Source organism: Podarcis bocagei (assembly GCF_964188305.1).
Source record: "Podarcis bocagei genome assembly, chromosome: 1".
NCBI lineage: Eukaryota > Metazoa > Chordata > Lepidosauria > Squamata > Lacertidae > Podarcis > Podarcis bocagei.
This window is the reverse complement of record NC_138125.1, coordinates 33,928,479-34,072,657: the sequence shown is the minus strand read 5'-3', so window position 1 is coordinate 34,072,657 and position 144,179 is coordinate 33,928,479. Positions and strand designations below refer to the sequence as shown.

General features: G+C 43.6%; 2 protein-coding genes across 4 annotated transcripts; one reads left to right on the top strand and one right to left on the bottom strand.

The window, feature by feature from the left end:
- Positions 1 to 11,835: 11,835 nt before the first annotated feature.
- Positions 11,836 to 18,822, bottom strand: FOXA1 (forkhead box A1). 2 transcript variants are annotated; one of them, XR_014011044.1, is made up of 3 exons: positions 18,446 to 18,822; positions 12,847 to 14,875; positions 11,836 to 12,711 (listed from the first exon to the last, which is right to left on the bottom strand). XR_014011044.1 is itself a non-coding variant. In XM_081206326.1 (2 exons), exons 1-2 carry the CDS (start codon positions 18,515 to 18,517, stop codon positions 13,565 to 13,567), a joined length of 1,383 nt encoding a protein of 460 aa, XP_081062452.1. In that variant the 5' UTR covers positions 18,518 to 18,822; the 3' UTR covers positions 11,836 to 13,564. The 2 variants fall into 2 exon arrangements, 1 of the variants encoding a protein (XP_081062452.1); XM_081206326.1 differs by having other exon boundaries at positions 11,836 to 14,875.
- Positions 18,823 to 40,406: 21,584 nt separating this feature from the next.
- On the top strand, positions 40,407 to 119,227 carry TTC6 (tetratricopeptide repeat domain 6). Of its 2 annotated transcripts, XM_081207610.1 has the most exons (35): positions 40,414 to 40,618; positions 42,645 to 43,704; positions 44,963 to 45,043; positions 45,882 to 45,965; positions 55,767 to 55,874; positions 59,536 to 59,718; positions 61,743 to 61,885; positions 67,457 to 67,666; positions 71,240 to 71,399; positions 72,347 to 72,451; positions 73,179 to 73,277; positions 75,970 to 76,038; positions 77,170 to 77,187; positions 79,427 to 79,947; positions 81,003 to 81,471; positions 89,245 to 89,374; positions 89,679 to 89,854; positions 91,299 to 91,435; positions 92,143 to 92,312; positions 94,036 to 94,156; positions 95,293 to 95,443; positions 96,266 to 96,348; positions 98,516 to 98,592; positions 99,257 to 99,417; positions 100,924 to 101,064; positions 103,722 to 103,871; positions 105,189 to 105,329; positions 106,487 to 106,600; positions 108,411 to 108,530; positions 109,802 to 109,875; positions 111,283 to 111,493; positions 113,915 to 114,067; positions 115,362 to 115,532; positions 117,819 to 118,044; positions 118,687 to 119,227. In XM_081207610.1, the coding sequence occupies exons 2-35, from the start codon at positions 42,655 to 42,657 to the stop codon at positions 118,818 to 118,820; spliced, it is 6,141 nt and encodes a 2,046-aa protein (XP_081063736.1). In that variant the 5' UTR covers positions 40,414 to 40,618; positions 42,645 to 42,654; the 3' UTR covers positions 118,821 to 119,227. The 2 variants fall into 2 exon arrangements, 1 of the variants encoding a protein (XP_081063736.1); XR_014011492.1 differs by lacking the exons at positions 117,819 to 118,044; positions 118,687 to 119,227 and having other exon boundaries at positions 40,407 to 40,618; positions 111,283 to 111,401; positions 115,362 to 115,500.
- The last annotated feature ends 24,952 nt before the right edge of the window (positions 119,228 to 144,179 follow it).

Below are 144,179 nucleotides of genomic sequence, written 5' to 3'. Positions count from 1 at the left end.
TGGCAGGCTGCTTTTCAAAGCAATGGAGCAGAGCCAGAAAAAGTGGGACATAGTCTAACAAAGCTGGACAAAAACCATATGCATGGTGAACACAGCCTGTTTGAAAATCCTCTCCGAGATAAATTCCCACACACACACCATGGGGATGGGAGTGGGGAAATTAAAACGGCTAAATATTCTCTCATCCCAATCATTTGCCCAGATTCTCAGGGCAGAAGAAGTAGAAGGAAGACATTTTACAAGCTTTGATCTGAAGGTGGTTCCCAGTTCAGTCCCTGGCATCTCCAGGTAAGGTTGGGAAGGACTCCTGTCTGAAACCCTGGAAACTGGGTACCCATCATTGTAAACAACATTGAGCTAGATGGACTGACCCCGTATGGCAGGTCCCTGTGTTCCTAAGGCACCTGAGGCTTCCACTTTGCTGCAGTTAAGTGGGTCTTAGTTGAGTTAATGCCACGTGAAAAGCAGCATGGGTTCCATAACATCAGAAAGGTGTGATATAAGTATAAGAGAATGAACAAAACTTAAGCTATTTTTTCTATTGTCAGTTGAAAGTTTGCATTCATTGAGTTACAGCTACATATGAGGAGCTGTGTGTAGCATCAAAGTGATCAAATCCCTGCACTAGGGCAGATTGCATTATGAATTGCGTGGCTCAGAATTCAGCAGTCAGCCATTAAAGTAGTTCCCATAACTCAGGTGACACTGAAGGAGCAGGTAAGGCAATTTATAATGGCTCTGAAAGCAAAATAAAAAAGTGCACAGATATATTTTATTTCCATAATTGATATTGGTTGCAGACTCCTTTTATTGATGCAGAATTTTGCTTAGGAAAACAAGGAATAGTAGCATACAAGGTTCAGGGGGTTAAAATATCCCTAGATCTATTCATGCTGTCTCCCCACTCCCCTTTGCTTCAGCTGGAGCCACAGCCCATGATGTGTTTAGGCTGGAATGTGTGGATTTGTTGACATTCAAATACTTCTTCTTAACCAGGTTTTTGAGAAGGGTGGTGACAGGCAGTTCATTTCACTTAGCCCCCAAGCCTGCAGTTCCTTGCACACTTTCTTGGAAGGGAAGCCCCATTGAATTCCGTGGGGCTTTCTTCCAAGTAAACATGCATAGGCTCAGGCTGAAAATCTGACTTCGACATCAAATATCCTGGACATGTGAAGTCTGTTTGCTGGATCTATTTGTGGGGCAAATCACTTGGAGAACATTCACGAAGTCATATTGCTAATCTCGATTAATGAGGCTAGAATAAATAGCAACTCGGCTATTAACCAACCTATTAGTACAGAAGCAAGCCGAGCGGCAAACCCCGCCTTGCCAGGACTCTTTAAACTACCCTCGTTGCGTGAACAGAGAAGGCAGTTCGCATATCCAGGCGCGATGAATTCGGGTGAAGCCCGAATGTGAGCCTTGGAAGTTCACACCTCCGTCCTAATCGCTTTTCCTTGGAAGTAAAGCCCCCTTGGTTTCACTGGGACGTTCTTCCAGCTAATAGGCATTATTTGGTCAAATTTATTCAGTTATTTCAGTGGCAAACTAAATGCGTCTGCTTAACTCTCTCCAGTCTTTATCTTTGCTTAGGATCGTGTCCAAAGGTTTTGAACTGGTTGCCAGAGTAAGATTCGAGCGGATTTGGAAGCCCGTCGGGATTGGGCAAATCATCATCAAAGGGCAACTTTTCTCTCAAAAATCGTAGCCTGGTTGTAGGATTAAGAGGGGAGGGAGGTTCGAATGCGCTGCCCTGATTTGTCAGCATACAGTATATATTTCCGACCTAATGATAAAAGTGAAGACTTGGTAGAGTCTGTTTTTCAGATGGTGCCGCTGCAGCTGGACGAAACGAGGACAACAATCGAGCTTGTGTACTCTGTTTGTGTATCTACGGTCGTTTACAGTGCTCACAGCTGAAATCCGGCGCGACTCCTCCAGTCATTTCATATTTCGTTTCTGTTTAGATAAAACGCGTAACTGATTCCTCCCCACAGTCGCCTGTTGTGACCCTGCCTCCTCTTAGACCTTCTAATATTCTCAGCAGAATCAACTGTTGTCTTTGGCTGCTGGGGGAAGCCCCTTCGGAGGTTTCCTCAGGGACAGACAACACCCCCCCGCGGCCCCCCCAAGAGCAACAACTCCCTGAGTATAGAGGCGTGCAAAGGAAAAGATTTCCCCCTCGAGTCTGCTGGGTGCACCCCTATATTCACTTTCTAGGAAGTCAATCCTATTGAAGACAATGGGTCTTGCTGCCATGTAAATTGCATTGTTGGAATCGTAAGGCTTTGCTCCTCTCCTCTCCAGAGCTAGAATATGGGTAAATAATAGAAATATTTGCCTGATTTCTGTAAGGTATACAGATAGCATCATTAAGCTTTGATTGATGCAAAATAATAATAATAATCAATTATTATTTGGACCTCTAGCACCCACTGGGAATTTTGCTGATTCCGTGGGCAGCGGATTGCGCCTTTTTAGTTCTGCTATCCAGTATTCTGTTGTGTTTCTCGGTTTAGAATAAAATTCGGTTAGGTTAGCCAAAGCTTCCGAATGACTCTGTTGCCATCCTTTGAACTTGCTTCAGGCTCCTTGCAGAAAATGAGCAACGGTCAACCACTGAGAAAAAGACCTATTTGGGAGAATGCATTTTATCTGATGCTTCCATTAAACACTCCGCACTCCTGCCTTCCTCTTCGCGGGTCTTTAAGCTCACCAGAGTTGCAATGCATTCCCGATAACCTAGTACAGCAGCAGGTGGAATACATATGACCAGGCTGGTCCCCGACCCCGTTCCCCACCCCAGTCCTAAACCCATTCATTGGAAGTCCGTCAGTCATTGGGATTTTCCTGCCAAGTAACGTTTAGCATCGATTTAAGAGAGCCATTAAAAATAATCGGGTTTCCAGGAGAGATAGCCTGTAGTTCTCAATATAGTTATGCTTGCAAGACATCCCGATCCTACTGAATATTTACTCGCAAGTAACTGCCACCGCTCAGTGGCGTTTTACTCCAAAGCAAAAGTGCATCGCACTGGCGGCTAAATTTGCCGAGCGATGTGAGTTTTCACCCTCCTTGAAACGCGCCGTGTTTGCTCTCCAGCTGTTGCAGCGCTTGGTTTCCAGTGGAAACGCGAAAAAAGTTGCAAAGCATTCGAGGTGGCTGTCGCTGGAATATATTCTCCAGCCATTCTTGTCTCTCTTTTTGTGGTCCTCCTTGTAGTGGGGAAAGAAGATTGATGCCATACTCTGAAGGCTGGATTACCCTCTGTTTGGTTTTCCGTGAAAGACACACACACACACCATTTTTAAAACACCATAACCTCTCATATACTTCTTTAGATTTAAATCAGTGGGGCTAGCTTCCAAGTAGATATATTCGTATTGTGCTCATATATGCTGTCGGGCAACCAACCAGTTGCTGCAATGTATTGCAGCTGAATCCTAGTGTCTCATAACACAATGGTAACAAACACAGATGGGAGGTTTTCAGTACCTAGCAACAGCTCTCCAAATTTCTAATATATTTCAAAGGAGGAGTTTCCCGGGCTCTTTAAATTAACATTGCAAAATGGGGAGCTGAGAAATCCAAAATGGGGAGCTGAGAAATATAACAAGAGTTGGCTAGTTACCTATCTTCTGCCATAACATATATCATAATTTTTTAAAATCTGGAAAAGAGATAAATATTTACTGGACTATTAAAAATCAAACACTTGTACAGGGTTTATCTGCTCAAGGTTAATGGAGGCGACTGAAGGAATCTGTTAAGGTTGGGGTCCTAAGAGGACTGAGATGGTGTAGGTACCGGTAAGTTCTGTTGATATCCGTGGGAATTGGAAGCGAACCTGAATTACTTGCCACGCTCGTCCTGAAAGGAGCTCCACTGAAACCTCCTATACAGTACATAGAAGCAGAAGCAAGCCTGTTGATTTAGAATGAAACACAAGAAATGTGTTCAGGGTTGCGATCCAGCAGCTCCATCCCCACCACAGCTAAGCTGGAGTGCCAGGATCTAAGCCCTTGGATTGCAGTCCTGTACAAAAATAATACCAGTGCCCTTGTATGAAATGCGGGGAATCGACGGCTGTGCAAGAGGCCTCTTTGACGTCTGCAAGGGGGGAGGGGGGATGGACAGTGCAATGGATGGATGGCAAAGGCCAAGTCTTGCTCAACTGACCTACATTCAATCTGCACCAATTACAAAACCTGCTGGGGACTCCCAGATCCACTATCCTGTTTACCTGGAAGTGGAACTTGCTTCCTGAAAAATCTAGGCCAAAAACGCACAGCCACGGGGAGAGGGGAGGTGCGCGTTCCTATAAACACTGACCTGGGATGTAACTTCCATTGAAGTCACTGGGGCCTATTTCTGAGTAGAGGTTATGGGCTTGCACTGCGATTGCAATGAATGGAACCAGCCAGTGGGTCTCGGATCCTTTCAATCCTGGCTGTAGAAGCAAGAAGACTGGAGGAGAGAGCTAGGGAGGGGAATTCTGTATCTGGCGTTTATCGCAAACCTGAAACTTACAACAAAGGGGAAGCTTGGTCTGTCCAAAGTTCAAAGCTGTGAAATCTCGGTTAAGTGTGCGTGTGTGCATGTGTGCGTGTGTGCAATAGAGAGAGAGAAGAAAAACACAAGCCTGGGCCAGAAAATGGCACTCTATTGGGAGAAGGGGGAGGTGATTTCGACTAATCTATCCTTAACTGTTGCATTGTCACAGGGTGCAAAATAATTAGTGGAAAAGAACACATAGAGAACAAAGGCAGTTTTCCATGGCGTCACCCTTCTTTCCTTGCTTGGTTTTCCACTGCTGAACCCCTGGAAAGGACGGCTGCGGATCGTGACCCATGACAGGTGACAGGAGCCCTGCTGCCTCGAAAAGCAAGAGGCATCTATTCTGCATTTGCTTGAGAAATGGAGACACCTGGACTTCATTCAAAGCGGCGGGGAGAGCGCGACACCTCTCCCTGCGCGCGCAGTCAGACCCTAAACACGTTTGCTCAGAAGGTGAATGCATTGGAACGTTCAATGTGTGTAAGGAACTGCAGCCTGTTATCTCTCGCAGGACATAAACAAGGAAGATACTGTATTAATAAATAGGTTATATTTCTAGTACAACCTTCATCACGAAGGATCCTGGGCAGTATACACAGTAGGTTCCCCTCCCCCTTTTAAACCAAGCATCAGCAATAAATTAAAATAGTTTTACTTTATACCGCAGTCCTAATCACAGACTTTTAGATGTAAGTCTCCTTGGGATCCTACTTTCAAGTAATGTCTAAAGTTACAACTCTGCTCATTCTTACTTGGAAGAATAGTCCACTGAACTCAGTGGGACTTACTTCTGAGTAAATGTATCAGACTCTAAGATTAAGCTGCTTCCCCAGGGATGGGGAAGCTGCAGCCCTCGAGACATTGGTGGACTACAAGTCCCATCATGCTGTAACCACTGGTGCTGCTGGCTGGAGCTGATGGAGTTTGGAGTCCCAACAAGGCCACATGTCGTTCCCCACCATATACATGAATGTGACAATGCGATCCTCTGTATGTCTGCTCAAGAGTACAGTAATTCCCACTTAAGGTCAGTGCACCCTACTCCCAGGTAAGTAGAGTGCCACCTTTTGAGTTCTGTGACAGAGATAGCTTGAAAGTCAATTCATAAGCATATTAGTATCAACTGGTGCTGGTTTTGGCACCCGGCTCTGTTTTCATTGCAAATATCCTTACAGATCCATTCAACGTAAAGGCAAGCCCACTCAGATTCAGAACCCGCTCATTAGAAGCATATGCAAATCCATTCAAATCAATGAGAGGCTTCCCACTGACCTCCATAGGATGTGGATTGCATCCAATATAAATCAGCTTGAACAATCCATCCCAACGTGATGTTTGAGAACCGGTTGTGTTTCTTTGAAAGGACTGGGGGGGAGAGATTTCCAGGCAACTGAGATTCATAGAAACAGATTCATGGCAACGGAACCTCTGGTTCAAAACCGCTTACACACACACACACACACACACAGAGAGAGAGAGAGAGAGAGAGAGAGAGAGAGAGAGAGAGAGAGAGAGAGAGAGAACTATGATATATAGATACACAAAAAACACACACAGCTATATCTTCTGATTTGTTTTCTGCGCCTGCTTGTTTTCATGGCACCCGAGTCCTAAGCACTTTTTAAAGGCAGTCGATCTTGTTGATTTCCATGAAGCTTTCTTCCAAGTGGGTCACTTCTAGGATCGCCCCCTTAGAGCACAACCAGGATTCATTTAAATGAAACTGCAAGTTTCGTCTCAGCCACAAACGCCCACCCCTTCAATATTTTCTGCAAAGTCTTCCTGAAAAAATTGATGCCGGGAAAGGAGGTCAAATGTCATTGGCGATGTTATCTGGAACAATTGCAAAATATCCTTCCCTCTAAAGCTTCATTTTTTTTTTAAAGGCAAAATGTTCACGAGCCATCGAAGCTTAATCCACCAGCAGGTCCATCTTACATTAATCAATAAAGTGAAGGTTTTGTGAGGATGCCGTGGTGCAAACAGAAATACTTCTATTATGATGGAGAAGCAATCTCTTTTTCCCCTGAGGAAGAAGAATATTTTCTTCTTGTTCTATTAATAATAATAACAATAATACCATCAACAACTGTAACTGGATTTCTTAACAAACAACCAGCTGCATCTCTGTAAATCTGCAAGCATGGCCCCGGAATAGATTCGTGGAGAGAAATAAACTGCAAAATATATAGAGCAGTTCCCAGTCCACATAATATTGTCCTGGGAATTTTGGTGTAATTGGGGGGGGGGGGCTTGTATTGCACCGCAAACGGCCCTATTCTGCCTCTATGGGGAATCTATCCCGGCCTCCCCTCCCCCATCTCCCGCCTCCCCATATGGGTCTTTTAAACTAGCCAAAATCCAGTTAGCTCTCTTAAAAGGCTTCAGTAATATGCTGAATTACTCCCTGCTTGAGTTTAATGGAGTTAAATGAGCCTGAATGATGGCAACAGTTTTAGCTGTCTAGCACGTGGCTTGTTAAAGGAAGGTAATTGCATTTGAAAAGGAAAGGCATTTCCTGCATCCACAGGAAGAAGGGAAGAAAGCCAGAGCGTCCCCCATTGACGCCGGAATCTACCTATGTCCTTGCTATGCTGCGGGACAGCGAAACAAGAGCGCAAGCATCCCCTGGGGAACAAATCGACGGCGAGGAGGAGGACTGAATTCGTTTGGGGGGGTCGGGAGCAAACACCCCCTTCCCCACTGAGCGGATGGGGCAGAAGATGCCAGGCTAGGGATGCTAAAGATTAAAACCCACACGCATTCCCGCCGCCGAAACCAGATATGGCAACAGCTGAGAGTCGGCCAGAAAATAAACAGCTTTGCTTTTCCCCTCTGTTGCCTTGAAATTGACATCGAAACAAACGCAGTAGTGGCTGGAGTAGGGAAAGTATTTTTACAAGGCTGTTGTAATGAATGAACCCTTGCTCCTCCTAACCTCCCCCCCCCCGCTGCCCCACTCACACCATTCTCCCTCCCCACTACTATCCGGACCCAGCGCTTTCTCTCCGCCGTTACTGCCCAATATAATACTACTTAAAAGTTGCGAGCTGTTTATAACACTCCCCGCAGCACCCAGGGAGATCGATCCCCTGAAAGTCAATGGACCTCATTATCAGGTATTGTGTGTCTGGAAAAAAGGGGGGGGGAGAGGAAAAAGTCCATAGCATTTCCAGAGACGCAACCGCGCTCTGGTGTTGCAGCGAAATGCCTTTGGCTAGAGGTTTCGATGTGACCACGTATTCTCTAGCCCCTTTGATTAAGAATAAAGGTCGTAGAGAGATGGGTTTTCCAGAAGTGCTATGCATTAACCAGCCCGGCAGAAGGACGCGCGTGCTTATTATTATTATGCCTCGCCAGACGGAGCAGGTGAATATCTTTTATTACACAAGCGCGGAGTACATCTTCCAAGTCAATTACGCCGCGTGTTGCCTACAGTGGAGAAGGCTGAACCCCGATATCCATCTCTTATGATCGTTGCTTATTTTGTGGGGGAAGGAGGGGAAGACACACACACACGCCTTGTGGAAAATAAGAGACGAAGGTCTCTTAGGGAACAGTTGCGATGGGCATAATCCAACCATCCTTGTGGGCTGCAGATGACCCGCTTCCTTCCTGGTGGGTCCCTTTGAAACTCGTCTCCTGGCTAAACACTCTCGCTTCTGCACCTTTGCAAAAGAACGGAGCCTTAGCAAGAGCCCGGACATTGCCTTGAATCTCTAGAAGTCTTTTAAACGAAGCTCTGAATAGACTATGCCTGGAGTAGTAGTAGGAATAATAATAATAATAATAATAATAATAATAATAATAATAATAATAATAATAATAATAATAATAATAATAATAATAATAATAAATAATTATTTATATGCCGCCCATTTGACTGCGTTGCCCCAACAAATTAAAACATGACAAGACATCAAACATTAAGAACTTCCCTATACAGGGCTGTCTTCAGATGTCTTCTAAAAAGCAGGGAAATAGGCTAAGCAGGGAAATAGGCTATGGGCAAGGCACCCCGCTGCACCCCTTAAAGTTTTGAAATGCAGATGAGGAGATGGGAAACAAGAGCGGAGGCGGGCTCCTTTTAACACGTCTGAACTAAACAAAAACACACGTCACCCATATGGAGAGCTCATTCAAACGCTGCGGCCTCTACTTTTAGCCGGACCCCAAATCCGTGAGACTGAATCTCGCTCGGGGCTGAATGTCCCGGGGCTTCGCTCACGCCTCAGCATTTGGACTTATTGGAGGATCCATTCTAAGGGCGCCACCTTAAGCTGGCTTACTCGGAAGTAAGTCCCACCGAGTCTTACTGCCGGGTAAACGTGTGCAGGACCTGTAACCCTAGAGAAAGTGCTTAGGGTTACAATCAAAGTGCCCAAGTGCTGGTCGCAACAGCCGGATCCTATGGGTGCTTACTCACGAGGCAATTCATCCCGAGCTGTCTATCACTTCCAACTGCCCGCGCTCTCTCTCCACCCCCCCCCTCAAGCAGTTTACAAAAGCTTCGCAGGCTGTCCTGGTACGCATTTCCCTGAATAAGCCACGTCGATCCAAGTAAATATGAGGGTCGCCCGATCATCTCCTAGTTTACTCGGAAGGCAGACCCAAGTAAGCGCCGCAAAAGGAAATGGTAGTCATGTTGACCCCCAAGAAGAAGAAATCCAAAATCCACATTAGAGCGATGCCTTTATTAACCCAACCTAAGTGAGGTTTGGAGTTCGGATCAAGAGCGTGGAAGCGTCAACTGATTTCCCTTCTCTCCCTGTGACACCCCCTCAAAAAAACTCCACAACTCTTGTTTATTTGCCCTCTCTCTGCTGGAAGGTTTTGTGGTGTCGAGTCTTGATAGGCGAGAGTGAGCCGAACTAACCCCTCTGAAATGAAGCCCAGCTCCTAAATGCAGCGTTACTTGAGAATCCATCTCGTACAATTACAGTATATTTGCACCGGAGAGTAGAGTTTGACAGTCTCCTTTTATGCAACTGAATTCTGGAGAAGGGGACCAATTGTGCGGATATTAGACGGGAGACGCAGGCCTTTCCTCTGTTGAGTATGTCTGGAATGGGCAGACGAAAGGGAAGTGGGACCTAGGTTCACGCATACACACGACCCTCGCAGTCCAGAATGATGTGCTGTTAAGGAGGGCGTTGTTTTGGTGGGTCTTCTTGGTACCGAGCCCAGGAAAGCTGGCACAGAAAAGGGGAGGGCGAGGAGTGGACCAGCTGGTCACGGCCTCCTCCTCACTTGTGGTTAGCGGTCCTTGGCCCTAGACCTGGAAGCAAGCGCTGTTCGTTTCAGGGCCGACTTTCCTCAGATTAATGGACTGAATTAAGACACTGAGTGTAATGAGAAGCTTTTGGTGATCTTGGAAGCCCCGCTCCCCCCCCCCCCCGTTTAACGTGCTTATAAACAAGGAAGCCCCAAACGAGGCCAGCGAGGCTTCTGGATCCTAGTCGTTGTAAACATGAAAAGGAGTTGGGGGCTTCGGAAGCCAGCAGGTTTAAAATGGGAGATCCCACCGCTTGGAGCCAGATGGGCGCGGTATAAATAAATCCTCACCCTCATCGTCACCGGGGACCCCCTCTCTCAACGCGACAACAGAACAGAATAAGCAAACCTTGAAACTCAAGTGCGATGGGTGAAATTAAAAAGGGTGATTTGGAACTGGTGTGTGAATTTAGATCTGCCTAGAAGGAAATGGATCTCCGGCCCAGAAAACCCTCTGCCACAACACTTGGCTTTAGGCTGCAACTCTTTGCGCACACCTTGCCTAAGTAAGTACCCCTTGGGGGAACTATGGATAGGATTTCCAGCATTAAAACGACTACACCAGATTCTCTGGAGCTGTGTTTAGGATTGCTACCTTGATTCTCTCTATCCCTGTAGCAGTAGCAACAATCTACCTGCAAAGTTTGATCCTGGATACTTGCCTCACTGGTTGCTATCATCCGGAATTCAGTGGGGATTCATGGCTAGGATTGGAATCAATCCGAGGAAACATGCATAGGATTGGACTCCAGCTGTATGTGTAGGTCCTTGTTTCCTCTATGGATGTCCCTCTGAATTCAGTGGGATGCCTCCGCCCCAAGTGTGTCTTAAGTTTGCAGCCATATAACCTGAAAGCATTTCAGACTCTTAGAAATAGAGACCTGGCCTCTTCTACAGACATACTAATGGAATAAAAATAACACCGAAAGCCTTACTTAAAATGGTCTCATTCCAAAGGCTTCTGTCACAACAGCGAAATCTGAATATGAGCAGCTAGAATGGGAGTCCAATAATATACAGAGGACACACTCAAACACTAACTAGCAACTCGATACACAAACTTGTGTATCGGTAAACTTTTGGGGGAGGCGGGGAAGGATTTGATTTCCAAAAAAATATTGCAAGCAGTAACTTCAGCTAATTTAAAGGGAGGTGCGGACAGGACCAGGAAAGTGAGAGCAGCGCCGATTCCTCCTCTCTTGCTAACTTGGCGCTAAATTCCACTACAAAGTGAAGCGATCTTTTGCACCGTCTGCTACAAGTCGTTCCCTTCGCAAAGACTTAGGAAAAATAAAACAGAAAGTGTACACTAGAATTCACCACCAAACTGCAAAGCCGCCTTCCAGTGAACAAGAAAGAGAGGGCAACAGAGCCAGTTTCAGCAACCGACACACCTCATATTTTTAAAACTCGCTAAGTGAATGCAACCCGTTTCTCGCTAAAGCCAATGGCAACATCCCTGTTTTGGTTGCTGCAGACATTTCGCATTCTTATGGTGGTCGATTAAAACTTGAGTTTTTGGTTAATGTAAAATAAGAGGGATGAGGGGGCTTCATCACTCGATAATTCACACTACAATAGTAGAACCACAACCCTATCTCCCAAATTAAATACAACATTTCTCTGCTAGGAGAAAACAATAACTGTATTCCTCCAATGCAATCTAGGGCAGATCGGATGCTATTTTTTTTCTTCCCATACATAAGAAGAGAAGGTTTAAGTTTGTGGTAAGACTCCCCCTAGCCCTGTAGGAATGTGCTGCTTGTTAAATATTCAGTACATTAAAAAAAATATTTTATGTGTTGCAAGAATGAGTTGTGGGCATTCCTATTCTGTATCACAGAAGCCCCTGTGAGCTCCTAATTTATCAACTAGGAAAGTGGGGGGGGGGAATCAACATCTTTTGTTTACCACCTCCATCTCTTTTTCTATTCCAGACCATTTAATTAATATAGACGTAGTCGTCCTACCCAATAATGGAACAAAATAAAATAACCCAAAAAATTCTCTCGTTGATAATATTCGATTTATTTAAAGTCCTTAACTGCAAATGATCGAGAGAGAGAGAAAGGGGGTGCAAAAAACCCAAAAACATACGTCGCTGCTTATATTGTCATTTTTTTTCCTTTAAAAAAATCAAAACATTTTTTTCAATTACAATCACATTTATTATAAAATTAAGATTTTTTTTAATTTTCTTTAAAATGGTGTGTGTCATTTTTTTTTAAAACCGTCATTTAAAAGCACTTTCAAGCTGTAAAGAAAGAAAGTAATAAAACCGTGCAAATAAATTAAGGACGTCGTGAAAGCGAACAGGGAGGGGAAGTTGGGGGGGGAGGAGGAGGAAGGGAAGCAACCCGTCTGGCTAGGCTAAAACATCGTGTGTAAAAAAAACCTGTGGAAAGTGCATTAACACTGGATGAACGTGCTAACAACGGCGATAATTAAGCGGCCACGAGAAATTCGAGAGGGGCAGAATCATGACTGGTCATAGACTGATCTGATGAAGAGGAGAGGGAGGGAGATAACCCCTTCTATCTTAAAATATTCGGGGGAGGGAGAGGAGAATGACAATAATTCTTGTTGTTACGGATAGATATAGTTCGAGAATGCACGCGGAGGGGAAGGGGTCCTGGGATTAAATACCCGGCCGTCCACGTGGCCAGGGCGCTTCCCGGTGAAGGAGACGCTTTAGTAACAGCTTGGAGGGAGGGGGGAAATTAAAACGACTGCGACCCCTGCGACTTTGCATCCATATCCAGCCGCGACCCCTGTCACTTTGCAGAGTTAGGGCAGGGGGGTTCAGGATCAGGCTCTATGGTCCATGGGCGTGTGACCTATCTCTCCCAAAGGAGCCATTCCGAACCGGTCAGATCAACTCTGGGTTGGTTGGGAGATTTCCTTTCCCCAAGGCTCTGGTGGGACCGGGGGCTGTTCTGTTCAAGGACTCCCTTGGCATATATATATATATGCGCATTTATATATTCAGCACTGTATCGCCTGTCCCTGGAGGACTTCCTAATTTAAATTTAACTTAAACCTCTCCATTTGGGACTACTTTAACTGGAGAGGCCTTTATACGCAGAGAAGGCCCCCGGTTCCACCTCATTCTGCCTTTTTTATTATTTATTTATTTATCTAAAGGCTGGGCTGGATTGGGGGGGGGGGGAGACTTGGAACAGCTCAGTCTTGAGACCTTGCAGGAGCAAGCCAGCCAGAGAGAGATCTGACTCACTAGAATAAGGCATCTTCGTAGGTCTGCTTTTATTGGTTAAGGTCCTAAATCTGATGAGATTACACTGAAGAAGGTTAAAGTGGGGGGGGGGAATCCACCAATAATAATAATAATAATAATTTACAGGTTGGAAATCAATCTTCCTTTCGTGGTCATGGCGAGGGAAGGTGGGCGGTATATACAGTGTCTGTTTGCGGAGTTGGATGCGATTTGCTGGACTTTCCAGGCCAAAATAGAATAAACACTATGCATTGGGGGGGGATACAATAATAATAACAATAACAATAATAATAATAATAATAAAGTAACAGTCCTTTCTTCTGCTCTCCGCCCCCTTCTCCTTTTGCTTCCCCCGCCTCGCAGGGATGGTGTTGGGGAAAACGCACCGTCAGTTTCGGCTGAGAGATCTAGGAGAAGGGGGAGGATGGGAGAGGCCAAACCAACCAGCCCTGCTGGGGAGGAAGATTGCTGCTTGGTGCGCCCTCGAGTCCCTGCCAGCTAAGACGTATTTAGGACGGGTCTGGAATACACACCTTGGTAGTAGGACGGCTCCAGGGCCGAGGGCTCAATGCCTCCCCGGCCGCCCATGGATGCGCTGCCCAGAGGCAGCCCTCCCGGCAGCCCGGCCCCGTAGGAGGAATATTGCAGCGCTTGCTCGTAAGCCTTGAAGTCCAGCTTGTGCTGCTGTTCCGAGGAGGACATGAGGTTGTTGATGGAGAACGGGTGGTTGAAGGAATAGTGCGGGTCGCCCTTGAGGTGCAGCTGAGACTCGTGGTGACCCAGAGAGTGGCCCGGGTGACCCAGAGAGGCCAAGCTCGGCCCGGGGGGCACGGAGGCCGCTGCCACCGCTGCCGCCGCGGCAGCAGCAGCAGCCGCCGCAGCTGCGGCGGAAGAGGCCACCGACGGCTTCAGCTCCGCTCCGCTCCCGCTGTGGTCCAGGCCTTGCGGGCTGCCCGAGCTGGGATTCGAAGGGGCGGACTCTAGCTGGCCTCCTTTGGCGCCTCGGTGCAAAGGCGAACCTCCTCCTCCTCCTCCGGGGTCTTTCCTGCCTTCGCTGCCGTTGCCACCACCACCTCCTCCTCCCCCGACGGCACCTTGTCCCGCTTTGCCTCCTCCGGGCTGCTTGTCGCACTTGAAGCGCTTCTGGCGGCGCAGGTAGCAGCCGTTCTCAAACATGTTGCCCGAGTCCGGGTGCAGCGTCCAGTAGGAGCCCTTGCCGGGCTTGTCGGGCGAGCGCGCCACCTTGACGAAGCAGTCGTTGAAGGAGAGCGAGTGGCGGATGGAGTTCTGCCAGCGCTGCTGGTTCTGGCGGTAGTAGGGGAACAGGTCCATGATCCACTGGTAGATCTCGCTCAGCGTGAGCATCTTGCTGGGCGCCTGCTGGATGGCCATGGTGATGAGCGAAATGTACGAGTAGGGCGGCTTGGCGTGCGGGTAGCTGCGCTTGAAGCTCTTGGCGTCGCGCCCGCCGCGGCTCAGCGACGGCGCGGCGTACCCCATGGGGCTCATGCACGGAGGGCCCATGGCCCCGTAGGCGCCCAGCCCGTTCAGAGAGGCCTGCGGGCTGCCCATCGCGTTCATGCCGCCGGGGCTGAGCGCCGAGCCCATGGCCGACATGCTGTTCATGGCGCCCCCCGACGCCCCGGGGCTCAGGCCAGCGCCCAGGCTGGGGTTGGCGTAGGACACGTTGAAGGAGCCCGACGTCATGTTGCCACTGGTGGTCATGGCGTTCATGCTCATGTAGGTGTTCATGGAGTTCATGGAGCCCAGGCCAGAGTTCATGTTGCCCACGGGCACCGTCGAGTAGGCCTGCGGAGGGAGACACTGGTTAGACGTGGGGGGAACTGGCTGAATCTTAATTTAGACGGCCTAAAGGAGGCGAGAAGCCGGAACGCACCTGCCTGCCTTCCTAACCTCCCTTCCCTCCGTGGCTGCCCCAGTCCCTTCCGACCTTTGCCTTTATTGGTCACCTCGGTGAATTCCTAGCTGCTCTCGCAAGTTTCCTTTCTCACGCAACTAGCCGGCGAGGATTAGGATCTCGACTATCGCTCGCAAACTACACTCAAAGCGGCGCCTTCTTAACCGTATCCTAGTCTCTAGTCTGCGATTTATCACAGGGTTCGCTAAAGGGGCAATGAGAGCGAGTCCAGGTTGATCCTCCAAACTCTAGAAATATATTGGCCCTGGATGGATCAGGGAGGTTTTTTTGGGAGGGGGAGGTGGGACTGTGTGAGAAGGAAATGGGGGAGAGATCTCTCTCTCGCTCATGGTTTGCATTTGAAGGACAGCGACATTATGAATCTACTCGATCTAACTTTATAGGAGAACCAAGGCGTATCCGTAAAAGGTCCCGATTTGCACCGAGGGCGTCGCAGCTTGGCGCGCATCCTGTTAAAACGTTTGTATTCCTTCAAAGTAAAGAGTGCGGAGGATCAACCACAAATCGCTGTAGCGCCTTTATCTCCACAGAAAGTAAAAACAAGAGTTGTGGAGATGTTGGGATGCGGCCTGTATTGTTAAAACGAGGCCCTGTTCTTAGACAGGAAAGATCCTGGCCGCGCGAGTGGGTGGCTGCGGGTGCCAAATTACGCGCAGCAAACCAGAACTCGGGGACACGCGGGGGAAGAACCAGTCGGCCCAAAGGATCAGACACCCACAGACCCTCCCAGGTCCTGCCAGGGCAAAGCGCCGGCTGAGACAAGCCACTCCACATCCTTGCCGCGGGCGTGTAAAGCGGGATCTGAGGAAGCCCGGCGCTTCCTTCAGAGACTCCCCTTTTCCAAGGCCAGGTCGTGTACTATTATTTAATTTTTTTAAAAAATGGAAACACCAGTGAGAATTAAATACACTTAAGAATTACAGCGGGGGAGGAGAAAGGTCGGTGAGAGAGAAGCCGCCATTCCATCCAAAGATCGCCAGCCTCGCCGCCACAAGAAAGCGCATCCCTAGGAAGGGAAGGAGGGAAACCCGACGGCTTGCGGCGCTACCCCAAGCGGGTGGCGGATCTGCCACTGGGCTAGGCCTCCGAGACAGGTGCCTTTCCCGAAGGAGGCCGCGCCGAAATCCGCGCGCCTTGTTGCAAGGCGCCGAAATGGAGCTCTCCGAGGTCGTGGCTCCTCCTCGGCCTCCTTCTCCAAAGCTTCCCAAAGTCTCAGAGAGAGGCTGGTGGGAAAAACAAACTTTGCGGCCTCTTTGACACAAACCCCGAGTCCCTCTTCTCTTCTGTGCTGGCTGCCCCCACATTCCTGGCCCGCCGGGAAGTTTTCTACAAAATGAACAACTGCACCTTTTGGGCCCAAAACAACACAGCCTTTTCTTGGAGGTGGGGGGCGAAAGGTGGCTTCCCTCCGCCCATCTATTTTCCCGAGGTTTATAGTCAACCGAAGCTTCATCAAACCTTTCGAATGTCTAAATTTAGATTCAGCCAGTTTCCCCACGTTGAGTCCCAATTAACAGAACGGTCTGGAATAAAAGAACAGACCAAAGAATTTAAAAAAAAATCAGTTTGGGGGTTAAAATAGACTGAGAAAGCGAACCCCCACTTAATTTTTTAAAAATATAATTACTAAAACAACTGCAGCTAATGTACGCTATTAGCTGGGCTTGAATCCGGGAAAGGGTGTCCCATAGGTTCGCTTCCTAGTTTGCTTGTGTTTTAAACGTTAAGTAGGTGTAGTCCTGGTTCTCTAGTATAATTAGAATCCCAAAAATTCCTAAAAGCTAAGAGATTTATAATATGCCTGAGATTTCTTGCAGAATATCTCTCCGACAGTGTTTGCATATCGTAGAGGTGGTTGTGATATTGTGGGTGATACACAGACGGTTCCCCTACTTCTGACTTTTTTTTTCTTTTTTAATAAACAATCCTAAGATTATGCAGTGTGACTAAGCCTAACTGATGGAGAATATAATTTCTATATAAACATTATATTTCTATATAAATGAATCATTCCCCCCTTTGCCTGGCGTGCTATAATTTATAAAACAAATACGTTTTTTAAAAACAAAAAAAAATCAAGTATCCTTCCCAGAGCAAGACTGGATGGGAAAATAATGTGTGCGGGCGGGTGAGCGATAAATAAAACTGGATGTAAAATTGTCAATAGAACACTGGAAAATCAAATTGAGAGAGGGGGAAATCTGGCGCGGAGAAGGATGAATTATGCTTACCAATGAAGGGCCCCACATTAGCATACTAGCGGCATTTTAGGGTCCCCCCCCCTCCGGAGTGCCCATGGCGCTGGGAAGAGGCATACATTTAATCTAAACCCCTTCCTTGGCCTCTGTTGACCCTTCAGTATTAAATAAGAATCCGGAATACGACAGCCTACACAAACACATATGTTCAGCCGGAGTCTACAGCAGGCAGCGCATATGAACCCGGGACATTGGGGAGGAAAGCAATGTTGAGCAATATCTGCTTTTTTGCACACACGCCGTCAGGTCAGGTCTGCTTGATTTTGGGTGCCTCTCCCTCCCCGCCCCCACTTTGATTTTAGTTCGTATCATCTTGTCACTTTCCCTTTCACGTTCTGTAAGGCTCAGTTCGCAGATGAAGCCATTTTTGGGGGGTATTTTTCCGCCTTTCACTCCCTATTCAGTTAAGAGGGCCCCATTCATCTCTCCCTCCCTCCCACCCTCCGCCCCATCGGGGTTTTACATGCTCCTCCACCCGTTATTGTTCGTTTACGCGTCTTTGATCTTTTCTTGGAAGTTCTTTGGAGCATATTGTTAAATCAGGAACGTGGATATGAATGGACAATGCAAAAAAACAGAGCCCGGTTCCTGGTCGCAGGCTCCAGAGATCCTATTCTCCGCAGCGCCACCCGCCGGTCGCGGGGAGAATTGCTCCCGTTTCAGTTTTTATTCCGCCGCCGCCGCCTTGAAAGAAGCGTGTTGCAAAGTACACACGAACGATTGTTATGCTCAGCAGAGTGCAATAGCAGCCCAAGTGAGGGGTGGGAGGGAGAGAGAAGGCGGCCGACGAGGCAGAAAGCTTTCCCCGACGGGAGGGTTAGAAGGGGTCTTTGCCTCAAACAACCCCACCCCCTGCCCCACACATCAAGGCCCTAACTCAGAATCAAGAGACGTTGGAGGGGCGCCCGTAGGTCTCCAAGGCGAGACCCTAGAATGAAACCAAGGATTCCCGTTTTCCGTCCACTCGACGGCCAGGGAGATCTCCCCGCTGCCCTCTATAGTTTCTTTTTGGCGCCTTCCTTCCCGGGTTCCCGGGCAGCTGGAAGGTCGAGGGAGGCAGACCTGGGCTTCGTCGGGCTCTGGGAGCGGACCCTGGCTCCCCCTCTCTCTCACACCCGCCACACCTCGAGGGGGCGGACGGAGCCCCTTTTTCAAGCCCTCCCTGCACCCCGCTCGGCTCACCTCCTGCGTGTCGGCGTAGTAGCTGTTCCAATCGCTCGTCTCGTGCCCTTCCATTTTCACGGTCCCTAACATCCTGGAACCAGCCTGCCCGGGGTAACCATCCAGCCCCTCCCGGCGAGTGGCGGGTCCGGGGAGCCCCCCGCCCGCAGTCCCAGAGCGGGGGAAGCCGAGCTGCGGCTCGATCAAGCCCCCAGGCGGCGGCGGAGGAGGCGGCGGCGGCAGAGGCTGCAGCAAGCGGTGTGCGGCGGACAGCCACTTGAGGAAGTGAGGAAGTGCTGGCTGGGATGCGAGGGGAGTTGAGCTGAGGTGGATCTTACGTCGTCGCACTAGCGGCGGCGGCAGCAGGAGCAGGAGCAGGAGCAGCAGCGCCCACCTCCTCCTCCTCCTCCTTCTCCACCTCCTTCCCCTCCTCCTCCTCCTCTCCCCATTTGTCCGCCCGCACAAAGACGTTCGCACCTACAAAGCCGGAGATGCACCTGCAAACAAGGCCGCGCGCAACTCCCCCGGGGCGGCACTTTAGGCGCAAAGCGGTGTAATTGGCTTAAGCGCACCGACGTGCTGTTTGGGGGGGGGGGAGAGAGAGAGAGAGACAGAAGTGGGGACCCGTGAAGGGAGGAGGGAAACGGGAAAATACTGCCCCCCTCCTTTCCTCCAACCCCCTCCCTCCCTCCAGTGGGGAAGGGGAGGGGCGAGGGGATGCCAAGAGAGAGGCGAGCGCAGCCCCCTCTCTGCTTGGATTGGGAAGAGCAGCCTGCGCCTAGGGCTGGCTGGCTTTGCTCGAGGGGGTGGGTAGCAGAGGCGCCCCCTTTCACTTGGTGACCGCTTCTGGGGTTGGGGGGGTGGGCAACAGGATGGACCCCATGTGTGGCTCTTTGCCCCCCTCGCACAGATCCCCGTCTGCCTGACCATCTCCCCAGGCAGCTCCTGGGGGCAGTTTCGCCTTCATTGCGCACGGGCTTTCCCCGCTCCTTTTTGGCCCCGTCCCCGCGCCGTCCAGCAGCCCCGAGCCTCCGTGTGAATGAGTCACTCCGCGTGACGCGCGCGGCCCCAATGAATAGCGAGGTCGGCCAGGCGGCTCGGCTTGGCAAGCGGCCCAGGTGAGTCACGCCGAGCAGCTTCGCGGCCAGCCAGCCTGCGCGCCCGCCATCCCTCCCTGGCTGGCGCCCCGCGCCCCTGGCCTGGCTGGGGGGGGGCTGGCCAGCGTCCCCGCAGAAGGGTCCCCGGCGGAAAAAGAGCAGGGGCTCCCCCTTCCCGGGACGGAGGCCCCTATCCACGCCCCTAGGGCTGCGTGGGACCAAGGCAGAGGGGTTTTGCTTCGCAGTAAATCTGCCGGTATCCCCTGCTTTTTGTGTTAGGCGATCCTCTGCAGATCCCACTCGGCCATTAACTCGAATAGGGCTGCTTCCGAGTAAATGGGCTGAGGTTCCGTTTACACTTACAGGGTGCTGTCTTCATTGCTCCCAAACGTTGGTGGGCGGCCGCGGAGGATGGGGAACCACTTCGTAGAAACAAGCAAATCGGTCCAGAAATTTGTTTCAGGGGCTCTGGACAAGGAGGGTGGGACGGTGGGAGAGATTTTCCATGGCTTGGATCTAGACTTAGTTAATTGAACTTCGTTCCCGTTGAAGTCAGTGGGGGCGTGGGTCCAGTTATGGGCAACTTTGCCCATCGGTAGCAGTGAGAGTGCCTGGCGTGCTCTGGTCCATGGGGTCACGAAGAGTCGGACACGACTAAACGACTAAACAACAAGCAGTGGGACACCGGTCGAACGCACGTCGTCTAGGTTCACCCTCCTTTCTATTTATAGAGCGATCCTAGACATAAGTTCCACTATGTTCTGTGGGGTTTGTTGCCGGTATATTGCACGGGATCGCTGCTTAAACCGAGACCGAGGCTTCTCAGCCTGTCCTCTATTCCAAATAATGTTAAGTAATCCTACCGGGGCGCAAGCCCCTCTCTGAGAACATGGTAAGTGTCCCTTCCGAGGAACGTTACATAGCACCGGACTGCGTGCATACCTCCTCGAGATCCCAGTAAAGTCAATTGGCCTTACTGAGTAGGGTGAGGTTGAAAAGGCGATTTAGTTCCAATGCAACCGATGGAATAAAATATGCTTTCAAATTCTAGCATTTTGCCCTGGCTGACTCTAAATGGAATGTGGCTCCTTTTCCTTTTTGGGGTTGGGAAAACATGATCGCATCAGGGTTGTGTGCGCGCGCTTGCTTGCTTGCTTTTAAATGGTGGCAGTGCCGAAATGGGGTTCCTAAGAGTTTGAACATCAATGGCAAGGAAGCAATCTCAACTGCTATAAATGATGGCGCAGCCTTGCCCTGAATGAATGTATGGACCACAGTCCCCACACACGCGCAAGGAGGAATTCAAGTTCCTATTGACTACGCCAGAGCTGGTTACGCCACAACTTGATTCCCTTACAAAATCGCAGCCGCCTCGACTTAATTTCAGATCGTTTCTTTCTATTGATTTCGCTGGAGGAATCTTACATCCGGAACAAGCGTTTCGGTTTACACAGGTTGTGCACCCAGTTTTTCGTTTTTACGTGGTTCTTGGGACACTGCAAGGCGATACACAGATAATAGTTTTCAATGACATCTGTTTGTTGTTCCATTTACGTTGAACCATTTAAAGTAAGCAAATAACACGATTTTGTAAATAATAATAATTTTTTTTAAGGTAACGTTCTTGGTGTAAGACGTATGGTTTAACCCGTCGACAAAAGGCGGCCTCTCTCATCCCTCTTTCTCTCTCTCTCTCTTTGTCCTTTCTCTGGCCGCAGCCGCCTAAAATCTGGCAACAGAATTAAGTCAAATCCTTGAAACAAACAAATGTCTCAAATCAGCATGCGAGAACAAGGGATGAAAATGTGCCATTAAGGAAATAAAAGATAAAAGCACGAAAGGACAAACTGCTTTTGAATATGATCACACTGTAAATTAAAGACGCATTGAAATACAATACATAAGGGATGAATTGCCACAGAAGACACAACCTTTTCTTGGGACTTGGAAAAAAAAAGGGCCAGGGGTGTGGGAGGAGATGCTCCTGTCTGCCAGGCTGATGATGGACCTCTCCGATCCTAAGTAGCTCCCATTGCGATGAATGGGTACCATGATGCAGTTGTTTAAAGCCCCATTCATTTCAGTGAAGCATTTATGAGTCTCGTTCATTTATGTGGACCGGGGCTGATTTTGGCAGGGTGGAGCCCACTCCATTTAGGATCAAAGTGCCGCTACATAGCTGAAACTCTGGACACCTTTTCAGTTTCACAGATTTCAATGAGTGTGACTTCCAGTCTTTAGGATTGCAGCATGGCTTGCTTCCACGCTCCCGCCCTTAAAAAAACAACGACAACCACCCTCAGGTGGGTATAGGATGAGGTGGCAGCTCTCTTTGAACTTCCTTCTAGCAACCGGATCCTGAAACACGCATATGTGGAAGTAAACGCTATGGATTTCAAGGTAGAGCTTAACTGAAAGCAAAATAAATAAATCATTAAATAAATGCCGTGTGTGTGGGCGCGCGTGTGTGCATAGCTTAAATGACCAGAGAAACCCCCTTTCCATTAATTGACCAAAAGTGCGCAGTTCCTCATCCCTTTAAAGCTCCAGAAATATATTACACCAGAACAGAGATAGGGAAATAAAATAGCTGTTGTTTTGTTACTACTACTATTAATACTAATTTTTATTATTTATTCTTATTTTGATTGGAAAACTTTCGAACAGCGTACAAAAAGTTCCCAACTCAAACCTGAACTCAAAGCTTGGTTTTGTGCAATAAAGGTTAAATATATATATATTTTAAGTTGTCCGCTTGCAAACCTTAAGCAGAAAGCACCAGCAAAGGAAGGGTGCCCGGACCCCACTTTGTGGTGGTTGTGAATTCTCTGCTCAGAGGTTGATGAGAGATTTGTGTGTGACTATGAGACCGAAGGTACAACTCTGGGCGAAGTCACAGCGCCTCCTGTTGACCGGCCACAACCTCAAGCGCGCACACCTGTTTTTTTGAGACGCAGCTGCTGGACGGAAGGAGGACCCGATGCCCGGCCGTCCCAAGCGATCGGCAGGTTTGCTGCTCAGGCTTCAACGGGACGCGAGTTCCGCATGGCTCCCGGATGCGAGCAAAACTAAGCGCGTCGCCCACTGCGGGAACATCCCTCTCCCGGCTGCATAGCAGACGGCACTTGAGCCGAGAGGTGGGAGGGGGGGGGGACGCAGGTGTGTTGGACTGAAAATCCGTCATTGTTTCTAGGAGGTGTTATTTTTAAAAAACCACCAAGAGCCGACCTCTGCTGAGCTTAAGCACCTCGGAGGAAAAAACAGATTAGTGGGGCTCGTTCGCACATCCCCTCCTGGCGCGCACTTTCAAAGAAATGCGCGCAGGAAGGGGAGAGCTCCGACGGCATCCTCGCTAAGCGCTTTCGTTCACATCTAGCGGCTTATTAGGGGTGTAGGGCGGTGGCGATGGGGCGCGAGACAGCCGCGACACCCCTGATCTTTAACTCCCCTGGGGAGAGACTGCTTGGAAAGCAACTGAAAAACTCCTTCCTTTAGGCACGGTGTTCCTGCTGTCTGGAGGATCCCTAGCAAAGGGCGTGTGGACGAGCGTTTCAGCGCTGCTGAATTTCTCCTGCACTAGGAGAAAGCGAGGAAATGGATAATCCCGAGGGAAAGAATCCATGCGGGGAGTGCGGTGGGGAATATCTGTCAGCCCATTGCAGCAAAAGGAACATACCGTAATAAAAAATAGGCACAAGATGAACGGATTTTAAATTTAATTTTTTGGGGGGAGGGAGAAGAAATCTTCGTGGACTAGGGAGCACACCTTCATGAGGTACACAGGACTCCAGATCAGGATAGCTCGCCCCACCATAAACCTGTTCATCTTTAAGATGCCGCGAGACTCCTTTTTTATGTTAAGAACCAGAACAGTGATACGCGTATCATATTTAGGAGAGACTCGACCATGGCAATTATTTGTTTACGTCTGTGTTTTGCAGAGTCTGTCTCTCTTCGCTCACACACATTTACCTAGGGGCTCTCCATCCCCCCCCCCCCGGGAAATGCAACCGAGGCAGGGCCTCTGCTATAAAAGCGATGCGCCAACAGGGTTTCTTCTCTCCCCCTAAGGCTGCAAACCTAACCCCGCTTACCTAGGAATGAGCCCCATCGAACTCGATATTTACGAGTGGACCTGGTTAGGACTTTACTGTAAATATTGCACAAAATCCTGACTCCTCCTCGCAAGTAATGGGAAAGAATGGCTGTTTGTCTCTCCGGGAACAATAGACTCTTAACCGGATGCACAAGACGGTTATTTGTAGCACTTTAAACAAATTAAACCCTGGAGCCCAAATTGGCTCCAATCCTAAGCATTAGGAAGAAACCGCTTTAAACGCTTTATAAAATTATAAAGAGGTTTCCAAACCCAATTGAACGTGCTTTTCAAGGAGCTGTTCCATTAGCAAAATCAGCAAAGAGCGCTGTTTCATCTTAAAGACCAACATATTTATTACGACCACAGTCATATGATGACCACAGCCCGCTTCACCAGATGCACGACTACCCTGAAAATGGAAAACAATTGATTGCAAGTTCAGATTTACACGTTACGCTTCTGATGAAGTGGAGTCTTGTTCACGGAAACTAAGGCTACAATAAATCAGTTGGCCTTTAAGGTGACACGACACACACACACCCTTTTATTTTGGCTGCAGCAGATTAACTTGGCAACTGATCCTTAGACAGTATTTCCCACTGATTTCACTTGGGCACTTTCCCAGTGGCTATTTTAGCACCGGCCGTGCAGTTCTCATCATTGATACACTCCCCACCCCCCTTTCACTTGCGTGAAGGTCGGCAGAAAGCTCGCTAGCTTGGAAGTTGCCTTCCGCTTCACCTTGATACCCAGGTGTGTTCTCATTGACATTTGTCAGGTAATGCAGCCCCAGATCCGACTGCTAGCCTGGACGAGGAAGACTCTCACTGTTTTTCCTCTCGTGGAGGCGGGTGGCCTCAACTTCCGCTTCTATTTTAAGGGGGAAACTGATGCTTCTCGCTTTTCTCAGTGTTTAGATTTCTCCATTAAGATAGCCGACAGTGTAAAAAAGGATCTTCTCCTTGCAAAAAGGGATGAGCAGAGGTTGTGTTTTTTTAAAAAAGGCTGTTTGTTTTAAACCTGATAATGGAGTTGCGGATGACCGGAATTTCGCATCTAATCCTTCTGAAGCAAAAGGATGAGCTTGCTGGGTAACAACAATGGTCTATTTAGCTCGCTGTTGTCTCTCGCGATGGTGGCCAACCAGATGTCACAGCTAGTTTCGGAGCAGGGCAGCTTTCTAGCTACAGATCCTAAAATCTCCCCTCGCCGGCTTTGCCTGTCTCTCTATGTTTAGTGAAAAACTATCCACGCTCATAATAATAATAATAATAATAATAATAATAATAATAATAATAATAATAATAATAAATAGATGTTGGTCGTTTCCTTCGCCCTCGCCATCCTTCCAAAATTAAACACCTTCTCTCCGGCTTGGACAAAAGAAAGATGAAACGCAGCCTTGGCTTTTTGTTAAGCCAATGAATACCGCAAACATTCTGCTCTAAACAATAGGAGGGCACTGGCGCATTCAGCTCCGGAGAAGTGAAGACCTGCCCGCCTTTGCTCTCGGCTGCCCGCAGGATCCCTGTCAAAGCGGAGATGAAATCCAATGTTTATGTCAGGATCGGACTTGAGGGCAAAATTGTTAACAGCGCCTTTACTCGGTTACGAGGAGGAGGGAGAGAGACCCTTTTGGGGGGGGGGGAAGGCATTGTTGATTTAAACAGCTTCTGCCCGCCTTAGCCAAATTTAGCTGTACAGAGGGCGCGGGATCTTCCGTTTTTCCGGCTATTCCTAAACCCCATCGCTCAAAACACACACACACGTGCAAGTACAAGCGCCAATTCAAGGAAATAGGATGGTGGAAGCTCCAAAACGCCTCGCTTCAGTTCAATATGTACATTTCAGAGCCGATTGCCCTCTTCGACTCGCCCCCTCAAGCCGCCACCTTATTTATCAGTTTCTTACAATGCAATCCTCTGCATGCTTACTTGGAAATGAGTCCCCCTGTGTGCAATGGGGCTGACTCGAGAGTAATTGTGGTTAGGACTGCAGCCTGACTGCCTGGTATGACCTGCTCCTTCAGCTCCTGCGTTCCCTGTCTTTAGTTTCCTTACCTCCTGAGATCTCTTGCCAGTCCTTACCCTATCCCACAAAACTCCTGTCCTGTGATATTTCAGATCCAGCTAAGCCGAGAATTTCCCCTCCACTCATAGTTTCTGGTTTGCCAATGTCGTTAGTTTTGTTCCCCGCACTTGGAATGTTGGTGAACATTCCGAGCCACCTCAGCGGCTCAGCCAGTGGGAAGCTTCACAGGCGCAATTCCATATATAATAGGAAGGACTGATCTTCCCAGTATGTATATGAAGAATTAAGATCTAGAAGTGTTGGAGGCTGGAAGGTTCTGGGTCAGAGAAGCCAGAATCTTGCCGTTACTTTGCCTCTCGCTCTCCATACTTCTGTCTAGACGCGTGAAGTGGCTTGCATTTCTCCAAGCTTGTTTTCTGTGCGAAATTTTCGTGCCTTTTCAGATTTTGGAACCCATTCAAATCAATTTCAATTAATCACGGCGAGCCTTCCAAATTCGGAGCGCCGTCCTTTTTGCGCATATTACGCAAGAAACAATCTCCGCTGAGTTCCCAACCGGATGCTTTGGGCATATAGGGGTGAGACCCTGTAAATCAGGAGTGGCTGGATCTCGGAGTCTGTAGCTTGCTGTGCCCCCCCCCCCCCAAAAAAAAATGACATTTTCTCTTTCTCTCCAAGACCCTACCCATTTTGGAAGCTGCAGAAAACATTAAGGTAGGTACACTTCTAAGGATTTAAAATCTCTCCGCCTAGCTTGGGATCCCGGTGCAAAGCGTTAGATGGGCCATTTTGTGAGACGGGAAGGGAGCGATCACTCCTGCCTCCCCTGAGCTGAGCAGCGTAGCGGCGGAGGTGGGCTGTGCAGGCGCAGGTGAGAGTGTTCCTGCCTCCGACCCCAGGATTGGCCACGGGTGGATACTAGCGAGCTAATGAAAGTTTAGCCCCATCAAAAACATACGGCATATGAATTAGCAATAATTAAAATAAAGCAATCTAGCTAGGGAAAAGGCGGAGTCGAAAGAAAATGAATTTTATTTTATTTTAATTTGTTTTATTAAATTTGCATAGTTTCATCCGAAGATCACAGAGCGGTTCACAACATAAAAATACAAATTGAGAACACAAAATACCTAATAAAAACAAGAACAAACCAAGAACCCCACTTATAATGGAAGTTTGTTTACAAGATTTATATTGCCCTTCACTTTTGTGTTTTCAGAGCGCTTCGCAGAGAGATGATCTTATGTCCGAGAGACTGCAGAAAACTATGCTAAAAAGTGTGCACATAACTAAATAAACCCGTAGGTCAAATGGTGTCTCTGGACTGCAATTTGTTCACTGCGGTTACCGCAGAAATTCTCAGCTAGCCCGATGCAGCCTAAAATATTCCACTGAATTTAGTGGGGTGTTCCCAAATGCGTATAGTACTTAGAATATCATCACCCATCCACCTGATTTTTCTTCTACTCCACTTCCTCCAAAGAGTTCAGGATGGTATATATGCCCCCTTTTAGTTCTAATCCTATACCCACTTTCCTTGGAGTAAGCTCCTTTGACTTCACTGACTGGGACTCAGATTAGACAGGCGTGGGATCGTGCTCTTATAATCATACAAACGCTTCAACGTAGGTACGGTGGAGAGGCAGCAACTGGGCTGGCCCAAGGTCAGCCAGGAAGATGGCGGAGATGTGAACCTCGGTCTCCCAACCGAAGAGCAACACTGGATTAACTTCTGCCGCACCCGCGGCTCTTCCTGTAAAGCCCCGGGGGCGCGCAAAGTCCATACAGACAGACGTTTGACCTATATAAATTAGACTACTATTTATTATGCTCATTTCGCATATGGAGTGGCTTGCCTAAGGAATCCGTCGTGGCTGAAATGTGGTCTGTGAATCCAGGAACATCACATAGCCAGGTCATCTGATGAGGACATCGGGGCAGAAGTGAGATTTGAACCCAGGTCTTCGGGATACTGTTAAGCAACCAGCTCTCCAACGAGAGTCTGGACGCGGATCGGAGGCGAGAGGCGGTCGTGGCAGAGGCAGAACCTCCTGAACCCACATGCCAGCCCCACTCTTTCTCTTGAACCCAACCCCATCACATCACCAACACGAACACCTCCGCTTTTCCCCCTCCAGATTTCGGCCAGATTTGTTGATCCTGCTTATCTTGACTTTCCAGGGAGCGCCTTTCCCATTAAGCAGCTTGCAAGCAACCCGAGTAGCATTTATTTACCAACCGGTTGGAAACAAAGCATTGGCGCAGGCACTCTCTCCTCACCCCCCCCCCTGCATGCACGAAATGGTCTCGGTCCTCTCGCTTCTGGGGGATAACAGGTTGCGCTCTCAACCAGGGCCTGAAGCCTCTCTGGTTTCCTTGCAAACAACGGAGCAGCATCTCGGACGCATTTCCCCACCGATAACTGTGTTTGGACATATTCAAAGGAACCCGTGCGCCGTATCCCGCTCCTGGCCAGCCTCGTGCAAATAAAGGCTGCCCCCATGATGTTGATCAGAGAGACTCGGTCAGACGTGCTCGCCACCCAGGTAGCCGTGAGTGCAGTTTCCCTCTTGCCACAAATCAAGGGCCGTGAAAGGAATCTCCAAAGCAGGGCACCCACCGCCATAGGAGCCAAAAGGTCGGCCTGCCTTTCTTCAAGCTCGACGCGATCGCCTGTTATGTTGTTGTTGTTTAGTCGTTTAGTCGTGTCCGACTCTTCGTGACCCCATGGACCAGAGCACGCCAGGCACTCCTGTCTTCCACTGCCTCCCGCAGTTTGGTCAAACTCATGCTGGAAGCTTCGAGAACACTGTCCAACCATCTCGTCCTCGGTCGTCCCCTGCTCCTTGTGCCCTCAACACAACATCCCAACATCTTTTCCAGGGAGTCTTATCTTCTCATGAGGTGGTCAGAGTATTGGAGCCTCAGCTTCAGGATCTGTCCTTCCAGTGAGCACTCAGGGCTGATTTCCTTAAGAATGGATAGGTTTGATCTTCTTGCAGTCCATGGGACTCTCAAGAGTCTCCTCCAGCACCATAATTCAAAAGCATCAATTCTTCGGGGATCGGCCTTCTTTATGGTCCAGCTCTCACTTCCATACATCACTACTGGGAAAACCATAGCTTTAACTATATGGACCTTTGTTGGCAAGGTGATGTCTCTGCTTTTTAAGATGCTGTCTAGGTTTGTCATTGCTTCTCTCCCAGGAAGCAGGCGTTATATCTGCTGCCTAATGGCAGCGGGCTCTAATTATTCTTGGAATCAGAACCGATGCGGTTGTACTGGTTAGAGCAGGGTTTCCCAAACGTGGGTCTCCAGCTGATTTTGGACTACAACTCCCATCATCCCTAGCTAGCAGGACCAGTGAGTCAGGGATGATGGGAACTGTAGTCCAAAAACAGCTGGAAACCCAAGTCTGAGAAACACTGGGTTAGAGTTAGACTGTTGGACTCGGACCTGGGAGACCCGGGTTCAAATCCCCACTCAAGTATTAAGAAGCTCATTGGGTTGATCTTGGACCATTCAGCGTCTCTTAGCCGAACCTACCTCACAGGGCTGTTGTGAGGGAAAACCATGTATACTGCCACATTGAGGGATGGAAATCTAATAAATAAATAGACGGTTCTGCTGGCATCTTAAAAACTAGGATTAATTCTGACGTAGTCAACGAGATGGCTTTCGGATGTGGTTGGACTCCAGCGAGCGCACATCAGCCCGAGTCAACATGACCAAAGATCAGTGAAGATGGGGGTCCCTGGAGGGCACTTGCCTTGACGACCCCACGCTTTTCGTGACGAGAGAGGCGTGACTATTCAGCTGGGCTTTCAAGCTCAGGAAAGGCACCTGCCACAATGGCCGCGCCACCGTAGACACGTCTCCTCAAAAGTAAGGACCCCTGAGCTAAATGGGGCTTGTTGTTGTGTTGTTGTTGTTGATTCGTTTAGTCGTGTACAGTTATATTCTAATGGATTGTTGAATGTTATTTTCTTTGTTTTAAGTGGGTTGTTGTGAATATAAAAGCAGGGAGGGGAGAAGAGAATCAGGTGGGTCACCTTGAGCTCTTTGGAAATTTGTTGTTGTTGATGTTTAGTCGTTTAGTCGTGTCCGACTCTTCGTGACCCCATGGACCAGAGCATGCCAGGCACTTCTGTCCTCCACTGCCTCCCGCAGTTTGATCAAACTCATGCTGGTAGCTTCAAGAACACTGTCCAACCATCTCGTCCTCCGTCGTCCCCTTCTCCTTGTGCCCTCCATCTTTCCCAACATCAGGGTCTTTTCCAGGGAGTCTTATCTTCTCATGAGGTGGCCAAAGTACTGGAGCCTCAGCTGCAGGATCTGTCCTTCCAGGGAGCACTCAGGGCTGATTTCCTTCAGAATGGATAGGTTTGATCTTCTTGCAGTTCATGGGACTCTCAAGAGTCTCCTCCAGCACCATAATTCAAAAGCATAAATTCTAATTGCAGCCCAAACATGCCAATTTTCAAGGATCCACAAGACTTCTCCTTGTCTTTTGATGCAGCAGATGAGCAGCTGTCCCTCGGAAGTTAATATGACTTCGGAGAACTTGGTGGAGAAGGCATCTGACGCGTGGTCATAAGGCTCTGTAAGGAGAGGAAAGTAAGCACGCACAGCTCTCTCCACGAACCATTTTCGATCTGGAATTTCGTTCTTTAGGATGCCTTCACACGTATACACACATCATGCGATTCCTACCCGAGAAATTAGAGCGAAGTTGAACGTATAGAGTGATCTGACAAACATAGTTTCCTGATTTGATCTGAACTTTCTGTTGGAGGTTTTTTTTTTTAATCTGCATCTGCTCGTTCACACGCGAGAGTCATCGCAGCCCCCAGGAAAGGAGAGTGAATGGGTGCGAACCATTCCTTTCCAGACTGAACCCTACAGCCGCGCGACTTGTAGCCGGATAAAGGGGGGGAAACACACACACACCTCGCCGTGCCAAGACGCAGGCACCAAACGCCTAACGTCTGAGGTCCTCAATTTAGGGAAGGATGGTAAGTTCAGAGGTAGACCTCATGCTTCGCAGACAGAAGCCCAAATGCCAACCCCCAACCCACCTTTTCAAGTGGCCAGGGCTGGCAAAGTCCTCGACTCTGAAATTCTGCAGAGCCAGTGCCAGTTACTAAACCAAGCTCCATGGACCACAGGTCGGGCTCTGTATAAAGTTCTATGTTCCCAATACATTTGACTAAGATGCTGGAGAAAGAAGTCTGGAGCGGATGTTAATAATCGCGTTTGCACGCAGAACTGCCAAAGACTGGAGCAACGTGGATGTTACGAAGTAGCAGGCTGTGGCAACATTATCCGCAGCAGATCATCTTGTAAAGTCTAGGAAACCTCCAGCGGATCTGAATGGCTACAATTCTGATCAGGGAGATTCTGAGAAGAGGCTTCCCTGTCCCAGAATGAACGCGGGGGAACTTGTGAGTCGAACCGTTCAGAAAATGAGCAACTAGGCTGCCCAGATCCAAAGGAAGTTTGCGGGGGCGAGGATGCAAACCAACCAACATACCTACTACCTACCTACCTACCTACCTACCTACCTACCTACCTACCTACCACATATCTGGTCCTCCCCACTCCCGCCTTTATCCTTACAACCATCTTGCGAGGTAGGATAATTAAGAGATAGTGACTGGCTGGCCTGAGAAGATCCAATGAATGTTGGGGCTGAGCGGGGATTGGGACCCACGCCTTCTGAGCTGGGTACGACATCCTGAGGGTTAAACCACGCTAAGATTCTTTAAGCAACTCTTTGGGACATATGTCCACGTAAACCTGCGCAGGATCGCGTTGCGCGTCGCATTGCAAGCAACGGGGTTTATCGCCCATCTGATAAACTCGTAGCACGAGCTATTGGCCAGTGCTGAATTTGTGCCTACACATTCATCCCGGAATTTGTTTTTAGTGCCGTTGATGAGTCCAAAGAGCCAGAGAACTTGCCCTCATCTGCTGAATGTGACTGATTAGTGAAATCTAGCTGCACTAATATCTAGAAGTTTCAACAGATAGTCCTTACTTGAAAAAAACAATACAAAATAGATTAAATAGTTCATTGTTTAGGATAGAGATATTAGAAGCTGCAATTCTACTCACACTACACAGAAACGGATTTCAAGGACATAAACATAGCTGTCAACTTTTCCCTTTTCTTGCGAGGAATCCTATTCGGAATAAGGGAATTCCCCTTAAAAAAAGGGAAACGTTGACAGCTATGGGCATAAATAACAAATACATGTATTTTCCAGGAAAATTTAGGATCTAAACTGATGGGATTAAAAGGTCTCAGATACCTCCTACATACCTAGGAGTGAGTCCCATTGAATTCAATAGGTTTTTTTTTTAGGAGGCAGGAATAGGATTCAGCAGTCAGTAAGTATATTTAGCCCTTTGAGGAATACTGGTTTAGCTAAAAAGCCTAGTTTAATTGTGTTTGGACATATTCCAGCAGCCTCCCCCAACAAGGTCACTTCAGATATTTTAGACAACTCACATCATTCCCAACCATAGGCTGTGCTGACCGGGGCTGATAGGAGTTGTAGTTGAAAACATCTGGAGGGCTTCAACTTGGGGAGGGCTACATGACAGCCTCCAACCATTTGTAAGTCAGCTGTGGATTTTTATAATGACCCAATGGCATTTTCACACAAGATAAACTCTATGAAAGTCACATCTGTGTACAACAGGTAGTTCTGCCCCCACCCTCACCCCATGGACCACTTGAAAATCTCTAGGGGTCTTGGTGGATCAGTTAATAAACTCAGGTTGCTGAGAAGGTCTCCATTAAATATTCACTTTTTATTGGTGAATAATTTCTGAATTTCACAGAAACCTTTTCTGGTAGAAAGAGGAAATTAATAAGTGTGCACAATAGGATATCAGCCCAAAAAATAGTTTATTCTGTTTTACCTACGGTTACATCATTTCCTGGTAGGGTTGAGATTAAAAAAAAACTAGAAACAAAAAAAGTTCCTCTTCTGCCTTTAAGAGCAGCTTGATCTACAGATGCGAACAAGTGATAATGTTTCTCTTGCAAATTCTGCAGAATGAATTTATGCTAAAGCACCAATAGATTTCCTCTGCCTAGCATGTTGGCAGCTCTTACTATCCAACACCAATCTAGCAAAAGTACTATACAGATAAACATCAAAGCCAAAAGAAGGTGCTGCATTTCTTGGCACAATCAAATTTATGACAATTCATACAGTCAAGTGAATGATATGTTTGAGACCTTGTTTAACAATAAGGGTACCTACCTATTTGGCTTAGAGTGCTAAGGCTTTGACAAATCAAGTTTCTGTTAAGTGGAGGAAAACATTCATTGTAAAATGGTGAAAATAACTTTGATCAAAACATCAAAACTGTTGAGAGAGAGAGAGAGAGAATCAACAGCAGCATTTTAGGGTTGTTGAGGAAATGTCTGTGTTTAAACTGGCAAAGAAATAAAGCAAAAGCTAGATTGGCAAATACAAAGAAAAGCCTCTGTGTGAGAGTATTTACTGCAAGATGGCCCTATATAAAATAATTAAAGGCCTGACTGATTTCAAGTGACCATAAATCTCAAGAGGTAATTATGCTATGAAGGGACAATCTTGCAACATGTGAATTGATGCAGAAGGCTTGTTAGAAAATGCCTTACTTCTTTCTGTTGTGTTGAAGACACAGAACTGCTGCTCATTAAAAAGTGAGCAACTCTTAACATGAATGCTACTTAGAATTGCTACTTTTTTTTACTCAGTGGTGCAGTTAAGTAATACAGTATTTGACTCTGGCCTTAATGGTCTTAAGGGATTGGACACACATCACTTTGGGTTGTAATGCATATTAGGTAAAGGTAAAAGGACCCCTGACCATTAGGTCCAGTCATGGCTGACTCTGGGGTTGAGGCGCTCATCTCGCTTTATTGGCCGAGGGAGCCGGCGTACAGCTTCCGGGTCATGTGGCCAGCATGACTAAGCCGCTTCTGGCAAACCAGAACAGCACACGGAAACGCCGTTTACCTTCACGCTGGAGCGGTACCTATTTATCTACTTGCACTTTGAGGTGCTTTCAAATTGCTAGGTTGGCAGGAGCAGGGACTGAGCAACGGGAGCTCACCCCGTCACGGGGATTCGAACCGCCGACCTTCTGATCGGCAAGTCCTAGGCTCTGTGGTTTAACCCATAGCGCTTTACTTCAAAAATGTGTTAAGCCAGACGCCGAGTGGGATAACTTTGCTAAAGTGGAGTTTCCTATCTTGATGACACCATTGTTCTGATTTGACCTCGACTTTAACTATGGAACTTGCTCCCATGGGAAGCAGCAGTGATGACCAACTTGGATGACTTTAAAAGAGGATTAGACAGATTCATGGAGGATAAGGCTATGCTCTCCCTTCAACCAGCTGGAGGCAGTACACTTCTCAATACCAGTTGCTGGAAACTGCAGGAGGGAAGATTGCTCTTGTGGATTTCCTGCAGGCATCTTGTTGGTCACTGTGAGAACAGGATGCTGGGCTAGATGGGCTGTTACGATTTTAAGTTCTGAGCCTTTAACATCAGCTGTAATGGGATATGTGGAACTTAGTGTTGCATGTCACCCCAATCTCTGAGTGCTGCAATATTCCAGGGGCTGTAGGTGCTTAGCCAGGGTTCAGTTTCCTTGGACTGAGGGACAGTGGAGACAGTGGTATCTTTAGGAATATATTTATACATGTTGTTATGTACTGAGTTGAATAGGATCCAAAATGCAGCAGTCTGTTTGGTACTAGAACAATAGGATTCAGAATGCAGCAGTCTGATTGGTCCACAGGAGCCACCCAATCCAGCTCCAGGTGGAAGTGAATCTGCAACCTGATTGGCCTACAGGAGAATCCTGGAATTAGCCAATCACGTGGGGCCCAGACATTCTGGGGGAACTTTCATTCCTCTTCACCACTATGAGCTGAATAAAGAGCATGAAATCCACTCTTGACTCCGAGTATATTTCACATATATACATCCTGAGCCTATGATGGAAGGTCTCACCACATTAACAACCCAATAATGACATTCTTTTCCCCATAGCCAGGTCTCTCACTCACAAGCCTCAGCCTGTTTCTAGCTTCTAGCTCAGCTTTCTCACACACTTCAACTCTAGCCTTTGCACTTCCACCTACCAAACAGCTGAGGGAGAGAGGGCCCACCCATTTGCACAGGGCCACTTCCTTTGTTACCTTAATGACCCATACTTTGGGAGCCATTACCAAGCTGGCTTGGCTATCCCAGCTATTGAATCCTTGCTGGATCCAGGAATGAGCAGGGAGTCAGGCATACAGTCTAAACCCTCCCACTGAACTGACAACACTGTGTTTATAAGGCGAACCGTGACATTCAACAGGTGAACTCTCTAATGCTTTATGTTGGTATAGATGTCTGAATCTGATTAGCTAATATTCATCCTTCTAGGCTGCATTCTTTAAGGAGTTAATTGCATTTAGGAATGTGTTATGACATGAGAAAGGTCTGTAGTCCTCATGCATGACTACAGCAGGTGGGCTTCCTTTATGGGCCTTTTTAAAACCATGGCATCATGGCCAATAAGCTGATACAATGTATATACAGTTAAAACTTACCAATAGTGTGAAACATCTTTTTTAATGATGATGATGATGATGATGATGATGATAATAATAATAATAATAATAATAATAATAATAATAATAATAATATGCACCTATGGAGGCAATACTAGAAATCTTTCTAGATAACAGTCCCACCTGCTGGCTAGAGTTAAATACATTGGTTAAGCCAAGGTTCTTACTTAAAAAGGTTGTCCCTCTACTCAATCTTTGGAATGCCATGTATCAGTGGTGGTTAGCATAGTCTGCACTCAAACAATTCAAGCATGAATGGAGAAAGACTCTGCCTTCACTAGCATCCTGCTTTATCAGAGCTCTCTTGATGGCTAATAGATGGTTGCAAAAAGGTTGCTTGCACTCATTCCCATTAACTGAGGCTTTCTGGTGCCATGACCACTTAAGTGGTGGTGACACATTAACTTTTGCATGGCTCTTAGAATGGCAAATGCCCTGTTCTTTGGATCGAAGATGAGGAGAGAGGACTCCAAGCACTTTTTTATGCTTTCTAAGAGTCAGATCCACAAAGCTTTGTGTGACTAGTGTTCTCTGATGCATGAGTTGGAAGGAGGCATTTCTATCCACAGATATTGAACTATAGTTCTTCTTTATGAACCTTGAAAAGACTCAGAAACATTTCCTTTCTACATGTCCTTTTGGTGCTCAGTGGAAATCACAAAATGCTAAGAAGTTCTATACAACTGAGCATCTATCTATCTATCTATCTATCTATCTATCTATCTATCTAATTTTAAGCAAGGACTGTTGGGACTCTGGGGGTTATGGTTCATCTGTTAACAAAACTTAAATATGAATTTAGTAACCTGGGTAGATATTGAATTTAATGCTACTCCTTCAGAAATTATGTAATTCTGGGTTTTTCCTCTGTCCCCTCTTATCTCCCTGGGCTTCTGACCAACTTTCTGTGGAACTCAAACCTAGGAAGGAAGTTGCACACTGGGGCTACAATCCTATTCCCACAGAGGATAAAAGGGAAATTCTTATTAATTTCAATGGGATTAGGATTGAGCCTTTCTTGCTGTGCAAATGAATAACTTTGAAGAGGGCTCAGATTCCTTGCATCTACTGTGCTATAGTGTAGGAAAATAAACAGTGCCAATTTATCTGAAACTGTTCCTCACCAGTGTGCCAGAATCCTGACCCCCAGAAAACCTATTGTGGCACAGGCTAAGGGGCTACCCTTCTGCCTATTGTGATCTTTTCCTTTGCTTCCTTCCGGATGCAAATCCCAACATTCCATTCAGGTCCTCCTTCCTGATGCTAATAGCTCTTTCTATTCATTGCCATGTCCTGCCCCTCCTGCTGAGGCTCCTGTGGAGAGGTGTCATGGCTGCCTAAAATGGCATACTGATGGTTCTATTTACTGTTTAAAACTACAAAGAGTCTTCTGGCATCTTAAAAACAAATGTATTACGTCATAGGCTTTTGTGGACATAGGCCACTTCATCAGATGCACGATTTAAAAAAAATGTACTATCAGTTGCTCTTTGACTTTCTTTTTAAAATCCTGTCCGTGTGTATGACTCTTCCCCGACTTTCTTCATAATTTATATCAGCATTTCCTCCACTCATCCCAGTATGGCTGGAAAGAAAACTGTTAGAAGCTCAGCAATGAGGCTTTTCAGCATTAACTGAGGTAGTGAACAACTGAACTGTAGAGGGCAGTACTGCATGGCAGAATGAGAAAGTTTACTCTTAATTTAAAACAAGGTAGATATCCGGATTCAGCAAGCAATTCTATGCCTGCTTTCCTAGGAATTAGTGTAATTGAATTCAGTGGGCCTTACTTCTGAATAGACTTGAATAGGATTGCATTATTGTATTTCCAAAAATTATGGTGCTGGAGGAGAATCTTGAGAGTCCCATGGACTGCAAGAAGATCAAACCTCTCCATTCTGAAGGAAATCAGCCCTGAGCGCTCATTGGAAGGACAGATCGTGAAGCTGAGGCTCCAATACTTTGGCCACCTGATGAGAAGAGAAGACTCCCTGGAAAAGACCCTGATGTTGGGAAAGATGGAGGGCACAAGGAGAAGGGGACGACGGAGGACGAGATGGTTGGACAGTGTTCTTGAAGCTACCAGCATGAGTTTGATCAAACTGCGGGAGGCAGTGGAGGACAGAAGTGCCTGGCATGCTCTGGTCCATGGGGTCACGAAGAGTCGGACACGACTAAACGACTAAACATCAACAACAACAAATTTCCAAAGAGCTCAAGGTGACCCACCTGATTCTCTTCTCCCCTCCCTGCTTTTATATTCACAACAACCCACTTAAAACAAAGAAAATAACATTCAACAATCCATTAGAATATAACTGTACACTATAAAACAAACTCTCATAATATCAGTAAATAACTCTCAACAATGACAACACAATAAATCATTGCTAAACTATCATCAATAAAAATAACAGCAAGTCACAATACAGTAACATCAGAGGAGAAATAAAGGAAACTAATAACAGCAAGTCATAATACAATAACATCATGGAAACTAATAAAGTGGAATGATGTTTGGATGGTCCAGTATCTATCCACCAGAAATGCACTACTATTGGGCCATGACATGTTGCAGAACACGCTGGTGAAAAGATGAGTCTGAAAGGGCCCCTGAGAAATCACTCAGTGAAGTTTAAGGCCAAGAGAAACTCTGATCTGAAGACGGCACTGACATGGCAGTTTATTCTATTTTAACATTTCCTTGTTAATTTCTTGTTAATATTTGAGCTTTCACACAATGTAAAAGCCACCTCTGGAACTAATATAGAACAATTATTATTATTATTATTATTATTATTATTATTATTATTATTATTATTATTATTACTACTACTACTACTACTACTACTACTACTATTTATTTATACCCTGCCCATCAGGCTGAGTTTCCCCAGCCACTCTGGGCAGCTCCCAATCAAGTGTTAAAAACAGTACAGTGTTAAATATTAAAAACTTCCCTGAACACAGTTTAGTTCTCACTTCCATATTATTTGCAAATGCATTTTTCCCTTGGAAGAAACCTGGAAATGAACACTAAACTTGCACTGCGTTATTCCACTATGGTTCCAGAAGTGGCTTTTACGTGAAAACTCAGACATAATGCAGAACTTAAGAGTTGGGGAAAAGTAATGAAAACAAACTAAACTGCAGTGTGAGGGAGAAAACTGCCATGTGAGGGAGAAACCTCCTTGTCCTAGTGCGTCACTATACTGCCACACAGACCCTTTAAACAGAAGTTAGGTAAAGGGACCACTGACTGTTATGTCCAGTTGCGGATGACTCTGGGGTTGCGGCACTCATCTCGCTTTACTGGCCGGGGGAGCCGGTGTACAGCTTCCAGGTCATGTGGCCAGCATGACTAAGCCACTTCTGGTGAACCAGAGCAGTGCATGGAAACGCCGTTTACCTTCCTGCTGGAGTAGTACCTATTAATCTACTTGCACTTTTTGGAGTGCTTTCGAACTGCTAGGTTGGCAGGAGCTGGGACCGAGCAACGGGAGCTCACCCCATTCAAACCACCGACCTTCTGATCAGCAAGCCCTAGACTCAGTGGTTTAGTAATTGTGTAGGCTGGAGGACTTGGCCATATTTAACTCGACTGGTCCCCCCCCCCCTTGTTTGCTTGCAAGGTGCTTTGGGGTTGCCTTGGGCAAGATAAAGCAACTAACAAATGTAATATAAATAAGTAAATAAAAATACTGAATGAATGAATAAATTGATTTATTTCGGTCACTGACCAAAGTGCAAACATATGCAACAACAGTGAGCATACAGATATAAATAGAGTAAAATTAATCTCTAAGAGCTGAAGTATGATAAATAATTCAGACACAAAACAGCTCTCTCTCTATGTTAAAACCTTATATGAAAATACTGAGCCAGAACAGTGGTCTAAGCAGCCCATGGCTGTCTCTTCAGAGGGGCAGAGGATTCCCCTAGCTCCTGGCCTTTTAATTGGACATACCGAGGATAAAACATAAGCAAGGTCAATGGTCCATATAGCCAAAATGGGTTTGATGAGGCCCTAAGCTATCAAGGTAATGGGGCCATTTATATGTTCAGCTGTCTTTTGGCAACAACAAATTGCCACTGTTTTTCTGTTGAATATGGGACGTGGGTGGCGCTGTGGGTTAAACCACAGAGCCTAGGACTTGCCGATCAGAAGGTTGGCGGTTCGAATCCCCATGACGGGGTGAGCTCCCGTTGCTCAGTCCCTGCTCCTGCCAACCTAGCAGTTTGAAAGCACCTCAAAGTGCAAGTAGATAAATAGGTACCACTCCAGCGGGAAGGTAAACAGCGTTTCTGTGCGCTGCTCTGGTTCGCCAGAAGTGGCTTAGTCATGCTGGCTACATGACCCGGAAGCTGTACGCCGGCTCCCTCGGCCAATAAAGCGAGATGAGCGCCGCAACCCCAGAGTCGGTCACGACTGGACCTAATGGTCAGGGGTCCCTTTACCTTTACTTCTGTTGAATATATGCTATGGTAATTTATGGACCTAATAGGTATCTAAAGCCATTTGCACATGTTGCCATGCAACCAGTCCATGCAGAATGTAGGCACCCTATATATAGAAATGAGCAAACCAGTGATATTTTAGGGAGCAGGATAGCAGGCTTACTTACATCACTTACTTACATTACTTACATCATAGGAGCCTAGACAACACAACACAACACAACACAACACAACACAGCACACTGCTGCTGTATGTAGGTTTTATTTTATTTGTTTTTTATCTTATATTTTCGAAATGTACATCCAGGTTTCCCCCCCCCTTTAATTTTTTGGGGCCCCTCCAAGAGAGTGGGGCCCTAAGCTATAGCTTGTTTAGCTTATATGTAAATCCGGTACTGGTCCAAGCAGCCTACAGCTGTCTGAGAGGGGAAGAGGACCCCCAACTCCTGACCTTTTTAATTGGACCTGCCGAGGATAAAACATAAGCAAGGCCGATGGTCCACGTAGCCTAGCATCCCACAAGCAAGACCTCTCCACAGAGAGCCAAACGCAGCCGAGGGGATCCTTTCCAGCGCGACCCTCCCTTGCCTCAGGGGGCGCTCTCGCCAACGACGCACCCCCAACCCCACCGCTTCCTCTCCCACTCCCTGTAAGCCGCGGCCGGCCAGGCCTGTCTCTCTTGCGTTGACTCCGCGTCCCAGCCCGTTGCTAAGCGACCGCGCGCGCTTCTCTCCCCGCGGCGGGCCAGAGCTGCTACCGTCGTCGTTGGCGGCCGCTGAGGAGGGAGAGGCTGGGAAAGGACGAGATGGGGAGAGGTGGAACCGAGCCGTGAGGGAACCGCTTTCGGGTTGGCGCGGGAGGAATCGCGGAGCGAGGTTTGCTTGAAATGTTTCGCGGGGAAAAGTTAACGTCGGGCGAGGATTTGGCGCGAAGCAGCCGCGTGGCAGAAATCCAACAGGTGCAGGTTTCCATCGTCGTGGGAAACCCCCTAAGTCAGGCATAGGCAAACTCGGCCCTCCAGATGTTTTGGGACTACAACTCCCATCACCCCTAGCTAACAGGACCAGTGGTCAGGGATGATGGGAGTTGTAGTCCCAAAACTTCTGGAGGGCCGAGTTTGCCTATGCCTGCCCTAAGAGGAAAGGGGCTTGCCCTGTTGAATTTTTCGGTCCCAACTCCATTGTTTAGGGGTAGTCGGAGTCCATGAGCAACTTGAGGACCACGGATTCCCAGCCCCAGCCTGAAAGGCGCAGGACCGACCCTGCCAGTGGGTGGGTGTGGGATGGATGTGGGAACTATATGGCCTGTGCCAGATTTATGTATAGTAGTACCTCGGGTTACATACGCTTACATATGGTTACTGTAATGCTTCAGGTTACAGACTCCGCTAACCCAGAAATAGTACCTCAGGTTAAGAACTTTGCTTCAGGATCAGAACAGAAATTGTGCAGCGGTGGTGCGGCAGCAGCGGGAGACCCCATTAGCTAAAGTGGTGCTTCAAGTTAAGAACAGTTTCAGGTTAAGAATGGACCTCCAGAAAGAATTAAGTTCTTAACCCGAGGTACCACTGTGTAAGCTAAACAAGCTATAGCTTAGGCCCCACTCTCTTGGGCCCCCAAAATTTTTTAAAGGAAAAAACCACTGTATTGTATTTCAGTTCAACAATTACTTTGGTAAAATACATATTGTGTTATGTGCAAATGGATTTAGATATCTATTAGGTATCTATTAGGTACCTATAGCATATATTCAACACAAAAAACAGCGACAATTTGTTGTTGGCAAAGGACAGCTGGACATATAAAGGGCCCCATTACGTTCAGTAGCTTAGGGCCTCATCAAACCTAAATCTGGCCCTGCCTAAAGGGCACAGGACCCTGCCAATGGGTGGGTGCGGGATGGATGAGGGAACTATATGGCTGCTGTGTGTGATGACTTGGTTGTATATAATCAGCTAGACCTGTTGCGAAAGTAAAAAAAGGCGTCTCCAATTAATTATGCAGCAGATTCTTTTTTCTTTTTTTTAAAAAAGCAAGTATTTTGTTAAAATGGCAGACAGCAATCTCTGTCTTAAAAGAGGCATTTCTTCCTCTTTTGCTCAGGAGGTAAGGCCTCTCCTAAGAAGGCACCTGGTATAACTTTCACACACATCATGTAAAAAAGTCAGCACTTGTGCTGTTTCAGAATCATTGCCTTTTACTTATATGTACAATTGTGCAAATTAACTAACATTTATTTTACCAACTTGCTTTTTCTAATAGGCAGTACCCTTATTGGAAACTATTTAGTCAAATTAATGTTGAAATATCATTCAGGATTTATTTATTTTTATAGAGGAGCAGGTTTTAATTAATTAATTAATTAATCAATCAATTGCAATTACATCCCACTTTTTCTCCACGGAGCCCAAGTGGCACAAATGGTTTTCTCCCTCCTCATTTAATCCCCACAGCAACCCTGTGTGCTAGGTTAGGCAGAGAGACTATGACTGGCCCAAGATCACCCAGTGATCTTCATGGCTGAGGCTGAACATTTTATCAATCTGTCAGTCAGTGATATAGTTTGCTTGTTGTTTGTGTGTTACCTGTGGTGCTGGGGAAGGAGAAAAATTAAATGGGACAATTGAAGCCCTCCTGTTCCTCTCTCTGCCTAACCATGGTAAATTAAATGTTTGTGGCTTTTCTGTTTTTCTTCTCCTTTTTCAGACTTCCTAGCAGTTCTTCAAAAAATATTTAGAGCTTCATATAAATTAGCATATCTGGAATCACTTTTCAGCTTGTCCACATGAAGCTCCCAGATATGCTAATTTCCAAAGTCAAGAATATTAAGAGGTCTCTTAATCTTTTATAGCTATGAATTTTAATCACATATAAGTAAAATTCTATGCTTATTTCTTGAAAGGTGCAAAGAAATGGCTAGAAAACATGAGCATTTTGGCTTAAGCTATTTGGAAGAATTGCGTATCCTTAAGGAACGTGAAAATATCTGCAAAGAATCTCGACAGAAATTTGTCAGGTTTAAACAAGCAATTGCTGATGTTCATGGAGAACTGGAAAAATCCAATTTGGAGGTTGAACCACCTGAAACAACCTTGTCTTATAGGAGCTCAAGGAGCCCATCCCCACATCTTGAAAGTACAGATTCTTCTCTTGAAGTGGATTCTTCTAAACGTCTGAAAGCAGTTAGGATCACTGTTACCGGCCTGGAAGATCAAACACAAGATGCCACAACTTCACAAAAGACATCTAAGAAAGAGGGCAATGTTGACAAGAAACAGTCCCCTAGTTTTAAGAAAACAACCTCAGAAATCAAAAGTGATAACATGGAAGATGAACATGAACAAGTTGCAGTAGCAATAGCTTCTTTCGTAGGTACAAGCAAACAACTCACAATGCTAAAGAAACCAGAGCCCCCACCGAAACCCAAATATCAAAGGAGTCATGCGAAATCACCAGCTAAATCTGTTGCTCTACAGAAAAAGAGTTTGGGTATGGAACAACTAAAGCAAAAAATAACATCGGACGAAGTAGTTGTTTCTACAGTTGGAGGAACCAGCGCTTTAAATGTAGAAGCTGATGACACACATTCTGTGATTTCTGGTTCAAGTGGAAAATCTGATATGTTGAAAGAAATTTCAAAACCATGCTTATTAGGTTCAATATTTGACGTTGAAATATCAGTTAGTAAAAGAAGCAGTGGCTCATCTAGTATGAAGTCTGCTGCAGAGGCTTTGGTAGAAATTTCACGTGGGAGTACATCAAGCATTTCAAAAGCGAGGCACCTCTCGCAAAGTAGGTCACAACTACAGCGTTCCCTGCAAAAGATGCCTTCTGGAATAGCTGTAAGGTCTATTGATGAAATTATTGCATCCCTGAAGTCTACTATACCAACTCCCTCGGACCTGAGGATCAAAGAGCTTGTGGAGAGTATTCTTGGTCAGGACTACAACGTAAACGAAGCAGTAGGTGGACTTAGAATGCATGAAATATGTTTGGTTTTATTTTTAAAATTTGCATATTTTTCTCTGAAACCCACACTGTGCTGTAACACAGATAAAAAGTAGTACCTTATAAAACTAATAGTTAGACTGGGCAAATATAAATGCATCCTCCTTTGATAGGTTTTCTGTAGTTTAATAGATATATTAGTAGAAGTATCCTGGAAGTACACAAAAGCCATAGTTGCAGCCTGCTGCAAAGTATGTATGTATGCATGTGTGTGTGTGTGTGTGTATACAGGCTTCATCCTGGTGGTTCAAAGTGAATTAAAATGGGTTAAAATAAAACAAAACAAAACACTTATTCTGTTTCTGACTAGGGCCCTAGGGAAGAGTTTCATGCATGTGAAACACATACTGAAGGTGCTTGTCTACATGACTTTCATGTTTGAGTATCATGTGCAGCTTTCCAAGTTGATATTGGATACAGAGATTGATGTAGTGCCTAACCCAGTGTTTCCCAACCGGTGTTCCGCGGCACACTAGTGTGCCGTGAGACGTCGGCTGGTATGCCGTGGGAGGGAGGCGGGCGAGTCGGGCGGTGAGAGGTGGCGGCGGCGAGGATCCGCGTCGAGCCGGGGGCGGCTCCGCGGTGGTGGTGCCGAGCGGCGGGGCAGCGCGTGCAAAAGGGAGGAGCGCGAGACAGCGGAGGAGGAGGAGGCCGGCATGTCCGGGCAGCAGCAGCAACAACAGCAGCAGCAACTCCCGCCGCCCCCTCCTCCGCCCGCTATCGCCGCCACCACCACAACAGCCGCCGCCGCCTCAGCTGCCACCGTCCCTCAGTCCCTCGCTCTGCTGCCTCCTCCCCCCCCCCACCCCCAAAGCTTGGAGGTTCCCCGGCAAGGGGGAGGGAAAAAAATTAAAAACTTTCACTTTCGTGTGTCCCTCCCGGCGTGACGCTGCGCGCTGACGTCACAGGGCTGTAATGGTGGTGTGCCACGAGATTTTTTTCATTAAACAGGTGTGCCGTTGCCCAAAAAAGGTTGGGAAACACTGGCCTAACCTACAGTATACAGAGATCAAGTTCATAGGTATGGTACAGCTTGAATTGTGCCAGAAATGTATAGGATCATAGTAGAGTGGTTATTGATAGAACGTGCTTTAAAAAAATTATACGGGAGATTCCACACTTACATTAGCATCAACTTCAGCAAAATGTTTTACTGTTGTTTGACATTGGTGTACTTTCTAATATATTTATATATATTTTCGTACAATGAAGATATTAGCTATGAATGAAGAACTTCAGGCGAGAGAACAAGGGACTCCAGCTGTAGAAGTTTCACCTTTGGAAATGGAACAGGTAAAATTGATAAGGTTCAAAGCATTATCAGAGAATGATGTTAATTTTTTAGTATTGTTTCAGAGGCCTGCTCTAATAAATATTTTAGTCCTTTATCATATATGCTGTAATCAAAGTAGCTGCAGATTGAAACGAAGGAATATTGGTTGAACTGAATCCCCACTTGCTCTGTCACTTGTACATAGTAGCATAGGGCCACTGATCCCCCCCAGTACGGAGCACATGGACTCCATAAGAAACTACTATGGAGGATTTGGGGACCTGGAGCACCATGTGAAATGACAAAGCCTGCAGCTTGTGGGAATTGGTAACATAGCTTCCCGGTAGGTGAGCAGACCTTTAGATCCAGGCCTAAATGTGAAAAGAATCTAAATTGTATCACATAATAGTGCATACTATGTAAACAAATGCCTTCCTCATGGCTAAAAGATGATGCTAAGAATCATGCTTTTTAATCTTAATCTTTGCAGGCCACAGCACAACAGGCCAGTGGCCACAGAGGCAGGGAAATGACAGTGTGATACAATAAGTAAGACAAGACACCACTTTGAATTGAAAAATTGGCCACAACTTGATTACAGATGTAAGATGGATTTTGGCATGGGCATTGGGTTTGTATCCTGGATCAGCAACCTGCTTGCTGACTGATATCTCCATCAGGGTAGAGCCTGGCAAAAGGATAATCCCCATTGATACAGATCTAATGGTGGAATTCCATAGGATGCCATTCAGGGATGTTCTATAACCTGTCGTCCCCCATCAAATGCTTTCATTATGGCTAAAATGTGACATCAAAGATCATGCTTTTTAATCTTAATATTCTTCTTTCTTTCTCAAGCCACCACCTGTTAAAAAAGACCATCTGGCAACAGAGTTGGCACCTGAAGAACTGACACCAGAAGATGCTGAACAAGTGAAAGTGGTATAGCTTAAGCTTCTGTTATAGAAAAATATTTGTTTCTTAACCTGATATTCTACGCTGTTCTGCCTAATGGCAGCAGAACATAGAATTGATTATTGAGCTTACAGAGAATGAGAATGCATGCCATTGCTTTGGTACTGGGACAATGCCTTTATATGGAGAAGGAGCACTGCGCTAGCTGAGGTTGTGCTCCAGATTTGGAATGGATTACAAAATAAACTTGCACATGCAAAAAGTGGTGGTGGTAGGTACAGTTAGGAGACAAGATGGGTTATGTTGCACTGCTGTTTACTGCTAGTCAGTTTAGGGAGGTTCTTTAACATTTGCACAAACACCCCTGCCCCACTGCAAGGACTAAAAGTGGCCACAGTTAAATTTCACTGTCAGGGTGAAATAAACTAGTATAACAGAACTTGCTTTAGCCACTTTACAATATACTGTACCTTGTATTCCAACTATTTTATATCTGTTGAAAGCAAATGATGAAATGAGAGCTGAAAACAAACTTGGTTTTATATACATAATGTTATATATTTTATGTTAGTTCTACAGTTAAATATCCTAATTTGAAATAGAATCTGGTTCCTTTTCTCTTTTGTTTTGAAAATCTCTCTTTAAAAAAAATATATCTTTATTAATTTAAAATAAATACATTTACGAGAAAACAGATGTACATACAAGTAAACAAACATACAATCAAACAAACAAATAACAGAAAATCTCATGAATATTCCTTGAATTGTTTTTGTTAGCAATGACTTACTTATAGTTAAAATTTAAAAATATATATATTGTAAGCGTTAGCTGCCTGTCTTGTGTGATGCAGCTGCCCTCCCATCACAGCTGCAGTTTGGCTGGACAGGGCTAGGGTAGAGAACGATGGTGGTGAGGTTGGGTGTGTGCAAGGATGCTGGCAGAGCTAATCTAGTGCTTCTGCTAGTATGCCTGGGCAGCCTGAACATGACTGCCTCCATGCCCCCACCTCACGGTCTCAACCGGGTACCGGTAATCTACAGCAATGCCAGCACTGGGAGGATGACTCAACCACACAGGCTGCTACTGGTTGTAACGAAGCATAACAATTACTACTTGTGTTATGTCTGCTTCTGAAAATTGACATCCCTGTACCTTTGCCAAGGAAAGAGCTCCCTTCTTTTGAGAATCCATTCAAGCCCGTTGATTTGGGGCAGTAAGAAATTTGCAACAACTGCTGCTGGGTTGGCAGGCATATAAGCATTGGGTCTCTGATTAATATACAATATCCTTCCCCCAACCTGGTGCCATCCAGATCTTGTGAACTGCAAGTCTTAGCAGCCCCATTCAGACTGACAGGGCCTGGGGATAATGGGGTTGTAGTCCAACAAACCTGTGAAGGGCTACAGGTGTAGTATTCCTGGTGAAGATGATACAGCTTGTTCATAAAACATCACTTCTTTCATCCATGATGATTGATACTGTAGATTGTATATTTGCCCTTTATTTTCTCTAGGATATACCAGGATCACCACGAAGAGCGAGCTTTCCCCAAGCTCACCATCCCCAAGCTCATTTTCAAATGGAAGCCGCAAGAGTGAGAGAAGATATTGCTGAAGTTAAATTCTAAACTTTCTTGTTTCTGACTACTCCTTTCTTTGCTGATACTACCTGTATTATTCTCTTTCCAAGCTGCTGTTTTATGCATCCTTTTTCTTATTCTTGTATTCCATGTGCCATCTGCTTTCTCAGTGTGAGCCTAGTCTTTGAGCAGGGTGCCTCCAATATGCCAATGACACTTAGCTCTGTTTATCTTGACATCAGAATTAGGCAAAGCTGTGCAGATTCTAGACAATTGGAGGGCTGGATAAAGCTCTATAAAGTGAGAAAGAATCCCAGCAAGTCGGATGCCCTGTGATCGGGTAGTTTTCCAGGTGCTCTCAGCTTAAACTGGTGAAGTGCTGTATCTCAGTGGAAACCACCAGACTTGCATGCAGAAGGTTCCTGGTCCAGTCCATGCATCTCCAGGCAGGGCTGGGACAGATTCCTGGCATTGAGCAATTGGCGTAGATTAGGGATTCTGCTGGTTTACTGCCCGCCTTGCTGCCCAGCAGTCTCCCTGCCTGAGCTGACAGTCTTGGAGGTGGTGTTGAGGACTCCCAGACTGCTGGTTCTAGGGACCTTCAACATCCATGCTGAGGCGACTGGCTTTGGGGTGGCTCAGGACTTTATGACTGTCTGAATGTCTGACCAGCTTTATATCATGGTTGTTAATCAGCTTCCTATGTTTGGTGAGCCTTTTAGAAAAGACAAAATGTTATTCTTTTGGTAATTTATTCTGAGCAGGTCTCCCATACAGTAGACAAGGAAAAAGGATAGAATGACTGAAAAATATAAAATGACTGTTTCTTCTATGTAAAGTAAGGCTGGGATTGGTTGATTTGCTAATTTAGGTGGTTGGGAATAGGGTTTGGTAAACTTTGGACCATGGAATGAGAGATCAAAACAAAAGCTTATTTTTAAAATACTTTGTATTATTTTAGATTTAAATTTTTAAAAAAATATTTATATATTTATTTTATTTATTTATTTTCCTGAACATCAGGAAGACTAGTCTTACAGTAAGAGCTGGTTGACAATGGAACAGACTCACATAAGAGCTGGTGAACTCTCCTTGGAGATTTTAAAGCAGAGGTTAGATCATCTTGTATGATCTAGTTGAGATTTCTGCATTGCAGGAAGTTGGACTAGATGACCCTTCCAACTCTACCATTTTCTCTATTGTTTTAAACATAGCAAATTAAAAGCTCATCATTCTCACAGTGTAAAGTTATGCTTGTTTACTTGGAAGTAAATTCCACTATATGATTGGCAGCCACAAAGAGCAAGATCACTGATTACTTGTAATGTTTGAAAAGGAGGCCTCTTAAATGCCTCTTATGTGAAACATAAAGTGAACCATATAATACCAACCAGTGCTGCTGTAGAGAACAGGCTAACCCACACGTGTAACAAGATTCAAGGATTTGTGTTGCAGCAACCTCAGATCAGAGGAGTGGGGATGTTCTGTGGCACAAGCATTGTACAGTGGTACCTCGCAAGACGAATGCCTCGCAAGACAAAAAACTCACTAGACGAAAGGTTTTTCCATTTTCGATTTGCCTCGCAAGACGAATTTCCCTATGGGCTTGCTTCGCAAGACGAAAACGTCTCGCGACTTTGTTTCCTTTGTCTAAAAACAAAGACATGTTTTGTTTATAAAGTTAATTTATTTTCCCTTCAATTTTTGAACTGCTCTTTACAGTATGTGTGACTTTAAAGAGCAGTTAATAAACTGTTGTTGTACCAAATTTGGCTTTGTTTGGACTTTTTTTGACCATAGGAACGCATTAATTGATTTTCAATGCATTCCTATGGGATTTCGTAATTCGCAAGACAAAAAATTCGCTAGACGACAAAACTTGCGGAACGAATTAATTTCTTTTTTTTTTATAATAATTTTTATTAGTTTTCCAAGCATATAATAAAACAAATAGTAAAACAAAACAATACAAAACATACATACAAATAAACACATATAATTTCTTTAACTTGTTTTCATACACCTTATTTCCCGGACTTCCCCGTACCTCCCTTTTTCTGCATCCTTATGTTAACCTTTTTTCAGCAACCCTTCAATCAGTTAATTCACTCATTTTCATTTTACATTCTTTAAGTTCATGATTTACAACTGCAGTTCTCTACTTCTTATAACCATAACATCTCAGCCATCATCAATCTTACAACAGTCTTTGAGATATTTTTTGAATTTCTTCCAGTCTTCTTCCACCGTCTCTCTCCCCTGGTCACGAATTCTGCCGGTCATCTCTGCCATTCCCATATACTCGATCACCTTCACTTGCCATTCTTCCAGAGTGGGTAGCTGCTGCGTCTTCCAGTACTTTGCCAAAAGAATTCTTGCCGCTGTGGTAGCGTACATAAAAAATGTTTTATCCTTCCTTGACACCAATTGGCCCACCATGCCCAGAAGAAAGGCCTCTGGCTTTTTCAAAAATGTCCATTTAAGGACCTTTTTAATTTCATTATAGATCATTTCCCAGTAGGCCTTTACCTTCGGGCAGGTCCACCAAAGGTGATAGAAGGTACCTTCAGTCTCGTTACCTTTCCAACATTTATTACTGGGCAAATGGTAGATTTTTGCAAGTTTGACTGGGGTCATATACCACCTATAAATCATTTTCATTATATTCTCTTTCAATGCATTACAAGCTGTAAACTTAATACCTGTATTCCATAACTGTTCCCAATCATCAAACATTATGTCATGACCTATATCTTGTGCCCATTTAATCATAGCTGATTTTACTGTTTCGTCTTGTGTATTCCACTTCAGCAGCAGATTGTACATTCTCGACAAGTTCTTGGTACTGGGTTCTAACAATTCTGTTTCTATTTTCGACCTCTCCATCTGGAAACCTATTTTCCTGTCCTGTTTAAATACCTCATTTATCTGACAGTAGTGAAACCAGTCTCGTACCTTAGACTTTAACTTGTCAAAACTCTGCAATTTAACTCTTTCACCATCTTGTTCCAACATTTCACAATACTTTGGCCATTTGGACTCCATATTCAGCTTCTTTGACTCATTAGCCTCCATTGGTGATAGCCACCTGGGAGTTTTACTTTCCAGTAAATCCTTGTATCTTATCCAAACATTATACAGTGCTTTCCTTACAATATGGTTTTTAAAGCCTTTATGCGATTTTACCTTGTCATACCATATATATGCATGCCAACCAGATCTATTGTCATACCCTTCCAGATCCAAAATGTCTGTATTCTCAAGAAGTAGCCATTGTTTCAGCCAGCAAAAAGCTGCCGATTCATAATAAAGTCTCAAGTCCGGCAGGGCAAAACCCCCTCTATCTTTTGCGTCAGTTAAAATCTTAAAGTTTATTCTGGGCTTTTTGCCCTGCCAGACAAATTTTGATATATCTTTTTGCCACCTCTTGAAACAATCCATCTTATCCAAAATCTGGAGTGTCTGGAATAAAAACAACATTCTAGGCAATACATTCATCTTGATGACAGCAATTCGGCCTAACAAGGAAAGTCTCAACCTTGACCATATTTCTAGATCTTTCTTCACCTCTGTCCAACATTTATCGTAGTTGTCTTTAAATAAGTTTACATTTTTAGAAGTCAAGTTCACACCCAAGTATTTCACCTTTTTTGTTATTGTTAAACCTGTTTCACTCTGAAACTTCTCTTTTTCTGCCGTTGTTAGATTTTTCTCTAACACTTTGGTTTTTTGCATGTTCAGTTTAAATCCCGCTACTTGACCAAATTTCTCAATGAGTTCTAAAACTCTTTTAGTACTAGTCTCTGGCTGTTGCAAAGTCAATACCAAGTCATCTGCGAATGCCCTTAATTTATAGTCTTTTGCTCCGAGCTGAACACCTTTAACCAATTGGTCCCCTCTAATCATGTTTAACAAGACCTCCAGGACTGTTATAAAAAGTAAGGGTGATATTGGGCATCCCTGTCGTGTACCTTTTTCTATAGGAATCTCTTCCGTTACCACATTATTAACAATCAGCTTTGCTTTTTGCTTAGAGTATATAGCACCTATACCGTTTTCAAAACCTTGGCCTACCCCCATCCCTTGGAGATTCTTCTTCATAAAGGTCCAACAAATGTTATCAAAGGCTTTCTCCGCGTCCACAAAAATTATCACTGCTTTTCTATTAATCTTTACTTCCAACAACTCTAAAATGTCTATAATATGCCTTACATTGTCTGACATATGTCTCCCTGGGAGAAAGCCTGTTTGGTCCTTGTGAATCTCCTGCACCAAAACTCTCTTCAATCTTTTTGCTAAAATGTCTGCAAAAATTTTGTAATCCACATTGAGTAATGATATAGGGCGGTAGTTTTTAACCTGGTTCTTTTCAGTCTCTGTTTTCGGTATAAGTGAAATGAAAGCTTCTTTCCACGATTCGGGAGCCTTTTTCCCTTCCAAAATTTCATTACAAACTTCCTTCAATGGTTGTATTATCCATTCCTTCAAGGCCTTGTAGTATCTGGCCGTCAAACCATCTGGTCCTGGAGATTTTCCCAATTTCATCTTCTGAATGGCATCCTCAATTTCTTGTCCTGTTATTTTCTCATTCAGAATCCTTTTACTTTGGTCTGAGATTTTTGGTAATCCGTACTTTTTAATAAATTCTTCTATTTCCTGCTCATTAACCGGCCCTTGTGCATATAGTTTCCTAAAAAAACTTTGAAAACAATTATTTATCTCATTTGGTTTGTGGATAATTTTTCCTTCCATTTCCAGACTTGTCACAGTATTCAATTTTTGTCTTTTTTTCAGTTGCCATGATAGGAGTTTCCCACATTTATCTGCCGATTCAAATGTTCTTTGTCTCATTTGCTTTATCTTCCATTCTATCTCTTGATTCATCAGTTCCATATATTGTGTCTGATAATACTTTATTTCTCTCAAAATCTCATGCGACTTTGGTTTGGACCTGTTTCTTTTCAGCTTCTTTTATCTTTTCCAGAAGTTTTTCTTTCCTCTCATTCTGTTTTTTCCTCTTTATGGAATTTTGTTGTATTAGGAAACCTCGCATCACGGCCTTACTAGCGTCCCAAATTGTTCTTTTTTCCACATCAGTTCTCAAATTTATCTCGAAATAATCTTTCAATGCTTTTTGGGCCTTTTTGTAAATCTCTTCATCTCTAAATAGGGTGTCATTCATCCTCCATCTGAAGGTTCCAGTTGTTGTTAGTTTCATCTCTATCTTCACTGGGTTATGGTCGGAGCAAGTCTTTGGGCAGATTTCTGCTTTTTTTATCTTCGGTGCCATGCAACTAGTTACCCAAATTTGGTCAATCCTTGTCCAGGTCATTTTCGCTTCAGAGAAAAAAGTTCCCTCCCTCTCCAGAGGGTTCTTTACTCTCCAAATATCAATCAAGTCCAATATTTCAGTCATTTCAAAAAAAGTCTTTGGAAGTCTTCCATCGTTAGAGATTATCTGTCTCTGCGCCTTGTCCATATTAGTGGAGACAACACCATTCATGTCTCCCATCATTATGATTTTAAAGTCCAGATAGTCCATTAAAGTCTCATGCAACTTCTTGAAGAATTCCGCCTTCCCCTCATTTGGTGCATATATTCCCAATATCATAATTTTTTCTCCTTGAACTTGTATTTCTATTGCCAGGTATCTTCCTTGTTCATCTTTAAACATCATTTTAGGAGCCAGTTTCTCTTTTGCATAAATCACAACACCTCTTTTTTTAACTTTATCTGATGAAATAAATTCTTGTCCAAGTCTCTTATTTATAAGTAATTTCCTATGTGTCCTGGTCACATGCGTTTCTTGTAAACATATTAAGTCCAATTGCTCTCTTTTAAAAATATGAAAAACTTGGCGTCTCTTCCTGGGGAGGTTTAGACCATTACAATTCCAACTAAGAAGTTGCAGAGACATTTTCGTATTATGTGCCTACTCCTCCTACTGCTCCAAGTTTTTGTTCCTCCTCCGATGGTGGTAAAAGTCCAAATGAAAGATTTGCGATGTCTGTCGGTTCTTTCTCTGCTGTTATATCTACTGTTCCTTTCTGTAAGTCCTCCTGGTTTCTTTCCAAAAACAGTTCTTTGTCCTGAACTGTTTTTATTTTAATCTTCCTTCCTTTGTAGTTAAAAGACAGTCCTTGTGGGAACTCCCACCTGAAAGGTATAGTGTTCTTCTTCAGAAGATAAACCAGATCTTTATAAAAGGCCCTCACCTCCAAAATATATTTAGGGATGTCTTTAAAGATCTGAACTTGACAATTCTGGATTACAAGAGCCTTTTGATAGTGTAGATCTAGTATTTTGTCTCTTTCTTCTTTAGATCTCAATGTAATCAAGCAATCCCTGGGCTTCTTGCCTTGCCTTCTGCCCAGCCGGAAGGCCGTTGTTATTTCAAGTTCTTCCTCCTGAAGTTCGTCCTGCCAAAATTCCAAAATATTTTCTGTGAGGAATTCTGCAAGACTGTCTTTCTCATCCTCTGGAACTAATCTTAATTTAAGATTTTTCTCCTTTCTCTGGAGTTCCCACAAAGACAAAGTTGCATCATGTTCATTCACCTTTTTTGTAATTGGTGCAAGCTCCTTCTTAGTCTCTTCTGCTGTATCTTTTGCACTTTGCGCAATCTTTCTTGTTTCAGAATTTTCTTGAATAAGCTTATTTATAGAGTCTGTGTTAGAAGCTACACTTGCCGTATTCAAGTCCAATCTTGTTGTCAGATCATTCAGTTTTTTTGTATTCTCCGCCGATTGCTTTGTCAGTGCTTCCAAAGACTGGTTTATTTTAAGCAATGCCTGTGTCATTGACTCCATAGATGCTGTAGGTACTTTTTCCTGTCCAGCTGGTGTTGTGCCTTGCATCAAACCCCTTTTCTTTTGAGCTTGCTGAGTTTGTTTTGCTTTGGATCTAGTTGTTATCTCATCTGGTTGGCCACTCATCCTCAAGGTCAGTTCTCACAGGAAAGGCTTGGAAGTGGAAAATTCCACTCTTTTCCCCTGACAGTAACAGATCTCCTTTAAGTCCTCTAGAGGGAGCATTTAATTGTATCTAGTCCGGAAAGTCAGAAGCACATAAGGCAGAAAACAAAGAATTCAAAAAACAGAGTCCAAAAGTCCACAGTCAAAGCACTTATTACAGTTTCAATATCCTCCAATGTTCACAAAGTAACTCCGTTAAAGTCCTTATAACTTTGTTTCAGACAAAGCCCCAACTTTGTATCCAATTTAGAATGACAGCTCAGCTGCCCGGTGCCTTGCCCCGGCAGCCCGACTCAGGGATCTTAACAGTGGAGATCTCTTTCCTCCGCTTCCTTCAAACAGGTTTAAAAGTTTCCGATTTGACTTCCCCCCTTCTCCTGCCTGCTGGGGGGAAGATTAAGTCTGATGTCAGGTTTTAACAGCTTAGAGGTTCGCCTTCATTTAAATGCAGCTTTGTTCTTTCGTTGCTTTATTTACATGCAGTCCGGGGAGGCAGACTTCCTTACTTTGTGCCTTTCCCGTTTTCAGCCAAATTTCTTAAATTCAATTTTAATTGTCCCGTTACATCTGTCAATCTTACTCACGGGTTTTGCAGTCCAATTTTATTTTCAGGAAGGAATCGGCGCTCTCTGTTCAATGGCGACGCGGCTTCACTCCGCAGGCTGGTGACGACTCTCAGCACCGCGCTCACACCCGATGCCGCTCCGTAGCCTTTAAAAAGGCTCTTTCACAGTACCGGGGGGCGCAAAAGGTGCCCGCCGAGTCTCCTTGCTCACAGGCTTCAGCGCCTGTAATTTTAAGGGTCCCCCGCTCGCCGTAGCGGGTCAGACCCGAACTTGCGGAGCAGTCCTCCCTCGGAGCTCGAGGCAAGGACCGCCATTAAACACTGGCGCCGACCGGAAGTCCGGAACGAATTAATTTCGTCTTGCGGGGCACCACTGTAATAGAATAAAGAGATGCAGGAATTGCCTGTGTAGAGCACTATAGTAGTCCTCAGATTAATAGAGGAGCATGGGTCGGTTGGATCTTGGTAGCAAAATGACACCATTATTTCTACTAGCCAGCAGAAATTATGTGAAAAGTACCTCTGAGCATGTGCACAATTCCTTTCTCATTACCCTGAGCAATAACAGCTTGTCCCTTCCCTATACAGAATTAGTGAAAAGGATAGAGGGCAAGATGAAGATGATACAGCTTGTTCATAAAACATCACTTCTTTCATCCATGATGATTGATACTGTAGATTGTATATTTGCCCTTTATTTTCTCTAGGATATACCAGGATCATCACGAAGAACGAGCTTTCCCCAAGCTCACCATCCCCAAGCTCATTTTCAAATGGAAGCCGCAAGAGTGAGAGAAGATATTGCTGAAGTTAAGGTAAAACTTAAATTCTAAACTTTCTTGTTTCTGACTACTCCTTTCTTTGCTGATATTACCTGTATTATTCTCTTTCCAAGCTGCTGTTTTATGCATCCTTTTTCTTATTCTTGTATTCCATGTGCCATCTGCTTTCTCAGTGTGAGCCTAGTCTTTGAGCAGGGTGCCTCCAATATGCCAATGACACTTAGCTCTGTTTATCTTGACATCAGAATTAGGCAAAGCTGTGCAGATTCTAGACAATTGGAGGGCTGGATAAAGCTCTATAAAGTGAGAAAGAATCCCAGCAAGTCGGATGCCCTGTGATTGGGTAGTTTTCCAGGTGCTCTCAGATTAAACTGGTGAAGTGCTGTATCTCAGTGAAAAACCACCAGACTTGCATGCAGAAGGTTCCTGGTTCAGTCCATGCATCTCCAGGCAGGGCTGGGACAGATTCCTGGCATTGAGCAATTGGCGTAGATTAGGGATTCTGCTGGTTTACCGCCCGCCTTGCTGCCCAGCAGTCTCCCTGCCTGAGCTGACAGTCTTGGAGGTGGTGTTGAGGACTCCCAGACTGCTGGTTCTAGGGACCTTCAACATCCATGCTGAGGCGACTGGCTTTGGGGTGGCTCAGGACTTTATGACTGTCTGAATGTCTGACCAGCTTTATATCATGGTTGTTAATCAGCTTCCTATGTTTGGTGAGCCTTTTAGAAAAGACAAAATGTTATTCTTTAGGGATAAAGGTTTCTTCACAGACCTCAACCTCATTGTTTACAGTTTAAAAAATTAAACACTGCCTCACCTTCTTCTCAAGTATACTGTATGTTGCTGTTAAACTTAGGGACAAAACAGATGTGACACCTTTCAGACAATAAGCAATAGCAGGTCCAATCTGGATCAGGACCTTGTGCAGGGTCAATATTTCAGTGTTATATATTTGAGCTAAATATTTTCATACTTAGCTAAATTAGGAGCCGAGTATATATATATATATATATATATATATATATATATATATATATATATGCTTTCGTAGATTTTCACGGGTACAGGAATGCAGGTTTTGGTGTCTTCGGGTATCTTCCCGTGTAAGAGTTGGGGTGTCTAGGCGACGTTTCGACGAGGTCTCACTCGTCATCTTCAGGCTGGTGCTTTCGGCTTCTTGTTACTAGAACAGAGCAGGATCTCAGTGTTTGAGTTCCTATAAATACTGTTGAGGGGGTGTGGTGTATAGCCTCCAACGTTCTGGGCAGAGAGGAAGTTCCCAGGTTATTGTGCCTTTTCTTCTTTTGTTCATTAATTACTTGAGGGATATCTTGAGTGATTTCTTGAGTGATATTCTGAGTACCACTTAGGAGGGTCATTAGGTGTGGATTAGTTGCTAAAGCTTTCGTGTCTTGACCTCTTGAGCTTGTAAAGAGTTTTTCTGAGAAGATGGCTGTACTGCACTTAGTTGTGTTCTGGCTTGGCTTCGTGTATAGGGGCGAGCTGTGGTTTTGTGCCCTGTGCCAGCCAGGTCTGTGTTGGGATTGCAGGGGGGTGCAGCATCCGGAGGAGCCACTATGGTTTGGCTACTGGATGGTGTCTGTAATTTATCTGTGGAGAGGGTCTGGGTTTGGGTCTGGTGTGGTTGATTGGAGATGGCGTTCTGTGTGCCTCTGGTTCTGGTGTCGGTTTTTGTGGGGAGGGCTAATTTCCAGATGTCTGGCAGGCGGGACGTGTCGTCACGCTTGTTCATGTTGTGAGGGTGTTTCTCTATCTCGATGGCTTCCATGATTATTCTCTTGTGGTGATGTTCCATGTTAAAGAGCAATTTGGAATCTGCAAAATTAATTTCGTGTCCTGTTTCTTTCATGTGTTGGTAAAGAGAGGAAGTTTTTTCTTCTTTTTTGACGGCATTCTTGTGTTCTGCGATACGTGCATTTATTCGTCTGTTTGTTTGTCCAATGTACGTGGCCGGGCAGACTTTGCAGGGTATTTCATAGACCCCTTGGTTTTCTAACTGGATTTTATCTTTTGGGTTTCTGAGGATATTGGCTATTTTTTGGTTGGTGCAAAAGGCTGTTTTGATATTGTGTTTATGGAGGATTTTGCTAATTTTATCTGTAGTGCCCTTGATATAAGGAAGGAGGGCCATGCCATTGTTTTCTTCTGTGTCTTGGTTTTTGGGGGGTGTTTCTTTTTGGATTAGCTTCGTAACCTTGTTTTGCTGGTATCCGTTGGCGATTAACACATTTGAGAGATTCTGTAACTCAGTTGTCAAGTGGTCTTTGTCAGCCAGGCGTTTGGTTCTGGAGATGAGAGTCTTGGCTACGGAGTTTATTTGTGCAGGGTGGTGGTGTGATTGTGCATGTAAGTAGCGGTTGGTGTGTGTTTTTTTCCGGTAGATAGTGTGTCCTAGGGAGCCATCAGGTTTTTTGTAGATTAGGACGTCAAGGAAGGGAAGTTGGTTGTTGGCTTCTATTTCCATAGTGAATTGTATTTTGGGGTGTAGGCTGTTGAGATGTGTGAGGAAGCTATCTAGTTTTTCCTTCCCGTGTGGCCAAATTACAAAGGTGTCGTCAACATATCTGAGCCAAAGTTTGGGTTTGTGTTCTGACTTGTCTAAAGCATTGGTTTCAAAGTGTTCCATGTACAGATTTGCGATGACCGGTGAGAGGGGTGATCCCATAGGTGCTCCTTCTATCTGTTTGTATCTTTGTCCATTGTGGATGAAGTACGTGTTGGTTAGGCAGTGGTTGGTCAGGTCCAGGATGTATTCGGGGGGATTGTATTTGTTTTGAATGGCTGTCAAGGCTTCATTAATGGGCACTTGTGTGAAGAGAGATACAACATCGAAGCTCACAAGTAGGTCATCGGGATGTAGGTTTTGCTTCTTTATTGTTTCTATGAACTGGAAGGAGTTTGTAACGTGTGAAGCGATAGATTCTGCATAGGGCTGAAGTTGCTTAGCGAGGAATTTAGCGAGATTTTGTAGAGGTGAGCCTCAAGTAATTAATGAACAAAAGAAGAAAAGGCACAATAACCTGGGAACTTCCTCTCTGCCCAGAACGTTGGAGGCTATACACCACACCCCCTCAACAGTATTTATAGGAACTCAAACACTGAGATCCTGCTCTGTTCTAGTAACAAGAAGCCGAAAGCACCAGCCTGAAGATGACGAGTGAGACCTCGTCGAAACGTCGCCTAGACACCCCAACTCTTACACGGGAAGATACCCGAAGACACCAAAACCTGCATATATATATATATATATATATATATATATATATATATATATATATGAAGGAGCGTCTCCACCCCCATCGTTCAGCCCGGACACTGAGATCCAGCGCCGAGGGCCTTCTGGCGGTTCCCTCATTGCGAGAAGTGAGGCTACAGGGAACCAGACAGAGGGCCTTCTCGGTAGTGGCGCACGCCCTGTGGAATGCCCTCCCATCAGATGTCAAAGAGATAAATAATTACCTGACATTCAGAAGACATCTTAAGGCAGCCCTGTTCAGGGAAGTTTTTAATATGTAATGCTGTACTGTTTTTAACACTGATTGGGAGCCGCCCAGAGTGGCTGGGGAAACTCAGCCAGATGGGCGGGGTATAAATAATAAATTATTATTATTATTATTATTATATATAATTTAGGGAAGTAGAAATGTATATCTAGACTAAAATGTCCTCATAGGCTGATGAAGAAGTGACTGAAATGCCAAGAGAGAAAGTAGAGCATTCCTCATTATCATCTTCACAAGAGGTAATAAGCTTCCATGAAAGTGAAGAGAGTTCATCTTCAGAGGTTGTACAGTTACAAGAGCCAACTCCTCCAGAGCAAAAAGATGTGAAAAAGGCCATACCTGAACCATCACAGGTAAGAGATAAATTTTAAAATACCATTTATTCATATTTAGATCTCGGAAAGACTCTTTACAGAAAGACACCTGGCTTGAGAGCAGTACATGTGAAAAGGATCTAGGAGTCTTGGTTGACCACAAACTTGACATGAGCCAACAGTGTGACGCGGCAGCTAAAAAAGCCAATGCAATTCTGGGCTGCATCAATAGGAGTATAGCATCTAGATCAAGGGAAGTAATAGTGCCACTGTATTCTGCTCTGGTCAGACCTCACCTGGAGTACTGTGTCCAGTTCTGGGCACCACAATTCAAGAAGGACACTGACAAACTGGAACGTGTCCAGAGGAGGGCAACCAAAATGGTCAAAGGCCTGGAAATGATGCCTTATGAGGAACGGTTAAGGGAGCTGGGCATGTTTAGCCTGGAGAAGAGGAGGTTAAGGGGTGATATGATAGCCATGTTCAAATATATAAAAGGATGTCACATAGAGGAGGGAGAAAGGTTGTTTTCTGCTGCTCCAGAGAAGCGGACATGGAGCAATGGATCCAAACTACAAGAAAGAAGATTCCACCTAAACATTAGGAAGAATTTCCTGACAGTAAGAGCTGTTCGACCGTGGAATTTGCTGCCAAGGAGTGTGGTGGAGTCTCCTTCTTTGGAGGTCTTTAAGCAGAGGCTTGACAACCATATGTCAGGAGTGCTCTGATGGTGTTTCCTGCTTGGCAGGGGGTTGGACTCGATGGCCCTTGTGGTCTCTTCCAACTCTATGATTCTATGATTCTATGATTCTATGATTTTACAGAAAGGACTCGTAAGCCATTAAGTCACCTTAAGGAAAAAACAAAGGAGGGAGTGATCTCTTTGATTATTTTGGTTGCCCTTTTCTGAACTTTTGCCAACTTTGCAATATTCCTTTGGAGGTGAGGCAACCAGAACTGTACACAGTATTCCAAGTGCAGTCATACTCTAAATTTGTAAAATGGCATTATGACATCGGCAGTTTTCTTTTCAGTTCCCTTCTAGCATGGAAAAGGATAATTAGGAAATAATTTGAAAATAAAGCAAATACTAAGGAAAGTAGCCTGTAATTTCCAGGATCTCCCTGAGTCCCTTTTTAAAAATGGATGTTACATTGACCACTTTCCAGTCTTCAGATATGGATGCTGATCTTAGGGACAAATCATAGACTTTCATTAGAACATAAACATCTGAATCAGGAGAGGCTGTGAAAGGTCTGGACTGGTATGTGCATCCATTAGTGTACTGGATGAGGGCCAATAATCTGTACTTGAATTTTGGAAAGAGAGATGCTGTTTGGGTGGGTGGTCTCTATGTTTGGGTGGTAGGCAAATTATTTTGCTTTCATTTTTGCCTACTCACAGAGATCTAGCTTCACCTTTGAGAAGCTCCAGATTATTCCAAGGCATCCCACTTTGCATTGGAATTTGTGAAATTCCAGCACACACTCTTACTAAATATCTTACGCTAGATAGAGTATCAGCAACTTATCTGCTCAGAGCAAGGGTCTCCCTCACATGTTTTATGATAGACCAGCTCCATTTATGAAAACCAGCTCCATTTTATCTCCTTAATGTTTGGAGGGGGTGGGGAAGATTGATAATGAAGAGAAATTCTTCATTCAAGAGCGTTGAACGGAATTGAGGCAAACATCACTTGTGCAGATGACACATCGGAAGAGGGTTAGTTTTGCTTTTCTACTTCAGAAAGGCAGCTGTCTTGTCCTGAATCTGATAAGGAGAAGTGTGGAAGACATGCTAATTCTTCTTGATCAAGGCTTCAGCTTTTATATATTTAATAATTCTGGTTTTAGGGTTGCTTTCCATAATTTAACATGGACAGATGGCCTGTCTGTGGTTGTGGTCATCCCTAACAACAGGGAGGAGCAAGGAATTTTAAAAAAGGGGTAGGAATATTACTGCACATCTGAACAAATAACCCAACTGTGAGGCTGCTGAAAGTTTACTTTAGCCATTCTTTTTTAATGTTCTTGACTTTACCGTTGAATTTTATCCCTGTATAGAAGTCTCTGTCTTCAGACATAGAGCTGGAAATAAAAGGCAAATCAATTCCAAAGGCTAAACCATTTAAAATTCAGGAGGATTTAGAAGATCTTGATGAACAGCATCCCGTATCTCTGCTTTCCACTTGGACTACAAAGATCAAGTGAGCTTAAAAATATTTCCTTTTTAGCACTAATTTATTTATTTTTATTAGTTTTCCAATATACCCCCAATTATAGCCAAGTTATAACAATAGTAATTTATTGCCAAATTATACAATTATCAAAATGCCAATCAACTTCCAGTTAATACATTTTAGTTAAAATGGCTCCCCACATGGTGGTTTGGGTGCATTTCCAATCTGTGTTACCTAATCTTAATGTCAGTTACATTTAAGTCATAATAATAATCCCATAGTCAACAGCTACATAAGTAATGATTTCCATTCATGATATTATAATATATAAATTTATAAAGCTTCAAGTGAGGAACTCAAATTATTATCTTTATTCTGCCCTGCGTGTGGAAACTTATGTGCATAGAGATTTCTTCTATCCATATATGGTGTTGTCTCTTTCACTTCCCAGCAGTTGTTTCCCCCATTGTGGCTTGGGGTAGAACTGAATCTCGAAGTTTAGCTCTCCGTCCCTTGCTTCGATGTCTCCGTACAGGCCACAGGCCTCAGAACAGGCTAAAAACCATTTTGGCTCACTAGTTAAACATGTCACAGATCTTCGCCATTTTCCCTTCAGCCTAGGAAAAGGTGGGCAGTTTTTGAACACACTGAAGATTTAATACTCCTTTCCAGCACCCAGAATCTCTGCAGCATTCTTATCACAGCCGCCAAATTCTTTTCCTTCCAGAGATTTATAGCCCAATTGAGCTTGATTTTAGATTACATTCTGTCAGTAGCACACACAAATCTTGGTCTCTTTTTCCTTGTCGTTTATTTTTAAACGGAGGTGAGGGGAATTGTTTTTTTTTTAGCACTAATTAATAATACTATGCATTTATATAGCACTTCAGAGTGTTCAAAGTGTTTCACATAAATTTGCTTTTGTAAACCTTAAAGCAAACCTACATAGTAGGTCGCATTATCATCTCCATGTTTCAGGTGAGGAGACTTGGAGAATAGTGGTTCGCCGAAGGCTACCTAAGGAGTTCACAGCAGAACTGACAGAAGAGTTAGTTGCAACACAAGAACCATTCACTGCATTACAACATCATAAATGTTCTAGAGTGCAGAAGATTCAATCCTAAATTACAAAGAGTAATTGTTGCAGATTATTGCCTAATGTAGGGAAAGGGCCATAGCTCAGTGGTTTGAATGCAAAATGTCTCAGGTTCAACCCTTGCCATCTGTAAGTAGGGCTGGGAAATATGTCTGTCTCAGAATACTGCAGTCAGTGTTGACTAGAAATGGGCAGACTTCAGCTTTATGAGATCTACTTTTTTTTTCTTACTGGAACCCCTAAAGTCACCAATAGGAATTTGGTGCAAAACTCATATACTTAGAATGAAAGAATTCAGTAATTGCTTTGAGTACCAGAGTTTAACTTTGCTCATAGTTTGCTCACAAATCCACTCTTGGCTATCTCTCCCCCAGTTCATTTCAGCAATCTCTATCTCCATCATGTGTGTGTGTGTACCGTATTTTTTGCCCTATAGGATGCACTTTTCCCCCTCCAAAAATGAAGGGGAAATCTGGGTGCGAATGGGGCGAATGCAGGCTTTCGCTGAAGCTTGGAGAGCGAGAGGGGTCTGTGCACACCAACCCCTCTCGCTCTCCAGGCTTCAGGAACACATCCGCAGCCTACTTCCCGGAGCGCCGGGTGCGCTGAAAGCAGAGCGCCCGGCACTTCGGGAACACATACGCAGCCTAGGCAGCCCTGCGGGAGGTTCCGCAGGGATGTCTAGGCTGCAGATAGCAGCCTGCTTCCCGGAGCGTCGGGCGCCCTGAAAGCAGAGCGCCCGGTGCTTCGGGAGCACATCCGCAGCCTAGGCAGCCCTGCGGGAGTTCCCCGCAGGGCTCCCCACGCTGCGGATAGCAGCCTGCTGCCCAGCGGGCGGGGCACCCTGAAGCAGAGCGCCCCTCGCGCCGGGCATACATCCGCAGCATGGGGAGCCCTGCAGGAGTTCCCCGTAGGGCTCCCCACGCTGCGGATAGCAGCCTGCCACCTGGCGGGCGGGGCGCCCTAAAGCAGAGCGCCCCTCGCGCCGGGCATACATCCGCAGCGTGGGGAGCCCTGCAGGAGTTCCCCGCAGGGCTCCCCAGGCTGCGGATAGCAGCCTGCCGCCCGGCGCGCGGGGCACCCTGAAGCAGAGCGCCCCATGCGCCGGACAGACATCGGCCAGCCCCACAAGCTCGGGGGACAGCAGGGAGGTGCAGCGCCGCCATCCCGCTGTTCCCCGACCTGGTTCGGTTTCCCCGACTTGCTTTTGGGGGGGAAATAAAGGGGAAAAAATTCCTTTATTTCCCCCCCAAAAAACTAGGTGCGTCCTATGGGACGGAGCATCCTATAGGACGAAAAATACGGTAATTATGTTGCCATTGGTTAACGTTTGGTAATGATCAGTCCTTTCTGATCTACTTCAGATCGTGCAGAGATCTACCAGTAGATCCTGCTCTACTTTCTGCCCACCCCTAATTTAGTCAAGGCTGAAGTTGATGGGCCCATGGTCCATATCCTCCCAACATTTCTCCAATGAAAATAGGGACGTCCTAAGGAAAAGCAGGATATTCCAGGATCAAATCAGAAATCGGGATTTGATTACCGCAATGTATTTTATGTGGGGTTTGCCTTCTGCTTGTTCCAGAAACTGCAGAATGCTGTAGCATGGTTGCTGCCAGGAGTAAGACCTTGTCAGCATGTAACACCTGTGCTCAGATTACCTGCATTGGTTGTCGATTTGTTACTAGGTGAAGTTCAAGGTGTTACTCTTGGTATATAAAGCCCTTAATGGTTTGGCTTACTTGCAGGATTGCCTTACCCACATAACTGCACACTTGACAGTTTTGATCTGTGGAACTAGCAGAGTTACATGCTACATAATACTTGTTCCACAGTTGCGAGAAATAAAGCTTTCATTTTATTTACTTATATTCCCTGGAGGCCCCCCCCCAATACATTATGAAAATCTATATTCCTGCATAATCCTGCACACCACAACTGATAATAGTATACATCTGTAAAACATGTTAGAAATAGATCTTTTAGTGTGGCAGCACCTACACTTTGGAACTTCTGGCCGATTGACATCAGGCAGCCGTCTTTGCTGTACTCTTTTTGACACCTGCTTAAAACAGATTTGTTTAGGCAAGCTTATTCAGACATGTAGATGTTGCCACGTTTTAATATTTAATATATTAATTAATAAAATTAAAATATTTGAATTATGTTAAAATGTGTTTAACTATTTTTACTGATAATTTTACTATCTCTTGTATCTCTTTACTATCTGCTTAGAGGTTTTAGTACAATCAAGCAGTATTTGCATGTTGTTAAAATAAATAAATAAATAAATAAATAAATAGGGAAGGGCTGCCTTATATCTTGTTGTACGTCACATTGGAAACCATCCACCTGAATGTCCACACCCCCAAAGTCTGTCCCCGTCCTCCACATAACCTCCCCGAATGTGGAAAAATGTAGGTAGATGGACCACATGTTTGAAACAACCCTGCTTTTTCACTTATTTCTTAAAATCTCACCATCTTGCATGTTATGTGCTGAGTGGTACACATAGTTCCTTGCAATCATACCTGCTTTAAGTTACACTCCTATACCCACTTACCTGAGAATATGCTCCATTTAACCTACTGGGACTTACTGATGAGTAGATCTCCTTACTTTTGAGTAGACTTACATAGGCTTACATGGCTATGCTATAATCCATAGAATTGATGAAAGAAATTAACTAATTAGATGTATTCCTCTTAAAGACCCTGGTACTTTTAATAAGTCTTGTCTGTGGCAGACCGTGGTGCATGGCTTCCCTATTAATTGTATGCATGCGTTATTTCAGTAAGTTCTGTTGCATTCCTCAGAACTTAATTCATTAAATATGTTTGGTATTGGCCTTTCAATTGAATGATGTGCCTGGCATCATTTCCTTTACAGTATTTATTTATTTATTTTCGCATTTGTTTTTCAGTTTTGCACCCTTTGGAATAGTAACTTCTTAGGGTCAAATGTGTTTTGGAATACCCCAGGTTACTCCTCCACTACTTTATTGGTGTAGGAAAAAAGCTTTAATTACTAGCTTTTGTTGTGATTCAAGCCCTGAAAAGTTTCTGGGACACGGAAGAGAGCCTTTTTATGGCAAGTCTGAAGTTTGTAAATGGATATTACTTTCAATTAAGTAACCGAGAGCAGACTCATGGGAAAAGAATTCCAAAGTTTATGAAACGGTCAAATTGGCATTTAAGTGACCCCGTGCATGCCATTGCTTATCTACATTGCTTTAAGTTCATTTGGTTAGCAAGATTATGTATTAAAACAAATAATGACAGCAGACAATGAGTATTTTACTTCAGTAAAAAGTTACTGTCAGATTATCAATGGTGCAGAAAAAGCATGATTTTGTGAAAAAAAGTTATTGAGTGCATTAAGTGAGGTTAATGTAGGCCACACACATAGTATTGGTTTGTCTTTGTCTTCTCTTTCAAAGGATGATAAATAGAGTGCTTAAGGAGAGTGTGTGCTGTAAAAACACACACCTTTACCTGCAACATGTTCTAAATATTTTAGTTTTTTGTTAGGAGTGTTTCCATTTTTGTCCATTACCGGCAAATGATTCCACCTTCTTTTGGAGCTCAAGCAAAGGGGCACAATAAACTATGGTTCAGTTGTTATTTTCTCAGTTAGATTAAAAACAAAACCTTTTAACAAAACACACTGGGTAACATTGTAATTGATGACTGTGATTAATTAAACTTGTCTGTTATGCTTTCTTTTGAGAGCTACAGAATTGTGACGTTTTATGTTTGAAAAAGGGTGACAGGGAAATTGTATTGTGGAAGAAAATGGAAATGTGTGCAAGGTAGTTGTTTACGGTATCTAATTGTTTCAGAATTTTTGCAGTGCAGACTACCATGTGCAGAAACACTAACCCATAACTTTGCAACACTTTTTCTCACCTTCATTACATACATTCTGTACTGTTCCATTGTAGTTTGATTCAAAACATCAAAAACAGCTGCTTGAACACTGCTCCTCTGGGAAGGGGCTTCTTTAGCCAGTGTAGCAAGATCTGTCATAGTTTTTGGTCTTGCCTTCTCTTTCACCCTCAAAGAAAGAAAATGATCACTGCCGTTTTGTTTATAGAGGGGTGGGTCAACAGGTTCCATAGAAGACCTCTACCCCCCAGTACGGTGACTTTTCGCCATGCGTGATATTTAAGATAATTCATTTCCACATTCCCTTGGGAGGAGTGCACTGTGTTCTCTCTCCCTTCCCCTCCTCTCCTCTCCCTCCCTCTTCAAAGAGGGCACAAGCCAGAGGCAAAGAGCCACAGAACAAGCACCCTTTGGCTTTTGCCCTTCAGTTTGAGCCAGAATGCTTGCACCACTTCCAAGGCATGAGCTTTTAAAGTTATTTGGAGAGGAGCAGAGCAGACAGCCCCAATCAGCTTAACAGGTTCCAGACAGAAACATACAGGTCCAGACTCAGTAACTTTAAAATTAATATCTACATGCATCAAATGGTAATAATGATCTTTATTTTCTTTCTAGAGATGTGGATCACCCACTTATTCACCTTCTTTGTGAGGCTTGCCCAAGATGTGTATTGCCCGTTCATCTGCAGCTTGCTTCAAGAATACACCATACTATAGACAAAAGGGGTCATCATGTTTTATTACCACCAGTTAATCTTTGCAGTGACCTCTCAGAGCAGTTCTTACCATCCACTCCTGCTTATGATGAATTTATGGCAAGAGAAAGGTATGATTAGAAAATACTTTGTGCAATGTTTTTGTGTTGCCGAGTGAGCACTATGATGCAGTTCTATGTAACAGTGAATATTTTTTTTCTGGTGGAAGAACCAATTTGCACAACTTTATTTGCATTCCAGGAATAACAGAAATCTACAGATTTGTGTCCCTCCTTCCTGTGGCACACACTGAGTTTTTGTGGCTCCTGCCAGTGGCGGAGCTTCATGCTCCGGCACCAGGGGGCAGAGAGCAGGCAGGTGCATGGCTGCCGCATGTCCCAGGGGCGTGGCGTGCGCCTGGGGGCATGACATGCTGCCTGCAGGGGCATGGCGTGCCGCCTGTGGGGGCGTGGCACCCAGTGCGGGCGGGGGGGGGCAGCTGTGATGGCACCCCACTGGGATTGTGCTGCTGGGGGCAGTGCGCTACCCCTGCCCCCTCTTCCTCCGCCACTGGCTCCTGCTGCCTTTTCCCAGCACAGCTGGTGCTCAGTGCATGAGGTTCCTACCCATCCCTGGCCTTTCAGTCCTGGACCAACTGCAGGGGGCATATCTTTTGGCAGCAAACACTGAGCAAGTGAGGATTGCTCTGGCCTCTGATTTGCTCACCTGCCCTCTTCTTCTGGAAGGCTTTACCTGCTTCAGTGTCCTCTCTTTTTTGGGTGGTGCAATAAGAAGGACTGGGCCCAGCAAGCCTCCCATTGAGAAGTGGCGGAACTCAGAGAAGGTGGTCCTGCCAAAGAGGTTCTAGTGGAGAGGCCCAGGCCCTCTCAGAGGTTTGGAGAGGCCCAGCTTTTGAGACTCCTAACCATAAGAAGAATAACAATTACCTGCAATAAAAATATCCGAAAACAAGGCACAAAAATAGAGTGAGACATTTTATTTAACAATAGCTTTTCTAACCTTTTCTAGCTGAGAAGGTGTGTCACATTTTGGTCTGATGTGCATAAAAACAAGTTGTGAAACATACTAAATGCAAAAAAAATTAACAAGTGTCTAAATTTGAGCCCCCTTTTGAGCCATAGGCCCTGGGCCAGATGGCCCTCCTGCCCAGATTGGCCCTGCTAGTGGTTTTCTTGGCCGGGATGCCAACAATTGTAGAATAGTAATGCTTTGAATAGCTCTTTCAAGTCTAAGTACATAATGTATATTGAATCACCCCTAACCACATACTTACTGCCACTGTCAAAAATCCTAAAAGGTAAGTCAGGCAGGGCTTCCCTTTGCAGAAGCCATGTTGATACTTCCTCAATGACTTGTCCTTCTATATTCTTTATAATCTTTATAATTCTTTATAAACAGGCAGCCCTGTTTAGGGAAGCTTTTAATGTTTGACAGACTATTGTATTTTAATATTTTGTTGGAGGCCACCCAGAGTGGCTGGGGAGGCCCAGCCAGATGGGCGGGGTATAAATAATAAATTATTATTATTATTATTATTATTATTATTATTATTATTATTATTCAATGATGCTATGACTTCTTGATACTTTTTGTTACAATATTTCTAGGTGTAAGATTCCCACCCTTTATTTATTTACTTATTAAAAAACCTTTCTAAGTTGCTGTTCTTCACAAGGAGCCCAGGACAATGCACAGTAAACAAAAGTAAAACACACCAATTCAACAACAGCACAGTGCAAATAAAAACACCCAAGACATAAAATATAAACTTCAGTTGCTAGCATTTAATTTAATTAATTCATGTTCAACTATTAGCCTAAACCCAGCTATTTTAACTAATTAAGGGACTTAAATTTAAATGCCAGGCAAGTATACTGACAACTCCCTGTTTGTGTGGGGGTTGCATTCTGGGTATTGTGCGCATCAGTGGGGCACGCAAAAGCTGGTCCTTCCCCATGCTGGGGCTGAAAAGAGCATGCATATCAGCAGTTGTGTGTGCCTTGCTTGTGTGCAAAACTGCCATTCCCTGTATTATTTATTGAAATTTGTTGATAATATCAGATAATGGAATTATTTGCATGTTAAACAAGACTAAGTTTAATGATTGCTTTAAAATGTCACTGTTACTTTAAAGAGGTAACTTGTTCCCTTTCACCAGTTCTCACCCCTGTTCTAAGCCAATAGCCATTTCTCTATGTATTCTGCCCAGTAAGCACATCCAGCTCAAATATTTGTAGGGCAGTTAGCTGTCCTAACATCCTGACATTAGAATAGTGGGTTAGGGTGACAGGTCAGAGCAGGGACTGGAATGCCTGAAACTTTTTCCTGTGATTTAGTGTATGGTAGGCAGAAACTGAAGATGTGCTCTGGTATCCCTGTGCCGTGCTGTCAGGCAGGTTTCCCCCCCTTTCCCCTTTGGTCCAAGAAAAGCCCTTTCCTTTGTTAACATGACAAGGGTTGTTTGAATGGCATCTAGTCTGAATCAACAAACACTATCAAGCAGTATCTTTACATAGGAATGTGAATGTGAGAGATTCTGTTGACTCAGGAGACTTGTTTATGTGAACAGGCATTCCTTCAGCAAAATGTTTTGTGGGCAGTTTAATTAATTCTGATTGTTTCCTGGCTTAAATTTTGGAGACCCTGCTAGAGTAATTCATTATCACTATTCTCTTATGAAATCAGAAACTACCCAAGTGTAGATAATGCTTTAATATCTGAGAGACTAAACAAGATTCTGAAACAGCGTTCTGTGGAATGAACGGTGTTCATTTGCATTATTACATTCCCTTTTAAAATGAAAACAATATTTTGGTGGTCACAGGTATAAAGATATGAATGGTGATTTTTAATATATAGCCTTGCTTTCTACCCACAGGACTTTGAAGGCAGATTTTATTGCAGAACCCAGCAGTGTTCATCTTTTCTCTAGTGAGAAAGTTTTGAATCACCAGTAGATGGCACTGTTAGAATGTACTCTTGAGTTGAAAATGATAATTGACTTAAATATTTAGTTTCACATTTTGTTTATTTATGTATTCATTCTCTTTGTACACCAGATGTACACATAGCTGTCTGGGCAGTTTACAGAAACATGAAACATATAAATGCAATTAAAACTCTTATATAGTAAAAACACTAAAACTAATTCATCAAAGTTGTTGATAGATCACTGGCAGGAGAACTGCACACGGCATGCTTAACTTATGTGATAAGAAGATCCCTTTGATTTGAAGGGATTGATCTGGTTAACACCTAATTTAAAAAATACCCAGAGAGCTAATCTCAATGAAATTTAGCCTATTTACTATTAACAAAACCTACTTGATACCTAGGCAACACTACAAAATGATTGCTTTGGTTAGGCCTGGCTAGTCAAAAAATGGCTGCCCCCCCCCCCAATTTCTCCAAATCAATTACTCTTTAACTGTCTTTCTATTCATTTCCCCACTGTCAGCACACACATCTCCCAGTTCTGCTTTGAAATAAAATTCAGTGTGAATCCATCATTACTTGAGCTATGTTGGCCAGTAGTTGCTGAGGTTATAGCCTGCAATTATTTGCCATCAAGAATGTGCTGTTTAAAAGCAAAACAAAGCATAAAACTTGAACTGAGTAAATACTCTCTCTGTGTGTGTGCTTTACAAATATTCCAATATCTTACTGAGAATCTTTTTTTCCAGAATTTGTAATGAAGGCGTTCCTATTTCAGAAGTATACAAATGCAGTCAGGAAGATGGAGTTAAAATTTTCCCTCCAAGGTCACCAGAAAGTATGCCTGAATGGCAAAGAGTAGCTGAGTTTTATGTTGAAAAACCTCAACTAGCCCTGTTAGGAGAAAAAGTAAGATTTGATACGTAATTCTGATAACTTATTTTTCTGAAGTCCCATCTTTTGAAATATAACAAATTATTGTCTTTCTAGATTGCTTCTCCTTTTTTAAAGAGGGTGTTTATATAGGGAAGAAAAATTCAAAGCATAGTAGGTAGTTTTTTGCCCTGCATTTCCCAGGTTCTTATACAACACACTCCTCAAGGTACAGAAGGGGGGAGGTTCAATAGACAATATTAGGACTTGCCTTACCAACCCTAGTGGCTTCCTTTCAAGACAAGCTCCTCTCCTTTTCAAATGGTGTAATCCAACCACATTGAAGGCTGGACTCTTTCTCTTTCACAGAAACTCCTCTCCCCTGACTTTCAGTCAATTTTTCTATTTCTTTCTTGTATCTCTGACAGTGAGGTAATTGTATGCAAATTCTTTATTTAACTGGGCCTTGAATGCAGAGAGTTTTATGATGTCTCATTCTCTTGCTGTAGCCATTGCCATTTTTGGAGTCTCCTGGCATTTTCTGTTTGGGGGATACTAGTTTAATAAATTTCTAAGTGTAACTGTGTGGGACAGCTTTAAGATACAACTGTGGATGTAAGCACCCCCTGTTGCTAATATAGAATCCTGGGCATATGAAAGCATAGGACTTGGGTCTTTCCATTTAGATTTCCTGCTGATTGAGGTAGTCCATACTCTTATGTAATATGTTTAGAATAAGGATTTCACTCATTTGCCCTGATCCAGAGAATGCTGGTTTTGCCATGCAAATGTGATGTGTAACTTTTGCCAGGTGATACAAGTGCCTTTCATATTTTGTGTTTCCTTCACTTCTGTTTTATCTCAAAATGCCTGATTTGTCTTGAAATGTTTACCAATTCAGCACAGCAACATCTAATTATTCAGAAGAAAACATGTCTAGGATTAAAGTCATACTAATTTTGTTAATTGTTTTTGATGTGAAGGTTAAATTTCATCCAGGGTCTCTCAAAATGTTTTGGACACCAGCTCCACAGAAATTCGCCGCTCCTCTCTCTCTTATGAAGGAGACCTTGTTTCCAAAGTATGAGGTAAAAATTCTTAATATATTAGAAGACTACACAGCATTTCATTTAACATCACATTCGGTTATCTACATAAAATATAAATTAAATAATAGCGTTTCTCTACCAATATCTATAACTGAAAGTGTGAATTATAGAAATAGTTGCTTTATTTTGATATAGAGTGGTGTATTTTAAATTCATGTAAACATGAACTTACAGTTAGTAATTACATACCATATGCAATTGGGGCACATTCTCCAAAATATTTAAATATTTCATCAAATTAACAGAGAATGCTAATGTTTAAATACCTGCAGGATTGTACTGTGTTGTGAATGCCCAAAACCATTCTTGTTCTTTCTTAGAATTGCTGAAATTCATATTTCCTTTGTTTGGATATGATCCGTCTTATAGTGCAAACCTCTCTATGTAGCTGTGTTTGTTTGTGTATGAGTAAGCTAAAATACCTGGGTGAAAGTATATACACCAGCCATATTTCAAACTGTTCAGATTTTTTGTATGTTAAGCACTACTGGCCAAAATAAATCATATTGTCCAACTTGCTGTGCATTCCTTGTTTAATGGGACCAAATCCAATGTATCAAATTGGATGTATCAGTGTATCAAATCCAATGAAGTTTTGATGTTATCGTTTTAACTTTTCCTAGAGATTTATGAAGTCAAACCGAAATTGGTATGATGGTTTATACCACCGGTTAAAAGTTATCATTAAACCTTTTTATTTTTCCAGAGCAATCTGATTAATGGTGTTATTTATGAAGACTTTTCATGTGATCTTCGAGATCAAGAAGTATTAGAGTTTGAGGAGGACTTTGACCATTTGCTTTCTGTGTGTATTGCAGTAATAGTTTCTTCTTTTTTGATCTGATAATGGTTTTATATATTTCATAAAGGGTTGTTTTCCTATGAGAGCTGCCTTGGAAGGGCTTTGTGAGGAGGAACCTGCCATTGGCTCATGCCTTTGTATTTGCAGGAAGCTTCTCCAGCAGTCAGTCTGTGGGAAAGCATGCCTCTCTCAGTATACAGAGATAAAACAGAAGTGCTGAGAGGGAATAGTAGGGCATGGAGGAGAGAACAGCCGAAGAGATGGCTGCAGGAAAAGCTCCAAAGTGTTTGGTTCTTCCAACAGGAAAATAGGCAGGCAATGAACAGGGGAACTCCCTCTGCCTCACTGTTTCATATAACTGGCAGGCAAAGTACTGAGAGGTCAAGTACAAGGGTGCCAAGAGGTGCTTGCTGAGGGGAGGAAAGAAGCAGTAGGACTGCCTATGCTAATTGTGTACAGGGACCAGCATAGCGGAAGAAAAGAGGACGAACCTGAGCACAAGAAAGTAGGGGAAGCCCATAGGAGGGTCCTGCGATGAATCTGGCTCCTGAGTTCAGAGAAAAAAGGGCTCACCGGTTGTCCTCTGAAGCAAGAGTGGTCTGGCATTCTGAGGAATCACAGGGGAACTGGTTAGAGGGGACACCACTCAACTGGGAGTAATGTGTAACAACAGCATACAAATACTGAAGAAACTTAATATATCAGAATGCATTTGTCAACTTTTCTTCATTGAATGTCAATGTTATGAAAGGACCACACTCAGTCCGTATACTGTAATTCTTTAGGGCCAAGATGAGCATGGGCCCCTCAGTACTCGTTTGACTCTTGGAGCCTTTGTACTTCCTTAGGAGAACATTTGTTGTTGTTTAGTTGTTTAGTTGTGTCCGACTCTTCGTGACCCCATGGACCAGAGCACACCAGGCACTCCTGTCTTCCACTGCCTCCCGCTGTTTGGTCAGACTCATGTTGGTAGCTTCGAGAACACTAAAGCAGTCTTAAAGAGGAATGTTATTGCCCTTGGGCAGTCCAGTTAATTCCCTTGGCTGTTTCCCAAGCAATCTTAGGCATACTCAGATTCCCAGAGGTAACTAGATTCTTTCAGTCTTCAGTCTGGATGTCCCATATCTCCTAACTTTCATTCTTCTGCGTCCTGTGCCTGAGACAGAACCTGCATTTGCTTATTTATTATTTTATTTTACAGATTTATAAAGTACTTCCTAGCCTGAGGCCATCAAAGTGGTGTACAGTGCAAGATAAAATGGCATAAAATACAAAATAATAATAATTCTAAATTTTTTTTTACTAAAGTACAATTAGCACACTTCAGAGAAAATGGTCTTAAATAAAAAACTTCTTTAGTGGCTTCTTAAACATCAAGGTGCCATGGGGCTGTCTTAATTCCATCTAGTATTTAACTTCAGAGCTCCTCCTTTCAGCTCATCAGAAGAACCAAGGCCTAGTTAATTAAGGTCCCTGTTTCTCCGTCTTACAAACAGTAGTGGGTGCCATGGTGTCAGCACTTACCTGACCTGCCACTGCTGTTGCTGCAGTATAATGAAAGGAGGAGGGGAAAGGCAGTGATAAGGTTAGTATGCAAATGCAGTGGCAGAAACACCTGATTGGTTCCACCAGTGTGCTGGCACTATGCTCACTACACCCATCGCCTTGTCCCTTCCTGTAAGCTGCAGCAGCAGTGATAGCAGGTCAGGTAAGTGCTGACACTCTGCCCTGCTGACTCCTGCAGCTGAGATATGCCTTAGATTTGTAACAGAAGCCTGTCAACTGAGACAGGCTCTTTTGCCAAAATTACGCTATCTTTAATTTTCTGTATTTCTTGAAAAGTATGAAGAATCCAAGTAGTAATATTTGTGAAATATTAAGAAAATCTGACTTTTTTGTTTGTTCATCAACTGGCCTTTCTGTCATTTGAAGGTAAATTCCCAAGCTCCTCATCCGGATGCCTTCCTTGATTCTATTTGGACCTAGATGTGTTAATCAACTAAAGGGACGCGGGTGGCGCTGTGGGTTAAACCACAGAGCCTAGGACTTGCCGATCCGAAGGCCAGCGGTTCGAATCCCCGCGACGGGGTGAGCTCCCGTTGCTTGGTCCCTGCTCCTGCCATCCTAGCAGTTCGAAAGCACATCAAAGTGCAAGTAGATAAATAGGTACCGCTCCGGCGGGAAGGTAAACGGCGTTTCCGTGTGCTGCTCTGGTTCACCAGAAGCGGTTTAGTCATGCTGGCCACATGACCTGGAAGCTGTACGCCGGCTACCTCGGCCAATAAAGCGAGATGAGCGCCGCAACCCCAGAGTCGGTCATTTCTGGACCTAATGGTCAGGGGTCCCTTTACCTTTACCTATGTTAAACAACTATTGCCCAGTGGCAAATATCTCCTTTTTAACAAGGTGTTTGTGTGAAATATTATTTCCTTTTCTAAACCAGAAAGAAAGCTCCGTGATGCATCTCTTCCACCACAATTTTTAGACTTCAGTGTACATAATTATGTCAGATTTACGAGTATGTAAATAAAACTCAATTTATTTTTAATTTCATACTCCTAATGTAAAACCAACATACATGCTCACAATCTGAATCTAGGGTAGCTTTCCAAGAAAAAATGTGTTATGAAAATAAATACGTTTGTTCTATTTAAAAAATACCCACTTTTTGTATATATTTTTCTTTGTTTCATAGACTCTTAAAATCTGTAGAAGAAGCGCTTCCTCTCCAGGGCTTTTAGTTTCTGAAAGGGAAACATTACAGGTATTGTAACTTTTTTCAGATTTATTATTTAGTACTTATTATTTATTAGCCGTATCATACCCAGCATTGCTTGGGAATTCAAATAAACAAAAAAAATATATCAGTTTTTAAATCAGTGGTTAAAACAGTGCTGTTTTGAAAGGTTCTGGCAGCCATCTTGATTCAAAATGGTGTCCAATTGTATCCAAACATTGAGGAAAACCTGCTCCTTAATTGCAGGAACCACCATGCAAAATTTGGTTGCAGTATCTTAAGAGATGTCCAAATGCATGGTGAACAAGCGATTTCCCAAAATATATAGTAGATTTTTCATAGCAACAGTTTTATCCAGAGTGTGGCTTAAAGCTTTAATTATTATTTGCAATAATCACATCCATATTTAATATTAATTTCTTGTTTAAAGTTTAACTCAAAATTATAATTATTTATTTTAATCTTTAATTCTCTGGTAGACTGAGCAGGGCATTTAAGATTCTTTGTAATTGCTTTCCCAGTAGTAGGAGGGTAGGGCTGGCTTGAACTTTACTCCTCTATTAAGGAAAACTGAAGAGCAGGAACCTCTCTGAACAAAATCTAAAATATATAATTCCAATTACTGTATATACTAAAATGAACCTGACTAAACTGTGGAAAATTCTCTGCTAGGGCAGAGCTCCTTAAAGTGTGAGATTAGCTCTGCTTCCTATTCTTGATGCAGAGTCTGTGTTGGGCTCTCCAAGTCTCTCCATAGAGCTTGAGTAAAGCATCCTAGCAGGGATTTGGGTTTCACAAAGTGTGAAGGGGGGACATGGAGAGAGAGAGTTGGGGTTAAGACAACAGCCCCTCCTATTCTGCTCTGGAACCAATTAAGCGAGCAAGAATGCTGAGATCAAGCAGTGCTGAGGCTTCAGCCTCTGCCTGTGCCATAAGGCAGACAGATTCTTTTTATCCATTCTTTACATGTTGGGACTGTAGAGTTCTCCCTTCTTGGCAATAATTAACTTTGCAGTGGTCAATAAATTAGGAACTGGAAAAAAATGTGCTTGAAAAAATGTAAAATTCAAGCAGCCTAATTTTTGTACTAGTGTTAGATAATAATCAGTTATTCTTGTAATGTCTCATTTTACAAGATACCAAAACTTTGTGTTGCAGGAGAACATCACAGAATGTGTAAGTAGTCTGCTGTGAAGGAGCTGCATCTGCAAGAAATATGTATGTTGGTTTTATAAAATCTTATTTGACTTATGTGACACTGAGTGCCAACCAAATAATTTTATTTCCAGTTTTTACATATAGATTTTGTTGCTTCTGTAAAAATTAATTCTGTTCCAATTCAGTGGTAGATATTCCTTATGTTTCCCTTCAATGAGATCTAACATTCACATTTTTTAATTAAAAGTAATTGGGAGATTAAATATAATAATCATGTTGCTTGTGTAACTGTTGTCAACAGTTTTTCAAATTCAGGCATTTTTACACCACCCTTCAATTGTATCCCCAGGATTGTTTACAAGAAAGGGTAAACAATTAAAACATAAATACATCTCTCTAAATTCATTTTATTATGCCTTACAACACAATCCTAACAATGTATACTCAGAAATGAGTCCTACTGAATTTAGTGGGTTTACGTCTAGGTGCTGTAGGTTGAGTTAGTATTGTAGCCTAATTTTTTCAAAACAGTTTGTGAGAAGAAATACTAAAGCACTTTCTGATTTTCAGAATTCAAACTTTTTATATCAGTTATTTACACAGAGTAGCTGTGATGACTTACTCTCAAGTAGACATGCCTAGGATTGTGCTGCAAGATTTATTTAGACTGTAGCCCTAAACACACAGTCCAATCCTATACATGTCTGCTTAGAGACACGTTCCCTTGAATTCAATGGGGCTTCCTTCCAGGTACATGGGAGTAGGATTAGTAAGACTAAGCCCCATTGAACACAGTGGGCATTTACTTAAAAATAAACCTGTATACAGCAGAACTGAAAATCTTTAAACTCATTCTTTGCATCTGTGGATGAGCTGCTTGCTATAGAAACATGTTCATTATGAATGAACGAAGACAGCATTAGATTCTATAGAATCAAGGATGCAATTCTAAACATACTTAGGCCTATTGAAAACAATGGCACTTGCTTGAAAGTAAATACATATAAAATTGCTCAGTAAGGTATTTTTTGAGCAGGAGTGGTTGATGAGGAAAGGTGCTGTGGTGCACATGGCCTCCCAGCAATGGATTCTCTGGTTTGCTGGGAGGGAGAGGGCCCTGGAGGCAGCAAGGCAGGCCCAGTCTGGTTGCATTGGTGGGAGTGCTGGATTGTGTCACAACTGGCTTCTTGTTGTTGGTTAGTCTTTTAGTCGTGTCTGACTCTTCGTGACCCCATGGACCAGAGCACGCCAGGCACTCCTGTCTTCCACTGCCTCCCACAGTTTGGTCAAACTCATGCTGGTAGCTTCGAGAACATTGTCCAACCATCTCGTCCTCTGTCGTCCCCTTCTCCTGGTGCCCTCCATCTTTCCCAACATCAGGGTCTTTTCCAGGGAGTCTTCTCTTCTCATGAGGTGGCCAAAGTATTGGAACCTCAGCTTCAGGATCTGTCCTTCCAGTGGGCACTGAGGGCTGATTTCCTTCAGAATGGATAGGTTGGATCTTCTTGTAGTCCATGGGACTCTCAAGAGTCTCCTCCAGCACCATAATTCAAAAGCATCAATTCTTCGGCGACCAGCCTTCTTCATGGTCCAGCTCTCACTTCCATACAAAACTGGCTTAGTTTAGGCCATTATTGCCTGATGTCTTTCTGCTCAGTCAGGGGAACTGGTCACTGGGTACTTACTCTGAACAAGCCTACAAAGAAAACCTACAGAGAAAAGGGGTGCATGTTACTAGGTTTCTCTTTGGTTTTCTTCCTTTTAGACCTCCTAGGTTTTTTCCACTGACACTCACGTGAACGAAGACGAAACTAAGGCAAAGTGAGAGGGGTTGGGGTAGATACTTGATTATGTTGATATGTCACATAATCTTATCTTGCCTAGGCAAGAGGAGGAATTAACCTGCTCTTGCTTGGCTTATTCTTGCTCACTCTCTCAAGAGGTTACTTGATTGTAACCTTTAGCAGGGTTCCACTAATGCAATGGGACTTCCGTTTCTTCTCCTTCAGCCCACTCTTCAGCCCCCCCAAGCTGCTCTGAAGGGTCCCCCAATGCTCCAGGGCTGCTTTTGAGAGCACACAGGGGCTGGAGGGGACAGGAGAAATTCTGCACACACAGTCAGTTGTGGAAGCAAAGGTGCCGGGTTGGAGACAACCCATAGTAAGTACCCAGCAACCCAATTTTATACTGCTGACTACTTTTGGAATGTTATCCAAAAAACTAAAAATAAACAAACCGAGATTTGTTTTTCTTACAGGAAGTTCTGGTTAAAAGACCTCATAGTGCACCAGAATTATCATTCAGAGACAAATCTGCTTTGAAGATTTCTGCAAATTTCAGAACCACTATGGAAGAGATAACTGTTATGAAAAAACAACGTCTTTCAGTAGATACGGAAGCTACAAAGCCTGGCATTTTATCAACAAAGCCACAAAGCTCTCTTAACCTTGAGAAAAGAGAATCTGCCGCACACAAAAGTGTTCTTGTTGGTTCAGATAAAGATTCTGATATAGCTTTGGCAAGTACATTCAAGCAAACAAAAGGTCTTTTCTCCTCTAGTGGACGATCTGCATCTATTGCACCCACTCCAGCTCCTGAACCTATAGATGAAACTAATCTGGTTGAAGAATCTAGAAAAGCTGGGATGAAGTACATCGTTTTCCCAAGGAAAGCATCATACAAAAGGAGATCACTGAAAACAGCAGGGAAATACATTTCTGTTCATATATTAGAAAGTGTTTGTGAGAAATTAAGAGAACCTCCACAGATTCTGAAAAGGTCTGCCTTTTTATTAATATTTGCAACTTTTAATTTTATATATTGAGCACTTTGGGGTATGGGAACAGTAATTTCTCCAACAGCACCAGATACCATTTTTATGTGTGTGCCACTTCTTTATGGGTAATACAGTAATACTAGCTTTCCTAAATTGGTGTTATCCTGATGCTTTGGGTTATAACTCCTTTCAATCCCAGCAAGCAAAGCCAGTGGTAACAGATCATGGGTGTTGTAACTTGTAGTCCAAAACATTCGGAGGGTACCAGGTATGTTCACACAAACATCAACTGTGGGCAGAAGATTCCCAAAGGATTCGGTATAGCTTTGTTTCCTCTCTTCCCTCAGCAAATTCTCAGGCAGTAGGCAACCCTTTTGCCTAAATGGAAGTTTCATGTCGTGTTCTTGCATTTCATCACAGAGCAGACAAATTGCCTGAGGATATGAAATGACTCAGAGACTTCCAGTGCTCTCTCCAGTGCTCTGGTGCACTGCCAGTGGCTGTGTAAAGGACTGATGTGGAAAAATACTTTCTAATCATTATGGGATTCTGTGTATGGGCACTGCACTTTTGGTTGCACTGAATTACAGTAAATTAATTACAGTTAATTTAACAGTAAATTAAACCTCTTATGTTTAAAGAGGTACTATTTGGATTTTTTGTCTCAGGTGCCAAATTATTGTTGCACCATGTCCATCAGAAAATGCTATTTAGGCTATACACATTGCTTTATCGGTTTGACACAGTTGCACAGCTGTCATGTGCAACATGAGTGTATAATAAAGAAGTTAGAGAGCTCTTTGATTACTAAGTTTTCTACATAAATTATAAATTTTCTACATAAAAATAAATACTAATGACAGTGTAAACCATTTTATACACCCCTGATAGGAATCTTGTGTTACGTGTTGAAACTTGAATATTACGCAGCAATCAAATACGTTATTAAACTTTATAATGAATATTTATTGGTCATATGTCACATTGTTACATATGTCATATTGTCAGCAACAAATGTACAGGCAAAATGTAATTCTAGTTTTGGCTTTTTCCTTAGGTCTGTATCTCTTGGAAAGCTTCCAATTCATAATAAATTCTGTATCAAAGTATCTCGAGTAGTTCGAAGTTATCGAAGTCCCAGCCTCCCTTGCTGGCTAGATTTTGAAAAATTTGCAGCAAGCCAAGGGAGAACCCCAGAAGACACCGATGATTATCTTTGGGCCAGAAAAATCTGGAATAAATGGTTTGATGAGCAATACCCTCCCAGTAGGCAATCTTTTGCTGATAAATCAATGGCAGGCAAAAAGGACATAGAGGAGGAAACCAAGGACACAGAGTTAGTAAACACAGTAAATCCTCTTCTCTTCGAGGGAAAGCCAGATGAACTTAAGCAGTGTCAATCTGAAATTGATAAAATAACCCAAGAAATAGATGAAGGAAAATTTTCTGGGTTTAACTATTGTAGACGTGGAGCAATATACAGGAAAATAGGCAAAATGAAGGCAGCCATGGATGACTTGGAAAAAGTAAGTTTTAAAGAAATAATACCTATTTTTTCTTGCTACTGAAGATGTTTTGTTAACTTATTAATAACTATGACCCTCTGGCAATGACAGATGAACTTAACAAATGGAAGAGCATCTTTTTCAAATAATCCCCTCTCTGGATTCCTCATTTTATGCACTTTTCTATTTAGGAAAAAAAACTTTGCAGGACTAGATCTGGAAACCTAGCAATTATGCAGATAATTATGTCACCAGTGATCTGTTTTCATTATACCCTACATATCTGAACACACGAATTATTTTTTTAAAATATATTTTAATGAAAGTCTTAATTCCACATTATAGCTATTGACAGTTGTACGATTGACTCAAACTCATTGTTCATTTTTAATAAGATTGCAGTAGGGTTTTTCACAATACAATACAATGAAAAACAAACTAAGCAAAAACAAAAAGAGGAAGAAAAATGCAAAGTCCTTTCTCAAAGGTAGATTCTAACCCTTGTCTCATACAGAAAGAGGTGGGCCTTCCCACCTATCACCTGGGAGCTTTCCTACCACCCTGGGAGATCTCCCCTTCCCTGCCTCTCACACAAGTTCCTCCACCATCCATCCATCATCTTCATCTACATAAAATCCCCCAGTCATGGTTCACTTTTGACAAGTTTGTGGACTATAGAAACATCAAGCTGTTTGCCAGGTGGTGATGTTATGCATACGTTTGACATCATACAGACATGGTTCTACTACACTTAGCGTATTTTTCGTCCCATAGGGCGCTCCGGCACATAGGACGCATCTAGTTTTTTTGGGGGGAAATAAAGGAAATTCCCCCCCTTTATTTCCCCCCCAAAACCAGGTAGGGGAACAGCAGGATGGTGGCGCTCCGCCTCCCCGCTGTGCCCCGAGCTTGTGGGGCTGGCGCTGGGGAGAAGTGCGCTTCTCCCCAGCGACAGCCTCCAAACCAGGTCGGGGAACAGCGAGATGGTGGCGCTGCGCCTCCCCGCTGTCCCCCCGAGCTTGTGGGCTGCAGGCAGCTGCCCGCATGCCTTGCAAGCCCGCGGGAACTCCCCCTGGGCGTGCAAGGCTTGCGGACACTTGCGCGAAGCTGGGGCGTCCTCCGGAGGGTGCCCCGTGCTCTGGGCTGCAGGCTGCCGCCCGCAAGCCTTGCGTGCCCAGGGGAACTTCCCCCGGGCGCGCAAGGCTTGCGGACACTTGCGCGAAGCACGGGGCGTCCTCCGGAGGTCGCCCTGTGCTCCGGGCTGCAGGCTGCCGCCCGCAAGCCTTGCGAGCCCGGGGGAACTCCTGCCGGGCTTGCAAGGCTTGCGGATAGCTTCCTGAAGCCTGGAGAGCGAGAGAGGTTGGAGCGCACCGACCCCTCTCGCTCTCCAGGCTTCAGCGAAAGCCTGCATTCGCCCCATAGGACGCACACACATTTCCCCTTCATTTTTGGAGGGGGGAAAGTGCGTCCTATAGGGCGAAAAATACGGTATTTAGAGCCGAAGAAGCTAGGCATGAGTATCGGAGAATTGCTGTATGCTATTGTGTACAAGCAACTCCCCATTTACATGGGAGTTATGTTCTGAGGCACCGGAAACACCATTGGTAAAGCTGGCAAACACCCTCTAAACTCTAAACCCTTGAAAACCCTTTAAAAAACCCCAGCAGCACTTACCAGATGTCAGACTCCACCACAGTCGCTCCATCTGAACCTCCTTGCTCCGATTAAACTCTCCACAGGCCTTAACAGTTAGAGCAAGGGCTCCTGGGATTGCGCTTGCAAAGGCTCGTGGAATTTCTAGGCACTGTTTCATGTCTTTTTTGCCCTTTCTGGGCTCTTTTAGGGCTGTTTTTGCCACTGTTTTGGTCACTTTGGGGCTTGGTGCAATGTGTGCATGCACAATCATGCATCAATTGAATGCTTGACAATTGTATTTTTACAGTAGCATATGATAGAGTTAGTGTGTAGTAAGGAAGCTTACTGTAGCAGTAAGCTATGCTAGACAGACCATAGATCTTCCTTATATGACTGTTTTATATTGGGGTCCAGAAGAACATATTGAAACTAGATATTCAATATAGGTATTTGCAGCCTACAGTGACCAGTTTATATTCACTTTGGATTGAGTTTAACTACTTTCTGTAGCCAACAATTTCAAAATGCATTTTGTTAATATGAGAGCAACGATATAAGCTAAAAATGGTACATTTATTTAATTTTTAAGTATGCAAGGAGCTTCAGTGCATAAATGTTTTGCAGCAACTAATTGTAGGGCACTAAAGGAGGTCTCAGGCCAGGATTCCTGGCAGTCATGCTCAGGCAACTACTCTGTTCCTACCTGCCAGATCATTCAGTCAGTTTATTCTGTGTCCACTAGGTCCTATAAATCCTAACCTCAGAGCAACTGGTCTGCAGTGTGAGCATATTACCTATGTGCCCGTTTCCTTCCCCTGATGGCTTCCTTAAATATAAGAGCTGTATGGCTTTGACTGCAGATATGCTTCTGACTGCCCTCTCCACAGATGCTCTGATGTTGTTGTTATGTACTGAGTTGAATAGGATCCAAACTGAAGCAGTCTGATTGGTCCTAGAACAATAGGATCCAAATTGCAGCAGTCTGATTAGTCCTAGAACAATAGGATTCAGAATGCAGCAGTCTGATTGGTCCTAGAACAATGCAGCAGTATGATTAGTTGGCAGGAACCACCCAATCCTGCTCCAGATAGAAGTGAATCCACAACCTGATTGGCTTACAGTAGAATTCCGGAATTAGCCAATCATGTGCAGCCCATTGTGTAAATAATGTATATAAAGCAGATACTGTGAGGGGACTTTCATTCATTCCTCCTCACCACTATGAGCTGAATAAAGAGCATGAAATCACTTTGCGACTCTGAGTATATTTCACTGGCGACGAAGGTGGGATCCCGCTGAGCTGACTGCCACACACAGCACTGCAGCACCGCCACCTGCCGCACCGCTGCCTCGCACCGTGTATCCAGGCTTCAGCTCCGGGACACAAGGAACTCAGAATGGCAGCCAACAGCAGCTTCTCGCCATTCAACCCAGCATCTGGAGACTGGGAAGCATACGCCTCCCGTTTCACCTTCCGCCTAGAAGCCAAAGGGGTCACCGACGAAGAAGACGCCAAGAAGAGGGCGATATTCTTCAGCGTCTGTGGAGAGGAGACATTTGAAATCGCCCGGGCTCTCCTTGCGCCTGAAGACGTCGCTACTGTTCCATACAAAACAATAATGGAACAGCTGAAGGGGCACTTTTCGCCGCAGCCCTCAGTGGTGGCTCGTCGAAATGCCTTCTACGCAAAGCGACAAGCCCCTGGGGAAACCATAACTGGGTTTGTGACCTCTCTCCGCCAAGCCACCCGGTTCTGCAACTTCTCAGAGCTGGAGAACATGCTTCGTGACCGCCTCGTCGGTGGCCTGAAGGATGAGAAGCTGCAACGACGCCTCTACGCTAAGAAGGACCTAACGTTCCAGGTCGCTCTGGAGAAGGCCCTGGCAACGGAAGCTGCCGAGAGGTCGACGCAAGAGGCACAGCCGAGCCTGCCATCCCAACCGAGGGTCCACCACGAAGACCTCACCGACGACTCAGGATCCGACAGGGAGGAGGTGCACCGAGTACAGCAGCGCACTCAAGCAGCGCACAGACCACAGCTGCCTCGACGAGAAGGAGGAAACTGCGCAAGCTGCGGGGAGAGTCACGAGAGGAGGACCTGCCGTTTCCGCAATGCAGAGTGCAGGCAGTGCAGAAAATCGGGACACATCGCCCGGGTGTGTCGGGCTCGGCTCACCCGACACCAGGCATCAGATGACCAACCCAAGAGCCCCAGGTCCCGGGGCCCAACGCACCAAGGCAACTCGACGGAGCTCACGGACTGCCAGGCATACCAGTTGCCCCACCCCAATGTAGAGAAAATTTATGTAGAGGTACAGATAGAGGGGGCCCCATGCCGCATGGAGCTTGACACGGGTTCAACTCTATCCATAATCTCGGCAAGGACCTTAAGGAAACTGTGTCCTACTGGGGGTCCCAAACTCAGGCCGGCCCCATTCACCCTACGGGACTTCCAGAAACGTAAGGTCCCCACAATGGGGGTGGGGACCTTCAGGGTGCAATACCGAGGGCGGACGCGGCAACTGGACTTGCTTGTGGTCAAGGGCCCCTACATTAGCTTACTGGGATTGGCATGGTTTGGACCACTGGGGCTAGCTGTCACCGGGGTGAACCACACTAGCTTACAAGTGGACGTGGACGCCATATGCAAGGAATTTTCAGGGGTTTTCGACGGGAAATTGGGACAGTATACGGGCCCCCCCATTGCGCTACAGCTTGACCCCGCAGTACGACCGGTCAGGCTCAAGGCCCGCCGGGTCCCGTTCGCCTTGAAACCCCGTATAGACGAGGAATTGGACCGACTCGTGGAGCAAGGAGTGCTGGAGCCGGTGCCTAATGCCCCCTGGGAAACCCCAATCGCCACTCCCGTCAAGCCTAATGGTTCGGTCCGTATCTGCGCAGACTACAAATGTACCATAAACAAGGCCCTCACGGCCCACGCATACCCAGTGCCAGTGGTCAGCCATGTCCTTGCCACCCTGGCTGGGTCGAAAATTTTTGGCAAGCTGGACTTGGCCCAAGCATATCAACAGCTGCCAGTAGATGAGGCCACAGCAGAGGCACAGACGATTGTGACGCACAGAGGAGCGTTCAGGGTAAAGCGGCTGCAATTCGGGGTCAGCGTGGCACCAGGCATATTCCAGAATCTAATGGACTCTCTCCTTAAAGGGATTCCTGGCGTCACCCCCTTCTTCGATGATGTGTTGATTGCCGGGCCCACACCAGAGGAGTTTGAGGACTGCCTCCGCACCGTTCTGCACCGTTTCCAGACGGCGGGTCTCAAGGTGAAGCGGGAAAAATGTCTACTAGGAGTGCCTCAGGTGGACTTTCTGGGATTTATGGTGGACACAGAAGGGGTCCACCCGACTGGGGACAAGGTACGGGCCATTTGTGATGCCCCAGCGCCCAAGAGCAAGACTGAACTTCAGGCCTTCTTGGGACTATTGAACTTTTACCATTCCTTCCTTCCCCATAAGGTGGCGGTAGCGGAGCCCCTACACAGACTCCTGGACAAGCGGGCCCCTTGGGTGTGGGGCCAGCGCCAGGAGGCCGCATTCCAGGCAGTCAAGGACTTGCTTGTCTCAAACTCTGTCTTGGCACACTTCAACGAGAGGCTGCCGGTGGTGCTAGCATGCGACGCCTCACCCTATGGCATTGGCGCTGTCCTGGGGCACCAACTCCCGGATGGAAGAGAGGTACCGGTGGCGTACTTTTCCCAGACACTCAACGCAACCGAGCGTAACTACTCGCAAATCGACAAGGAGGGTCTGGCAATCGTGAAGGGAGTAAAAAAATTCCATGATTTCTTGTACGAGCGGCCCTTCACCGTGGTGACTGACCACAAGCCGTTGCTTGGCTTGTTTGCTCCCGAAAAGCAGACCCCCCAAGTGCTGTCTCCTCGCGTCCTCAGGTGGTCAATTTTCCTTGCCAGCTACCAGTATGCACTGATTCACCGACCTGGGAAGGCGATGGGCCATGCGGACGCCCTCAGCAGGCTACCACTACCGGAAACAGGCCCCGACCCAGCACCTGCACAAGAGGTTATGAGCCTGGAGCTGCTTCCTGACCGCCCCATTCAGGCACAAGAAGTTGCACACCATTCCAAGAAAGATAGGGTCATCTCCCGGGTCCTGGACTGGGTGTGGAGGGGATGGCCCAGCAACAGCCCCGGGCCAGAATTCGCCGGCTACACAACCCGCAAACATGAACTGTCGGCCCACAAGGGGTGCCTGTTATGGGGAAGCAGAGTCGTTGTTCCCCAGCCCCTCCGCAAAAGGGTCCTCACAGCCCTACACGAGACACATCCAGGGGTAGTAAGAATGAAGGCCCTTGCCAGGAGTTATGTGTGGTGGCCGGGGATCGATGGAGAGATAGAGGCCTGGGTCAAACACTGCCAGGCCTGCCAAGAATCCCGCCCAGATCCCCCAAGGGCCCCAGTCCAGTCCTGGGAGTCCGCCCGAGCACCATGGTCACGCCTGCATGTGGATTTCGCTGGCCCCTTTCAGGGGAAAACATTCTTCATAGTGGTGGACTCCTACACCAAATGGCTGGAAGTCGCACTGGTACCGTCCACTTCCACGTCCGCAGCCATCCGGGTACTACGCAGGCTGTTTGCAACCCATGGGCTCCCTGACACTCTCGTCTCAGACAACGGGACTGCATTTACGTCAGGAGAATTCCAAACCTTCACAGCGCAGAACGCCATCCGCCACATCCGTTCGGCACCATTCCACCCTGCCACCAATGGCCAAGCAGAACGCATGGTGCGGACCACCAAGGACACCCTCCGCCGCATGATGCAAGGGGACTGGGAGTACCGCCTTGCCACATTCCTCCTAGCACAGCACAGCACCCCCAGCTCAACGACTGGCCGGAGCCCCGCTGAACTACTAATGGGTCGGCGCCTTGCAATCAGATTGGACCGCCTTCACCCCGATAGAGCTCAGGATGAGGTAGTGGTGGGGGAAGGCAGGAACCCCCGGACCTTCGAGGCCCAGGACCCAGTGTACGCAAAGAATTTTGGGGCAGGCCCAGCATGGGTACCCGCCACAGTCACCAGGGTCACTGGCTCAGTGTCGTACGAGGTGCTAACGGATGGAGGGCAATGCTGGCGTCGCCACTGCGACCAGATACGGCGACGATTCCTGGGAGAAACCCAGGAGGAGGACGGGTCAGAGGAGTCCCAAGGGAACAGCGGGGCAGTGAGGCCCATAGAGCAGGAGGGGCCAGCAGGAGAGGCAGAATCAGTAAATACAGAGAGGACCCATGAGGCCGAAAGGACACCGGAACCAGAACCACGCCTGAGTGAGCCGGTTGCTCCAGACCAAACAGCCCCATCACAGCCAGCATCCTTGGAACATAAGCCAGAACCTGGAGCCCGGACCAGGGAACACCCCAGGCCGCAACGCACACGTAGGCCACCGGCATACCTTGAGGACTATGAATGCGACCTCCCGGGCAGGAGTGGAACTTAGAGGGGAGGGGTGTTATGTACTGAGTTGAATAGGATCCAAACTGAAGCAGTCTGATTGGTCCTAGAACAATAGGATCCAAATTGCAGCAGTCTGATTAGTCCTAGAACAATAGGATTCAGAATGCAGCAGTCTGATTGGTCCTAGAACAATGCAGCAGTATGATTGGTTGGCAGGAACCACCCAATCCTGCTCCAGATAGAAGTGAATCCACAACCTGATTGGCTTACAGTAGAATTCTGGAATTAGCCAATCATGTGCAGCCCATTGTGTAAATAATGTATATAAAGCAGATACTGTGAGGGGACTTTCATTCATTCCTCCTCACCACTATGAGCTGAATAAAGAGCATGAAATCACTTTGCGACTCTGAGTATATTTCAGTTGTCCTGCGACTTGACTTGTGTTCTTTTGATAATGTACCAGCGTCTGGTCCCTCTGGTTCTTGTTTCCTGGTTGGAACTCAGCCCTTGCCCTTTTTAGATGATATATCTGCTTTTGACCCAGAAGCTAGCTCCACCTGGTCCTGGAACCAGATTGTATAGCGCCTAAAACTTAGATCTCACAATGTTGTTTTTCCTTAGATCCCAAGTGATGTTCCCAGAGGTGTAACTTAAGATGTGCCTTATGATACACTGGAATTTTTAGCTACATAACTAATAACCAATTTATCTCATTACTTTCACAGGCAATAAGTTTAGAACCAATGCTGGTTAATGCCTATTGGCATAGACATTTAATTTTCATTTACCAGAACAAAATGCTTCCAGCGCTAGGAGACCTGAATTTTATAATTAAGTGCAACAAAAACAATGCAGGCAAGTAACTTTGAAACCCCATGATGTACAATTTTGTTCTGAGAAGCTCCTGATTATGTGTCCCCGATATCAAATCAGTATGTACAGAAGTTTTATTATTATGCAACACTTCTGCCAAATATCAATAGGTCTAGACAAAGGTTGGAAAATTACTTCCAATACATTTGCAGATTTGAATCACACGATTTTGTTTACAAATTTTTATTACAGTTGCAATTAATTTTAGTTAAAAAAAATTAAACATGCATATCAATGATATTGGGCATCTGAAAGAGACTAATTTTAAAGTATTTTGATTATGCAGATGCATATCTGTCAAGAGCTGAAATATACAAAAATCAGGGAGATAATTCATTAGCAATTATCAACTACAGTCTTGCCCTGAAATGCAGACCTACAGATGATGAAATATATTACAAAAGAGCTGAGGCCTATGAAGAGGATGGTGATATAATACTGGCGATAGAAGATTATGCTAAAGTAAGTATTGCTATATATAGTTTTACAATATATTTGGGCCAGAATCAAAAACTTGTACAATTACTTCTGTGCTCGCAAAGGATTCTTCGCAAAGGTTCTTAAAATGGTGGTCACACAACACTATTGAAGCCAAAGTTGTGATATGACATGAGGGCCTACTATTCAAAGAAAAAACAATAAAAGCTTCTACTGGGCAAGAGTAAAAGTTGAGTTTGCCTAGTTATTGGTTTAGTTACTTTGGTATACCACCCACCAATCAATATTGGGCAATTTCCAACTAATGCATCCCATCAGTGCAAGGATTTGCATTTGCACAATGGGACTTCCCCATACTCTTCCTGCCATGTTACCCTAAATCTGTCATAGGTGTTCCCCCAACTTTCTGGCACAGGTTAGGGGAGGACGCAAGTGAGCAGAGAGAGAGAGAAGTTCTGTTGTACAAGTGTAAATCCTTGTACTGATGGGATGTACTTGTGTGGAGTGAGCAATGCAATTTATAAGACTAAGGCTTGTGTCTGATGTTCTGCTTCGAGTAAACTCATTGATATGAATGGGCATGGCTAATTTAGGTGCATTAATTTCAGTTGAACTACTCTGAGTAGAACTTTATTAGACACAATCCAATAATAAAAAAGAGATAAATCACAATTGACAAAATACGAATTGAAAAGACTGTGAAAAATGAAAAGTACCAAGTCTGTTGGGAAAGCAATCCATAACCAGTGTGCCAGCACCAAAAACGCCATCCCTCCAGAAGTCACTTATTGTACATTATTTGGCAGTAAATCTAGTAGCAAGGAGCACAACCCTTTGGAAGCAAACAAGTTTGGCAGGATGGGCTGCTTTGTTCTTTCTCTTCATGGGACTGTCTGACTTACAGTAGTCATGCTCAGAGTAGATGCACTGAAATCAATGGGCTTAAATTAGTCTTGACAAATCAATTTAGGGTAATGGGTGTGACATTATAGACACAGCTCCCATTCTGAGTATGATTTAGTATGATTTAATCACTTGCTGTTTATCCACTTAACATTGCTCTCAGTGCCTTATCTCTCTCTGAGAAAGAAAAAAGGGGTAACCTTTCCTCCCCAAGTTGGACATTGTGGTGGAATATTTTTTGATTGGATCAGTGGCAGGGAAGGAAAGGGTTAAGCAACCTAGCTTTGGCAGGGCAAAGTCAGTACACTGGACTCCATTCAACTAAATAGATGCACTAGCAGCAGCCAGCGCAATGGGACTTTCCTCATCTCCCCTGCCCACCCAAATCAGCTCTTGGGGGGGGTCAGGAGAATGCCTAGAAGAGCACACAGAAAGATGAGAGGGAAGATACCGGTAATTTCATCTGGCAAGAAGACATGCTTGTGTTGATTGAATGATTGTCTTGGTGTGACGTTATGAATACAAAAGCAAGGGTAACAATTGCATGTATTTTATTTCAATCTAGTGCCTTTTCTATAATCCCAAAAGAACTGATGCACTTATGAAGCATGGAATACATTACTTTAATAAAACTATATGGAATATAGCTATTAATGATTTTACAAATGTGATTAAACAGGACCCAAGCATTGCAGAGGCAAGGTAACTGCAAATTATATATAAATTTAAGCAATTATAGTTAACTTCTAAATCCCTTATAACAGTGTCTGAGAAAATGATTATACCCTTTATTCAGTGTCTGCCTGTGAGCTCTTGTACATTGAGTGAAAGTATCTTTGCCCTACTTTCTGGGTATAAATATATAAGAGTGATGAGTGATTGTGTTACTTGTGTCTATCTGTTGAAGAGAGAGAGAGGCTGAGACTGGATCTGATGAGACAAGGAGTGCCAATGTCTTATGAAATCTGTCTGTGGTGGTGGGTCAATTGTGTTGTGCAGAGCCATCTCTGCTATTGGTATATATGCCTCTTGAACCTTCATTTAACTCTTTTTTTGCATCAGAATGTTTGTAAGGTTCAGGATGGTAGTCTATGGAATATGTTAATTTATATAGCATTGTTAACACAATACACCTTTTGTTTTGAGATCCTGATCAATATACTGTTTATGTTTTTTAAGCTGCCCATTATCTTTCCTCGCCTCTTGCATTTCAATTCTAAGCACAGTTACTTTAAGGCAATTCCCACTGTTATGAATGGAACTTGCTTCCATGTAAGCATACTTAGGATCACAGCCTTGACTTGTTTAAATCACATTGGGACAACAAGTTTTGCATTCAGACAGAATTTATATAAATGCAGAATATTGTAAATCTACTATGATGAGGAAAATATTGGTTTGATTTCTAGAACCTATCGAGGGAGAATATATATTAAACTAGAGCAGTATAAAAATGCAGCTGAAGATTTCGCTGTTGCAATTCACTTGAATCCTAATGATTGGATTGCATACTACCACAGAGGTTGTCTTTTGCGAACGCTGGATCCAAAACAAGCCCTGCAGGACTTGAGTGTTTCTGGTATAGTATACACTGTTTTTATGATAGATGCAGGGTGTTGTTGTTTTTTAAGTTCAAAGTGTGAATTTATACATTTTTCTTTTTAAGTATATCAAATATCTATATCTCCTGCCTTTCTCCCTAATGGGACTCAAGGTGGCTTACAGCTAAAAATAAGACTTGCTAAAAACATAGAATTTTATTTTTTTAAATTAAACATTAATAGAATTAAAAGTATTTACAAATCTTACATCTATATGTTGAGGATGTTTCCTTTAAACACTGGAAAGTCCTTCCAGCATATGTATATGTATATGTATATGTATATGTATATGTATATGTATATGTATACAGTGAGTGGTACCTTGGTTCTCAAACTTAATTCGTTCTGGAAGTCCATTCCAAAACCAAAGCATTCCCAAACCAAGGCGCGCTTTCCCATAGAAAGTAATGCAAAATGGATTAATCCGTTCCAGACTTTTAAAAACAACCCCTAAAACAGCACTTTAACATGAATTTTACTATCTATTGATCCATAAAATGAAAGTAATAAACAATGTACTGCAGTCACACAATCAATCAGTAAGTAGCTGAACTGGGTTCCACATAGTCACAAAAACAAAAACAAAAGAAAAAGCCACAAAAACGCAAAATAAATAGCAAAAACAGACAGACCTCAGTGTAACACTCAAAACAGCAGTGTGGCACTCAGAAAGGAGCACATTCGGCTTCCAAAAAAAGTTTGTAAACCGGAACACTTACTTCCGCATTTGCAGGGTTTGGGTTCCAAGTTGTTTGAGTACCAAGGCGTTTGAGAACCAAGGTACCACTGTACCTATATTTTTATGTGTATCTATATATAGATACATAAAATGAACTGACATGGACCCTGCAATCCTCATCTGAGGCGCTTCTTCACATGTCTCTTCCACAAGCGGTCTGAAGGGTGGCAACATTAGAACAGGCCCTTTCTGCGGTGCTTGTGGCATGCTCTCCCCAGGGAGGCTTACCTGGCGCCTTCATTTCATATCTTTAGGCGCCAGGCAAAAACGTTTCTCTTCAACTGATTAACATTCTGTGGCTTTTTAAATGTTTTTGTAGGTGAGGGGTTATTGGTTTGTTTTTGTTTTATGATGTATTCGGTATCTACTTTATTTTTCTGTTGTGAACCATCCTGGCATCTTTGGACAAAGGGTGGTATACAAATTTAATAAATAATAATATTTAGCCCAGGAAGTAGGCTGTAGCCAATGACTGGCTCTCGCATTTGTTTGGGCAATTTTTTCAATGTTTCCATTGTCCTGCTCCCCTCCTGTATGATCGGAACCCCTTTCTCCTATCCCTCCATTATTAGAGTATTTTCTCTCCTTGGAAAAAAGTTTGCTCCTATTCACAATGAACACCTCCATTTCTTTGGGAAGGGGTTGCAAGAGTTGTTTTGTGATCTGATACAGCCATACAACTTTTTCACAAGCTCCCATAGATATTTCAAGGTCATTAAATCTCTTGAAGCAATCATAGAGGTGCAGTCATGCACATTCGGTGGTATTTTAAAACAAGCCTTTCAGTTCTACAAGGAGGGTGTGATTTGTGCCAGAGCAGTGAAGAGCATACCAGAAGGAATTAACTAAAGGATGAAGGTCCTAGTGCACACTGAGATAATATATAATTATTTTAAAGGCTATATTTCATGAAGGGCATATAGAAACAACTATATATACCTGGTTTTCCCATCCCTCCCCAGTTCTTCTCAATCACAAGTTTGAGAATCTTGCTGCTTTTCTTCACCGTGGGATCTTGTATTCAGAACTGAAACAGTGGTTACTGGCAATCTGTGATTTTGAAAGTGCACTCTCCTTGGACAGGTATGCTCCATTTATTTATTTATATATTTGCTTGCTGTATTATTATTATTATTATTATTATTATTATTATTATTATTATTATTATTATGGCATTTAAGCCTGCTGATCAAATAAAATCAATTGACAAAAACACATTAAAACCAGCTAATGTTTTTCAGGTCATGGGCCACACTGACCCAAAGCTAACCCTCTGGGGGCCATTTAAATTTTTTAGAGCCTGTGTATTTCTGCATTTGCAGTAAACCATGTTTTAGCTTGGCATGACATACGAACCAGTGCCCTGCATATGGAGGTGCAGAAATGCCAGTCCCTGACCTACGGAGAGGGCCATCATAAGCAAAATAGACTCTATACAGGTCCTAACTTTTATATTGTTTGGCTATAGAGTAATGCACACCACCACCTGCTTCCCAAATTAGTCAGATCCAGTTAATGTTTTAAAAAACAACTGCTCCACTATCACCACCTTAAGGGATAATGGAAGCATTTTGCTGAAGGGGGAAGGTATTAACCATCAAACTACCGAACTCAGACCAGGTAGACTTCTGTTGCTTGGCTGTATTACCCAAGAAGCTACACTGCTGATATCTTGTATTCCTTGCTCCCCACCTTCCCCAAGGAAACATAACTAGGAGAGCTTGGGAATGAATCTAATATAGATTCTGATGCTAATGTGGCATCTGTATCAGAATGGCACATTATTGTCATTAATTGTTTAATTAATTGTTTAGCTAACACGTCAGTGTAGGTCACTGATAAATCCCACTTTGTGGACGGCCAGAAAGCAGAAGTTCTGTTGTGCTGAGGTAAATTATGCTCATAGTGCCCAGGTTGCCTACAAAGCAGGTTGTGTGATGCCATGCCATGCTGTGGAAAAGAAATGTGTATTCCTCTCCTTGACACTCTGCTGTGCTTCTGCCCTCACTATAAGAAGCAGCATGGAGATAGCAGGAGGGAACTCAAAACATTACTCTTGCTTTTGATATGTAGCGTCTACAGGTCTAGGATGGAAACATGTTTTTCTTACTGGAAAGCAGACTGGCTTTAATTCAACAAATAATATGAAATTCAATGTAGCATAATGTACAAACATGTTGAAAAACGTAACGCTCATAGCATTCTGCCTCTATTTTCAGGAGCCTTTCCGTAGCTTACATAAATATTGGACTGATTTTGATGTTATATATGGACCGTTATTTTGAATCTATTCGACAGTTCACTCAAGCCATTCAGCTGGATCCATTAGATATTAGACCATACATGTGCAGAGCCCAGGCACATCAAAGGGTATCTATCTATTCTTTACCTATGCTGTAGAATTTGTGTGATAGGTGCTCAATAGGTAACTAGCTGCTTTAAGGCTTGCATATAAAACAATGCTGGGACAATGTGCAAGAAATGCAAAGACTTTCTCAGTGCAAACAACAGAGGTCCTGGTGTTTTCTTAGTCAGAACCATCTCTCTGAAGGCTTAATTTAGTTCTAAAAACTAATGAAGAGTATTTAGCGTATACAGTGTTGAACATTCTGGCTTTGTTTTTCCCTTGATACATGCGCTAGTTAAAACTTCCCACTTAATTTTTTTTTAAAAAATCCCCATATATATATATACATATATTGGGGGGGACACAAAGGGGAGAACCCCTTCTCCTCTGGACAAAAAGTTTGGAGTCTAACTCCTAGTATCACAGGAGAAGCTTTTTTAAAAAATATAACTGTCCTCTTCAGATGATCCCAAATTAATGTATAGGTCCATAATTTCTGAATGAATTCTGTATGTTAGTAAATGTTGGCCAGTTTTACCAAGGTACTAAAAAACTGGAGAAATTTGGATTTGGAAATCTGGACATGCCCTATTATTTACATAAAAGGATTTCCTTCGGCTAGCAGGGACGGTATGATGGATTATGGCCCTTCCTTCTGGTCAAGGCAGAAATGAAAGCTGTGGAAGTTTCTTAACAATCAATTGAAGTTTATTTACTGTTAAAAGATATGGATTAAAAATGTTTTAAAAAGGAGGAGGTGGTCCTTGTATAGGAGAACACATTGAATGAGATGGTGGTATCCTGAGACAAAGAATAATGGATGTTTGTCTGTTTTAAAATAACAGGTTCATGATCTAAAGAGTGCAATTAAAGATATAAACAGAGCCATTCATCTCCAGCCCAACTCACCCCACTTATGCTTAACAAGGTAAGATTGTTATCAGCTCCTTTTCTCATTTTGTTTCTTTCTTTCCTACTTTTATTGTCCACCTGTATTATCACTGTATGTATCATGTAAGCCTTTGACGTGATGTTAAATATGCTAGTACATTTAATGTTTCTTTTTTAAACTTAAAAAAACAGTTTTGAGGGAGTATTCTTAATCATTTCCCCCAACAACACACTCTGGGAAGAATTACCTCCCAAACTTGCTGTTTCCTTCCTTGAGTGAACTAGTTTGGGTCATTACCAGGACTGTGGTTGGGATACCATGTATGTATGTATGTATGTATGTATGTATAAATGAATGAATGAATGAATAAATGTGTATTCATACATGTATAAATGCATTTATACATTAATGCCATGTCTAGTTTGACTCTTGGTGTCTGTTTAGGGACACTAAAGGTTACTAGTGGTGGCTTGGTATACTAGGTGAATATCAACCTTTGTTGAAGAATCACATAAATTACACTGATGTGGGTTGAGGGTTGCACATATATACTGTGCTGCCTTCATGTTGCTAAGAAATAACATTGGTAGCAGAGTGCAGGTGCTAACCCTTAACTGGCCTGGTAGCCACTGTGTTGCCCTCCAGATGCTGTTGGAGCCCAACCCCTATGAACCCTAGCCAGCATGGAGTTGTAGGCCTGCAACATTTTGAGGACACCACATTGGCTATCCTTGGGCTAGGACTTGGTCCTTGTAAATTCCTTGCTTTGACTGTGAAGTCATCATGGAAGCTGGAGCACTGCATTCCATTCTGTCAGCCCAAGAGAACCTTCTGCAATGGCTTCAGCTCTGAAGGAGATGGAGGACTGAACTCAACTTCCCTCCATTAGCCCTGAAGTTCAGGCTTCATTGACTCATATTTGAAGGCAGCATACAACTCAGCTGCTTCATAGGTCCTCACTATGATTTCAGATGTGTGGTCTACCAAAGTAGTTTGTATCCTTTTAAATTTAGTTTTTAGGTCTTTTAGTGCTGGATGAATATTATTCTTTCATCAAGAATGCTACTCTAATTAAAGTGGGCTTAATAGTTGAGATTCTTCAGTGCATAACTGAATAAATAAATAAATAGAATTTCTTAGGGCGTTATTTGACTAAATGAAATTTGCCTAAATTAAAAACAAATTAGTGGGATTGTCAGAATCTGATGGAATATTTTACTTCTAGTATCAGCTCAAGAGCTATTTTTCCAGGCTGTTATGTTACATATATTTGGTCCATTGATTTGTCCTTTATTTGCTTCTTTTGGATATTTTAATATTTATTTTATTTATGTAACTTGCCCTGAGGGTCAATAAAGATAGAGAGTGGGTATAAATATTGTGAATTAGCACATTTTATTCCTAGTAGATATATTTTAGGTATTTTATTAGGGATGATGCAAAGGTTGCTGAATGGTGTTCTTTTTTAATATGTGGTGGTCTTGTAGTAAGGTTAAGGCTTACTGGGAAATGATATATAATGAAATGAAAAGGATGTTTAAAATAATGTTTGTGGAAAAACCCAGAAGCCTTTCTTCTGGGATTCATAGGGATAGAACTACCTAAATTGTATAGAAATTTATTTTTGTACGCGACTACAGTGGCAAGAATGTTACTTGCCCAAAAATGGGAAAAAGAAGTCCCAGCAAAGGAAGAATGGATACAAAAACTTATGGAATATGCAGAAATGGCAAAACTTATTGGAAGAATAAGAACTCAATATATAAAACTTTTTATAAAAGAATGGAAATGGTTTATTGAATATTTACATGTAAATTGTAAACAGATAAAAACACTGGCAGGATTATTGTAATAACCTGAAGCTATATAAGAATATATATGTAAAGAAGATAAATAAATGAGCACGTTAAGTTAATTTGCATATGCAGAAGATAGTAAAAATAAATTTAAGGAACCGCACAAAAAGGGGGAAGGAAGTCAAGTTTTAAAATGTCGAAATGAACTGTATATATCTGAAAAGTATAAATATTTTTTTTAAAAAAGGTTGCTGAATGTATAGCCAATGAAGAGTTGATAATATTCTGTAATTTTATTTACTCAAATATTTAAATCTTTGTTGTTATTCTGTTGCTATTTGAAAACAAATAAATAGTTCCATAGAAATTCCAAGCAATTAATGTATGTTAAAATACTTCATTTACAGAGGACAGTATCTACTAGAGATGCAGAATTATGATCTTGCAAGTTTCTGCATACACCAAGTTGCAGAAATGGGTCAAGGTACTGTCTGTCTATGTTTTACCTTTCTGTGCACTGTGAAGCTATGGCCCAGGTCCAAAGGATTACTTGAAGCATGCCCAGGGGCACCTGGAACTTTTCTTGAACAGCAAACCCTCATACCCTATCACAGTTGTGTTTTTTTGGTTGGGGGGGGGGGAGTCCCCTCAAGTTCAAAATGGTCTGACATTTTTAAAAATAAAAGTAGTTTTATACCACCATATCACAAAATATCAGGACGGTGCACAATGTTAAAACACAATGAATGCACCATTAAAACGACAAAAATACAGATAATTGTTAAGGTGGCTAGCTAAATAAAAATTGAAAATTAAGTAGCTGCAAAGCCCTGTTGGCATAAAATGGTATGATGGCTGTCTAAGAAATATAAGCTCAAAGTCTCGTTGAGCATGCAGAACTAGTAATAAGCTAATTGGGAACCACTGCTGTATTATGCTTTATATTTGGTTTCTGTACATCACTCTGGTATTCTCTGAATGCCGAGTGCTTTAACAGAAGTTTAATACGAGTCTTTGGCATTCTGAACATTTATATTAACATTGGCTATGAAGCTTGCCTGTCTCTTATGATATCTGTATTTATACATTGAAATGCACAATAATAAATAGGTTGGCCCAGAATGAAGTTGTCCTTCAATATTTTACAGGACCCCTTGAATGTTCGCTTGTTCAAGAAGCACTTGTTCAGTCATTTTGTCAGAATCACAACAAGGCCATTGTGTGTGCACTTGCAGCCTCCGAAAACCAACCTGATTGTGCCATGTTTGTTCTACTTGGAAAAATCCAAATGAAAGCCAAAAAATATAAGGTTAAAGATATGCTCTTGTATTTCTGCGGTTTTGAAGGGAACTATTTTTGAAAGCTATAGGGAAAATATGTGAGGCTGATAGAATTCTGCATGGGTTCTGGTGACTATTTCATTTCTTATTAAATCTCTATTCCTCCTTGCTATTTTCTGCTGGGACACAGCATCCTGCTGGTTGTCCATTCTTTCCTGCTGTCTTTGCCACTCAATAGTTAATTTGTCAAGAGCTCATTTAATCTCACTGGCCTCTGTGTATGATCCCTATATTTTTATCTGTCTTGGACTTTAATCTGAACTAGAGAAAATTTCTCCTTTTTATCCTCATCTCCCCTAGCCTTCCCCATACCCTCTTCCACCCTAAAGGTAAAGGGACCCCTGACCGCTAGGTCCAGTCACGGATGACTCTGGGATTGCGGCGCTCATCTCGCTTTACTGGCCGAGGGAGCCAGTGTTTGTCCGCAGACAGCTTCCGGGTCATGTGGCCAGCATGACTAAGCCGCTTCTGGCAAACCAGAGCAGCGCACGGAAACGCTGTTTACCTTCCCACCGGAGCAGTACCTATTTATCTACTTGCACTTTGATGTGCTTTCGAACTGCTAGGTTGGCAGGAGCAGGGACCAAGGAATGGGAGCTCACTCCATCATGGGGATTCGAACCGCTGACCTTCTGATCGGCAAGCCCTAGGCTCTGTGGTTTAACCCACAGCACCACCTGCGTCCCTTCCACCCTATTTGGAGGTTAATGATGCCTCTCTAACTCTGGCCATGGCAGCAAGCCATGCTTCTCTGATATCTGGTGTTCTGTGAAGCCAAAGTAAACCCTCAAAAATGGAATCTTCCCATGTGCTACTTCAGGTGTCACCAGTACTTGGGAAGATTACATTTACCAGGGCCTACTTGATAAATATGTGGAAAAATAATGGCAATTACTCTTTGGATTCAAGGTGCCAGATGAAAGCAGGCCAAGTTTTAGATCATTACTTGCTGTGCAGAAGTAAAAATGGATTGTTTCTTTTAACTGGACAGCCTAGTCCATGACACATGTCAATTGGCTGCAACTAAATCAGTCTTTCTGGCTATGTATTCAACTCATTAAGTTTGTATTTCTGTCCAGCTTTCATTACTGGGATAACCTTAGATCCTCTTTCCCTGGTGCCAAAAAAAGAGCTGTATTACATGGTCTTCTTTGCCGCAGTACGTACAATATGTAAGAATGTAGCAAACCTATGCATGTCTACTCAGAAGTAACTAATGATTTCAATAGAACTTACTCCCAAGTAAGTGTGCATAGAATTGTAAACATATGTGTAGAATCTATAGGGTTGGGTATTTACTTTGTTTTTTTAAAAAAACAAAGTAAATATATCTGCGGTGAAAAAAAGATGGAGGCCACTTTGTTATTCAAAAGGGTGACTGATTCACCATTGAGCAAACTGAGCAGCACGATCACTCTCAGGACTGGGATTGCAAACATCAGTTAACTATATTTTACACTTACTTTTTATTACAGGATGCTGTAGCCAGTTTTAAACAAGCATTGAAGCGGCTGATGGATACTGCCGCTACAAGATCTACACCTAGTACATTTGAAGCTGCAGAAATATATTTTTTTATGGGCCAGTGCTATATGGAGCAAGTCTCCTTATTAGAGGTACATATTTCTTAAGTGTTATGGCATTTTGGTTTTAAACATTGTACACAAAAGTTTTGATTGTGGAGTTGAAATGAGTTAAAGACTTGAGCGTTGGGATACTCTTCAGTGGTTTGTTGAAAGTCCAAAACTGTGTTAAATTTTGCTTAGGCATGTCAGACAAAGTAATTTGAAGGGAAGGGGATTGTTGTTGTTTAGTTGTTTAGTCGTGTCCGATGCTTTGTGACTCCATGGACCAGAGCACGCCAGGCACTCCTGTCTTTCACCGCCTCCCGCAGTTTGGTCAGACTCCTGCTGGTACCTCAGGGCTATTCCAATTGGGCAGTAGCACTTCAGTCACACCTCTTAGGATAGTGTCACCCTAGGCACAGAGACTAAGGGCAAGATTTAGCTACCCCGTTCTGTGAGGAGAAGCCAATGCAAGGACTCCCTTTGGCACAACAGGGCTTTCCTTCCTCTCCTCTCCCCTGTGCACCTCCCTCAGATCTGTTTTGGAGGGTCAGCCGATCTCCCAGAACAATGTGTGAGGGTAGGAGAGGGAAGATAATTTTCCTTAGCGCCATGTTGAATTCCTGGAATATATTTAATCAACCAGCCAAGCTATTGATGGGTTGCAATTATACTTCTATTGCAATAATGTTTTTAGCTATTATCAGCTTAGTATATGTATAGGTAGGGGATTCATTTTTATAATAAATAAATTAATAACAATAGTACATCATCTGGTAAAGCAACAAATGTTTAGGATTACAGGATTATCAATTTGCCACTGTTCTTCTCCCATGCTGGCACTCTTGAACTTCTAATGCTTGAAGACAAGAATGCAGTTGTGTCTCAGGAACTTCTAAGCAGCCTGTTCCCAGAAGAAACCCCAGTGAAGTTCCTGTCTTTTGTTTCTGGCAATAGCTTAGCAATTCTTTCTGCATTTCTTTGTTGTTCAGGTTTGTACTTTTCTCTGTTTTCTGCTCTGTGTGCTCAGGATCCTTTTATTCATTCTCTCAATTATTTCTCTGTATTTTTCTGTCTCTGTAGCTAGTTTTGTGTGTCTAATCTTTGTGGCAAGTGGAATCTTCCCTTGGCTGTTCCAGTGTCACAAGCTTAATTAATTCTGTGGTTGTCTACATTTTTTTATTCCTTTTGCTAGTTTGTGTGATTGATATTAATTGATTCTGCGTTCAGTTGGTTCTTAAATTCCTTCAAATTCCTTCAATAATTGTCTACGATTCATTCCCCTTTGTGATTGTCATAATTGATTATTTTAATTAATTCCCCTCTGTGACTTGCCATGATTAATAATACCCTGCAGTGATTTTCTGTCTTGAACCCCATGGTTCCATTGGGATCAGACATGGATTGGCAAGTTCAGACTGATGAGGACGAGGCAGAAGCAGAAGGGGTGTGTGAATAATAGGAACTGGGGATGGAGGTTCTCCCATTTCCTATCCATCCTGCAGAGCAGAGAGCCTTATTGGGGACTGAAGAGGGCATTAACAACCCACAGGAGATGTCTGAGCTGAAGGTGGCAGTGGCTGAACAGGAGCCAGAATGGGAGGGCAAAACCTTACTGTCTCTATGAGAGTAAATTCTGGTATTTGAACCATCACCTCCTTCTTTTTCATTGGCATTGCATTTTCATAGCAAAATTGTTGGGATGAGTGCTGAAGAATTTAGTTAAGTGTCTGTGTTTCCTCAATATGTTATGTCCCCCTGCCCCCTTGATATACTATAGAAAATTAACTTTAAATGTTTTATATGAATAAGAGAGTTCAAAACAAAATACTGATCACTTCTACTATGCTCCTTGTGAAAACCTGCGCTGGGTACAGCAGGACATGGTTCACTTTGATCAATGTAACTAACTTCTCTAAAAAATATAGAGCATATATTTTGATCAAGAGGGCTTGTCAAGAGTAAGCCGCCCACCCTCTTTGTGGCCACTCACCTCATACCATAACAAGAAGGTTTGTTGAGTGATTTCCTTAAATTGGAATTAAAATTATATGTCCAAACAGCTGATAATATTCTTGTTCATTTAAGTGCAGTAAACAAAATGGCCAAATTGGATAGATTTGATTAATTAGATTTTCTATTCCTCTTTCCATTAAAACGTATCTGAAAGAGGCTCAAAGACAATAAATAACAATAACATAATAATACATCCCAGGTATGACATAAGTCATATTATATAAATTAACAAATCATCAGTAAAACAATAACAATATGTATAGCACCATTAGCAAACCAGCAACTAAAAACTAATCTAAGCATCACAGTTACAGCATAGTCAAACTGGGTCAATATGAAAAAATTAGGCAGTAAATGGTCTTGTCTGGGATAGATAATAACAATTAGAAGTCTTAATAAGACATTAAACTTCTGTTTTGTTAATATGTGGCCAATTTGGTAATATCTAAAAAATGGTCCTATTTACTACCTCATATAACAACAGATACTGTCTGGGCCTCTTGAAGAGTGTTAAAACCTATTTTCAGAATGTGAGGCCTATTTAAACATTGGAATTTATCCCTCCATAACTGGTATCATTTGCCTAATTTCATGCAGTACAAAGTCCTAAAGCGGTAAACGTTTTATATTCTTGACAATATAGTCTAGACAAAGGGCAGTATTTAGTAATACTAACTTTATTGTATTTTTAGGCCTGTGACGCTTTTACTTCTGCTGTCAAGCTATATCCACGTTATGCAGATGCATACTATCAGCGAGGGCTTTGCAGAATGCAGCTCCATCAACCTAAGTGCATATTAGATTTTAACAAAACACTTGCTGTTCAACCAGACCATTTTCAGGTAATGCTGAAAATTTGATTTTTGGAGATACTGAAATAGAGCTTATCTTATCTCAATGTTCTACATTTAGCAATAAAAATAAGGTAAAGGGACCCCTGACCATTAGGTCCAGTCGTGGCCAACTGTGGGATTGCGGCGCTCATCTCGCTTTATTGGCCAAGGGAGCTGGCGTACAGTTTCTGGGTCATGTGGCCAGCATGACTAAGCCGCTTCTGGCGAACCAGAGCAGCGCACGGAAACACCGTTTACCTTCCCTCCGGAGCGGTACCTATTTATCTACTTGCACTTTGACGTGCTTTTGAACTGCTAGGTTGGCAGGAGCAGGGACTGAGCAACGGGAGCTCACCCCGTCATGGGGATTTGAACCGCCGACCTTCTGATCGGCAAGTCCTAGGCTCTGTGGTTTAACCCACAGCGCCACCCGCGTCCCTGAGCAATAAAAATAGTAGATTGCAAATCCCTGGAAAAGTTGATTCTAGTTCGTCTTCATTAAATTTACTTCGTGGTATACCAGGGCCAATGGTGTGGGCTGAATTTTCAGGCCTGCTCATTTAGCCACACCCCTACCTATCCACAGTGGCATAGTGTGGGGGTGCAGGGGGGGCCGGCCACACCGGGCGCAACATCTGGGGGTTAGGGTTAGGGGGCGCAAATCCACAGGTTAGGGGGCGCAAATCCACGGGTTAGGGGGCGCAAATTACTTGCCTTGCCCCGGGTGCTGACAACCCACGCTACGCCACTGCCTATCCAAACACATACACCTCTGTGTAGGCATTCTGTGTCTATATAGTAAGAAGCATTCATTAGCATGCAAGGAGTTTTCTAGAGGCCTCTGTTACATTCCTGTTTAACATCTCTTGCCAGGTACTCATGCAAAAGGGGGTCCTTCTGCAGAGTGAGGCCTTCTGGACAAGGTAACCAGAAGGTTGCCTAAACTGCTGCTGTAGTTTGTCACTGGAACCCGAAATGCTGTTTTAAATTTAGAAATCTTAAAAGTTATTTGTAACCCAGGCCACCTCACCCAGAGGACTTCACTCTGAAGATCCCCCCTTGGGTCTTTCTCAGAGCTAGGTGAGTGGAAAAACTTCTAGGAAAAGAAAACAAAGAAACAAATAAAGTGAGGTAACAGGAGGAGCAGGAATGAGGAGATGGCAGGGTGAAAGAGGAGGATGTTTGCTTTACTAGCACCATAAAGAAGACTGAGCAGCAGCAGAATTACTAGCCATCTCAGGCAGCATAATGTCTGGTACTGGGCCTGTTGGTGTTTGTTTCCTTCTAAAATGTATTTGTTTTTCCCCCTGTAATGCTTTTGTAAAGGCATATTTAAGCCGTGCTGCTTACTATGGATGCAAAGGAAGATTCTCCAAGGGAATAATGAATTGCAATGAAGCCCTCAGAATTCAGCCTACTAGCGTGAGAGCCTATCTTTCTAGAGGAGCACTGAAGTTTTATAACAGGGTAAAAATGTTGCCTTATGTTTTTTGTGATGAAGTATGCTGCCTTTTGCAGGTAAAGACAGATGTTTTGAGTACACTGCTGCTCATTTTAAAGAAGAATCGAAAACTTATGATTAACACACCAATGTAGTAATCAGCCTTAAATGAACATATTCTTGAAATATAGGGTGGGATTCAATGTCAATAGAAGCCCAGTTTCCCCTTGCACAACAAGTCCCCACCCCTGCTGCTTGTTCCCCTGAAATTGGTTCATTTTTTGGGGGGTGGAATCCCCAAAACAGTGCACGGGGGGCAGGAGGAGAGGGGGATTGTTCCTTTGCCAAGCCAAAATGCTTGCTCTGACATAACAATCACATGAGTACAATGTTGAATTCCTCCCATAGTTTAATAATAATTGCCACTTGTAAGAAATAGCACACTTTCGTGTCATGAAAGTGGACATAAGTGTTTGTTGGTTTGTTTGTTTTAAAAATAACTATAACTATAACTATAACAGTTACATTGGTAACTGTTTTAGGGAGACAGTATGAGCTAATATAGGTGAGGTAATACTTTAAAAGAAAAGAGCCCTGTGAAGCTTATAAACTTCTGCTCCTTTCATCTGTCCAATCCCTGAAAATCTCAGGGTGCTTTTCCCAAAAGAATTGCATTGCTGGATCAGACAAAAATCTGCTTTGATTTTTTTGAGACACATGCCACTACAAGCAGGCAATAGGTGATGGTCATTCTCTGTTTCCAGCATCAGGTAACATATATGTATTCTGCCTTTGAATATCAAGCTTGATTAATAGGCTTGGTTAGATCTGTTCTGCCTCCTATATCTATTTTTCTATCTAACTATTCTTAAAGCCCTATAACCTGCTGGCCATCACTATGTCTTATGGTGGTGAAGTCCATAAATTAATTATACCTTGTGTGAAGAAATGTTGTCCTTAATCTCCTGCCAGGTAACTTCACTGAATGACCACTTGTATTATGAAAGAGAAAAATTCTCTCCGCTGTTTTCACCTTCATAATTTTATAAACTTCAACAGATATCAATAGAAAACCTGCCAACACAGGATTACATATAGAGGAATGTGTAGCGATATTCATTTATACAGATTATTTGATGAGTTTAGGTAATATGACTAATGCCATGTCATTTTTTTCCTACAGACTTACAAACATGCCGTTGAAGATTTAAGTAAAGCTATAGACCTAGACAATGGTTGCATTTTGGCATATTACAATAGAGCACTTTCTTACCACTGCTTGAAGGACAGCAAAAATGTATGTTTCTTTTTTAAAGGGCAGTCACATAATACTTTTCAATTGCTTTACCTCTATTTCTGAATCTGAATGTCCTGCTTTTATTTTTAATTATCATGCCTTTTCCCAGTTTATGACATTTGTTCACTTACTGTGTTTACTAACATCAGTCTAGAGTTCTGTGTACATTGTAGCATTTGCATTGAGCTCTTCACAGTGTGAAGGGGAGCTTCACACTGTGTTACTTTGTTGGTAACGGCCTCTGCATTTGGATCCTTGTGGTAGCTTTCCCTAACATGGCATCAGCCTCAGATAGCATGGTCAACGCTCAGAGATTATGGGAGTTACTTAATAGATGAAGGGCACCAAGTTGGGGGAAGGCTATTCTATGATTTTATGAATTTATCATCACATTGACAGACCCTTGCACACCTTAAAAACCCACAGTGATGCGAATAGATGATTGCAAAAGCACATTTAATATGGCAAATGACAAGTGGTTGTTCTGCCTTTCTGTGTTCATTTTAGCTTTGTTGTTGTCATGATGCCAATATTTGACAGCAAAAAGTGCCAGTTGCTTTTACTTGCATTTTCAGTATTTACATCCCAAGCCTATTAGTGTATGAATATTCTAGCCAGTGATGTCGGATGTAAATTTTTCCAAAATGTAAATTTTCCAATGTTTTGCTTTTCCATGGAAACCTTTCTGTTTCATAAGTTTATTAGTTAAATGAATGGATGCCAGTTGCAAATACAATATTAGGCAAGCTTAGAGGTTTCAAAATTTTTGGCCTTGTTTCCTAAATATGCACACTGAAAAATTTCCTATGCACAAATTACGCTAAATACGCTAATTTGCATAGGCAATTCCCCCCACAAAACCCACTGGTCTTAACTGTTTCCCTACCTTTGTACCCCATATGAGGAATACTTTGATGGTTGGTTCATAAAAGATTTGCTGAATGTGCAAATTCAGTGAAAGAAAAAAACCTGCATTTTAAAAAACTTACTTAAATGCTATATTTTTCTTAATTTGCTGTATTTTTTCTTAACTTTATCAGACATTCTGTGAAAACCAATAAAAATTACTTAACCAATAAAACTTAATCAGACACATGTAACTACTGCAGTTAAAGACAGATTTACTAAGATGACCAGAGGTAGTACAAAATCAATAGTCTTGTGATTAAGCAGATGGTGCAATTGGGAAATTCCAAGGTCCATGATATCATCTTGTAGTTTTGATGATAAACTGACTTCCAAGGGTCGCTCAAGGCACTCCTGTCAGCTACAGTGCCATGGTTAAGGTCCTTTTCTTTCCCCAAATCGTCAGGTTGGGAAGAATGAATTGCTTTTAGCTATGCCAAATTTATTCTTAATCTATTTCTCCCTTGTATTTCATAACAGCAAACTTTATAGTCACTATAGTTCATGAAACTAAGGATAAAACAAAATACTGAAAATTAATTATTTTCTCTGAACTTTGCTGAAACTTGGAAAATTGTACATTTAATTCTTTGTTAGACACCCTAGTAAAGTTATATAATATAAGCCACATTTCTCAAGCCTTTATTCCAGGAATGGGGAACCTCTGACCCTTCAGAATTTGTTGGCTCCCATCAGCCACAGTCCGCATGGCTAATAGTCAGGGTGGGTTGGAGTTGCAGCTCACTCTGTACCATCTGAAGGGCCACAGGCTTCTCCACCCTGCTTTATTTCTTTGAAAAGCAAACAGGTAATTAATCAGATGGGAAGATTAGAATGTTTTTATACAGGATAATGAGATTCCATATTTTGCACTATTTACCAGTTACTGTGTGTATTTTTACAGGCTTTGAAAGATTATGGGATTGTTCTTCTTCTTGAGCCCAGCAAGGACATTGTTCTGAAAGTGTTGATCAACCGTGCCTTACTCTATGTAGATTTGAACCAACATGCTAATGCACTAGAGGTACAGACCTAACTTAGTCATGTCCTGTTACTTTCAGTAGGTCTATTCTGAATATAGCCTAGTTGCTTAGGCACTCAAGAGGGTGGTGACCAGTCAGCTTCAGATATTCTTGGTGACGGCTGTTTATCTAGATTCACTTCATTCTGTCTTTAGGCCCCAGTTTGGCTTTGGTCTCCCTGACGGACGACTTCTTTCTGTAGTGAGAGAGTGCAGCTCTGTTGATTCTCCTAGATCTGCATTTTATTGGAATGACTTTATGTACTGAGGGTATTAGGCACCGTGGTGTGATGGTTCCAGTCCTAACCAAAGGGCCGATTCCAGAGGGTGGGAAGTGTGTGGCTTCTACTCAGCCCCATGTAAATTGGTTTGAGGGGTCGCATAGGATTCTATTTTGTCCCCAATGCTACATCTATATGGAGCTGCTGGCTGAGGTGATTTGGATGCTATCAATATGCAGATGACACCCAGCTGTGTTTCTTCATGTTATCTGAGTTAGCTGAAGACGTGCAGTTTGGATTTGGATGAAGAAGAGTTTGGATTTGATATCCCGCCTTTCACTCCCCTTCAGGAGTCTCAAAGCAGCTAACAATCTCCTTTCCCTTCCTCCCCCACAACAAACACTCTGTGAGGTGAGTGGGGCTGAGAGACTTCAAAGAAGTGTGACTGGCCCAAGGTCACCCAGCAGCTGCATGTGGAGGAGCGGAGACGCGAACCCGGTTCCCCAGATTACGTGACTACTGCTCTTAACCACTACACCACACTGGCTCTCTTGTACATCTGGTGTCTGGCTGCTGTGGTTGGCTAGATGAGGTCTAGTAACTGGGAAATGAATCTGGACTGAAAATGCTCTGGTTAGATGTTTCCAATATCAGGGGACTGGGTGGATGACTTGTTCTTGATGGGAATGCATGTCTGGACTGATGTTATTCTAATAACAGTCTGAAACCTGGCTATTTACAAAGATGTTTGGGGACTGTGACTGATTCTATGCTGAGTTAGTTGCTTTATATCTGGTCCATGTGCCATGTTTTAATTGCTGTTGATTGTTATTTATTGCAGACTTACTGTTCCCTGCACTGAGATCTCTGGATTAATGATGGGATATACATACTTAAAATAAAAATTAAAAACTTCCTTTTTTCTCAGAAAGTGCTGGTTTCCACTCACAGCTGTGGATATGAGCAATGTGCTAGCATTATAGGCACTTAATGGATGATGCCTGTGATGTCAGTGCTGGGTGCATCACACATATTTTCTTTCTCTGTTTTTAGGACTTTGCAGAAGTAGCACTGAGTAAGCCAAAAGACGGTAAACTATTTCAAAATATTGGACACTGCTGTCATAGGTAATAATACTGAACAGTAGGGATTTAGAATAAATGTTTTGAAGTCATGGTTTACAATAGAGTTGGCAAAGCAGAAGTTGAGGAACATTTCAGTTGCAATGGGTGGTTTCCCAAGCAAGAGGTTGAATGGATTTCTTGTGTGCTTTTAGTTCTTAGGCCCTGTAGGCTCTGCTCTTTCCCATAAGCTTTTCACCTAGGGCCAGATCAGTGTGGAATCCTTTTAGCATGCTAGCTGGGCAGTGGCAGCAGTGCAAAAATTCCTGGAGGCTGTTCTCCCACCATTGCCTTTTCTCCAGGGCTGGTCCAACCAGAGTGGGGATGCTGTAGTCTGCTCTGCAGTTCAGGAAGGGCACAGAAAGCGTGTGAAAAGAGCAGCTATTCTTCAACCCCTCTTCCACTCTGGATAGGCTGCAAATGGGAGACAGTGATTTGGAGCTTGTTTCCTCAGAGGGCTCCCCACCTCTACAGAAAGTTTAGTTAATTAAAAGGAACAGCAATCAGGGAGCACCTTCCATTTCAGGTTGGACTGTATAGTATATAAGGAAACTTAGTTCTTCATGCTCAGCTTCCCCCACCAAGTCTCAGAGAAGCTTCCCATAGAAGACGAAGGAGATCAGTCAGATGGTGGTGGGCGGTAACAGCCTGAACAGCACATAGATCAGATTTTAAAGGCAAAGTTCTAATCTGCCCCTGTATCCAGAACAGGATATTTACAATAAGAAAAATGCTGCTTTGGTCTGTTTCTGAACAAGTTCACATGATCAGCACAATATGTGACTCATGCTTGAAAAAGGAATATAGATGGTGAAATAAATACTATAAACCATGCCAAAATAAGCCACGTGAGAATGCATTATACAAAAATGAGAGGGATGTTTTGGCTACAAATTATATTTATGGTCCTGGTTTCTGCACCATTGCTTGTTCACTCATTGTAAAGTTGTTGTTGTTTAGTCATTTAGTCGTGTCCGACTCTTTGTGACCCCATGGACCAGAGCACGCCAGGCACCCCTGTCCTCCACTGCCTCCCGCAGTTTGGTCAAATTCATGCTGGTAGCTTCAAAGACACTATCCAACTATCTCATCATCTGTTGTCCCCTTCTCCTTGTGCCCTCCATCTTTCCCAACATCAGGGTCTTTTCCAGGGAGTCTTCTCTTCTCATAAGGTGGCCAAAGTATTGGAGCCTCAGTTTCACGATCTGTCCTTCCAGTGAGCACTCAGGGCTGATTTCCTTAAGAATGGAGAGGTTTGATCTTCTTGCAGTCCATGGGACTCTCAAGAGTCTCCTCCATAATTCAAAAGCATCAATTCTTCGGCGATCAGCCTTCTTTATGGTCCATTGTAAAGTATATAATATCAAATGTTGCTAATAAAACACTTAATTTCAAATGTGTATTGATTTTCAGACTTCAGAAATACGAAGAAGCTGTGCAGTCATTTTCAAAGGTTATTAAATTAGATCCCTTTTCTCTGGATGGCTATATTGGACGAGGAAATGCATATCTGGAATATGGTCATGAGAAAGGTACCAGACAAGCCCAGAAAGATTTCGCAAGAGCAATACATCTGAATCCCTTGTGCATAAAGGCCAGACTTTGTGCAGGATATAGTTTGCAGGTAATGTATTGGTAACTGTGTCTTTATAATATTCGACTACACTCAGCAATCTTAAACTTCCTCTGACAATTTAGAGCGTTCACTTAAAATACATAATGAACATTAAAGATTTAAACACTTTTCTTAAGGATAAAATAACCAGCACATATAAGTATGGTTGTAGGTCAGTTATTTCCATTTCTCTTACCTAGATTAAATCTATTTTTAACCAGTAAGAAGAATTGATGCCCTCTGATTTATGTAAGACCTGTGCCTATCGTACACAGCACTCTTAACTGTTGGAGATCAATACTAGAAAGCAGTACTATTTTCCTATGAAATTCATAGGGAAAAGAAGCAGAGTAGGAGCTGTTTTCCATAGTTCCCATAGTGCAACCTGTTACTTCCCATACTTCTCAGCTTTATCCTGCTGGCAATGTCACGAGGTGTACCACCCTGTATATGGGTCGCCTTTTGTGTGAGGTCAGGACATGTGTCCATTTAAAATGTGTGTATGCCTTAAACCCTTTTGCCTAATAAATAACCTGTCATATCAGGAAGTAGAAAAATTGGTTTCTTACACGGAAATGAGAGACAGAGATTATATGGGCTTTAGGCAGGAAATTTACAACTATGATCCCTAGTAATAAATCATGTTAAAGTCCAGACTAGAACCCTTTGTCACAGCACTGGCAAAGTGGTTAAGGAGAAAGAGACTGGCAGAGTCATAGAGGTATGAGACATTACTATAGAAGATCGGTCCTACTGAGATAGCGGCACTGCAATTAAAACATGACTATTTCAGTAAGTGAGGAGGAGCTTCTACATATAGCCTTGGATCTAGAGATTCTGTGCATAGCACTTGGCTCATGGGGTACTCCTGCTGACAGAAGGCGGGGGGGAGCAGTTTTCACTAATTCTTCCTGCCACCCCCTATGCTCCTTGGAAATATGCTCTGAGCTACATAGCCCTCCAGAAAGGTGTAAGTGGGTGCTGCAGTGGGAAGGCAGGATTGGAGAAAATACCTCCATCCCCGCTTTCCACCAGTTGGGGTCTCTGCTGGATCAAAGATCCTCCTGTGAATGGAAGAAACCTTTCCACAAATGGAAGAACAATTATGGATACAAGCTAGTGGAAATGTTGACATGTTAGTCCTAAAATGAAACTTTGCTGGGAAACTCTTGCACAACACAGCAGTCAACGGATTGGAATAGTTCTGCATTAACTGAGATATGAAAAAGGAAATTACAAATTACCCTTTCTTTGCATTTCATATAGCTCACTGTATTGCTATTGTGGTTTGTCATAAAGCAGCTCTTTACACATTGTTTTGAAATAATACTCATTTAAATTAGGAACTAGCTTTACAGCCTTTGGGCAGTTTTGTCGATATACCTCCAACAAATACCTACGTGGCAAGTAGTGTTTTCAGTCTTCACAAGCTTCTGTAAACAGCTTCACATGCTTTCTTGTAACATGCAAAGGATTGCACAGTTGGTGAACAGTTCTAAAACTGGCCCCCAACCAGTAGGTAGGGGAATACAGAGCAGTGGGTTTTTTGTGCATCAGCGTAATGTGGGGCTGGTTTGGGATCCAACGGGTACCAAGGTAGCTCAGCTCCTCTGTTGGGACATCTTTTTTCAGTGCTCCACACTGGCTGCTAGCAGAAGAAATCTTGCCAGGAGTGAATTTGCCCACATGGTTGTTGCAAGACCAACACAAAGGGAGATTGGAGTACGCTATCCAGAAGGAAGTTGGCACCAACAGAGTGATGCCGGTTGGCATCACTCAGCAGGTGATGTTTACATCACACTGCAGGTGATGGCCAGCAAAGGCTGACAGAGCTCCAGACTGGTGCTGAGACATTTGGATTTCTGTGCCCATGACATTTGCAGGTTTTCACTTTCTACAATATATAATGGATAATGAGCCTGAGAAGACAGGTTTGGTTTTACTGGATAAAATCAAACTATTTAGAATTGTAACATGTATTTTACTTCATTAAAATCTGATTATAAGACGACAATTCAAGGTTCATTTTCTGGACTTCTTTTACTGATTATCTACTGTCAAAATAAAAAAATTCCTTCCTGTAGCACCTTAAAGACCAACTAAGTTAGTTCTTGGTATAAGCTTTCGTGTGCATGCACACTTCTTCAGATACACTGTGTATCTGAAGAAGTGTGCATGCACACGAAAGCTTATACCAAGAACTAACTTAGTTGGTCTTTAAGGTGCTACAGGAAGGAATTTTTTTATTTTGACTATGGCAGACCAACACGGCTACCCATCTGTAACTGATTATCTACTGGTTCAGGATGATGGAAGATGTAGTCCAAAATATCTTGAGGGGACCAGTTTGACGTAGACACATTTTTAAAGAGGTGAGAGGTTTTTTTTACTGTGTCTGATTTTGTTACTGGTTATGTTAAATTATTGTAGGCTCTTGGAAAGTTTCAGAAAGCTTGGGCCCAGTTTTCAGCAGTTCTTTATATTGATCCCAAGTGTCACATTGCTTATGATGGGCGAGCTGTAGTCTCTCTTCAGATGGGCGATACCTTTGCTGCCTTTCAAGATACAAATGCTGCACTCAAGGTAAATATTTGATCTTTTACTGATCATTTGCAGTGTCCTTCCTTGCTTGTAATTTATACCCTTCATGTAAACTCTGTCTTTCCACAGTATCTCCAATTTGCTTATAATTTGCTCATCTTTGACAGTTGCTCATATGCACTCAGCCTTTCACAGGCTGGCATACAAGACATGTATGTGATGGATTGCGTGTCCCGATTTCCCCAGGTTCTCAGGGCAATTCTGCAACATTCTTTTTACTGCTCATGTGAGAGAGAGTTGACTTCTCTCTCTTAAGTTAGCTTTCTTAACTGCAGCTGCCACAGCATTTCATAGTGCCCATTTCCATTTCATGCTGTAAAAGGCAAGAGGGGCAGAGAGAGTGGAGGAGGAGGGCTTCAGAGATATCATAGTTGCCAGGGAGATCGAGGGTCTTGGTGAAGGAGAGTGTCCACCTTTAGGAAGAGGGAAACATTCCCTTAGAAGGGATCCATTCCTTGGGGGAGAAACATCTATCTTGTGCCTAAGATACTTCTCAGGTGGATGGACGGATCACGGCTGTGGGTGATATATGATTATTAAGAATATAGATAATTGTGGACAGTGCTTTTTTCTGGGGGGACGCAGGGGTATGCATACCCCTAAACATTTTGTGAATCTAGGTTTGGCCTCATTGAGGGGCAGTATTTCAATATGAGTAGGAAAATGAGAGTACCCCTAAACATTTTTCAGATACCTTCTGAGCTCTGCTTCTCCATGACCAGCCACTCTCAAAATGGCGAAGGCGCCCTTCCCTTCGCTTTCCTGCTCTTTTTTCTAACCTCCTGGCTAGAGCTGGCTTGTATCTCCCCTCCTCCGAATCTGAGCTAGAACTTAACCCTTGCCTTTCCTGGGAACAGCCGGTCCCTCCCTGTTGCTCTCTTCTCTTCAATTCACTGCTCTCCTCCCCCCCTTGGGGAATGCTTTCTCCCTCTGGGAAACTGGAATCTTCTAACTCTAACTCTTCCCTGACAGTAGATAGGTAGCTGTGTTGGTCTGCCATAGTCAAAATAAAAAAATTCCTTCCAGTAGCACCTTAAAGACCAACACGAAAGCTCATACCAAGAACTAACTTAGTTGGTCTTTAAGGTGCTACTGGAAGGAATTTTTTTATCTTCCCTGACAATATATCTGCTCTGCTGCTGTATATTAACATCTCCGCTTTTATATCATAATTTGAAGGTAACTGTCAAGATCAAGATATTACTGTCTATTTCTAACAACCATGTCCTTTATGAGTTCTATTCCTACAATTTTATTTATGTTGACTATATTTCAGGTAACTACAAGTGCAGAGCTGCTTACTAATCGAGGTGTCATTAACCAGTTTATGGGATATTTAAACTGTGCCATGAAAGATTATCAGCAAGCTATCTCCATTGACCCCAGCTATGCTTTGGCATATTTCAATGCAGCAAATATCTACTTTAACAACAGGCAGTTTTCACAGGTCTGTATTTGATTCTGTGCACGCTAATTTTCCTGAACTCTTTTCTTTGGAATAGTTTGCTTGCATGATTTCAGTTAGTAGATGATTTTTTAGCACAATCCTTAAAAAGCATTTTTGTCTTAAAGCTCAAGGGCGGGTGACTCACATCCTGATTTTCCAGGCTGACTGGAAAGGTCACTCTGTACAAGTTTTGGGGTGGAGGCAGAAGGGAGAACTTTGCTAGACTCTAATGCACTTCCCCCATATTGCAGTACTGTGGGGTACTGGGCAGTTGCTTGCCCTACAGCAGTGCTCTGTCTACTGATCTGTCAACAACACCAATAGCAACAGCAAGCGTAGGAGGAACTAGCAAATGCAAGGCTGCAGGATCGTGTATCTGCTTGGATGTGTTCATACCACGCACTGGGATTTATGTACACAGTACTTAGGGATGCAGGTGGCCCTGTGGTCTAAACCACAGAGCCTAGGGCTTGCTGATCGGAAGGTCGGCAGTTCAAATCCCTGCGACAGGGTGAGCTCCCGTTGTTCGGTCCCAGCTCCTGCACACCTAGCAGTTCGAAAGCACGTCAAAGTGCAAGTAGATAAATAGGTACCGCTGCGGCGGGAAGGTAAATGGCGTTTCTGTGCGATGCTCTGGTTTGCCAGAAGCGGCTTTGTCATGCTGGCCACATGACCCGGAAGCTGTATGCCGGCTCCCTCGGCCAATAAAGCGAGATGAGCGCTGCAACTCCAGAGTCGTTTGCGACTGGACCTTACAGTCAGGAGTACCTTTACCTTTTTATTACACAGTACTTAAAATTTTGCATTCCCGAACTAGCTGTTTTTGTGACAAAAAAGGCCATTCCCAGATATTAAATTAATATACTCTACTTCTGTAGCTATAATTAGCGTCTTTCAAGTTAGAAATGACATCTGATAATGGTACTCTAATGTATAACTTTGTAATAAAGCGTGGGACAAATAGAATGCTAGTTATCAGAAAGTCTTATGAAATGTTCTTTACTGTTCTGCATTTTAAATTTCCGAAAAATCATGAGAATTTGAGCAAATTTTTGATCCACTGAATAACTTAATAACCAAATATATCAGAATGCATTGTAGATAGCAATGCATTTTTGCAAGCATTATTGTAGGACCAACCTTGTTCAGTAATGTTTATGTATTATATAATCCCCATGCAAAGGGGAAGGCAGTCTTTAGAAGGAAAGGCAGCCCTTTCCAGCATTCATACGGTCTACTGCTTACCACCCTTGTTACTGTTGACTTTCCTTCTCCAAAAAGGCAATTTGTGCACGTCAGCATTGATATAGATGCAGCAGGTGAAACTGATAGTCCTTTATGTGTTTTTCTGGAAGTCCAGAAAAGTTCACTGCTGAAAAGGAATAATAATTATTTTTTGTCATCAAAAGTACTGCCAATGGATTATTTGTTTGCTTTTTGAATTTATTAATTGCTTCACATTTAAGCAGTTTTGAAGTGATATACTGCAAAAACCTTTTACAAAATGACCACATGTGAAATAATTTTAAGAACATATCAAAAGCAATACAGTGGTACCTTGGGTTAAGAACTTAATTCGTTCTGGAGGTCTGTTCTTAACCTAAAACTGTTCTTAACCTGAAGCACCACTTTAGCTAATGAGGCCTTCTGCCGCCACTGCACAATTTCTGTTCTCATCATGAAGCAAAGTTCTTAACCCGAGGTAATATTTCTGGGTAAGCAGTCTGTAACCTGAAGCGTATGTAACCCGAGGTACCGCTGTATAAAATACAGTTCTGTTATTGGCAGTAGTCCTGGCTCGGATCAAACAGACTATTCCTTTGCCCCAGGTGAAGCAATAGTACTGCAGTCAGTTCACACCTGATACTACTATTCTGCAGCTGTAGTGGAAGTTTGAAGTGTAGGGGGTATGGTTTCTGGGGCATGGTTTCTGTTTGTTAGTATGTTACACATTTTTGTGTTTTATATTGTAAACCGACCTGTGATCTTTGGCTGAAGGGCAGTATAGAAATTTAATAAACAACAACAATAAAGTTTTGCAGTAAATCAACAACTGAAAAAAATGGGATGGGGGAGAAAACAACAAAATACAATTGTTTGGAATAATGTTTGTCTGAATGAATGAGCAAATTGGGCAATTACAGGAGAAAACATCTAGACTGGAATACAACCAGGCTTCCCTAAAACAAAATTCTTCATTCATTTCTCATGTTGTTGTTAGTGATTTTATAAAACAAAAGTAATAAGCAATTTCAAAATGCATATACATTTTATTTATTTTTTCAGGCAAATAACTATTATTCCAAGGCACTGATGCTTGATCCAACAAATGAATCTGCATTCCTAAATCGAGCTATTACAAATACACTGTTAAAGAAATTTGAAGAAGCAAAAGCAGATTTTGAGCAGGCAATTTGCCTCTCTCCTTTCTCGGCAGCAATATATTTTAACAAGGCAAATCTCTACAGTACATTGCAGGAATATGAGCAAGCTGAGGAAGCCATTTCAAAAGGTAAAAATACACACACACACACACAGAGAGAGAGAGAGAGAGAGAGAGAGAGAGAGAGAGAGAGAGCGCCACTGTAGTTTATGTACCTTCCTCTTCTTTTAAAAAGGCATTGCAAAACTTCAAAATGGTCTGTTAAATGATCTCTCTGATCCCAATGGTCAGAACTATGCAGCCCTAAAAATGCTGCATGAAGTAGGGAGTGTAAACTTTCAATCTAGATGTGTCTGGATTGCATAGTTGGTCAACAGTATGAGGCTTGAATTGTGTTTGGAGGTGGGCAAACTGCTTTTTAGCATCTCCTCCTTCCTCTTGTGATGTCACACTGAACCCAGGTAGGTTTAGCTCCCCCTAGTGCTTTTTTCCAGCTCTGATCCTGGAAGGGACCCCAAGGTACATTCCTGCCTTTCGATTGAGGCGGCAGCAAAAGAAATTCTCTGCATTTTGAACCTATGAGACAGACTGAATATCAAAATAGAATAAATTAATATTTAGACTATCTTGTCTGGACATGTTTCTGAGTAGATATGAAGATGATTGCACAATAAACTATATCCAAATTATGCAAGCACTTTCAGATGAATATTAGCATATCATTCTTATTTACTCTGAGAAATCACTAATAACCATGCTAACTTCTTACAGCACTGTCAATTCAGCCGTATGATTCCCTGATGTTTAAACTCAGAGCTGATATTCGTGGCAAGATGGGTTTAATGAAAGAAGCTATTGCTGATTACAAGAAAGCTATCAGTATCCAGGAACTTATCAGTGGGTGAAAATATATTTTTGGTGTAGAGTAACATGATTGCCTGTGTTAGTTGCTTTTCCAGTTTATGTTGAATACCATTTATCTTTTGTTACTGTATATACTGTTTATACTAATGTATTGGTTGCAAATTATCTTAAATTTTAACTGTGAATGTCTGTACATATTTTATTTACATAACTGAATAGGAAAGATTAAATGAAAAGAACAATGAAAACAATCACTTGACTATAGTAAAGAAAAAAGCAGTTGACTTATTAGAGAAATGTAAATTATAACATCTTTGTTTCTCCATTTTTAAGGACTAGATTCGCTGAAACTTCTTTAGCTGATTTTTCCTCTCATTTAATCAATATGTGAATACTTAATGTATAATATGGATAAAGCTGAATACAAATAAACAGCTATAATAAAATGGTGGTTTGTTAAGTTATCCTCATGTATTCTAATACAGCAGATACTGACTACCCTTAATGTCCTTTCAGAAGGGGGAAAAACAGAGCGCAGTGCACAGAACAATCCACTAAGAGCCATTAGAGGAGTTTAAAGGCTGAGAAAGCCCATTCTTCAGAGCAGTTGTGTCAGCATATAGGGTGATGTATTGGTGTGTTGCATCCCACAGTGTACAAGTATGGTCCCTGGGCTCCTGACTCTTCAAGGACATTGCAAAAGCAGACACATCTATCCCCAAAGTCCCATGTGCTCAACCAGTCTATGATAGGATAGGGCAACTGGGTGGATATGGAAGGAGAGTTAACACTGCATCTGATCCTCTTCGAACTGTATTATTTATTTGTTCAATTGTTTCTTTAAATCATTTCTATACCACTTCACATTGCCAAAGGAATCTCCAAACTTTGTTTTTAAAAGCTGTGCAAGAAAAACAACCACCAAGAAACTTCCTTTTTGCCAGCCTCCTCCACTGTCTATTACAAAGAACAGGGTCAGATAATAGTTTTAACCCCAATAGTTAGCCATATCTGACTTTCATATATAAGGTATAAAAATCTGTCATGTGAAGCTGATAACAGAACATTAGTTCATGTCTATAGTTATCTAATCTTTGTAGGAAATGTAGAACTGTATGTCAAGAAGATAATTTGCTTTCATAACACGCAAACCATCTCCCACCTCGGTTTCTCTCAGGGTCATTTACTTATCTTTCTTCCATTTTCTTTCTGGCTGTTGGCCTTCCCTTGTCATGTTTGTGCCACATTCTGTATGAACTTTATTTCCATTCCTTTCTTTTGTTTCTTGCACAATATTCTCATAAAACCAATCTAAACTGATGGGTTTGGGGTGTCATGGAAAATCAATTTTGGAGGTTATGGGTTGTATTCAATGTAGCACAAAGTCATCAGCTCTCTCAGCACAAGGGATATTCTTTTCTCAGTGGAACATTCTTCCTCCCCCATACACCTTCTAAATCTGTTCTAAGGGTTCCCCCAACCACCAGAGCAGATTGTGGGACCGAATGTGGCATGCACAGAGGTAGGGGAAATCCTATTTTAGTAGCACTAATTGCTAGCACAATTATTTTGTTGAATACTACCATATGTACTGGCGTGCTCTGGTCCATGGGGTCACGAAGAGTCGGACACGACTAAACGACTAAACAACAACAACCTTATGTACTGAAGAGATACAGGGTATATCAAAGCATCAACACTTGAATAAGAATGCCAGGCAGAAATACTTCTAAATCTGATGCCCACACATGAATGCCACTGCTTATAAAGTCAAAGCGGCACCTATACACAGGATGGTGGTATCAGCTAGCTCAGGAGAACCACAAATTTTTGCAGAAGTACAAAAAATCTGGCAAGAGAAAAGCCTAAAAGGGTGAAGAAACCTCTCAAACAGCCCATGGGGGCTTTTGTGGGGTGTGTGTGTGTTTGTCCTCACTTGCTAACTTTTGGCTCCTCAACAGGAGTGGATGGGAGGGAGAAAGAATGCAATGGAGCATTGTGAGGGAGGGCATGGCTGACTGGAACAGAGTGGGCTGCTCCACTGCAACATTGTGTTGCAGGTCCTCTTATTAAAGCAATCTAAATACACTTAGGTAATTGATTTGTGAATTTTTCATATGGAACCTGTTTATACACTGACATCTCTCCCCACTCCTGCCTTCAGAAGTTAGAGTGTCTACGTAACTCATGGATTGCTTCTTCACCCCTCCATAGATCCTAAGAATTTAGTTTCATGAGGGGACTTGGAGCTCTCAGAACACCCAGGAAGCTGCAGTAATACTTGAGTTCTTCATATAAAATGAATTAAATAAAGGAATGAAAAACAAAACAATAGTTTGTTCAGGAGAAGTTGGCAGTGCAATCCTATACCTGTCTGCTCCTACATAAGGCCCATTGGGTGCAATGGAACTTCTAGATAAGTGTGCATAGAACTTCAGTGTAAAACAGTTAAACTTGGTTAGATTTATATAGGATAGCAGTTTTGTTCTAAAATGGAAATCCACCGCCTCCTGTAATCTTGTTAAGAAACAAGTATTTAGTGAATTAGCTGGAGACAAAGCAAGCTGTTAATTAGAATTTTGGAAAGCTCAAACATTAATGTGATTAGCATATCAATTAGGAAAAAAGGTTATCTTGGGGGCTGAAAAACATAAGAAATTCTCAAGGGGTACAGAGTGGTATTATGTGGGTTTTAGGTCTTTCTAAAATGAGTGCTGAAATAAATGTGACTGCATATATATTGATGAGAAAACAAAATGCTTGTACTCTTCTGTTCTCTCACGTCACTTTTGTTCCTAATGATCAGTACACAGTTCCCAAAGAAAAGGCTTTTCACTGTCCATTTCTTGAGAACCATGTCAGCATTGTTGGTTTCTATTCTGCTGGGTTACCTTTGACTACTGCCCCCACATACTCCTCAAAAAGAAGGGCAGGGTCTAGAAGTACCCGCAAGCTCCTCACCTGAACACAAAAAGGCACCACAACTCATTTGTATACCCTCCAACATGGTGTGTGGGAAAACTGGAACACCATCTTCTGGGGCCACACTCCTGCACAAGTCACGTGACCTGCGTGAGATTGTGGCTCCTCAAAAGTGCTTTTTCAGGCTTGGTGCTCCAAAAAGCACATTTGGGGGCACCAAGTAAGATCACTGCTTCAAAAAAACACTTTGGGGGGACAGCACCCTCAAAATATATGTTTTGGGGCACTGCTCAAGATCACAGTCCTGAAAAAGTGCTTTTTTCGGGGTGAGATCACATCCTAGTATCTCGTGAGAGCATAGCACCCAAAACGGCCACCAAGCTGTTGTGGGGGGAAACGGGATGTCCCGTTTTTTCCAGGACAGTTGCAGGGTGTGCATTGGTTTATATTATTGTATTTCTAGGGTTTCAAAATTGGATAACATTTGCAGAAGCAGGATCATTAGGTCATTGGGTCATTAGATCAGAACAAGCAGCATTCATCTAAGCTGTCTCCTGGAGCAGGAACGTTCTCCAGCAATGGGCAGAGATTCTTAGTTGGGCAGCCACTCTCAATGGGATCACTCTAAATCTCTCAGAAATCGCTCTACACTTCTTGTTAGCTGGAAGTTCATGTGGCTGTGTACATTAAAATACATCTAGGATTCTGGAAGGGGGAAGGTCAAGTGCCCTGCCTGATGGGCACTGATGAACATAGCTACATCTTTGGAGTATGCTTCAAAAAGAGGATTTGGAGGGAAGCAATTGGAAGTTGGTATTCTAACATCCTGGGTTGAATTCAATTAAGTCATTGCACAAGCAGAACAACTTGCACAACAGAATTTCCTCTCCTGCCCTTGTGCACCTCTACAAACACATCCACATCATCCAGAGAGTTGGGGGACTCCCAAAATAGATTTGAGGGGTGCATGGGATGGGGTGCGGAGAAGAGCGAGTGGTATTTCTGTTCCATTATCAGAGGTTGTTCCTCTTAGGCAATGCCTTAGTTGAATACAACCTGCAGTTTTTACATATTAGCACGGTCAGAATCCAGTTTCACCTTTAGATGCAAATTGTGTGACTAATGAACCCAAAGAATGATTACATTTCTTCTGCTCATTCTTTTATGTCCCTGTCCCATAGGGTTTCCAGGTACCAGAGGAATAAGGTGTTTGTGTTCAAAGACAAATTCTTTTCATTAAGCTTGTGGCATTATGGGATAACTTTCTCAGTATGAATGACAATTTGGAGGCAAGCTCTAATTAGAAAGAAATAAGGCCCCCAGTCTCTTAATTACAAACCACCATAAATAGTCCTTTGGGCATTACTAATTCAGGGAAGTCTCAAACGCTGTCTCGGAGGCACATTCAATTATGCAGTTACTGCTTAGTAGTATGGAGCTGAATAAACTTTTAAGGACTTAAGAGCCATGCAATGAAAAATTATGCAGAACTGCAACAATGAGATCATTGGGTGGAATCTAATTCTTCTGTTCCACAGGCGGAAGGGCTTTACATCCAGCTGACACCTCTGCTAATGGAAGTGGGGCTGATCTTCGCTGATTTCCCCCCATAGCTGCCGAGAAATCTGTTCTGAAGGGTTGGAGGACCTTCTAGAACAGTTGGGAAGGACAAATTGCCTCCTTTCTTCCACTAGTGAAAGCTTTCATTAGGCAAAATACTCTTTCATGAATGAAAGGACTCTCCTGTTTGCTGAAAGGCACGACTGGATGCAACCCTTCTGTTTATGTATAACACAAATAGCAAATATCATGCATAGAACTGATATCATTACTTGGATTAATTATAATTTATTCTGGCATACTTTGAATACTGCTCTAAAAGTGTTTCTTCTTTATGTAAAACATGAACAACAGGAGAAATTACCAGTCACATTTCAGAAATATTATGAACGGATTATTATGAAACATTCAAATTTAGGTTGTTGAAAGGCAGCACTTTTGGCTTTTGACCTTGAGGTCCAGACCTACTCCAGTAGAATTAAATAAATAAAGGCGTACCTACTGGATGTCTTGCTGGTTATCTGTGGCCTTGCCTATTTATTTAAGATAACTAAAATCCTACCTAGGACAAACTGCATTTCCATGACACCATGCATAGAACTGATATCATTACTTGGATTGGAAATATTTTATCCCTGTGCCTTCTTTGGACATACCAGCAAAGTGAGGAGAAGGGTGCTCTGAAAGGTACAGTGTACTAGTTGTTTAATATTATTGTCTTAGGCTCTGTCCTCCCTTTAAATCAGACTTATTTTGTGAATACCAGAAACAGGAGATTTTCTGCAGTGGCATTTCAATTCTTAATAATAATAATAATAATACCTTTTTTAATTATTATTTTTTAATATCCCACCCATCTTGCTGGGTTTCCCCAGCCTCTCTGAGCAGCTTACAACATATATAAAAACACAACAAAACATCAAACATTAAAAAACAATATCCTATACAGGCAACAAAGAAACTAATAAATCAATAGAAACCAATAACAACAACAACAACAACAACAACAACAACAATAAACAGTTTACAGTCTTCCCTTCACCTCAAGGTCTCAGGGTGGGTTACAACAATTAAAACACAATATTAAAAGCAGTTTAAAACAACTGAAAATTACAGAACAAGGTGGGTTCTAAAAAACCTGTATCAGGTATCAGAAGTCAAGGCAAAGAGGTGTGTCTTCAGCAGTCAGTGATATCAGTATAACACAGGTGCCAGGCAAGCCTCTGTGGGATGACACTTCCACAACTTACGGACACCCACAGAGAATGCCCTTTCCTGGGCCAACCCCCCCCCAAGCTTTTCCAACGATCTGAACAGCCGCTACATACTTCTCTAGCATTATGCCCCAAATACCCTTAGCCCTCAATCTTAAAACTCAGAAGATTATGCCTGAGAATCCTAGTGCTCATGCAGAAGCAGAATAGCTTCTTATGCTACTCTTAGGGAGCATATTCAGGGTGTGTGTACCTGTGCTTGTTCTATTAATGTACTCTAAAAGATCTACCGTATTTTTTGCTCTGTAAGGCTCACTTTTTCCCTCTTAAAAAGTAAGGGGAAATGTGTGTGCGTCTTATGGAGTGAATGCAGGCTGCGCAGCTATCACAGAAGCCAGAACAGCAAGAGGGATTGCTGCTTTCACTGCACAGCGATTCCTCTTGCTGTTCTGGCTTCTGAGATTCAGAATATTATTTTTCTTGTCTTCCTCCTCCAAAAACTAGGTGCATCTTGTGGTCTGGTTCGTCTTATAGAGCGAAAAATACGGTATATTATAATGTAATATTTCTTTGCCTATGAGGATGTTCACTAGGTGTCCCCATAGGATCATGACTCGCTTGATGTGCTTTAAGGGAGACAGGTGGTTTTTTTTAATTGTTTCCTCACACTGTTTCTCTGGAATTAATATCATTTTCTCACTCAGTTGTTATTACAGAGAACATTGTAACCAATTCTAGTGTTGTTGTTTTTTGTGTATTCTTCTGTATTTTAAGCAACTTGGTTTGTTTCGATTTTTCAGGCTTTCAATGCAATTATAGCAACTGACTGTCTAGTAAAGGCTGTTACCAAGGGGGCTTTTTGTGGATTCCGGCTCTTCAAATTGTGTTTCCTGTTAATTTAGCTCAGAGCACTTCTATACTGGCCCTTTAGTTAGTTATTTCCTGGTCCCTGCGGGCAGTTCTTTGCACACTTACTTCCTCTTTGTAGCCAGAGCAATTTCTGGTTCAGTTGTTTTGTTTTGCTCTTTTACCGCGGCACCTATCAATTCAGCATCAGCATAAATCACAACGGACTGGTTTTATAATGGTCATAATTTCCTATTTCAGTGTCTCACAAGTCACTCATAGTAATAGGCAGCTTATTGTTTGAACCAACGCAGAATCACATTGGAGGGGATTTTGTGCCTTTTAAGGTGGTCCTTAGGGGCATTGTTCAATCCGCGCTCTTAACTCTGCAGGCTCTTACATGCTTTACGCGCTGAGCTGCTTGGAGCACATCAATTTGCTTAACAGGATTACAAGCAGATGGAATTATGCGTCCACATAACAAAAACAAGCCTCTTATTTTTTCCTATTGCGTTTCTCCAATTTCATACTGCTGCTTATATATTTCTATATTCCTTGCAAAAGTTTTTGACAAAAGACAAAGGTGAGAGTTAGAAGTTACAAGCAGGTTGCAAGCAGAAGCCTGTAAGGGAGAACCATGCTTGATTTCTGCTTGAATCCAAGACACTGGCTATGGAAGAAGCAATAACTTATTGAGGTGTTAATGCTGTGAGCCCCCACCCCCACCCCCAACAGGTTGTATATATGTGTAAATAAACCATATATCATAAAGACACCACAGTCTCTGCTGTCTCTTATTCCGAGGAAACCAAACCCAGGGTAAGTGCCTGGAACCTCTGAACCTTGCACTGCTTGGATATTGGGGTGGTGTGCAACAGTATGTAGTCCTTTGGTTATTAGTGAGGGTAGCAGTGAAGGCCGAATTTTCTTTAAGTTAAGGCTGTGCCTCCAACTGGGAAACTAGGTTCAAGCCAAATTGGTTGTCCTAACAATAAGTTACTCCACCAACATACTCTAGACTGGAAACAGAACATTTCTTAAGTGCTTTAAATATGTGTATAAAGAACAGTAAGTCTTTGATCGTTATTCAATTTGACAGTAAATGTAAAAGGCAGAACAAAATGGAACAGGCTAGAAAAGTAATTTTCACATCAAGATGGTTGCAGAACAGACTGGGATGTGCTAGACAGCTTTGTGAAAGCATTTTAGTGTTGAGAACCACACATTAAAACACTTTTGTGAACCCATTGTCAGCCAGAAAATACTTTCAACAATAAAAACAGCTCAGTTGGTCCATTTCTGGGACATCTGAAATGATAAAACAAAGCGGCATTTCATATAGGACTAGAGAGGAATAATAAGGTGCTGCATCAAACACAGGCCAATTTAGTTATGTGATCTGATTGCAGGTGGCAAGTTTATTTCCCCACAGTGCCCTAGAGCAATGTGACATCAGGGTCATTCTGGGAAATTAAAATAGCTGCCTGCCACTGCTGCCACCAGGTAAGCCCAAGGCTTGGAAGCCAGCGCTAGTGGGCCCTGTTGGGGCTTGGGGGCCCTGCCAGCTGCCTAAACAAGCTCTCCCAAACATGAACATGTGAATGGAAAGTACAAAGTTAGCCATGAAAGGGAGGGAGGCAGAAAGCAGAAAGAGCATCAAAAATATCGAGTGCGTCAAGCATCAGTGCCTTTCCTCTCAACATTCAGCAACTCCAGATCTATTTCCTCCTGTGGCTTCTATATTTTCTAAGGTTACAGTGACAGTGCGAAATGGGAGCTGGGAAGAGTGCAGATAATAAGGGCACTGGAGAACTAGATGGTTAGTGCTTTCATGTCAGCTCATAGGAAACCTGCTAAAAAGCAGAGGACATTCAGTACTTTGTGTGGCAGGAGCAGCTTGAAAGTTCCATTTTCTTGATGGAAAATGACCAAAGCATAAAAGTGCTACAAAAGACGTCCTTGTTCTCGTTCGGGTTGGACCTGAAGTTTAGAAATATATGTTTGTAACCTCCACAGCTGCTGCAGCAGCATTTCCTGCTTTTGACTGGCCAAAGTGAACAACATCTGGAAACAGAGGTGCCAACTTGAATAAACTATTGTGGGGGCCTAGGTAAGCCCTGTCCCACAAAACCAATCACATGATGCAATGCACACAAACCATTTGAATGGGAATGCCCATCAGCTGGGGGGGGCAGCACCCTCAAATTTTTTATTGTGGGGGCCAAAGCCCCCACGGCTCCTGGTAGCTGGCTCCTATGTTTGGAAATATGTAAGCAGCCTAGAAAGCTTTATGTTATGAGGCGGCATACAAAGTTTGTTAATAAACAAATACACAGACTGATGAAATCCACTTGTACCACAACTCCTATTTGGCCTCCCAACAAAATGGTAGGGTTGTTATTGTTCCCATTTTAAAGGGATCAGAATTGAAGATAATTGTAACTTTTGATGGTTTCTCAGTAAACTAGTAACTCGGGCCAACCTTGACCCCAGATTCTGCGGTATTTGAGGCCTGCATGATAGCCTACTCTCATTTGCTGATGTTTTCAATGGTTATGCCATGGGCACATCACTTCAATGGGAAACAGAGAGCAATGACAAGGGGCTTTTATGGGAGGAATTGCCAGAAATTAAGACCCAGAGAAGGTGACAGATGAAAGCACTGTGTGGGGACATCACAAATAAACAAGGCACAAGGATCCCTTTTAAAATTACAGTTGATCTTGCGATCTGCAGAGGGGAAAGAGGATGTGCAGGAAATATAAACTACCAGGCTCCTACGCCTGTCATTGTTGGGCAAGCCTACCCTGCAAAGAGGAAAGGGAGCATTAATTCCACCCCTTTCCCATGCCACACCTCTTCAAGTGAGGAGGCAGGCCTTCCTCATTCTCGTCCCACTGTAGCCCCATAGTTAGTGACACAGGATAGCTTCAAAAGTAACCCATTCCTTGCCTCACAAGTGCCTACATGAAAGTCTTAGGAATTGCTATTCACCTGAACAGGGTACTCAGTTTCTTCCAACCTCTTCCGTTTCCCTGCACAATTTTGCCATTGCAGTGTTGGGATACTGCCAGGGAGACAAAGTCCATCATGGCCCCAAGCCGTCTGCCGGACGATCCATCGATCTCCCGTAGGCACGCAGTATCAGCAATTAGTGACATGAGTTTCTAGAAAATATCTTGCCACATTCCAGAGCTCATGCACACTCTGTCAGCAGATAATGCACAGCAAAAGTCGCACTCAGGAGAGCATTATTTACAAGTTTATTCAGCATTGATCAGAACAAAGAAAGACATGACTGCCTGCGTCAGTGTCTCCGACACAGAGAGAGTGAAACAAAAGCAAAGACACAACAGAAACATCCTGTGAAAACAGGAAATACGCAGGCTGTGACACAAACATCCTGCTCCCTTTTAAGGTGGAACGGAAATATCCTAACATGCAGGAGGACAAGTCACAACTTAGCATTTCTTCTCCGACCTCTCCAGTATCGCTAACTTCACATCCCTATGCAGATCCACCAGGGAAGTTTAATTTCCCATATCTGATAAATATATTCTACCTTATCTAGAAAGTCCAGTCCTGTTATACTTTATCTCAGGGTGTCTTATCACTTTGCCACCATCTGCTGCAAAGCTTTCCTCAATACCCTGTTCACTTTCCTTTCTAGTCTATTGAATGCCCTTGCCACACTTTCCCAGGTAAGATATTTGATTAAAGAATCAACACCCTGGGCCACCTTCATCTAATAGCATCAAAATCAAAACAAGCTTGTAAAATAAAAACTTTGCATTTCACCAGCCTGAGGTCATTGCCACTCATATGCAGAACCAGCAAGTGAGGTGGCTGCTTGACCACACCCTTCTGGAAGATAGCGGGCAACACCCTTTCCTGAGCAAGTGCCCGCTTACCCAACCATTGAACTGCCTGCATCTGGCTAAGCTCCATTTGGGCCTGTTGTCCTATGGCTGGCCCCAAAAACTATGCTGTGGCTGTAATGAAGACTCTGACTTGGTATTCTCCTCCATCCCAGCCACTTGTCAAGAGAACAACAATGAACAATAAACAAACATTAACTGTCTTTCCGTTGCCCCTTCAGAAACCATGCATATGACTTATAGACAGAAAACTGCTATCTGCCTATACTATGAATTCCCTCTTGTGCTGCCCCAATTCTAAATGAATGCGTTCTGAAGTCCTGGAAACAGGCACCCATTCATTCCAAAGGCCTCTTGGTTATGGTCCAAAATAGGAACTTCATCAATGGGCCTCTGTTGGCAGGACAAAACAGATGTCCTAGTGACTGACCTCTAATGTCTAGGTAGTCCCTTAAGGCTCCAACTGGGGCATATTTTCTCATATGATGTTGCCATACTGCTCTCATGGACCTTTTCCTATGCTGCGTCTAAAAGCAGGTCAGCTTTAAACCATTAAATGGTTTCAAAAATTCCATCCTTAGCCTAAGATCCTTCCTCATTTCTGACATAACCCTAACCCTGTGATATGCAGCTCTCATAGCTTTTGTGGCATCACACAGCCATCTCATGAATGCTCTGCCAGGAGTGAGCACATGGTATGCAAAACTGAGGTGACCAGAGAGTTCCTGTAATTTCTTCAGTGTTACTTTCTTTAATGCTAACACCTCCTCTCCCTTCTGCTGCAGTACAGTCAGTTTTTCTCAAGGAAGGCGAGAAAACTGAGCTGCTGCATCTAATTCAATTCTCTCTACCCAACGAGACCTGAAGCTTGCCTGTTAAATCCTTGCATGGCTGCACCAACCCCTGTTGTCCCACTAAAAAAACAACATGCAGGCAATGAACTCTCTGTCCAACCAGTCTGGCTCCTCAAAGTCCACTCCGCCAAAGAGCCAAAAGGCTCCAATGCTGCCCACGAGATAGAGCACCCCACAAGAAGAGCCCTGGCCATGTAAAATGGACTTTTGTAACAGAACTCCAGTGAATCAAAATTCCCTTGAGCAGACTGGGAGGAGTCAGAAGGAAGACTGGAGATCTCTTGTGCCATATTGTTAGAGACTTCAGAATACAGACCAGAATGGAAAAATCCAGGCAGCAATATTTTAATTACAAAAGTTTTATTGACTTTGGTTTATTTGTCAGACAAGCAAAGCAAAGGGGTGCATTCAGCTGCCAAAATGAGAGAAAATGCCCACCCCTCCTTAGGGGCAGTTAACTTATATACCTTTCTGCAAAGCATAGTTCAGCCCCTTGGCATCCCTTTAGCCAATGATTGACAATTTCCTATGGTCATTGATACATATTCATTAAAGCTCAACCAATGAATAAATTTGGTGGTGGCCTTTCGGTTCCAAGTTGCCTATTCCACTAGGTGGCGCTACTGGCTTATAATCTACTTAACCTCTTTACTAGTTCCAGGAAGTGCCCCTGAACCCCCCGCTTCCAAGAAATGTCCTTGTGGTTTAGCAACTTCACACCTAAGCGTTATATCTGGAGCCTGGCGGTCAGCAAACATCCTGCTACTTGCCTTTGTCAGGGGTCGTTTCTCAGAAATGGCTTAACCTCAACTGGCAAACTTCCTGCAGGGGCAAGCTAGCTGCACCCACAAGCTTGCATGCTTGCTGCCTCTGCAAAAGGTGGCAAAGTGACAAACATGAGAAAGAGAAATAGTCTTTTGCTTTCTAAAATGGCTTTGTGCTTTTAGCTTTTAGATGGCTCTATAATATGGCTTCAGAGATTCTTAGCCTGGCTCTCCATTGGTCATCCTGACCTTCACCCCTCCATTCCCCCCTTTCCATCACGAAAATGCTGACCGGTCACGGTTCTCCATTTTCGCTTGATGGACCTATAGGTACAATATCATAGAGAGCCAGGATATAGGTACGTGTTGCTGCATTAACTGAGCGGCTTACCATTTGGCGTACAATCTGAATAAGGCAAGGCAAAAAGCATGATAAGAGTAATACGATAACGAAGAGAAGTAAAATCACAAGCAAAATCTCTTTTAACCATGACCAACCTGGGAGTTAAGAACTAATTCAACTACATACACTGGGGAGACCTGCACCATCTAGACTAATTTTGTGGTACAAATCAGCCTGTAACACTCAGACCTGTTCAGGCTCTTAGCTACAGCTGTTGTCATATTCAGGAAGGTGTTTTCCTTCCACCCTGTGGCCATTTGAGAGGTGAGAACCATCAGGAGGCAGGGTATGATCCACATCCTGATGCGAGGGATGTTCGGTGCCCCAGAACAAAGAACTGTACCACCAACACAGAAATACCACAAGCCAAAGGGATGGGGGCCCACGAAGGCCAGGTCATGTGGGCCTCTAACTCCTGGCCCTACTGAGGCGTGAACAGCGTCTACACACATAGCGTTCCCACTCTACACAGGGAAAAGTGGCCGCCTGGCACTGATACACTGTTAGGCCTCAGGAGCTATAGGGATGGCAATAGACTCTGTAAAGTTCAAAGGCTGGTCCTACTAGGTGGAGGTCACCTACGTGGTCTCTGACCAGGGCCTATGGAGGCTGAAGCCTGGGGTGGCAACCCTTATGCAGCCACAAGAATACCCTACCACATTCAAGGGTATTAGATGTGGAGTTACCAGGCCCAGTAGTTCAGGCAGTATTCTGGGATTTTTGGGAGGCTCGAGCCACCACGACAACCACAGGTGGGGCTGCAGGATTTACTGGCACTTGTCAATGTGCACCTGGTTCAGGCTCCCTCCCCTGCAATATTTGCATTAAGATAGGCTCCGTCCCATGCAACACCTGGATTAAGATTAGGACCTGGTCTACCAGATGGGGTTGGTACAGTGCTCTACCCCCTGAGTGACAGTTGGTTCCCCCCCCCACAACAGCAAGAGCGGTCCAGAACTCGATAGATTTCGACCGTCTCTGCAACTTCCCGTAGGAGCAGTACCCATGTGCGCTGGACAGTGGTGTGGAAGAGAAGCCACAGTGGGGTAGTGGGATGTTTCAATACGGCAACCTCATCAAAGCCCTGTTCCCAATAGCCAATGAGCACGCCGTTTCTTACCACTGGCAAGACGAACCAGTCGTAGCAGAGGTCCGCAGGCCAATAGGGTCGGTATGGCTCGGTGGGGTCAGGGCAATAGGACATAGAGCAAATCAATACAGAACATTATAGAGAAAAGGGGAAAGTCCTTGTGAAAGTCCTTGTGATGATCAGTCGCAGGATCACGTTGCCCGTGGCCCAACGCGTTTCCGGTAGCGTCAGACACAAGGTGATGATCAGACGCGTGTGATGCACCCAGGGAATCACGTCGGCTACTCTCACCGCAGTTGGGATGGAGAGGAGGACGGTATACGGGCCTCGCCACTTAGGGATGAGGGGGGTTGCGCTTCCACGCTGTCACCCGGCTGGAACTGGTGGACCGGCTCAGCGAGACTGCACGGTGTAGGCTCGAGGTAGTACCTGGAAAGGGAAGCAAACACACACGGGGACAGGAATTGCACTTGTTCCTGAGTGATGTGATCTCCCACCCGCCCCAAACTGGCGGGGATGTCTCGGACGAAAGGGGTTGGTCTGCCATAGAAAAGTGCAAAGGGTGATAGTATCAGTTTCTTGGTTGGAGCACTCCAAATTCGAAACAAGGCAATGGGTAGGACATCTATCCAGTGTAGTCCCGGCTCCTGGGTCAACTTGGCCAAGTGGGCCTTCAAGGTGCGATTCATACGCTCAGGTTTTTCCAAACTCTGGGGTCTGTAGGCTGCGTGTAACCTTCAGTTTATCTGCAGCGCCTTGCACACTTCTTGTACAACTTTATCAATGAAGGCAGGGCCATTGTCACTGCCAATACTTCTGGGGAGGCCAAATCGGGGTATGAGTTCATGTAACAGTTTCTTGGACACTTCACGAGGTATCTCTGTTCTAATGGGGTATGCCTCTGTCCAGCCCGTCAGCGTGAAGACAAACACAAGCAGGTATTTGATACCCCTAACTGGAGGCAATTCAGTGAAGTCCACAATCAGGCTCTCCATAGGGGTGAAGCCCACGTGTTGTACACCCAGCGGAGGGAGGTGGCCTTGTCTGGGGGTGTTCTTGGCGCACAGGACACACCTCTGGGATATAGCAGCAACTAGTTGAGAAAGGTTAGTGATATAGAAAAGTCTCCCAAGGTGTGCTCTGGCAGCTGGACCCCCTAGATGAGTGGACTTGTGGTAATTCTTCACAATCACGCTAGCCAGATGTTGGGGCAGAAACACATGGTTTTCTGGTAGACGGAACCATCCCTCCTGGAGTGTTACTCCTTCCTGGCGTGCCCACTGTTGCTCCTCCGGTGTGTAGCGTGGTTCCACATCGTCTGGAGTGAGTTGTGGGATGAGGGCTGCGTTGAGTGCTGGTGGAGGTTTCAAAGCTGCTTCACGGGCCGCGTTGTCTGCCTTCCGGTTGCCCCTAGTGACCATGTCCCGGCCTCTCCCATGGCCTTTGCAGTGCATCACGGCAATCTCTTCGGGACCCCATACTGCTTCCAGTAATGTCTCAACTTCTGGACATTAGCCTTGCATCCAGCTGCCAATTGCAGGGCAATGCCTTTTGCGGTTGGACTTCGCCTCAGAACACAAACAACTCTTGGAGACTTTGGCTTTCTTAGAGCTCTTGGAACGGCTTGCCTGGCTTGCACCCCCACTTCTGGGTGCTCTGCTGCCTGAGGAACAACTTGTAACTGCCTTCCTCTTCCCAGCTCTCAGCCTCTCTCCAGCCCACAGTCCATCACACAGATTTATTGAAGCGTAGAAACAGCTTCCCAAAACAGCCTCAGCCCCCTCTGGGCTTGGTACTTTTTCTGGGCATCCTCTAGCCCCCTCTGGGCTTTCTGGGCGTCCCACAGCCCCTTCTGGGCTTCCAGCCCCCTCTGGTCTGGCTGCCACTGTGGCCTGACATGCTGTCTTCAGTGGCTGCCACGCTACCCAGGGCTTCTCTAGAGCATCAGCCACGTCTCCTTCACAAGCCTCCACTGCGCCTGTAAACTTCTTAATGGGCTGGGCAAAGCCTGTTTCAGCCTGTGTACTTTCCCATAGTTGCTTTTCTGCCAGCCAGTAATACATGCGTTTTGACCAGGCTTCCCAATTGGCTCCATGCAGCCTTTCACAGGGGTAATTCTTATGGCCTTGCTGTTGCTGAACAGGCATCTTCCTCCCCCTTGGCCGCGGGTCTCTGAATGGCTACGGCGGACCCCTCGGGTCCCTGGCCTGTGAGCCATTGCTGTGCCTAACACTGCTGCCTTTTCTTTCCTCCACTGCTTTTTCTCCCTCTTCTCAGCCTCTCCTCTTTGTTCAAACACCTTCTGGGCGATGGCCATGATCTGAAATCTGGACATGCCCTGGAACCCAGGCTGTTTTTGGATTTTGGTTCTAATGTCCTTTGCACATTGTCCTATGAGGGAGGCATTTACCATTAACTCATGTGCAGGGAGTTCAAAGTCAAAGGGGGTCCAAATTCTGTATGCCTCCATCAGGCGTTCCAAGAAATTCTAAAGCCTGTGTATTAATTCTCCTTAATTTTGAATTGATCAGTCTTATATTTCTTCAGCCAGGGGGGTGGGGGGGTTTCTCTATTATCACGTGAACCTCTAGAACTTCATCCATGTTCACAAACTCATGCAAGTTAAATGGAGAAAGTTCTTCTTCCTCTTTTAGTTTTATGCAGTTTTTTTTGTGTTTTTTTTTTTAACTTCTAGTAGTTCTCCCAGCAGACACCTGACCTTGGCTGGTCACACCCTGTGGTCAGTTTCAGGTGTCCGGCTTGTTTTTTTTTTTTTAAAATTATCTGTTCCCTCATCCTTTTTCTCTGGCAACTAACTTGTCAACTGTGGTGGCCACAAAGATGCAGGTCTTCTCTTGAGGTTTCTCTGCCTGAGTCTCAAACCAGGGGTCTGCTGCAGTGTTCTCTGAGACACACCTGAGCACTGAGCCATCCAGCTGGTGCCTGGTTAAGGACACCAATTAAATTGCCCTCCCTGTCTCAGCTATAACTGCTATAGGTCTAAAACCATTTCGTATTTCCTAGCCATAGACCACCTCTCACTGGTCATCAGAGAAACTAGGGCACTACTGGTGGTTTCCCTGATGTGTTCCAAACTGCCGCTGGTCACATAGATACCCAGCTCTTCCCTAACTAAGTTCTGGGATTTAGCTTGTCCTCCCTGGTCAAGCTGTACTTACTATAGGGATCAAAACTGTTGGAGGTCTGCAAGGCTCATGTGCTTCCCAGTTCAGTGATGGGCTTTGGAGAAACTAGGAGGCTTGCCTTACTATCAAACTTACAGCTCAGCAGAGAACCCTCCAGCTCTGCCTGGCTGAACTCTTGCCTTCATTGAGGTCCAGAGATCTGAAAGCTTTGTATGCACTCTGGTTCTGTATACTAACTTGGATAACCTAAGGGATCTCTGGAGCGATCCCCTCCATCGTTCCCAAATCTGAATCTGAGTCTGAAACTCTTCTCTAAGTAACTACTCAGCCTCAAAAGATACTCCTTGTTGCCCTGTCCCAGCTAGGGCCCCTATGTTTCTTCCCAGTTCAATGCTGTGTCCAGTCCAGTTCACACAGAGTGTGTAAGCGTTCTGGCGTCATCACAACGCCATAGTCTCCGCTGAATCCTTTCTTGAAATTGTTCAGCATGCACTTTAGGGGAGTTATTAGACCTTTTGAGCCACTCCCTCCCATATTTAATATGGCCCTTGTGCAGCGTCCCCAAACACCAAACACACACACATGCACTTCCCAATTTTCCTCGCCCAGTCGAGCTCGCGCTGCTGGGAAGCGGAGTACTTATTGGTTCTACCCCAGGGGAATACCCTGGGGTTACACACACACACGCACCAAGTGCCTCTTTCACTGGACGCTGTACCACACACACTAGCCTCCCGGTCCCCCCCCCCTTTTTCCTTTTTGCCTTCCTTTAAATCCTTAAGCGTGGGTGGGTATCAGGGGCCAATCCTTCCCTTACTGCCACCAAACACGCTTGGGCATGTGATCAGGATGCCCCTTCCCCTTTTTAATTACAAGGGGGTCTCTGTCTTCCTCTGTCCCCAGGGCCCTTTGTCATGTACTCACCAGCCGGCTGGACTCTGCCCTGTCCTGTCAACCTCGGTCCTTCAATCCATTGCCTTCTCTTCCAGGATCCAGCAGAAGGGTCAAATTGGCTTCGCCCTCCTCCGAAGAAAAGCCTCGGTGGCGCCAGGATAAGCGGCCTATTGGCCCTTCCCCTGTGTCCTGCCTAGAAAAGGACAAGGGAGCTGCCTTCTGGTCTTTTGAGGACTTAAGGTCCCCATCCGAGTCACGCAGGCACCAGAAATGTTAGAGACTTCAGAATACAGACCAGAATGGAAAAATCCAGGCAGCAATATTTTAATTACAAAAGTTTTATTGACTTTGGTTTATTTGTCAGACAAGCAAAGCAAAGGGGTGCATTCAGCTGCCAAAATGAGAGAAAATGCCCACCCCTCCTTAGGGGCAGTTAACTTATATACCTTTCTGCAAAGCATAGTTCAGCCCCTTGGCATCCCTTTAGCCAATGATTGACAATTTCCTATGGTCATTGATACATATTCATTAAAGCTCAACCAATGAATAAATTTGGTGGTGGCCTTTCGGTTCCAAGTTGCCTATTCCACTAGGTGGCGCTACTGGCTTATAATCTACTTAACCTCTTTACTAGTTCCAGGAAGTGCCCCTGAACCCCCCGCTTCCAAGAAATGTCCTTGTGGTTTAGCAACTTCACACCTAAGCGTTATATCTGGAGCCTGGCGGTCAGCAAACATCCTGCTACTTGCCTTTGTCAGGGGTCGTTTCTCAGAAATGGCTTAACCTCAACTGGCAAACTTCCTGCAGGGGCAAGCTAGCTGCACCCACAAGCTTGCATGCTTGCTGCCTCTGCAAAAGGTGGCAAAGTGACAAACATGAGAAAGAGAAATAGTCTTTTGCTTTCTAAAATGGCTTTGTGCTTTTAGCTTTTAGATGGCTCTATAATATGGCTTCAGAGATTCTTAGCCTGGCTCTCCATTGGTCATCCTGACCTTCACCCCTCCAATATCTGTGTACCACTCTCACAGCACCATCAAATTAAGATTAATGCAGTGAGCAGAAATGTTCAGGAACAAAGTAATTCACTGAGTCTCCTTTAGAATGTGAGAGATGGTGTACCTTTCTGAACTGCCCCACTTCTTTTTCTGGGACGACAAACCATTGCTGGATGTGCAGGTAAAGGTGCCTGGGAAAGAGGGCCTAGAATCCTGTCTTCCTCCATGACCTTCCCATTCTTTTCTACCCGATCACCACTTCAATCTCTTCCACTGACTACACATTATTACAAAACCACAGTTCTCCCCCCACTTGACATGGGATCCTAAACCCCACTGTGAATACCTGGCACCATCTGCTCTTGGGTATTCAACTATTAATTTCCTCGATGCCACCAGATTAATGGGGCTGGGTCACTTTCCCTTGACCAATAGGCTACCTCCCCTGTCCATCTCTTTCAGATCAAAATGACTTTATTCTGGGGTATCCTGAGTCCCTACCACAAATGAAACACGCATACCTGAAATTGCATGGGCTTTTCTCTTACAGTGCCCTCTAGAGCTATATTCTCAATGTAACAGGTGGGGTTGAACAGCCTGCCATGCAGCCCCATAGGCTGCACTTGTGGAAGTTTGCTGGCTTCCAGGTGTCCACTATCTGACTTACCTCCTGGCACTTAGTCCCTTATATAAACTGCAGCTGAAGCTCAGATTTTTGCTTATTCCTTCTAACTTGGGTGTCTAAGCCTGCCTGCATTCTAACTGCCACATTGGAGACCAATTGTGCCCCATCCAAAACTCTATGTATGTTCTAAAAATGACATGGATGTACTTAATAAAAAATGAACCCCTGGTAAGCTATTTTTTCTTTCTTTTCTATTTTAGGCATTTTTTATGACATGTATCATTTAGTAGAACAACCTGAACCTTCCCATTCTTCAACAACAACAAATGTGCGCCTAGTGCAGAATAAGAAAGCATTAAAAATAAAATGCTCCCAGATGTCAAACCAACCAAAAAATGTTGTACGTTGCCAGAAGACCCATGTTTCTCAGGTTGTTCATATATGCAATAAAACAGAACCAATCTGCTGCAAAAGTGTCTTTCTTATAATAGGGGAATATAAATGCACATTTTCTTTTTGCAAATACGTGCACCTGTTATCACATCTAGGATCTAAGTTTGCATCAGGAACTTACTAGGGATAGAATACTGCCTTCCACTTACCCAGGAGGTTAATCAGTTTTGAAGAAGTAGTTTTATTCCAAGACTGAAGAAGTCACATTCAAACTCTTTGTGCAAATAAACTGACACATATTCTATGCATATTATAAAAAAGATTCCCCAGTGGTGACTTGGGCTATTGGGTAGGCTCTGAGAAGGAAATGATGTTTTGTTTTGTTTTTGCATAAAAACTATTTGCTAGTCTCCTGCTTTTCCAGAATGTTCAAGTGCATTTTGACACACCACTGATCTTCAAAGCAGGAGGCTTCCTTCTCTGCCTACTTGTATTGCTTCAAAATGTAGAATCATTATTTTGGCACTTCTGCATAGTGCTTGCTGGGTGCAAAGGAAACAAGCATGACAGGAAGATGAGCTTTCTGTGACAGCAAAGCACCTCCCCTGCTATAAAAAGATAAACTTGTGTGCCTTATTGAGGATACTCCTTGACAGAAGATTTATTTCATGTAATCTTAACATTGCTGAAGTTGGCTGGAAAGTGTAGGTGGCAGAGGAGGTGCTATTTATGTCAGAAAGGAATTTTACTTGTCTGAAACCCTGGAGCATGGCTCCCATTCACTGTAGACAATACTGAACTAGATCAGGGTGTTGACAATGTGGCGCTTTTTAGAGGTTTTGGACTCCATCTTCCCCAGCCGACATGACCAATAGTCAGGAATGACGGGAGTTGTTGTCTACATCACCTGGAGGGCATTCCATTGGCTACCCCTGAGCTAGATGGACCAGTGGCACGACTCAATATAATGCAGTTTGATATACTTTGGACTTATTTTTAAGGGCTTCGTTGTCTCCATTGTGTCTTTACTCCTGCTTCTTAGAAGTCTGTAAAGCCAAGAAGTGGGCACCCACCTTAGTGGTGCCAGAACTGCGCTCCAGCTGAAAAAAAAGCACTGGTTATATATATATATATATATATCGTATTATCATTGTCCCTGCTTTGAGTACTGCATAGTTGGGTTGCCTGTGTGTTTTGTAATGTTTGGCTTTCTGTTATTATAACCAGCACTGTACAGGTGACTGAGAATTCCAAAAGCTGTCCCACCAGCAAGCCGAAAACACAGAGGGGATCACAAGTACCGTATTTTTTGCTCTGTAAGGCTCACTTTTTCCCTCCTAAAAAGTAAGGGGAAATGTGTGCGCGTCTTATTGGATCGAATGCAGGCTGCACAGCTATCACAGAAGCCAGAAAAGCAAGAGGGATTGCTGCTTTCACTGCGCAGCGATCCCTCTTGCTGTTCTGGCTTCTGAGATTCAGAATATTTTTTTTCTTGTTTTCCTCCTCCAAAATCTAGGTGCGTCTTGTGGTCTGGTGTGTCTTATAGAGCAAAAAATACGGTATGTAAAGTATAAGGAGTGGCTGGCTGACTTCTCTGCCTATTGTTGATCTTCACTTAGCTCTTTAATTCATTAGCTAATTTCCCCTATTCACCCTCTTCCCAAACCCTGGGGGGGAAATAGCCTCAGAAATAGGTGATTAGACCATAGTGCTAATAACGCCAAAGTTGTGGGTTTGATTCCCATAAGGGCCACCTGCGTATTCCTACATTCTTGGGGGTTTGGGTTAGATGATCCGCTGTGTCCCTTCGAACTCTACAATTCTATGATTCTATGAATCTGTGAAAGCAGAATTTCCAAGAGGCAGCAGCTGGGCCACTCTTGTGTGATGAATGTAATGTGTAGCCCAGCTCTTAGAAAGGAGGTTGAAGCTGATTAAACATATAAAGAAAGCAGTGTTCTTATCTTGGGCTCCAAAAGAGACGAAAAGCTTTTTAAAAAAGAAAGATAATAACATTTGGTGGTAGAAAAATAAAGTGGATGGATCTCTCAGACCTTCAGAATGGCAACCTCTTCAGGAATTCAAAGCCCCAGAGTTATTCTTTGTTCTCAGCCCCACTGCGTACTTGTGTGCTAAATTTTAGTTTGTAATCAATGCTTTCATTAATCACACTGATCGATCAGTGGAAGCTTTCAGCTCTCATAAAATATCTTTGCACTTGCAGATTTGTTGTTTGAACTGGATTTATCTAATCCCCACTAACAGAGAATAGGACTTTCCCCTCATACTATGATTTGATAAATTACATAAATGTGTTCTTTGTTAGCACTGTCATTCTTACGAAAAATTGCCTCTTCCTGAGGTTATTTTTGCTGCAGCTGTTTTCTAGGACAGCAGCTAGAAATGCAGGTCTGGCACCCTAAGTTTTTGGTCTAGGTTTGTTTTCTACTGTCATCACCCCACCACTACTCTTACCTTGGGCAAAGTTTTGCCTATTTTTAGAACAGGGGCAGCACATCCAGGTTTGTGACCTGGGATCAACGGAGAAAACTTCCAATCTGATCTCTGCATCCCAATGAGGAATTAATGGCAATTTCACCAACACCAGCGCTACCAAGTGCACTCGTACTCAAGTTGGATATGAATTAAGCTAGGGGTGTGCAAGAAAACAAACCATTTCAATTTTTCCATTCATTTCAATTATATATACATGCATTCATTCATTTTCCAATTATTGTCAGTGGAAGTTCAAGCATGTCATCTGTTGCCTGTAGCTTTTCTACCCAAATTGCACAAAATTATTGACATTCTTCTATGCTCACAGGGAATGCTGCATTCATTGACTTCTCCTCAGCCTTTGATTTAAAAGATAGGTAACAAATTGGCCCATTCAAATATCAATAAAAGACTTCTCTGGCTCATCCATTGAGGGAACCCCATGCAAGTGAGACTGGGACTTCAAGTTGCCCTCTCACAGGCAATTCCAATTAACAAAGGTGTCAAGCAAGGATGTATACTGGCACTCTTCCTATTTAATTACTATATAAATAATCTCATTCCTGATATGGCATCCCCATTCTTCTTTGCCCTCATCCTAGAGAATCGTAAAGTGTCAATTCTGCTCTACACTGATGACTTAGTTTTGTTATCCCAGAATCAAATCAGACTTAGAAGTTTGCTGGTTAAATTTGGACAGCTGTGTAAAAAAGACCATCTAAAAATTAATGATGATAAAACCAAGGTCACTCTATTTGGCAAGAGGACTACCAAGTCCAGGTGGACTCTAGACAGTCACACCCTTGAGCAAGTAGCCAGATTTAAATATCTAGGATTACTTATCGATGGGAAGTCATCATGGAAACCCCATCTGGAAGCAATCAAACTAATATCTGGCCATTCTACTGGGCAGCTATATAGGTTCTTCCATTCAAAGGGTAGACAGTTAATCAACCCAACTATTAAGATATTTGTCTCTAAAATCATCGCCCAAATATTTGCTCTACGGAGCTAAGATATGGGGGATTGGTGTCAAATCTGAAATAGAGGTCCTACAAAATAAATTTATGAGGCAGATTTTGGGGATTCCTTGAGGGACACCAGCAGCTCACCTCCAAGCCGAGTTGGGCCTTCCCTTGCTAGCTGCCAGAATTGATCTAGCCTGTCTGAGACACTGGTGCAGGCTAAATGCCTTCGAGGATCATACTCTTACTAAACTCTGCTGGTTAGAGCAACTAAGGACAGGGGGCTGGGCACAAATGTGCTAAGATAAGCTTAGGGGTTATAATGTCCAAATGGAGAACTACTTAGCCCTTAGCCCACGTGACCTTAGAAATGGGATTTTTGATCAGGATGCCAATCAAGACAGAGCATCCATCATTGCTGCCCACTACTCTGCTTGGTACCCCCAAATTAAGACCAATCACTCAAGGCTCCTTGAGACTCTGACCTTCCCACAACTATGCAGGGCCTTTGTAGAACTGAGATTTCAACAGATGCTCTCAATATATTTAGAGGAGAGCTATCAGGGAATTCCCCATACAGATCACAAATGTAAACATGGATGCAATCAGGTAGAAGACTACCTGCTGACTTGCCTCCTGTATACAATGCCCAGAGGAAAATTTGTATTGCCAATTCTTAATTGGCTTCCAGGTCGATCCACACAGGAAGTGACAGTTGAACTCCTAGCAGATAAACACCTCTATATCACACACCAGGTAGCCAAATTTGTGCTGGCAGCCAGGAAGCTCCGTTCCAGCTATGTGAATGCACGCCAGTCTTAAGTCTTAATGTTGTAAATTTCTTTTTATGTTGCAAACTGCTACAGGTTACGTGTATGGTTTTAGATTAAAGTTTCCTTTTATTCTCTGTCGTCCTCTGTTGTAAAGGCCTTTGGCTATATACAATAAAAACTGATTGATTCTTGCAGGGCATCAAACTTGCCAAATTTCTGAATAATTTATGTAAACAATTTATGTACCGCTCACCATTTGAAAATATTTTGAGGGTGACAGAAAAACAATAATAACAAAAAAACTAAACAAAAGCAGTAAAAATACATCAGTAAAAGCAATATCCAGAGGTATATCAGTAAAAGCAATATCCAGAGGGAGAGTCCATGGAGAGAGAAACCTGCAAAATCCATAGGGTTTTGCCCTCAATAGAGATTTCCACTATACGTATCAGATTTGTCTGTCTGTCCCTCCCTTCTCATGAACTGTGATATATCTGTAAAATTATAGCCTATGTCTTCAGCAAAAAAAAATCTATTAAAAAACTGATAAATGATTTTTCATTTCATTCAAATTCCCATTCCTTTCTGCTATTCAAATGAACTATTGAAGACTTATACCTTTGTTTTTCACTTGATGTTAAAATGAGGTAAAGGTACCCCTGCCCGTACGGGCCAGTCGTGGCCGACTCTGGGGTTGCATGCTCATCTCACTCTAGAGGCCGGGAGCCGGCGCTGTCCGAAGACACTTCCGGGTCACGTGGCCAGCGTGACGAAGCTGCGCTGGCGAGCCAGCACCAGCGCCGCACACGGAAACGCCGTTTACCTTCCCGCTAGGTAAGCGGTCCCTATTTATCTACTTGCACTTAGGGGTGCTTTTGAACTGCTAGGTTGGCAGGAGCAGGGACCAAGCAACGGGAGCTCACCCCATCGCGGGGATTCGAACTGCCGACCTTATGATCAGCAAGTCCTAGGCACTGAGGTTTTACCCACAGCGCCACCTGCGTCCCTGTTAAAATGTTAAAATGAACACCCCCCCTAAAATTAATCTAGCTGAAAGGTATATTTAATTCTCTTCCCATATCACTGCATACTCACTTCTTAATTTGATCATCTTTCATCTATTAATACATTGTTTCATTGAATTTTGCATATAGTGAAAGGTTTAACAGACAGCAGAATGATGCTGCCACATAATAAACCTTTTATTTCTTGATTTGCTTTCCTTTAAGGTAGAACCCCGCCTTTATTAAATACACTATTTTACCCAAGGACTCTCACACGTGAAAGGAAACTACTGAGTTTGTGACCCTATGAGAAAGTGTCAGGCTTTGATTTACTGAATCAGAGGTCCAGGCTTTCAGGAGTGGAAAAGCAAGAAGCACATTCTGCTGAATGGAACAGATCTATAACAGCGTGGGATAGCATTCCAGATATCTGCTGCTGTTCAAAGGAATCAAGTCTTAACAGGATTTGAGAATATATAAGAACTCTCCAGGAAGATGTAATGCAGCAACAAGCTCCCATTTTTGTAAGTGATAACAAACATGCTCTGCTGTGGGTAAACTTTGGAAAGAAGATAAGA

Bases quoted from the DNA above. Each gene is read 5' to 3' on its own strand.
- TTC6 (XM_081207610.1), top strand. From the start codon at position 42,655: ATGGCTAGAAAACATGAGCATTTTGGCTTAAGCTATTTGGAAGAATTG. The intron at 99,418-100,923 runs GTTAAAGATATG...TTTTTATTACAG, and splicing joins TGAAAGCCAAAAAATATAAG to GATGCTGTAGCCAGTTTTAA. The intron at 118,045-118,686 runs GTAAAAATACAC...AACTTCTTACAG, and splicing joins TGAGGAAGCCATTTCAAAAG to CACTGTCAATTCAGCCGTAT.
- FOXA1 (XM_081206326.1), bottom strand. From the start codon at position 18,517: ATGTTAGGGACCGTGAAAATGGAAGGGCACGAGACGAGCGATTGGAAC. The intron at 14,876-18,445 runs GTGAGCCGAGCG...CTCCCTCCGCAG, and splicing joins ACTACGCCGACACGCAGGAG to GCCTACTCGACGGTGCCCGT.